Genomic DNA, 124,904 nt, shown 5'->3' on the forward strand with positions numbered 1-124,904 from the left:
GATTTCTGGGACAAGATGGACACCAACTTTGAGTGACAAGACTGGCAGTTGAACACCTCGGAATGTACCCAGATGCCCAGAGCCAAGGCAAAAGTCCGTTGGAGCCAACCCTATAAATATCCACCAGGCACAGCACATGGGCTCAGTCTGGAGCAGAACGTGGGAGGTGGGAGGTCGAGGGAGGGTAGGCCTGTACCTGCAAGCCAACTTGCCTTACTGAGAGAGCTAGAGAGCAATCACCATCATTGCCAACAGAGCTGAGAGAGAGCAGTGATACAGTCATCAAAGACCATCAATAGCCTTCCCTAATCTTTGGCTTGGCTCTGGCCAAGTCGGGCCAGAGTTAGTGTGAGGGTGAAGAACTTCCAGTTTCTACTGGATCTAGTCATCTCCAATAGTTTGCTCATAACTAGATTATTAGCAATAAGGTTCCCAAATCCTCCATCCTTATCCTTGTTCCTAACCCCATCTAACTAAACTTAAATATAGTGTTTTGTTATCAAGTACCTTTCCTGAGTGGTCAATATATCTAAGCCCTTGGGAAGGGGAGTCAATCACGCAGTCAGATCTTCACCGTTATCCAAACAGTGCACCAATAGCCCTTATCAATAACTATTCCAACCCCAGGCTGAGGAACTAGAGAGATTAACTACACATATAACTTCTCAGTGGTTCCCTGTCTGGGCAGCTGTTATAAGGGATAGCTGACAGGCTCAGTTTAGCAAGGCTGCCAGGAGAGGAGAGGCATAACTTTTACCAGCCGCATCTACACAGAGGCCGTGGGCGAGAGTGTGCTCTCTCCCACTGAATCCAATGCACCTTTCAAAAGCCTCTAGCCTCTATTATCCATCCCTCCATTTTTATAACGTCTCTCAGGAGTTTTGTCTCCAATGTCTGGCATGATGAGTCACTCAGAGCCCAAAGGATCACATAAGCATTTCCTTTAATGAAAACATCCAAGAAACCCAAGGAGAAAAGCAGTCCAGGAAACCCAAAATAGGAGTCCTCAGCCCTATTAGGAGATTAAACCCTCTATCAAGGAGATTAAAAGCAGTAGTCAAGGGGTCTCAAATTTTTTGCCCAAGTCCTGGACCTACCTTTATATCTTCCTTGTCTGAAGAACCCACAGCTGAGATCTAGATCAGTCCATCTGGGGGCAAAATTTACTCTAACTACCCAGGCTTATTCCACAGTCTTGGCTTATAGCATCCCTGGTTGATATTATGGAACTGTGGGGGTTAATTCAAGTCTCCCCATTCCCTTAGTGTCCTGGTCCACAAGTATGGGGAGAAGATGTTGATTAAGGGAAATCCCTGATCAATTGAGTGCCCCTAATCTATTTTATGAGATTACAGGACATGGATCTTTGTGAGAAAGGGGTACCTTCTATGGAAGTGACAAATCCTCTAACTCCTTGCTGAAGAACATACACTTTGCTCATATGAAACAAAAACTCCCAGTTGGTTCCCATATGTCTGAGCACCTAGGGCAGTGATGGAGAACCTTTTAGAGACCTTAGAGATGGAGTGCCCAACCTGCAACTCTCCTGCTGCATGTCAACTCCTGCCTTATCCCAGACAGGGGAGGGAGGAAGCACTCCCATTGGACTGCTGGGCAGAAGGGTGGTCATGTGAGAAATGTCCTCAGGGGCATGCAAGGAGAGAGGGGGAAGGGAGCAACCCCCCTCATGCACGTGTGCCATAGGTTTGCCAACACGGCTATAGAGAGTTCTGTCCAAGTGATTAGTCACTAAGAGTCAGGAAGGGTGGATGTTTGCAAATCAGAAAGATGCGCTCTCAATAACATCCCTGGGAATTGCTTTCCTTACTTTCTTTTGAGCATTCTAATTTTGGGACTCTTATCAGTATATTCTCTCTCCCCCTTAGATTTTCAGCAAAGGGGAGAAGAAATTTCTCTTTTCTACCCCCCATAATCCAGAAATAATGGCTACAAACATGGGGCAGTAGGAGTCAGTTTATGCTTACCAAGGAAGGATTAAGATTATGCACAGTTTAGGGATTAGCAATCCTGAAAAATCGATGTTTTCCAGCCTTAGAGGTAACTGCATGGGTTGAGAGGTATGGATTTAGGCATCAGCTATTTTGAGAAAAGAGAGCTTTTAAGGAAAAGGAAGATGACCACTTCCTATATCATAATAGAGTTATGCCCTAGCTGGCCCAATATCTGGATTTTGTGAGTTGCACAGACAATACAAGTTGAAAGGACTGAAGATATTTAACCTGGAGAAAAAGAACACTTGCTGGTGTTGGTAGGAACACACACACACACACACACACACACACACACACACACACACACACACACACAGAAAGAGAGAGAGAGAGAGGGAAAGAGAGGGAGAGGGAGAGGGAGAAGGAGGATGAATGAGCTCGTGGAGGCTATTATAGAGGGAATGAGTAGACTTACATGACAGCTGAGTTCTTGTCAATCAGTAAGCATTTATTAAATACCTACTATGCGTTAGACATTGTGGTTACAAAGAAAGGAAAAAGATAGTCCCTACTCTCAAGAGGCTCACAGTCTAATGGTATTTGATTATGAGAGCCAATTGCCAGTTTTTCAATATGAGAATTTATACCTTGGGAATGAGCAAATGCTAAAAATCAGGGCTTGATTTTTTGTTTTGTGGATTGTTTAAACTTAAGAAAGTTTAGATGGAGAAAATGTTAATGAAGCAGATTAAACTAAAAATGTCTTATGGGTTTGGAGGGTTGGTTGTTAAACATTTACTAGCATGCATTTGGTCAGTAATAAAACTCAGAATGAGCCAAAGTTAGTGATAAAAACTAAGAGTCCTTTAAAGTTTTGTGGAGGAAAGGGGAGTCAAAGAATAAATAGAATTACTCTTTTGAGATGGGCCTGTTTTGATGTGAGTTAATGAGAGAAGGGGGAAGTACTCAACTTTTATTTTGCTTCTATTTTGAACGGGAAAGATAAGGACAAAATAGAGGTTCCTAGAGAGTTGAAACTCAAAGTGTGTAGGGAGATAAGAAAGAAGTTAGCAATCCTTGATGAGTCCAAATAATGAAATCTGGGTAAACTGTACCCTGGGGTATGGAAAAAACTGGCAGGCATTATTGCTAATATTTTGCTATTATTTGCATTGCATGCTAATAATAATAATTTGTTGGTGATCTTTGAAAATGACAAAAAATGGGAGATTCCACAGGGCTAGAGAAGTCAAAATATTTTCCTGATTTTCAAAAAGAGAATAAAGGTTGAGTAAAATAGACCAATGAGCTTGACTTTGGGTCCTGATAAAAAAATTTCTTTTACATTGGAAAGTTATTTTTTTTCTGTTCCATGTAGAAATGATAATTGATAATTGTCTTCTGACATTTTGTGATTCAGATTCTCTTACATACTCCCTACCCCAGGTGGTAAGTAGTCTGATAGAGGTTATACCAATGCTTTCATGCAATACATAGTTCCACATACCCCATGCTATGAAAGACACATATCACACATACAATTAAAAAAAAAAACCTCATGAAGGAAATAAAGTGAAAGATAGCATACTCTGATCTGCAACCAGACTCTCAACAGTTCCTTCTTTGTCTGTGGAGAGCATTTATTTAAAACCCTTATCTTCTCTTAGAATCAATACTGTATATTGGTTTCAAGGCTGAAGAACAGTAAGGGCTAGGCAAAGAGTGTTAAGTGACTTGCCCAGGGCAGATTTGAACCCAGGACTTCCCATCTCTAAGCCTGGCTCTCAATCTATTTAGCCACCTAGCTATCCCCAGTACCTTTTTTTTTTTTTTTTTTCCAATCTTTACCTTCTGTCTTAGAATCAATATTGTGTATTGGTTCTAAGGCAGAAGAGCTGTAAGGGCTAGGCAGTGGAGGTTAAGTGACTTACCCAGGGTCACACAGCTAGGAAGTGTCTGAGGCCAGATTTGAACCCAGGATCTTCCATCTCCAGGCCTGGCTCTCAATCTACCGAACTACGTATCTGTCCTCTATAGTTTTTTTTGTTTTTTTTTTTTACATATTTGCTTGCATGTCTCCCCCATTAGATTGTACACAGAGGCTTATTGATTTGGTTTTGGGCATTCTTCAGGAGAAACATAAGCCCTAGGGAGGAAGTAGAGAGAGAAAGATTTTAGAATGAGGGACATAAATGGGAATTTGACCTCATCACATCCTTTGGTTTATTTGAAATGCTAAAGACCACATGGCTCTCATCTCACTCCCACCTAACTAGCTCACTCACTCATATATTCTTTGTGTATTTTGTATAACTTCTTTGATTTTCATTTGTTTTACTTACTATTTATTTCAGGGGTGTGTTGAAGCAAACTGTATTGTTAAATTTTCAATGTGAGCACTTAGATCTAGGAAAACCACAAACACTATAAATCAAGACTTAATTTATTGTTTTACATTACAATACAATAAATGTTTATTATGTGTCAGTATTATACTGAGCACAGAGGATACAAATAAGAAAAAAGACAGTCTCTGTCTTCAAGGAGCTTATAGTCTAATGAGGGAAGCTAAACCTACAAAAGGAAGCTAAAAAAGGGGAGGACAGAAAGTACTCAGCATAGGTGTCATGGTGGTGATGGAGTCAAAATCAAGATGGTGGAAAATGGAAGAATCGACTAGGCTTTTGGGCTCTCTATTAATTTTGGTATTAATTCTAAGACAGGAGAGAAGGAAGGGCTAGGCAATCAGGGTTAAGTGACTTACCCAAGGTCACACAGCTAAGAAATAGCTTAGGTCAAATTTGAACTCAGGTTTTCTCCAACTCCAGGACTGGTGCTTTATCCGCTGTGCTACCTAGGTGCCCTCTGGGCCCTCTTTGAAGGAAGGCTTTGGGCGGAGTTTCTTGCTCTACTCACCAATCAGAGGGAAAGAAGCAAATGAGAATATGGTGAGTGATATTAAAGCTTAAGATGAGTTTCCTAGTGAGGAGGGAGACTAAAAACCAAGGAGGGCAGCTGGTGGAAAATGAATGTTCTATTGATTGTTCTAGACTTAAGAAAGTGATGGAGAAAGTGTTAATAATGCATATTAAACTTAAAAGTCTGCTGGTTTTGGAGATCCAGTTAAACATTTGCTAGTATATTCCTGCATTACTCTAATGAATCATACCCATTACTTTTCCTACCAGTCTCCAGATTGGGCCAGCTACCTGAATCATAAATTTATAGGGCATTTTTTTGGAGTGTGGAAATGATACTGCTACATTTAACAAATACTATCTCAGAATTTTGTCCATTCCTAACTTCTTCCTCTTGATTTAAAAAACATATGAGATGTCAGGATTTCCCTCCCTTAGATAGCACACAAATTCAGAAGCAGATCTTATGTTTCCCACCGAGTTTTTTTTTATTTGAAATGTTTACAAATTTTTTTGTTATTCAAAATGTTTGTACTTCCTTTAATAATTCTATCACACATCTTATTTGAATTTCTACTAGCTATTTCTTGGGGGATATAGAAGAATTTCCTAGCTTAGGCCTTTGATTTTCTCACACTATAAAAATATTAGACTCAGCATTTTCAATGGGTGGGGCATCTCTTCATGGCTTAAACAAGTGTCTCAATTTTTCTGCTAGTAAGCCTTCTTCGCCTTTAAAGGCTTCAAAGAAAGAAGGAAGGAAGGAAAGAAACAAATACTTATTACGGAGTATGTGTCAGGAACTGTGCTAAGTACTTTTCAAATATTATTGCATTTCATCTTCACAAAAACCCTGGGAGGCAGATGCTATTATTATCCTTATTTTAAAGTTGAAGAAACTGAATCAGACAGAGGTTAAGTGCCTTGCCTGGAGTAATAGCTTGTGTCTGAGGCTAGACCTGACTCTGGTCTTTCTGACTCCAGGCCCATCCACTGGACTACCTAGCTGCCTCCAATTTAAAAAATTAGTTCCTTCTCTTGGGGATTGTGTGGGAAATGTGCATTTGTGGGAGAGAGGAGTATGTGTTTATGGGAGGGGGGATAGTGATCACTTTCCAGGCCCTACTGACTACTATTATATTTCAAGAATTTTTGAGTCATCAATCAATTTTGGTAATTTCCAAAATAGCAGTAATCCCGCACCCCAGATTAAGCAATGTCCTTCAGTTGGACTTTGCTACATAGATTTCTATAGATCGTTACACTCTTATCAATGATTTTATTTTGCTCCATTTGCTTTATTTTTACTGTGTCTACTCTTAGTATCAAGTTATCTCTGTGTTGATAAGGGGGAATTTAAGAAGAAAATATTGAACCAGAGTGGATGGAAGGGAGCTTTTGCCCAGGAATCAGGAAGTGAAGGGGAAGTTCTCAGAACCCTTAATTGGAATTCTGAGGAGAATAACTGCCAGTGAAGAGTTGGGTTTTGAAAGGATCATCAGCCTCAACTGGGTTAAGCAAAACTCCAGTCTCCAGTTATTTATTGATCATCCTTTCAAGATCAGAGGCAAGATGTCTGCCCTCTGTCTTAGGCCAGTTAAAATCACTCTGACTACACTTGGAAGATAACAGGGTTTTATTATAAATTAGGTTTAGGAAAGGGAAAGGTATGTGGACTGAGGATTTCCCTGAAACTAATGAAATCTATCTTAATCCCATCATCTGACTTTTCACAAAGTCATTTCTTTCTTCAGCCAAGCTAAGGCTACACTTTCTTCCTCTCTGACTCAGTTTCCCCTATAATCTAATTAAATCTAAGCTAAACCCACAATATATTTAGTCTTAGATCAAGCTGTAGATGAAAATGAAGTCAAGTGCCAACCCTGTCCACCTTGGTGTGAAACCAGCCCACCAAGGCAAACTAAGCAGTTCAGGTCAAATACTGGAAAATCCTTCTTCAGACTTCTTTAGGTGTTGTATTCAAGTCAGAGAGTAAGTAAATATTTGAGAACTAGTTGTTTTCTAGGTAGGAACAAGTGGAAAAGTCACCAGGAGGACAGAGCTGGGTTTAGGAGATGATTTCTTCCCTCAAGTTAAAAACCCAACTCCTCAATGGCAGTTATTCTCCTCAGAATTCCAATTAAGGGTTCTGAGAACTTCCCCTTCACTTCCTGGTTCCTCAGCAAAAGGCTCCCTTCCTTCCATCTTCTCTGGTTCAATATTTTCTTCTTAAATTCCCCCTTATCAGTGTGTTTCTATACCTGTTAGATCATAGACTGTTCATAGTGTTTCAGACTCTATTTTGTTCAAACTTTAGCTAAAATTGTATTTAACAAACCAATCGTGTTAAATCAAATAGCCATTATACTGTATTGTACAGTAATAAAGCAATAGACAAATGTAGTTAATATGTAGCAAATAAACCAGGAAAGTGAATGTGAAATGAGTGGCACCCTAAAACTCCTTCTGCAGAGCCATGCCAGGTGCAATTACCGCACAATACACACAACCAGGATTCTGCAAACAAGATTTGTTAGGTCAGCACCACATACAAAAGAACAGCAACTTGTCCAAGTGCACAGCTGAATACATTATGACTCATTGGCAGTAAGGAACACAGTACATTTAAAAACCTATGGAATACAGAGGATCATTCATGTAAGAGAGAGTTCCCATGTGAAAAAAAAATGTTAAGATGTTAAAATATAGACTAGAAAGAAAAAACCCATTTAGGGTCTAGAACAGATTTTCTTGTAAAGTTCCTTATATAGACCGTGTCTCCCGGTTTAAGCTGATGTAAGCTAAAGTCTAAAGGAACTCTCTGGGTTAACGAACCAAGTTTGTGCAATTCATTCAGTCTCTTTTTCAAAGCTTTTATATATCTATATAGCTGACATTCAGCTCCAATGTGTGACAAGAAAGCTGACTTCTGGGATGAACTATGCCATGGAGCGTGCCCATACAGGAGTTCATACGGTGACAATCTTGTGCCACTACAGGGTTGGCTTCTTAAATAAAAAAGAACAATGGGGAGTGCTTGTACCCATTTCAGATGGCTTTCAGAACACACTTTCCCAATGAGAGTTTTAACTCTCTTATTGCAGATTTCAATTTGCCCTGAGGATGAGGGGTGATAGACTGAATGTAAACTTCTCTTTATCCCCGAGGCCTTATAAATCTCATGCAAGATGTTTTGGGAAAAGTGTGATCCATGATCTGAATCTATTCTAGCTGGTACAGAGAATCTTGGAACTATCTCTCTCAGAAGTGTCTTCACCACAAAGGCTGCGTTGTTTTTCTTTGCAGGGAACACTTCTGGCCATCGAGTCAACCTGTCAATGATGACTAGGGCATATTTGTATCCTTGACAATTGGGCATTGATATATAATCGATCTGCAAGCACTCAAATGGGGTATATGCCAATTGTCTGCCTCCTAGTCCCTTAATTCTGGTCACGCCCTGATTGTATTGCAAGCAAACCTTGCATTTCTGGCATGTTCTAATTGCACAAGTGGATATACCAGGAGCCGTCCAGTGCCTTCGAATACCATCCACTAGGGATTGGGTCCCATAATGGCCTTTGGCATGCAATGCATTACATGGGGTATTATATAAAGATCTTGGAAGAATGGGTTTGTCCTCACTAGAAAACCATATACCTCTCACTAATTTGGCCCCTATATCTTCTACCCAGTGCTTCACTTCCCTAGGGGAGTATGCCTGTTTTAGATCTGCTTCTTCCACCAAAGAGAAGTTCAGCCCAAGGACCAGGCCAAACCGGGCTCCAAATTTTGCGGTTACATCTGCCCTCCTGTTTCCTAATGAGACTTCATCTGTACCCTTTTGATGTGACCTGCAATGCATCACTGCCACTTCCTTAGGAAACTGGACAGCTTTCAGGAGTTGGTTTATAAGGCTCCCATAGGCTATCTCCTTCCCACCAGCTGTTATATATCTCTGATATTTCCAAATTTGGCTTATACAATGTACTACATTAAATGCATATTTACTATTGGTCCAAACGTTCAACCTTTGACCCTGGCCAATTTCTAAAGCTCTGGTGAGACTCAGGATTTCAGCCCCTTGGGCACTCATGGACTTAGGTAGAGCTGCATACCATAAAGTCTCATCTTGAGTTACTATAACCACGCCTGTATACCATTTTCCATCTACCACAAACGCAGAACCATCAGTAAGCAAAGTGAGATCGGGAGAGACCAAAAGAATATCTGTCAGGTCATCTCTCGTTTTCTGAGCTATGTCCAAGGTTTCTACACAGCTATGGATGGGTTCCCCTTCTAAGGGTAAGTCTGGCATTAGTGTAGCTGGGTTGATCTCCTTACAACGATGGAAAGTTAGGTTCTCATTGCCCAGCAACACAATTTGATATTGGGATAAGCGCTGGGATGTAAACGCTTGCAGGTTGCTGTTTTTCAAGATGGTATCTATTTGATGAGGAGAGTACAGCATAATCCTGCATCCCAAAACCAGATCAGAAGATTTCTTAACCATTAGGGCTGCAGCTGCAATTGCTCTCATACATGGTGGCACCTCCCTAGCCACAATATCTAGCTTGGAGCTATAATAGGCTGTTGGTCTGAACTGATCCCCAAGAGTCTGCATCAACACTGCACTGGCTATCCCCTTGTTCTCATGCACAAACAGGTGAAACGGTTTTGCATGGTGTAAAAGTGAAATTTGGGAAATGCCATCTAAAAGTATATATATTTTCTATGGACACGTGGAAATTATCAAACTACATTTCCCGTGGTCCAATGGGTTTCCGTTTCCGGTTCTTTGGGCGTGGGGACGCCTATGTCTCCACACAGAACAGTTTAAATCTCCTGGGTTAGGGGGGAGTGGGGCTTGGCCAGCAGACTCGGGATGAGACAGGAGACAATAATGGCGAGGGCGGCGGTTTTGAATTCTTACAAGCGCGTGGTCTAATAACTTTATCTATCAGCATGGCTTTAATTAAAATATTAATTTATATTATTATTTCAGTCATAATTATTTTTTATCCTTATAATGGTCAGGGATACCAAGTGCAGGACTGGACAACACCGCTGTTTTCAATTTTTCTATAGCATGCTTGTGCTCCCGTGTCAGTTTTAAAGGTTCTGAGACAGTCTGTTACAGGTTTTGAGATCAGACTATAACCAGGTATCCACTGCCTACAGTAACCCGTGATACCTAATATTGCATGGAGCTGCTTCTTGGTCTTAGGCATGCATAGCTTCTGTATATGTGCAACTCTCTTTTGGGAAATCCGTCTTATGCCCTTTTCCAACACGAAGCTGAGGTATTCTACTCGTGGCAACACCCACTGAATCTTATTTTTGGAAATTTTGTGTCCCCGTTTGCATAGCTCTTGCAACAGATATTTGCTGTCCCTTTGACAGACTCGAGCACTTGGTGACATTAGCAAAAGGTCATCCACTTGTACTAGCTGGCTCTCAGTGAATATGATGGACTCAAGATCTCTTTGCAGGATTTGGCAAAAGAAACTTTCAGCGAAACCCTGTGGAATTCTTGTCCAGCAGAGTTGTTTGCCCTCCCAGGAAAATGCAAAAATCTTCTGACTGGACTCATGCAGGGGTACAGTAAAATATGCACAGCATAGGTCCATGACCGTGAACCAGGCCGCATTACTTGGAATCTCGGCGATGATATTTGCTGGGCTAGGTACCACTGCATGTCCCTTCTTAACAAAATTGTTCACTGCTCTCAGATCCTGCACAAAACGCCATTGTGTCTTGCCATTTGGATCTTTCTTTGGCTTCTTAATGGGCAAAATAGGTGTGTTGTACTCGGATATAGTGTAGATCAAAATGCCTTGTTCCAGGAGACTTTGGATAATGGGCCTGATACCCTCTGTGGACTCTTTGCTCAACCTATACTGAGGGATTCTATGTGGAGTACCCTCTTTCACCTCGATCTTAACTGGGGTGGCGGATTTTAAAATTCCCACATGGGTTGAAAGCTTAGCCCAAATTGCCAAATCCCATACATTAAAACTCCAGAGCACCCCAAAGTAATAATTGCTCTATTGATCATACTGGCCATATATCTCTTCTCCACTAGGTTCTAGAGTAAAATCCTAGGCTGGCTGGCCAAAACTGTTATGATGATAATAACAGATAATTTGGAGAAGCAGATAAATGTGTCAGGGCCAGTAGACCTTCAAGTCACAGGCACTGATTGGCAGGTTTCAGTGAGAAAGGAGGGGGTTAGACACTCCTGGATCTCAAACCCCTCCCCCCTAAGCAGTTGCTATTTTTCAGTTGGAAAATGGAGACTGGCTAAGATTCTTCTGGTAAGTTTCTGTTACGGCTGAACCCCAATGATGATCCCTTTCTTTAATTTATATTCCTCACAGGTCTGATAGAGGAATAAGTAGAAGCTAGCTATCTAATTGTTGAGGACAGAGATAAATGATCTTCTTAAAATTGGCAGCTGACAGGATTCAAACTAGATGACCAGACTTGAGTTGTGAGTATTTCCCCAAATAATTTCCAGACACAGATTTGAAGGTAAAGCTTATATTAAGAAGTAAAAAGGAAAACTAGAGTAATTAATGAAGGTATTTGAATAAAGAAAGGTGACCCTGATCTATTAGGTTGAAGCTGCCCTTCCCCCCCCCCCCAATAGGAGGGGATGAAGGCACTTAACTAAAATTGGCTCTCTTGCTATTAATGAATATTTTTACTCTCTAATCACTAAATATTTGTTGTATTGAAGTTGATAAAGATAAACCCTATTAAACAGGCTAACCCTTATGTAGAAACCACAAAGGCTTTGCCACAAAGGCCACTCAGGTGAACCCCCAGGTCAAGAGCAGTAAGCAGAGTATCTGCTCACTTCAACCCCCACAAAGCAACTGTCAACTCCTCTCAACTGCCCCCTCACCCAAAGTTCCCCAGGGGGGGTCCCCTGGAATTCTGAGTGAGGTTGTCCCTGTATCTTTGCAGGGATTTCATGTATCCATCTCTACATAACAATATATAAAAAAAATCAAAATCAAATCAAAATAGTGTTTCAGAGAGCAACTGGGTGGCTCTAGTGAATTGAGAGCCAGGCCTAGAGGTCCTGGGTTCAAATTTGGCCTCAGACACTTTCTAGCTATGTGACCCTGGGCAAGTCACTTTATTTCCATTGCCCAAATCCTATTGCTCTTCTGCCTTGGAACTAATACACAGTATTGATTCTAAGCTGGAAGGTAAGTTTTTTTGTTTTTGTTTTTGTTTTTTAAGTGTTTTAGTCAGTTCACCAAGCATTTAAAGACCTATTATATGCCAGGCACTGTGCTAAGCACTGGAGATACAAGGAAAGGCAAAAGCATTGTCTTTGCCCTTAAGAAGCTCACGGTCTCTTTCACTGCCAAAATTCTCAAAAAGTAACTCAGGACCTGGACAAGAGGCTTTGGGGGATTCTGCTCTGATCTGTCCAACTTCTCCTGTCTCCTTTGCTGGATCTTTATCCAGGTCACTCCAATTAAACATGGGTACCCCCTCTGGCTCTGTCCACACTGTCCCTCTTGGGGGACAGTTTCTTCAGTTTCCATGGATTCAATGGTCATCCTTATGTAGACCGTTCCTGAGTCTATGTATGTGGCTCTAACGGATCCCCCGAGTCTCAGTCTTGTAACATCACCTGCCTGTTGGACATCTCAAACTGGGTGTGCCTCCGGGAGTTCAAAACCAACCGAGCCAGACAAGGAGCATTCTCTCTACTCCATCGTCCCTCCCAAACGATCACTATGGATCCCCCTGTCTTCCTTAGCCAGCCAGGCTCACACCATGGAGAGCATCCCTGAATCCTCACTTGTACAACCTCTGTTGTCAAATCTCGTGGTTCCCTTCACGACATCTTTCTTACGTGTGAGGTACACGGGGACTTATTGATCTGGTCTTCTTCAGGAGAGGCGCATGGATAAAGGAGCTCCAGGGAGGAAACAGAGAGAAAATAATGGGTATATATGATATAGAAAGTAGAATCACTCTATCCACCGTGCCACCTAGCGGCCCAACATGGCAGTTTTGATTCTCAAACTCAAACCTTGTCATCTTCAAAATAATTTGGTCCTGGCTAAAAAATGGACAAGCGGATCATAAAGCAGATGAGGTATGCAGCATCAAAAGCAAATGAACAGAATAGGCTAATAATGTTCAATAAACCCAACGATCCCAGCTGCTGCATTAAGGATTCATTATTTGACAAAAACTGCTCAGGAAATTGGAGGGTGGTCTGACGGAAATGAAGTTTTGACAGAGTTAAGCTTCATAAGGGGATGCCAACGTAAGCTCCACATATCACAAACAAATTAGAGGAAAAAGGGAAAAATACCTTTTGGATTCGTGGTAAGGAAGCAATTCATGACCATTGAAGATAACATGGATCATTTTTATTACATAAAATTGAAATTTTTTTCCATAAATAAAGTCAATGCAGCCAAAATTAGAAGTGAATTAGAAATGAAGAAATCTTTCCAATAAATTTCTCTGACAAAGGTTTAATTTCTAAGATCAATAAGCAATTGACTCAAACTTATAAGAGTATGAATCATTCCTCAATTGACAAATGGTCAAAGAACATGCACAAGCAATTTTCAAAGGAAAACATCCAAACTATCAACAGCCACATGAAAAGATGCTCCAGATTACTAAAAGAATTAATTCAACAGGAGTTTATTTTTGCACCTGCCATGTTACAGGAACTGTTTTAGGTGTTGGAGATATAAAAAGCAAGCCTTTGTCCTCAGTCCCATTTTATTGGGGGGAGGAACAATATGTACATGGAAAGCTAAATTAAAATATACGCAAAGTAACTTTAGGAAGGAGATTGCTAATGATTAGGGAGATCAAGATGGAGCTCCCATAGGAGTTGGGGCCTGAACTGAGCCTCTTAGATACCTGGGGATTCCACTAGGTGAGTTGGAAGTGGGCTGTGAATGCATTCTAGTGAATGCATGATGTGATGTCTGTTCGAAGATACAGAGATGGGCAAAGGGGGAAAACAATAACTCTTAATTCAAGATGATGTTCATATTTATATATTGATTGACAACAACACTGTCAATTTAGAGCAACTCAGAATAATAAATTATGGTTTGTTTTGAGGGTTACTTTCCCCCAAGTGATTGTTTCCAAGGGGAAAGAGGAAAAGATGTCACTGAGCTTAGAGTGGTAAGTCTTTGTATCTTCCTAGGGTGAATACAAATCTGTTTCATAGTGCCTCCAAAATCACCTCCAAGATGTATGAATTGGACTCCACTGTTGTAGAATGGACAGTCCTGGGAAGAACCACCCTTTTATGCTGGTTTATAAAAGCTGGTGAATGGACCTCTTTGGTCCTCCGTTTTCTCCTTTCTCCTTTTTTCTAGAATGATCTCAAAAATGTGATGTGTGTGTTTTTTGGGGGGATTCACCTCATTAAGATCCATTATTGATAGTGTTGGAGCAGATGCACAGAGGATCTAAATGAAGTCACTCATGTGGACTGAAAAGAGAGTTTCTGGACAAAGTTCATTTTCTGCCTTGGAGGGACAGTGGTAGAACCTCTAGATCACATGGTAACTGTTGAAGGAAACCACATGGATGAATGATTAGAATTCTTGAGACTTGTCTTTCTGGTAGACCAAAGTTCGAGAGTGCTGGAATCCAGTGTTCTAGTGAAAGAGGGAGGATATTCGAGACCTCAGAATCTAGCCTCCTAGCTAAAGAAGGGAGGTTTTTTTTTGGATTGTGTCAGCTTGGAGATTGCCTTGTGAGTAACCTAAAGTTTAATAGTTTGATAATACATTTTCCCATCAACAGAAGGGAATTTCCTAGACAGTGTGCCTCTTGAAGAAATAAGGGGATCACATGTATGATTGCATTAGCAAAGAGCAAAAGCCATGATATGGGGGATAAGAGATCTAGTCTTGTCCTTTTTCTTTTATCACCAGTTATTAATGATACAGGTCTAATGGACAAGGGATTGCTTGTTTAGCAAACCCTAGTACATTTCCTTTCTGAAAGGGTCCAATGCAGATGGTGGCCCTGTGAATTTTGTGAACATCATGGGAAAATTTTCAACATTCCAATGAATCTCACCATATTGTTGGCATTGTTGCCTATCTAACAACACCAAATGATTTTCCTTCTGAGGGTAGTATAAATCACTGAATGGTGCTATGAGTCTGGGGCACTGCTTTATCCTTGTGGGAAATGGGGCTTACTAAAATGTTGGAGGCTTTCCCACTGGCAATCCCAAGTTTGCTTACCTTCTGAGGAGAGTTCAAACCAAAGAGTAGTGATATTAGTCTTAGAAAGTCTTAGGGTCCCTAGGGGAAAAAGTAAGATTTATAGGAAGAAGAGATTTATATTGATTATTTATGGGCTACTTTGAGTCTTATATATTTGTTTTTTTCTGCCTATTTACATTGTTTATGGATTCCTGTAAATATTTTCCATTTGCAATAGGTCAGGCTTTTATGAAGACCTGGAGGGTATTGGGATCAAGGAAACAAGTGAAGGGTTAACCTTGGCCAAGAAGAGAGTCACTTTTTCCTCTTAGCCTAGAGCAATGAAATAGGAGTAGAATATAGGTTGTTCATTACCAGCAAATATATTTGTTTCTTCAAGTGCTGCTTTTATAATAATAGAAGACCATGCTATTCACATTTATAGAAACCTAAACATGAAATATATTTGAAGATTTTCCCAGTGTAAACTTTTACAGGGGGATAATACAAACCTAAGAGATATGCTGTTTGAGGAGGAGGAGTTGCCCCAAAGTTTTAAGCCCAAAGATAGAGGTGTTGAACTGTGGGTTTTACTTAAATATTATGAATTATGTATATCAAAAAAAAACAGGGAATGGGTGTGTATATCTATATATCTATCTAGACATATATGTATACATATATATATGTATATATATTATGAGTCATAAAATGCAGTTGCAAGAGGGTGTTCCTTTATTTTGTTTGTGAAAACTTACTCAGAAAAAACCTCCAGAAACCTCCTGGGATACTTCTAAGATCCTCAGTTAACAGTCTAGTCCTGCCTGCAACTCAGAAAAATGTGGGGAAGCTGGAATGCAAAGGTGAGAGGGTTTGGCTGAGCTCCCGGATAATCAGGTAAGAAAGAGAACAGAGTCTGCTCTCTTGTTTTGCAGGTGGCTTATCTCTATACCTCTCACCTTGTTTTTGGAGTGTGAAAGTCTGTGCAGAAGGATCACTCAAATCTCAGGAATTTAAGAAATAAGTAGATAACAACAACAATAAAAATACCATTCAGTCTGCCCATGATATAAATATATGATTTAACATTTAATTTTTCCAAGCTTAATATATAGATGAAGCCAACATTAACATTCAATGCTTTTCTTCAGAATTTCTTATAAGTTTCTTGTATATCTTAGGTGTATCTGCAGGCAAATACAGAGACTAGAAAGGGCTCCCTAATTTTGCAGATGTGAGAAAATACAGGAAGCAAAAGCAGAAATGTGGTAGAGAGCACTTGTGTCATAGGAACTGGGGGATGAGATTAAGAGAGAGGGAATGGTCAAGATCAATGAAAAGAGAGAAACAATATTATCATGAATATATTAACAGGTGATCAGGTAGAATCAAATGAGTTTGGGAAATGATGAATATTCTATGCCTGAAATGGAGGCATGATATAATAGTCTTAGAGGAATTTTAAGTACTCAGACATCCACTGCCAAAAGTAGAGTAGCTTATAAATTCCTGACTTGCCTTAATGATAATTCAATAATCAAGTATAGAAAAACTAGGATGAATGTGTGAAGGAAAGGCAGAATCAAGGGAAAGTTTTTAGCTTGTTTTCATTTTTTGATAGTAGAGACAAAGTTATATTTGTAGATGTCTGAAAGAGGAAGAATATACAATAGGTCAAGCTTCTCTGAAGCCCTTAGAGATATTGGGATCAAGGAAACAAGTCAAGGTTAATCTTGCCCAAGAAGAGAGTCACTTTATCCTCTTGGGCTGAAGCAATGAAAGAAATCAGAGTGAAGACCTAGAGAGGTTTTGAAGGATGAAGGATGGGAGATGCAGGATCTCTGAATAGATGGTATCAATTATCTCAGCAAAGTAGGAGGGAAGCCATTGCTATTTTTAAAGATTGATGTTATAGGGAGGAGCTAAGGGCTTAAGGAGAGAGGAACAAGTTTGTGGAATATGATAGGGAGTCAGAGAAAGGTTAATTAAAAGATAGTCCTGAAATGGTATGATTCCAGCTAAGGTTAGATAACCTGAATTTTTAATGAACCCAGTCAACAAGGTTTTATAATGTCCTCTTCTGGACCAGGAGTAGAAATAGAGAAGGCAAGGATGATCCAGAGTAGAGAATTAGTGAATAGTAGAAGGAAAAAAAGATAAGAAATTCAAGACTAAAGGACTTTATTATTTTTTATTGATAGCTTTTGTTTTTATATCACCTTCCTAATACAGTCATCTCTGCCCTTCTTCTCAGAGATCCATTCTCTTTAAGGAAGAAGAAAAAAAAAGTAGTTCAGTAAAATTAAACAACTCTTCAACCAAATCAGGCAGCATAAACAATGCTCTATACTCATATCTTCCACTTTTTCAGAAAAAAGGGGAGGAGATAAATTTTTTTCCTTAAGGGGCAAGCTTGATCATTAAAATTACCCAGTGTTCTAATTTTTTTTATTTCCATGAATATTATTATAGTCATTATGTATGATGACTACATGTACAATGATGTTTGTGGGCTCCTTCAAGTCCTTTATATGTTTTTCTATGTTTATATGATTTCTTGGTTCTGTTTACTTCATTTTAAAATAGTTCATAAAAATCTAATCATTCTTCACTGTGTTTTTCCTATTTATATTTTCTTCTAGTACAGTAATATTATTTCATATATATATATCTACTACAGTCTATTTACCTGTTACATGTTGGACTTAAAAAATTTATTGTGACATCACAGTCATTTTTGGATCTATCTCCCTTATTTTCCCCTCTCTTATCCTCCTTTGTAACAAAGAAAAATAGTTAAGTAAAAACAATCAATATAGTTACCACATCTAACAATGTACACAACATTCTGGCCTCCTGGTATATATAAAACCTCTCTGCCAAGAGGAGGGAGACAGGTTTTCCTGTCATTTTTTTTGCCCTAATATTGGTTATTACACTTAGAAAAATAGAATTCAATTCTAATGTTCTCTCCATTTAAATTATTGTACTTGTGTATATTAGTCCTCTCTGTTTATTTTATTCTATGCATCAATTTGTACAAATCTCATGTTTCTTTGAATATCTCATATCCACATTTTCCACTGTACTATTATAGTCATATACTTCAGTTATATACTCCAATTATAGGCATCTCTCATTTTTGTTTTTTTGCTACTTCAAAAAGTAGATGATTTATTGTTAAAATATCTCATTCTAGGGTCAAGACTGTAGAAGGAGGGAAGCAAAGCCAGGGCTGGGTTGGTGGACTAGAAGATTAAGGAGGGATCATTATTAGTGAGTAGAGCAGTGAGAAGTGAAGTAAGAAAATATTCATTTAGAGGAATGAGGTGAATTTCAAAGTTCAGCATCTTTGTAATAAAATACAAAGACATCTCATTATGACCTGAAGCTTCAGGCCATGATAAGGTCTAAGCCTCTAAGGTGTGACTAATCCTGTGGGTGTCCAACCATACAGTGGAGATGAAAACCATGGGAGTAGAAGAAGATGACAAATTGGGTAGCCAGAATGTGAAGATATAAAGTGAATAGAAGGGGAATGATAGGAACAAATCTTTAGTATAGCCCAGATTTCTGGAAAAGGGTAGAAGAAAACAGAGAAGACTAGGTGAAAGAGGCTAAGACAGATGCCCAAACAGAAAAAAAACCAACCCACTGTTGTGGAAAGACAATCACACTAATACATTCTTGGTGGAGCTGTGATTTGGTCCAGCCATTTTGTCAGTTGGTCAGTCAATAAATTCTAAAGTGCCTACTATGTGTCAGGCATTATGCTAAATCCTGGGGATACCAGGAAAGGCAAAAGGTGGAGACAAATGTAAAAAACTATGTGCAAACAAGATATATAAAGGATAAATTGGAGATAGCTAAAAGAGGGAAGGAACTAGAATGAAAGGAGCTCAGGAAAGCCTTCTTGTAGAAGGTGGGATTTTTGCTGAGACTTGAAAGAAAAGCAATTTGATATTATGCCAAAAAAAAGTAACTAACCCGAGATCCCATTGTTAGGCTTATACAACAAGGAGGTCAAGGACAAACAGACTGGCCCTTTATTCATCAGAATATTTATAGGGGCAGCTGGGTGGCTTAATGGATAGAGAGCACACCTGGAGATGGAAGGTCTTGGGTTCAAATATAACCTCGGATACTTCCTTGCTGTGCAACCATGAGCAAGTTACTTAACTCCCATTGCTTAGCCTTTACTGTTATTGTGCCTTGGAACTGATACTTAGTATTGATTTCAAGACAGAAGGTAAGGGTTTAAAAAAAAAAGATAGTATCACCTTTGGTAGTAACAATAGACTAGGAACAAAGTAAATAAATGCCCATCCGTTGAGTAATAGCTCAATAAATTTTGGGTACGAAAATGTACTGGAATATTACTGCTTTGTAAGAGATGATGACTATAAAGAAAGCAGGGAAGACATATTAGATGATGCAAAGCAGAGAAAGTAGAAAAAGGAAAACCAGATGCACAGAACAAAAATGAAAAAACAACTCGAGTGGAAACAGAATGCTGTGATATTCTGATCACAGAAAGACAATCATTTAGTCGATGGAGCAGGCTTTGGGAGCTGAGGAAGAGCTGGGGGCCGAGAAGGTAGGGAACTAGCAAATGGCTGCCCAGTATGGAACTAGGGTCATGTCCTTCTCCCTGCCTTAGACCACCCAGCCATGACCGTTTATCTATGTTGCAGGCCTTTGGGAGAAGTTGAGAATCTAGGAAGAAGAAACTCCAAATAAAGGTTTCAGAGGCAAATTTAGGTTGGATGTCAGGAAACACTTCCTAATAATCAAAGGAGGGCTTGGAAACTGTAAGAAATATTTTCTTTTTGATTACTATTTCAACTATTACTATTGCAATAATTGGTGTTCTTTATAATCCTATGCATTTTACTTTATGCATTAAAAAATACAGCATTCTGGAAAGAGGTCCATGGTCTTCACCAGACTACCAAAGGAGTCCATGACACAAGAAAGGTTAAGAACCCTGGAACTAGTGGCTTCTAGAGGTTCTCTCTCTTTTTGAAGGTCTTCTAGTACAGGCTAGATGGACATTTGTTGGGCATGTTGTAGTAGGGATTCCTTTTGGAGTATGTGATGGATGGTAGCTGAGTTCCTTTCCAACTAAAAACTTTGGTGATTCTGTAGATCATTTGGAAGATTAAATGATGAATTTCCCTTATTGCGCCATTGATGTCCTTTGGCTCACATCTTAGTTTATTGCTGTGTGGTACTGTGGAAATGACTGAATGAATGAAGTAAGCTGGTCTTTGAGTCAGGATGATCTAGTTTCAAATTCTGAGTCTTCCACATACTGCCTGGTCAGTTCTTTAAGGCTGTACATTATAGAAAAAAAAACAAAACAATAACAAAATTCATCTGGAAGTACCAAAGATCAAGAATATCAAGGGAATTAATGAAAAAAATGTGTGAAGGAAGGTGGCCTAATAGTAACAGATCTCAAAACTGTACTATAATAAGTCAATAATCATCAAAACAATGTGGTACTGGCTAAGAAATAGAATGGTGGATGAATGGAATAGATAAGATATACAATATATTGGCAGGGGGAGGTAAATGACTATAGCAATCCAATGTTTAATAAATCCAAAGATTCTAGCTTTTAGGATAAGAACTCACCATTTGACAAAAACTGCTAGGAAAACTGGAAAACAATATGGCAGAAATTGGGTATAGACTAATATCTTATACCCTCTACCAAGATAAGGTCAAAATAGGTATATATAAACCATAAGCAAATTAAGGGAGCTTGAAATAGTTTACCTGTCAGATCTATGGAGAAGGAAAGAATTTGTGATCACATAAGAGAGAACATAATGAGATGTAAAATGAGTTTTGATATAGTAAAAAAGTTTTTGTACAAACAAAATCAATGTAATCAAATTTAGAATGGAAACAACAAACTGGGGAAAAATTTACAGCAAATTTCTCTAATAAAGGCCTCATTTCTCAAATGGATAGAGAATCGAGTCAAATTTATAAGAACACAAGTCATTCCCCAATTGATAAACGGTCAAAGTATATAACCAAGTGGTTTTCAGATGCAGAAACCAAAGGTATTAATAATTACATGAAGTTGTAAATCTTTCTTGATTAAAGAAATGCAAATTAAAACAATTCTTAGGCACTTCACACCTGTCAGATATGAAAAAAAAGGAAAATAAATGTAGGAGGGGAGGTAGCAAAATTGGGACAGTAATATGCTATTGGTAAAATTATGCCATTCTGGATTGCAATTTGGAATCCCAAAGGACTATAAAACTGAATACTCTTTGATCTAGTAATATCACTTTTAGGTCTATATCTCAAAGAGATTTTTTTAAAAGGCAGAGGAAAAGGACCTACTTATATAAAATTATTTAAAGCAGCTATTTTTGTGGGTACAAAGAATTGGAAATGGAGGAATGGCTGAACAAACTGTGGTATATGATGGTGGGTGAAATACTATTGTGCTATAAGAAACAATGAACAGGATGATTTCAGAAAAAGCTGGAATGACCTACATGAACTGATGCAAAGTAAAATAAGCAGAAGCAGGAGAATATTGTATACAGTAATAGCACTATGTTATATGATGATCAGTTGTAAAAGACTTAGCTATTCTTAGCAATATAATGATCCAGGACAATTTGGAAAACATGCCAAAGAATGTTATTTTCCTCCAGAGGAAGAACTGGTGGAGTTGGATGCAGAGCAAAGCATACTATTTTTCACTTTAGTTTGTGTTTTTATTTTGGAGTTTTGGTTTTATATGAGTATTTTCGTACAATAATGATGAACATGGAAGTATGTTTTGCATGATAATACATGTATAACCCAGATAAAATTGTCTACCATCACTGGGATGGGGGAAGGAAGGAAAGGAGGAGACAATTTGGATCTTATAATTTTGGAAAACACATATTGAAAAATGCTATTATTTGTAATTGGAAAAATAAAATATTTTTAAAACCTTTTTAAAATTTAAAAATATATTTTTTTCTATGGTTACATGATTTATATTCTCTCCCTCCTCTCTTCCCTCCCCACTTCTGGAGCTAACAAGCAATTCCACTGGGTTATACATGTGTTAACACTTGATACCTATTTCCATATTATTCATTTTTGTAGTAGTCTTTTAAAACCAAAACCCCAAATCATATATCCATATAAAGTCATATGTTTTTCTTCTGTGTTTCTGCTCCCACAGTTCTTTCTCTAGATGTGGATAGCATTCTTTCTCATATGTCCCTTGGGATTGTCTTGGATCATTGCATTGCTGCCAGTAGAAAAGTCTACATTTGATCTTTCCACATTGTTTCACTTTCTGTGTACAGTGTTCTCTTAGTCCTGCTCATTTTACTCCACATCAGTCCATGGAGATGTTTCTAGTTCATACAGAAATCAAGCAGCTCATCATTCCTTATTGCACAGTAGTGTTCTATCACCATTATATACCACAATTTGTTCAGCCATTCTCCAATCAAGGGACACCCCTCATTTTCTAATTTTTTGCCACCACAAAGAGCACAGCTATGAATGTTTTTGTACAAACACTTTTTATTATTATCTATTTGGGATACAATCTAGTAACAGTATTGCTGGATCAAAGGGTATGCATTCTTTTAAAGTCCTTTGGCATAGTTCCAAATTGCCTTCCAAAATGGTTGGATCAATTCACAATTCCACTAGCAATGCATCAGCACCCCAATTTTGCCAGAACCCCTCCAACATTTGTTATTTTCTTTTGCTGTTATATTGGCTAATCTGCTATGTGTGAGGTAATACCTCAGAGTTGTTTTGATTTGCATTTCTTTAATCAGAAGGGATTTAGAACACTTTCATGTGATTATTGATAGTTTTGATTTCTTCATCTGAAAACTGCCTATTCATATCCCTTGACCACTTGTCAACTGGGGAATGGCTTGATTTCTTGTACATTTGACTTAATTCCTTATAAATTTGAGAAATTAGACCTTTGTCAGAATTTTGTTATAAAGATTTTCCCCCCAATCTGTTGCTTCCCTTCTAATTTTGGTTGTATTGGTTTTATTTGTACAAGAACTTTTTAATTTAATATAATAAAAATTGCTGATTAATATAATCAAAATCAGCTGAACTCACTGAACTCTCTTTTAAAGGGGCTTCTTTTGCATCACTTCCTGTGCCTTCCTCCTAGTTTACGTGTTCAATCACAATAGACGCTTTTCTTAGGACTGCCCAGGAGGCAGTCAGTAAATTTTGATTTATCACTTATTCTAGCACAGACCTCCCAACTTGTGAATTAAGTGGGGATGTTCTCACCTTTGGTGATTAGATTAAGGATGGGCAGGGCAGATTTAATTTCATTATCACAGCTGCTAGGCCCCCATCATTCACATTTTTTTATTAGTTGATATTCTTGATCTTTTGTTCTTCCAGATGAATTTTGTTATAATTTTTTCTAATTCTATAAAAAAGTTTTTTGGTAGTTTGATAGGTATGGCACTGAATAAGTAAATTAATTTAGGTAAGATTGTCATTTTTATTATATTAGCCCATCCTACCCTTAAGCAGTTAAGTTTTTCCAATTGTTTAGATCTAGTTTTATTTGTGTGAAAAATGTTTTGTAGTTGTGTTCATATAATTCCTGTGTTTGCCTTGGCAGATAGATTTCCAAATATTTTATTTTGTCTAGAGTGATTTTTAAATGGAGTTTCTCTTTCTAACTCTTGCTGCCAAGTTTTGTTGGAAATATATAGAAACCTTGATGATTTACGTGGGTTTATTTTGTGCATTTCTAGTACAATATTAAATAGTAGTGGTGATAATGGACATCCTTGCTTCATTCCTCATCTTTTTTGTTTACAGATGATATTTGCTCATGGTTTGAAATAAATATTCCTTATTATTTTGAGGAAGGTCCCTTTTATTCCTATACTTTCTAGTGTTTACAATAAGAATGGGTGCTGTATCTTGTCAAAGGCTTTTTCTTCATCTATTGAAATAATAATGTGATTTCTATTAGTTTGGTTGTTGTTATGGTCAATTATGTAGATGGCTTTCCTAATATTGAACCAGCCTTGCATTCCTTGTATGAATCTCACCTGGTCATAGTGAATAGTCCTTGTTATAACTTGCTAGTTACTTGTCTTTTTGCTAGTATTTTAATTAAGATTTTTTGCATCTATGTTCATTAAGGAGATTAGTTTATAGTTTTCTTTCTCTGTTTTTGGTCTTCCTGGCTTGGAAATCAGTACCATATTTGTGTCATAAAAAGAATTTGGTAAGACTCCTTCTTTGCTTGTTTTGTCAAATAGTTTGTATAATATTGGGATTAGTTGTCCTTTAAATATTTGGTAGAATTCACTTGTGATTCCATCTGGCCCTGGGGATTTTTTCTTAGGGTATTCCTTGAAGGCTTATTCAATTTCTTTTTTTTTTTTTTAATATGGTGTTATTTGAGTATTCTATTTTCTCTTTTATTAATCTAGGCAATTTATATTTGTGTAAATATTCATCCATTTCACCTAGATTGCCATATTTATTGTTATATAATTGGGCAAAATAGCTCTTAATAATTGTCTTAATTTCCTCTTCATTAGAGGTGAGATTCCCCTTTCATTCATGATACTATTAACTTGATTCCTTTCTTTCTTTTTATAATTAGATTAATCAATACTTTATTTTATTTGTTTTTTCAAAATAGCAGCTCCTAGTCTTATTTATTAGTTCAATAGTTCTTTTACTTTCAATTTTGTTGATTTCTCCCTTGATTTTTAGGATTTTCAATTTGGTCTTTATCTGAGGATTTTTGAATTGTTCTTTTTCTGGATTTTTTAGTTATGTGCCCAATTTGTTGATCTCCTCTTTCTCTTTTTTGTTGATATAGGCACTCAGGGATATAAATTTTCCCCTAAGTACTGCTTTGGCTATATTCCATGCATTTTGATGTGTTGGCTCCTCATTGTCATTCTCATCAATGGCATCAGTAATTGTTTCTATGATTTGTTCTTTAAACCACTAGTTTTGGAGAATTTGATTTTTAAATTTCCAGGTAATTTTTACTTTGTCTCTCCATGAACCTTTACTAATTGTAACTTTTAATAGCATTATGATCTGAAAGGTTGCATTTATTATTTTTGATTTTCTGCATTTGTTTGCAATGTTTTAGTTTTAATTAATTTTAATTTTATTATATTAATATTTTTTACATGTAAAAACAATTTTTATTTTTTAAATTTTTAAATATTTTTCCATATTTACTTGATTCATTTTCTTTCCCTCTCCTCTTCCCTCCCCCATCCCAGAGTGGAAAAACAATTCCACTGGGTTGTACAAATGTTATCACTTGATACCTATTTCCGTATTATTCATTTTTTGCAATGCCCTAGTACAGTGATGGGCAAACTCAGGCCATGGGCCAGATGCAGCCCCCTGTAAGAGGGAGATTTTAGGTTTTTATAGATATATTTTTAAAGTGTGGCCACCAGGAATCAACAATTCAGATTGATTCTGTAATTAAATTAGACCCAAGTCAGGATTGGGTTTAAGGTAGTTTATTTACAATTAGGAAGGTAAAAGGTAAGGAAATAAAGAGAGAGGGAGAGGATAGTCCAGGCCTGCAGAGGCCTGGATGGAGAGAGAAGGTTAAAAGGCTAAATAAATAAGGCTACAAGCCAAGCAATCAGATAGGCTAGAGCCTACTTAAGATAGAGTCTTGGAAAAGCGCCAAGGAAGTCAGCCTAACTTAACCACGTGACTATTTAGAGTAGAAGCTGCCTGAGGTCTCATCCGAGATCCTTCAGCACCAAGTTCAAAGCGGGAACTCCCTTAGCAGGAAGTAACCAACATACTTGAAGAGATAGTGTCTTTCGTCACTTCCTGTGGGTCCACCTCTAATTCAAGTGGACAAATGGCAGCCTTCACACTGATTTGGACTGCCCAAAGGGCAGTCCCTAGTTCTTGATTTGTTACTTATTGTCACGTGTGGGCAACTCATCTCCCATCCCCACTAAGGGAGGTGGGGATGACCTCATCTCAGGTAGGTAGAGTTTTGACTATGAATGGACTAGAGCTAATTCTATTTACACACCCCTGAAATGTTCTATTCGGCCACACCACATTATTCCTAATCTGACAAATACAATGAGTAGGATACAATACAATGAAACTTCAAAAGAGTTGCCTGACAGATGAGCATTTTCTTTCCTTTGGCCCCTCTTTAAAAAAGTTTGCCCATCACTGCCCTAGTACATGGTCAATCTTTGTATATGTACCATGTGCTGCTGAAAAGAAGGCTTTTCATCTCTATTCACTTTTCTCCAGATATCTATTAATTTTTCTGAAATTTCACTCACTTCTCATCTTTATTTATATATTTTGGTTCAATTTATCCAGATCTGATAGGGGAAGGCTAAAGTCCCCCACTAATATAGTTTTACTATCTATTTCCACATTAAGCTCCAATAGCTTCTTCTTTAAAAATCTGGATGCTATACCATTTGGTGCATATATGTTGGGTACTAACATTTCTTCATTGTTTATCCTGCCTTTTATCAAGATGTAATTACCTTCTTTATGTCTTTTAATCAGATCTATTTTTGCTTTAGCTTTGTCAGAGATCATGATTGCTACTCCTGCCTTCTTTTTCTCAGTTTATGTCCAATAAGTTCTGCTCCAGCCTCTTACCTTTACCTTGTGTGTGTGTACCTGCCTCATATGTGTTTCTTGTAAACAACACATAGTAGAATTTTGTTTTTTAATCCTCTCTACTATCTGCTTCCATTTTATGGGTGAGTTCATCCTATTCACAGTTATGATTACCATATGTTTATTCCCCATCATTTTGATTTCCTCTTTAAATCCTGCCCTTTATCCTTTCACTCTTTCCCTCCACACCAGTGTTTTGCTTTTAATCAGTCCCCCTTTCCCCCTACCTTATTTTATTCCCCTTCCCACCACCTCCCTTCTTATTTCCCTTCTCCTTCTACTTATTCTCCTTCTACTTCTCTATAGAGTATGTAAGGATTCTATACCCCCACAAATACAGCTGTTCTTTCCTCTCTGAAGCGACTCCAATAAGAGTAAGGTTTAAGTATTATCTGTCACCACTCTCATCATCTCCTTCTTTTAATAGTATTCTCCCCCTACCACATGCCTTTTTATGTGGTATAATTTATCCCATTTTACCTCTTCCTTTGCATTTCTCTTAGTGTAATCCTCTTTTTCCCCTAAATTTTTTATATATCATCCTAAACAGCTTAATATCACACCCTCTGCTTATGTATATTTCTTCTATCTACTATGATAATCATAACAAATTTTAAGAGTTATAGATATCATTTTTTTATATAAGAATATATTCAATTTGACCTTATTGAAGCCGTTAAAATTTTTCTCTTTCTTATTTACGTTTTTGTGGTTCTTTTTGAATTTTGTATTTGGACATCAAAATTTCTTTTTCACTTCTATTTTATTAAATGCCCATACTTTCTCCTGAAAGTATATAGTCAGTTTTGATGGATAGGTGATTCTTGGTTGTAGACCCAGTTCTCTTGCCTTCCAGACTATCATATTCCAAGCCTTGTGGTCCTTCTGTGTGGAAGCTGCCAGATACTGTGTAATCCTGACTGGAGCTCTATGATATCTGAACTGTTTCTTTCTGGCTGCTTGAAGTATTTTCTCCTTAACCTGGGAGCTCTTGAACTTGGCTATGACATTCCTGGGAGTTGTCATTTGGAGATTTATTGCAGGAGGTGATCTGTGGATTCTTTCAATGTCTATTTTGCCCTCTTGTTCAAGAATATTAGGGTAGTTTTCTTGGATAATTTCTTTTGATATGATGTCTAGACTTTTTTTTTTTGGTCATGACTTTCAGGTTGTCCAATAATTATCAAATTGTCTCTCCTCAATCTGTTTTCCAGGTCTATGGGAAATTTCATGGTTTCTTCTATTTTTCATTATTTTAATTTTGTTTTATAATTTCTTGATGTCTCTTGAAATCATTAGCTTCTACTTGCCCAATTCTAGTCTTTAAAGACTGATTTTCCTCCATGATCTTTTGATTCTCCTTTTCCATTTGGTCTATTCTACTTTTCATGGCACCTTTTTCATCATTGGACTTTTTGCCTGTTCTTCCAGCAGGTCAATTCTCATTTTTAATCTACTTATTACTTCATTTGATTTTTGTGTCTCTCTTTCCATCTGACCAATTTTGCTTTTTTTTTTTTTTAAACCCTTACCTTCCGTCTTGGAGTCCATACTGTGTATTGGCTCCAAGGCAGAAGAGTGGTAAGGGTAGGCAATGGGGGTCAAGTGACTTGCCCAGGGTCACACAGCTGAGAAGTGGCTGAGGCCAGATTTGAACCTAGGACCTCCCGTCTCTAGGCCTGACTCATTCCACTGAGCTACCCAGCTGCCCCCTTCCAATTTTGCTTTTTAAGCTGTTATTTTATTTTTGCATTACTTTCATTTCTCTTCCCCACTCTTCTTTCCATTTTTCTTCTATCTCTTACTTGGTTCTTGAATTCCTTTTTGAGTTCCTTCAGAGCTTGTGACCAGTTTCCATTTTTTAAAGAGTTTGCAAGTGTTTGCTTGTTTCTCACCCTTTCCTGTTGCAGCTGTTTTTTGCTCTTTTTCTCCATAGAAATTTTCCAGGGTCAAGAGCTTTTTTTGCTATTGTTTACTCATTTTCCCACTCAAGAACTGGTAGTCCTTCATATTGCTGGTCATTTCTATCTTAGCTTCTGTCTTGCAGGGCTTTACCTTGGGGGCTATCTTTTCTTCCCTGTTAGAGGCCTGAGTGAGCCCACTACTATAGAGCTCCGACCTTCACCTCTAGGGCCTGGCATTTCTAAGGGTAGGTCTACAGTGTTTTGTTTTTTTTTGTTTTTTTTTTTTGTTGTTGTTGTTGTTGTTGTAGTAGCATGCTTTGCAATGTTTTGCTATGAGGATATCTTCGCTGCTGCTGCTGCCACTGCCAAATGAGTTCAGTGGTATTAAGCTTCAAATTTTACTGCCAGAGCCTGAAGCCTCCAGAGGTAGATCTGCATTGCTTTTTCTTTAGTGTAGCCCACCTCCTGGAATCTAGAGGTTGCCTAGGTCCTGACTCTGTTTCTGGTGTGGTAGGTGGTAGTTGTGGGGGGTGGTTGACCTGTGCTTTTCCTTGTGCAGTTTTGACTCCTTATAGTGTGGAAATCCCCCCTCTCTGCCTACCTTTCACACTGTGTTCTTTGCTCATTCTGTTTTGACCTGTCCTTTTGAGATGCTTTTTAAAAATCAGTTTGGAAGAATATTCAGATCAGCTTTAGGATTTCTCTGCTACTATGCTGCCATCTTGACTCTGTTGGGAAAATAAAATATTTTTTAAAAAAGACTATACATTGCATGGAATGCTAATTTTCATTAGAAGATAAAAGTTCTTCATTAGTGCTTCCTATACTGATGAAATTGATAGGCTGAATTTTTTTAAAGTGCCAACTGTTATACTGAGTGCTAGGGATTGACAACTGGAGGGCTTAGTGGATAAAGCACTGGGCCTGGAGTTAGGAAGATCTTGGTTCATAGCCCAGCCTCAGATACTAGCTATGTGACCCTGAACAAGTCATTTAACCTTAGTTTCCTCAATTGTAAAATTAGCATAATAATTGCACCTCACTCCATAGGGTAGTTATGAGAATCAAACATGATAATATTTGTAAAATGCTTAGTATAGTGCTTGGCACATAAAAGATGTTATATAAATGTTAGCTATTACTATTATTAAAAACAAAATCAAGATAGTCTCTTCCCTTAAGAAAACTATATTCTAATATAGAAAGTTAATACTTGTAGAGGTCTGACTGGTAAGTGTAGTTTTAATGGAATTGATTGACATACCCTCTCCAGAAGCAATAGCAGTATCTATTTAATTATGGTTTCCAAATTAAGAGAAAGATATTTGGGATAAAATGTGAAGTATGACGGGCTGACTAGATATGTCCATGGAGCCCTAAATTTAGGAATTCTTTAGTGTCCACTTTTAAAAATATATTTTTGATAGCTATTTCAATATAGTTAATTTTCTTTGTACTCTTATTTTTCATGAATTTAGAAACATTATCCTGAGGAGTGCATATTATTCTCTAGACTGCCTAATGTGTCCATGTCACAAAAAACATTAATGATAACAGCTATCATTTATACAGCACATTAAGGTTTAGAAAGTACTTTGGCAAATATCTCATTTGATCCTCACAACCACCCTGCTATTTTTATCTTCACCTTGCAGATGAAGAAACTGAGACAGAGGGTGAAGTGACTTACCCAGGGCTACACAGCTAATAAATGTCTGAGGCTGGAGTTGAACTCAGGTCTTCCTGACTCCATGTCTAGTGCTCTATCCAAGATACATAGGTGTTGTGGTATATTAAGCACTAGATCTGGAGGGAAGAAGATCTGAGTTCAAACCGAGACTCAGACGCTTACTAGCTATACGACCCTGGGAAAGTTACTTAACCTCCATCTCAGTTTCCTCATCTGTAAAATGGGGATAATAATAGCACCTATCTCCCCAGGTTGTTTCTAAGGATCAAATGAGATGATTAGTGTCTAGGACATAGTAAGTGCTATATAAATTGTTAACTATTATTATTATTAGATGGCTCAGGCATAAAAACTCCTGATTTAGAAGTCCAGAGCACCTGAATTTGAATTTTAACTCTTTATTTTTTTGTGAAATCTTGGGCAAATCCCTTAATCTTGCTGGGCTGTGGTTTTCTCATCTGTAAAATGAGAGGTTGGACCCCATGGCTTCTAATATCTTTTCCATCTTCAGATCTCTGAGCACATCATCCCATGATTCTCGTGGCCCTGTTCCCAGAGGTGAAAAGCAAAAATACAACCCAAGGAATGAAGGAAGCAAACCCAGAGGAAGGAATGTTCTCATTCTCATCTACCCATCCCTCAGCAAACATCCAGAGAGCAGGAGTCTATTGTTCATTTACTTGGAATGGGAGACGGAAAAGCTCCAAATACAGAACAAGACTCTGCTCCAAGCCCCTCCAATATGAAGTAGAGTGATAAACACTTGAACTGGGAATAAACACTTCAGCATAGGACAAAAGGGTAGGCTAGAGCAGACCTTGGTGGATGGGGGATCATTCTGTGAACAGGCAAGTTACTAAATCTCTCAATTCCTTTATATAGGTAAACTTTCCTTTGGTCTACTAACTTAGGAGTGCCTTTAGTACCAAGATTTTTCAGCACAATTTTGTATCTTTCTTGAAGGTTTTGATGATGTCTTTATCGTTTATACCATATTATCATTTCTTTTTGTAACAATTCTCATAAGTTGTTTGGCTTCTTCGTTAGTTGAAAGCTATATTGGTGATAAATATTTGTGTCATCTCCTATACCAGGAACTCCAAACACATGTCAATAGGTAGGCATGGCCCTTGCCCAAGTATAAGCAAGCATGGCATAAAGTAGGAGGAGAGAAGGATCAAAGAAAGAATAAATCTGCCTTTCAGTTAAGAGAAGATAATAATGAATGAGGAGGACATGGCAGAGCTGCTCAACTATTCTCTTGCTTATTTTTTCTTTGCCAGTGAGAATGAGCTTTGAACTAGAAGGAACAAATACAAATAATAGGAAGTTGAAACTGAAGATAAGTAAGGAGACAGAGACTACTTAGCTGTCCTTGAATTCAAGTTGCTATTTCTGGATGAATGACATCTCAGGATACTGAAGAAACTGGCAAATCAAGATTGTGGAGGATGGAGATGTTCTCTAGGTTAGAAGGACAAATGTTCTGATTTTTTAAAAGGGAAAGAGAATGGATTGTACAAACTACAGGTCAGGAGCTCAACTTCAATTCCTAGCAAAGTTCTAGAATGTATTTTATTTTACTTTTTAATCAGAGGGATGAAAAGCAGCAATTCCTGCTGGACTATCCATAAGCTTCTGAAGTTCCTTTTAAAAGCCCCAATTGTCCAGCTAAGTAAGTCCATCCAGAAGGGACTGGTTTGGGCCTCTAGTGGGGTTCAGGGAGGTATGTCTCTAGCTTTCCTTTTCCCTGATAAACAAATGGGGAGCACACTGGTAGGGACTTCTGAGTCCTCTTGAGCTTTTTCATTTAGCTTCAGTTGGGGGACAGCTAGACAGCGGAATATTGTGACTAGAATTCTGGACTTGGTTCTCAGGAAGACCCAAGTTCATATTCTTCTTTCGGTGTCAGTTTCCTCATCTGTAAAACGGAGCTAATAATAATGTCTACCTCACAGGGTCACGGTGAGAATAATTTTGTATAACCCATCAAGTGCATTGCTAACATTAAAGTATTATGGGGGCAGTTAGGTGCCTCAAGTGGGTTGAGAGCCAGGCCTAGGGTCGGGAAGATCTGGGTTCAAATCTGATCTCAGACACTTCTTAGCTATGTGACCCTGGGGCGAGCCGCTCCCTCCCCCCCCCCCCCCCCCCCCATTGCCTAGTCCATGCGCTCTTCTGCCTTAGAACCAACACACAGTACTAATTTTAAGACGGAAGGAGTTTTTAGGGGGAGGAAATTAAAACATTATGTAGATACTAGCTGTTTAGAACATTCGGTTGTTCCTTTATTTTTTAAACATTTATTAATATTTATATTTTAGAAAAGTTAACATGGTTACATGATTCTTACTCCTACTTTTCCCTTCACCCCCTGACCTCCCCCCTCCCCTGGCCAATATGCATTTCCACTGGTTTTAACATGTGTCATTAATCAAGACCTATTTCATTCTGTTGTTCTTAAAGATATTTGGCCGGTTCTGAATAGGTTTCCCGTTAAATAAAAACAAATGGGGTTCTACTTAAGAAAGCATATTGTATGCGTACCTACAATATGGCTATCTATGCGTGCGTGTGTGCATAGGGATACGTATCATGCATAGAATGTCTTCCATCCATTATGTGCACTTCTAGGGGAATGAATGCGGCACCGGTGCCTAGGGCTTGGGTTTCCCCGTTTCGCTCCTTTCAGAGCCAGATACAGCTGGGCGCCCCGCCCCCTGCCACAGTCAATATGGCGACGTCGTCACCACCACAGCGTTTGACCTCATCAACAGGTCGGCCCCAAGAGGAGGGCAGAAAACGACTGATCTACGTCACTTCCACTTCCCCTGGCGCAGGCGCTTTCATTTCTCTTCCCCAGGGTGACTAAGATGGAACCGTTGTTGCAACTGCAGTCGGGCTTTTGGGCCGGGGGCCCCTCTCCGGGCCAGTTCTACCGCATCCCGCCCGTCTCGGGAGCCGTTCTGGGGCCAGACAGCATTGCCTGCGCAGGCCCGATCACTCGGACGCAGTGAGTGACCACACCACTCCCTTCCCTGACCGGGGCATTGCGGCCTCCCGGAGGAGTCGGAGGGGAGCTTGGGGCGGGGGAGGGGAGTACCGTGAGGCAGGCGGCGGCTGGAGCAGGTACCGGGGACTCCCGGCGTGGAGAGATGGATGGGGCGGGGGTTTGGGGGTCTATTACCGGAAGGAGCGGTGAACCGGAAGTGAAGGTTTTCTGTCGTCTGGGGGCGTTTCTGGTGCCGGCCTTGATTCCATCTGCGGTTGAATCCTCAGTCCCTTCCCTTCTTGCCTTGCTCCCAGGGTCTTCTCTGTTGACCCTTTTCCCTACACCTCTCATTCTTTACGGTTTCTTCCCGCAGCTTACAAGCATTCCTCAGTGTTTCTCAGTCCCCTCTCTCCCTTCCTGCCCGTCTCTTTGTCCTTATTGCCACTCCTGAAACCACCAACTGTCATGTGTCAAGAGCCCAGAAAGTGGCTCTCCTTCCCTCTATCCATGAGACTTTTCCCTTAGGAACATTTTCATCTCTTCTTCCCCGTCTTTGATCGTTCTGCCTTTGTTCCATGTTATTGACTCATCAATCCTTTCCCCAAGCCTAGATCTTTTTTTCTTACTTTTTTTCATACCCTTCCTTTCTGTCCTAGAATTGATGTTAAGTATCGCTTCCAAAGCAAAAGAACGATAAAGAGCTAGGCAACTGGGATTAAGTGACTTGCCCAGGGCCACAGAGCTAGGAAGTCTGAGGCCAGATTTGAACTCAAGTCCTCCCAACTTTAGGCATGGCTCTCTACCCACTGAGTCACCTAACTGCACCTCTCTTTTCTTGAAATCATTCTTAACCATGCTTTCAGTTATAACCAAAATGTTGATGACTCTCCTCTATATTTCTATCTGTATACTCTAGCAGAAACACTGGTTCAGTACTTCCATTAAATAATTAGAAGGCTAATGAGCCACCAGCTCATCAACCTAAAATTGAATTTGCTATCATTTCCCTTGCCTCTCTTGTAAGTCCCACCATCTGAAGCTGCAGCCATCTTTGCCATTTCTCTCTTCTCTGTTCCCCAGGGGACATTCAGTTACTAGATCCTAATAATTCTACCTCAGCACTTTCCTTCCCAACTGCCACCTCATTCCCAGGAACACTGCCCTTAATGTAATTCAGGTACTCTCTGCCTCCTTACCGTTGCCATTATCTTCTACCTGCCTTCCATTTTATCCTTCACACATGACTTACTCAGAAACTTTCCATGACTCATTGCTTCCTAAAAGGCTTTTGAGGGTCTTCACAGGCTGAGGACAGTAGCATTGTCATTCTAGCTAGATGGCCCTATTTTTCATCCTCTCTTCTCCATCTGCCCTTTCTAATTTCCATGCCTTTGCCCCTTGTTTGGAGAAAACTTCCTGATTTCTTTCCCTCCCCTCACACTCATCTTTCCATCTTCTGAAGCTTCTCATGTCTCGAAGCCCAGTCCAGATACTACTTTCTACTTATTCTCTGAATCTGTGAAAGGAATCTTTGCTTCAAGTTCCTCATAGTATTTTGCCTACTTCTGTTTGCCTCTACCACTTTCTTTTATCTTCCTTATTTTCCTACCTGCCACATCCCTCTCATTAGATTGTAAGTTCCATATGTTGAATTGGGAATTGGGGGGTGTTTGTTCACAAGTTTTCTTGCTGTGAATTGAAGTGGAAAGAGTGCTGGACTTGGAGTCAGGCAGATCTGGGTTTAAATGCTATCTCATATGCACTAGATGTATGATCATAAATAAGCAGGTCACTTACTCTCTGAGCCTCAGTTTCCTCATCTGTAATATGAGAATAATATCACCTTTAAATCCTGTCTCACAGGATTGCTTTTTAAGCTCAGGTGAGATATTGGATGTCAAGTGCATTAAATAATTTAGAGTACTATATAAATGTGAATTCTCACCATTGCTCTTCCTTTCAGGAACCCAATGGTGACAGGGACTTCTGTCCTAGGTGTAAAATTTGATGGTGGTGTAGTGATTGCAGCAGATATGCTGGGTTCCTATGGCTCCTTAGCTCGATTCCGAAACATCTCTCGAATCATGCGTGTCAACAATAATACCATGCTTGGTGCCTCTGGGGATTATGCAGATTTCCAGTATGTGAAGCAAGTCATTGACCAGATGGTGTAAGTCAACATGGATCCACTTCTCTACATCATTTGGTTACACATGGTGCCAGTTCAGCGAAGAGGTGACCCCTCATTTCTAAGACCCTACCCTGAGGAGTCCTCAGGTGGGGAGAAAAAAATCATCCCCTTCCACACCGAGCAAATAGATCATGGAGCTGAGGCTGTAGCAAGAGAGGGAGGGAGGGAGGATGCAAGAGGTGGGAGATGTAGCCAGAGTTGGACTGTTTTCTTCCTGTAGAGCTTAAGAGACTGGCACCTTAGTGGGGGGATGGGGAGAGCTCCTTGGCTGCTGCCTCACTATCTTTTCCTCCTGATCAATTCTGAAGAATTGATGAAGAGCTGCTAGGTGATGGGCACAGCTATAGCCCCAAAGCCATCCACTCTTGGTTGACCAGAGCCATGTACAGCCGCCGCTCAAAGATGAATCCCCTCTGGAACACCATGGTCATCGGTGGCTATGCTGACGGAGAAAGGTTGGTTTGGAGACATCTGTTGCTTTGACAGATAGCTCCTCCTCTGCTCTTAGGCCATATTCAGTTTCTTGGTTCCAGCATCCCCAGATCAAAGTTCAGAAATTAATAGTACAGTGGGATCTGGGGAGGTGGGAGGCAGCAGGGGTTTACTGACTAGTTTGGCTCTCTCTTTCTAGCTTCCTTGGCTATGTGGACATGCTTGGTGTAGCCTATGAAGCCCCCACACTCGCCACTGGTTATGGTGCCTACTTGGCCCAGGTAAGTAGGCAGAAATCTGGGAAGGCAAAGAGTATTTTGCTTGAAAGATCCCTGACCTTATCTAGCTCTGACAGGATTGGGAGGGTTTTTCCAATAGACAAAATTCAAGGCACTAAGATGTGAAGGACCGAACATTTTCCTTAATGTGGGTGGTAGTCAAGGGAGTCAGTATGTGCCACCTTCTCCCTCCCAATTCTATAACCCTGTGGTTCTTCCCCTTTTAGCCCTTGATGCGAGAGGTTTTGGAGAAGAAGCCAGTTCTAAGCCAAGCAGAGGCCCGGGAGCTGGTGGAGCGTTGCATGCGTGTGCTATACTACCGAGATGCTCGATCATATAACAGGGTAAGAGGCATGATCAGGTCCAAGTGGAGTGCTGGGGGTGTCATTGAAAATCTGGGCATAAGTCACAGTTAACCTGCTTAAAGCAAGTTCTTGAGGATTTAAAGTGCTTATCACCTTATTTCTCATCTTGCCCTTCTTAAAATTTGAGGGAAAGAAAAGCCCTTCTCATTTCCAGCCCCAGGCCAGGTTTGTTGGAGCCTTGAGGCCTCCCTCACCAGTTATATACTTTTCTCTTCTTTAGTTTGAAATTGCCACAGTGACTGAGAAAGGAGTTGAAGTGGAGGGACCTCTGTCTGCAGAGACCAATTGGGATATTGCCCATCTGATCAGGTGACTTGGAATTCCTGGTTTCTATTTGGGTGGGTGGGGCCTTAAGGTATTGGGGATCATAGATGTGGATAGTAGTGGTGGATGAGACTTCTTTCCTGAATTTTGAGTTATACTCAGCTAGAATTTGGGCAATGGTGAGAGTATTGGCCTTAGAGTCAGGAAAACCTGAAAGTGAATCTTCCCTTTGCCTTCTTTTCTAGCCATGTGACCATGGTCATTTAGCTTCTAAACTTTAAGAAAATAAGTGATATTTTGGGGCAGCCAGATGGCTCAATGGGTAAAGAGCCCAGACTGAAGATTGGAGTTTGGGGGTTCAGATCTAGCCTCAGACACTCCTGTGTGACTGGGTAGTCACTTAACCCCATTGCTTAGCCCTTACCACTCCCCTGCCTTAGAACCAATACTTAAGATCAATTCTAAGACAGAAGGGTAAGGGTTTAAAAATAACTTTCAAGTATTTGTGAACCCTACAGTTCTATATGTGAGCCATAATCTTGTCTCTGCTGCCTCAATAAGTGTTCTTTTCTTTTGTAGTGGTTTTGAGTGATGCAGTTTTAGCTCCAGCCTCATCTGTTATGATCTACTTACTCCTGGCCCTGCTATTAAAGGCTATGTTGGCTGTCCTGGGACTGGGATTTGACTTTTTTCCTTTTATAAAAGATTTTGGTGGAAAATAAATAATTCTAGACCTCTTGTCTTTGTGATTGTGGGCTAAAATGTGTGTGTGTGTGTGTGTGTGTGATGTTGCCTCATGTTGACTCAGTTCTTTGCACCCAGGCAGTGGGATGGTCTCCATTCCCTCCTCCAAAGGTCTTTAGTCAAGAGAATTTGTTCTATGAAGACATGGCACCTACACTGCTTATTTCTTTTGGGTCTGTATTTGGACTGAGGCTAGAGGAAGCCTTAAGTGTAGCTGGCCTGAAGAAACATAATCCCCAAAGACAGATGCTCAAATGTAATCTTTATCCTGGTTTCAACAAAACTGCATCTTATGTAGCAAGAATAATTCAGATTGTTTCATAAGCCCAATGTGTTTCGATGCTTTTCAAGCCTTTTGAACACACAATTAGTCAGTGGCATTGCAGGTACAGACAGTACCCGCTTTCCACACACTTGAATTAAGCAAAATCAACTTTACAAAAAGAATTCTGAAAGAAATCCTCCTTCCAAAAGAAAATCTGTTAACTTCACTGTACAGGAGTACTGTGCTCTCTCCCTGCTCCTGACTTCCTCACTGCTCCTCAGATTGGAGAGACACCACCTTGGCTGTACTCCACCCACCCTCCACCCTGGGCCTGTGGCATGTCTGGTCTTGGACCCCACGTGTCCTTGAACCATGTGCTGCCCACCCCCTCCCCCCCACAGCTTCCCGCTCTTCTATACAGCCGCTGTTACATTGAGGTCTTCAGAGTTGTCCATTTTTCATAAAGCAAGAACTGTCCGGCTTCCAAAATCACAAAACTGAGCGTGGCAGGGAGAGGAATCCATTTGTTCTAAAATAACCTTTAAATTATCTGACAAAATGTTCATCTAGGGTTAGCCATGTGTGCTTAAGGAGTAAAGCCACTGATGTTTTAGAAGTGCAGCCGGGCCCAAAGCTACCTGAATTCTTGTAAAACGATTTCTCCTTCCCTTCTTCAGGGACATGCCCAGTTACTGCAAAGCAATTCAGCCACTCACATGTGGATTTTCAGCCCGTATAGTCTATAAAGAGTGGGTATTGCAGTGCCCTAAAAGACAGTAAATATGCAATCCAGGGAAGAGTTTCTTGGGATGTGAAGGTAATGGGAACAGCCTACGTGGGACGGTCAACCTGGTGTAGAACACAGGCCTCTGCTCCCCCACCTCCACCCAGCTTTGGGTTCTTTTTCCATCAGGTGGCGCAGGGTGGACAGAACCAGTACATTTTCTCGTTAGGGCCCCTCAAACTTGTTTCTGAAGGTGCTCCTTCCTACACCTTTCACTTGATAAGGCTTGATGTGCTGCCGAATTCTGATGTCACAGGGGGTGGGGCACGAGGTGGCCACACGGTACTCAGGCTCAGCACTCCTGAGGCCCTTGAGGATACCCAGAATAAAAACGAGTTGTTTATAAATCCATTTTCCCTGGTTTTATTAAATGTTCCACTTATGTACATTTTAAAGACGAATCATTTACAGGTCTGTGCACACTGCCTCTTGGCTCCCTGGAGGGAAAGTTGCTAAAAACCTCAAGATGGACAAACAGAATGGTGTAGCCGTGGGCGAGGTGGGCTGGTGGGTTTTTCTTTTCTTTACTGTTATGTCAAAATGCATTAATTTCAGTTTATATCATAAGTACATACAATAAAAAAAACCCCCTCAAACATGCAAATTGTAGAAAAATGTGTTTTTTTCCTTTTTTTTTTCTTCCTTGAAGCTGGCAGTGAAAAATAAAAAGATACAATGTCTGTGCACACCCCAGTCTATCTTGTCTCCAGATTGGGTTCTTCTCTCTAGCTCTAGGGGAAGTGTGACAAAGCCACACAAAACGCAGGGTATTGGCTACATTTTTTTCCCATTAAAAAAAAATTTTTTTAAAGGTTAACAATGGCCTTTATTGCCAGCCTCCTGGCTATGGTGCATATAATCTCCTGAGCAGGCTTCAGCTGTTCCTTTCCACTCCAGGACCCTCTAATCATAAGGGAACTGACAGGATCCAGATCAACAGGGGGCGGGGGGATGGGGGAACTGGTCTCCCCGTGCCCCACTGTGCGCCTCAGCCGTTAGTTACTTTTTATTTACTCCAGGTCCCCACATCTCTAGACAAGAGATAAGTCTGTCTTCAGGAGAGAGGGAAGGAGCAGAGGGGCAAGAATGGGGAATGGGAGTCAAGTATTCACAAACAAAAGAGAGAGCTTATTTACTTTGTGAAAATTACTTTTAAAAATCCAAAAAAACATTCTGGATAATTAGAGACGGTTTCACGCATTTTTAAAGCCACAATTATATCTAGGGTCACTGCAGAAACCAACATCTCTGGGGAAGGAAGGAGAAAAAAGGTAAATGGGAGAGACTGAGTTTGGTAATTTTTTTTCATCTTTTTTCCCTTTTATGTATAAAAAGTGTTAAGACCACAATGGAAAAAAAAGATTTATATATATATATGTGTGTGTATATATATATATAATATATCATTTTGTCAGCTACATAATTTTGTCTTTCTCGTCTTCAGAAATGGTCTCACATTGACAATGGTTAGATAGTATCATGCCCAAAGACATCAGCCGCACAATTTAAAAAAACCAAAAAACAGAACTATGATACAGTTGAGGTAAGAGGGGAAACAAACCAAAAAATCATTCACCCTTGACAGATTTTTTTTCTTTTTCTTAAGTTTCGTTGGAAAAATACCAAACACAGTGATTTAAATTTTTTCTTTTTAAAAAGTCATGAAAACCTGTTTTCTGTGGAAGTTGAATGGCCTCTGGCCAGCTCCTCAGCTCAGACACGATCTGCTCCTTTCCTTTACTTCAAAGGGAAGTGTGACCCAACACCAGGAGGTGGTGGAAAATTTAAAAACTGAAGTTCCTGTCCCCTTGTACCTTACCCCCTCCCTGGGACTCCTCTCCTCCTCAGACTTCCATCAAATCCAGGTCAGCCTCTTCAAAGCCATAGAAAGACTCGGTCTCACTTTCCCCCTCGAAGAGCTGGTGCAGGCTCTCGGGCTCCGTGACCTCTTCGGGGGACGGTCTGGACTGGGGGGTCGAGGCCGCGGGCTCCTCCTCGGTCTGCTCCCCGTTCAGCTTCAGATGCTCCTCCAGAGAAGCGATCAGTTCCTCCTGCATGTCGGCGTTCCGTGTCGGTGAGTTGGCGGTGCCGTCGGGGCCGGGCAGGACGCTGGCCACCAAGAAGGACTGCTGGACCAACTCCGGGCAGTCCCCGATGACCTCCAGCACCTCGGCCAGCCAGCAGAGCACCAGCTGAAGGAGGATGTCCGAATCGCACGTGCCGTCTGCCATCTCTCGGGCCTGCTCTTTCCATTTCTTGTGGATGAAGTTCTTCACTGTCCTTTTGATGCACACGTCCAAAGGCTGGATCTTGGAGCTGCAGCCCGCGGGCACCACGGCGGGGAGGGTGCTGTGGGAGCTGAGCATGGCCAGCACCTCCTCAGACAGGTGGGTGCGATGGCAGTCCATCACCAGCATGCCCTTGCTGCGCTGGCACGCCGTGTGCTTCTGCCACACCCGCGAGGACCACAGCTCCATGATCTCGTCGTCACTGTAGCCGCTCTCTTTGGCCTCCAGCAGGATAGACTCCGGCACGTTGGTCGGCTGCTCCATCTGCCCCCTATAGAAGACCAGAGTGGGAAGGACGGTGCCGTCCGCCAAGATGGACAGGACGACGTCACACCACGGCTCCCCCGTGCCCACTGTCTGCAGGGCGTTCTCCTTCCGGTCATCGCTGCTCAGCACCTCGGCATCCAGAAACAGGGAGATCTCATCCACGGCCACGATCATAGAAAGAGGCAGGTCCTGGGTGTGAATCTGCCGCTGCACAAATTCGATGAAGAGCCCGGCATTTTCCGCCACTTCCTTGGGTAGGGTATGAGCCACCGCCCGGCGGGCATGCGGGGTCAGGTGATGGCGGAGCATGAACCTCACGGCCCACTCATAGGAGATCTTGAAACCGCCCTCCAGTGAACGCCCAATTTTGGTGGCTTTCTGGAAAAGCGTTTCCTCGTTGACAGGAAGCTGCTGCTCCCGCTGGGTCAGGACCCACTCGGCCAACTTCTCCTCAGCTTCCAGGCTCAGATACTTGCCCTCCAGGTTCTCTCCTTGGGAGGCCTGGAAGCGCCTCAGCCAACGCCGAATGCGTCGTTGGGGGTTGCGGAAATGCTCGGCCGCCTGCTCAGTGTTGCAGCATAAGGCAAACAGTACCACTCGCAGCTTCTTTACGGACAGCTGCTCCTTCTTGCCAGCCCCACCGAGGCCCCCGGCTGTTGCTGGCTCAGGTTCCGACATAGCGAGGGCCCCTTCGTCCTGCTCGTCGAGACTCAGGCCCTCGGAGCCCTCTGCGTGCAGGAGAGCCGCTGCTGCAGTCTGGGGGCAGCCAGGGGCTGACGGAGGGGTGAGAGCTGCAGATGGTGCTGAGAGCAGCTGGGATGGGGGTACAGGGGTTTCCCCAGACCCAGGGGAGGCACCCACAGGTTTCACAGTGGCAACTTTGTTGTGGGGGAAAGCAGAAGGGTAGGTGTTCTTCATGCCCCGGTCATGGGCCTGGCCATGTCTGGAAGAAAAAAGAACAAAAAAGAAAGTCCTTTGTTGAATAACAGAAGAAATAGGGGGGGAAAGACCCCAAATACTCATCACTGAAACAAAGATGCCCAGGAAGGGACTTGGTTACCTGGAGTGGGAAATCCAAGTCAGTCCTGCAGAATGAGAAGGCAAAGAAGACAGTTAGTTCACTTCAGAACAAGATCTTTTCCCCACACTGAGCATCAGTAAGAGCTGTGGCTTGAACCTTAAACATATACCACCATAAACACATGCTGGCCCACATGCCTGGCCCAATGGTTTACTACAAAGACAACATTCTCTGATTTAATGCAGCAAATCCCAGGCATTAACTGAGGAGGGGACATCGGACGCCAGCTGGAAATACCGCTGCTTTATCAGCATTCTTACATTCTGTCTGAGCTTTTTCTCCTCCCCGACTCACCTCGTGGCAGAACATTGCTGGATTGATGCGATGGATTGAAGACTAGATGTTTAGCCATGGCGTCTCCCACAGAAGTAACAAAGACGCAAGAAGAACAGGCCAGTTTGATTCCACTGAGGCAGAATAAAAGGTAGCATTAGCAAAGAGAGTAGAGACGCTGGAGATGGCGTCGGGCTTCTTCATTCGAGTGGGAGAAATGAGCTCCTTTTTTCCTATTCTCTCTCCTCCACCATACCTAACACCCCACCAAGAAAATATGAAGGGAAAATGTCTCGGTAATAACATTATAAACATCGTGCTTGCTCTTACCTGACAGAAGAGTTCTTAAACAAAGCCAAGTACTTGGGACTCTTCCGTGGAACATGATTGCTGAGACACAAAAGGAAACGGATATTTAGATGCCTCTTCCGCCCCCTCCGGGCTCCACTCACCTTCCCTGATCCCCTTTTCTACACAAAGGCTAAGGGACAAGTTTAGAAGGAAGCCCCGACGCCTAGCGGAGGAAGGGGCAGATCGGAATGAATTCTAGAGAGCTTCCAATGCTAAAGGTGGGGGAATTCGAAGGGGGGTGGTGGGGAAACAAGTCTGATCACGTGGCCTACTTGATCATGTGGTTGGCATAAGCTCTGGAGCAGCAGGTGCTATAGCGACACAGTGAGCAGTGAACATAGGTAGGGAAGTGATTGGGGAAATCTGGGATCTCAAAGCTGCACTCCAGGCACGTCTGCCGGCCCATAACACTCCTGCTAAGAGAAAGGAAGAATCTTATTAGTGTTGGATGAACAGAAAGCTGGCTACGGGGGTTCCCCATGTGAGGATTTGTAAGACCCCACAGAAAGGCTGCCAAACCACCTCGGCTGCTGGCAACCATTCTACCCAACCAGCCCCCACTGGCCCAGCACTTAGTGGAAGGCGCTGACATTTTCTTGACGGCTTTCTTCTGGATGCTTCGCTGGACGGGGGGATAAAGGAAGATGGGTAGAGGGTCTGCTGGGGTAGTCACAGGGGCTGCCTCTTGCAAGGCATTAGGTGGTGCATCATTTGAGGATATGGGCAGTGTTCGTGGCTGTCCTCGAGATGCCCGAATGGTCACCTGAAAATGAGCAAAAAGAAAGTACATTTAGGTAGATGGGCTGAATCTTGGTCAACAAGTCTGAGGAAGAAGGATGAAATGTTCAAATGCTGACCATCTCCTCCCCCATCTTTTCTGTAACTCTCAGTGACAAGTCCTTTACCTTGGTGCCAGGTTTCAGGCCTTCCAGTTGCTTGGGCTTACGGAAGGTTTTGTGATGCTGGAGTTTGTGCTCTATTTTGTCCTTGGCAAACAGAAACTGCAGCCGGCACTTATTACAGTGATAGACACTCTTCTTCTGAGGAATGAGAGACATTAAAAAAAAAAAAAAAACAACAACCCAAACCAAACCAAACTAAAATCAAAACAAACCCTTAAGGGCCCAAGCTAAGAGTTATTCCCTGGATAGAGAGAGGGCAAGTCAAAAGCCACCCTACATTTCACACCCATTTACTTTGGTTGGGAGTTTTGTTTAAGAGAGGAAAAAAGGAAAGGCCCCTGAGAACAGTAACTGAGGCAGGGAATCACGATCTCCTCTTCCAGAGACTAGACCAAGAGATGGCAAACCTTTTAGAGACCGAGTGCAACTCTCACACGCATGTGAGCCACCCCCTTACCCCAGACAGGGGAGGGAGGAAGGGCTCCCCCATGGCTGCTGAACAGAGGGGCAGGTGATGTGAGAATGTCCTCAGGTGCATATGGAGATGGGGAGGGGAGCAGCCTCCTCTGGCACACGTGCCATAGGTTCACCAACACAAGACTAGACTGACTCATAGGCTTGTCATCATCTCAGTTCTTTCTGAAATCTCAATTTCTCTACCTTAATAACCTGGACAAAGTATATAGGATCACCTGAAAGCTCGCTCTGAGTAGGGACTTTTCCTTCATTGTATTTGTATTCCCAGTTTGACTAGCAAAGTCCCTGGCACCTAGAAGGCTCTTAGTACATGCTTGTTGATTGATTGATTGATCTTATTTGATTCTGACAAAGAGAGGGCTCCTACTGTTGAAGTGCATCTGAGAAAGGGAAGGAAAGGAGAAAGGGAAAGGGAAAGGGATAAGCATTTATATAGTGCCTACTGTGTGCCAGGCACAGTGCTAAGCTTTATAAATATCACATTTGATCCTCACAACTCTTCCAGGTGGTGTTATTATAATCCTCATTTTATAGTTGAGGAAAACTGTCAAGTGACTTGCCCATGGTCACAAAGCTTTTTAAGTGTCTGGGGCTGGATTTTGAATTTAGGGTTTCCTGACTCTATGCCCAGCACTCTGTATGGTTCTAACAGATGCCTCATAGTATCAAAGGTGACAGCATTGCTTGCAATCTAAGACTGAACTATGAAGCTTTAAGTCTTGTTTGACATGCCCTAGTATGGAACATTAAAGTTGGGTCAGCAATAATTTCTGGGGTCCCTTGTTTTGCCTTTTCTGTAAGGCCAAAAGACCCAGCTGAGTCCAATCAGGATACTGAATATAGGGGTGGTATATCTTTCAAGTGACCAAGACTAAAACAAATGTGTCTGCCTAGTCAAGCTTTGGTTTTAGCATTGGCAAAGTACGAGGGAGAAGCAAGAGAAAGTTACCTGGTGCCTCATGAAATGCTGCTGGAATGCGTTGCCATTTTTGAAGACCTTCAGACAATAGGGGCAGAGCAGATGCCGGGTGTCCTCATGGATCATTCGAAAATGACCATCCACCTCTGAGTATAGTGAAGAGCGGTACTGACACACCTGATCACAGGGGGATGGGATAGAAGGTCAGAGGTTAAATGTCCAGGCCATGGCCAGGAAAGGTGGCTAAGCCCAATCCCCAAATAGATAAAACATGTAACAATGCTGGGAAAAGAAGCAGCTCTCCCAAAGAGATAAGAGACCCCAGTTATTGTTATACCTGTAGACAAGTAGACTAAGCTTAAAAAACCCTATGAGGGTGTCTTAGGCTGACAGACACACAGAAGAAGCAGGGTCAGTGAGGAGAGGCAGAAGCTAGAATTTTGGGTCAGAAGAAGACCCTCAAGTTTCCTTCCTGGGTATGAATGTTCTGAAGGGTCAGGTTTTGAAGATGATACTTCCCTCAAGACCTAAGCACAGTGCACATCTACTGCCTGGAGTGTCCCCCTCCCCCCCCTCAACTCCCACAGTGGCCAATGAAAGATGGGCCAGAAAGTAAATCAGTACCTGGCAAACATAAGGCATCTCCCCAGGCTTGTGGGTGTCCTTCATGTGCTGGAGGAACAAAGGCTCACTCTCAAATGCCCACTCACAGATCTTGCACTTAGCTGTAAGGGGGAAGGAAGGAGTGGGAATCAAGAGATCAACCCAACAATCTTCAAACCCTCCATATTTTTCTTTCATGGCACCTTCACAGAAATTTACACCAACATTTCTCCAGTCCTTAGTATGTGCTAGGAGGGGAGAAAAGTATTATCATGACCATATTGATACTCTGAGTAGAAGTTAGAGGCAGCACGATACAATGGAAAGAGCACTTAGCCTTGGAATTGAGAAGAGATGAGTTTGAGGCCTGCCTGATCATGAGTGAGTACTTTCATCCCTCAGTCACTCTTTAAGTCTGTTAAGAAGTTGGAGATCAGTGGCCCAACTGCACCAAAGGAGAGAATGTCAGTTCTACACAGACAAAATCACAGGTTAGAACCAAAAAATAACAGTAATTCAAGGTTATCAAGTCCTTTGAATATTTGCTTTCTAGTCAATACTCACTAAGTGCCTCTTCTAAGAAAATATAGTTTTGATCACAATTTATAAATCTAGTTCATCAAAGCAAAAGACAAATTTTGATTGAACAATCCACATATGTCTCAAGCCACTGATATCAGACTGGTTTCAATTAAAATTCCTAAAAACAGGAATAGACAAAAACACAAGAAAGTCAACTATACTCAGGACCTCTACTTTCTTCTTACTTTTCCTTTTTCAGTTTGTGCAGTCTGGCTCCCCACTTCATCATTCAGCAGAATCCAAAATGATAGCAATGATAGCTTCCTTATTAGCTCCAATGGCCTGTTCTCAGTCCTCATCCTCCTTGGTCTTTCTGAAGCCTCTGACACTGTCCATCACCCTCCTCTCTCCTGGACACTTTTTCACTCTGATGTTTCATGACATCCTTTCTTTGGGCTCTCCTTCATGTTTACTCCTTCTAAGTCTCCTTTGCTAGATCTTCATCTAGCCCTCTAACTGTGGGCAAACTCAGTCCTTGACCTTCTTTTCTCCCTCTATTGTATTTTTCCTGGTTATCTAGCTCATCAGTTGCCATGGATTCTGAGATCTATTTATCCAGCCCTAACCTCACTCAACCTCCAGTCTTGTACTGACCCTATCCTGGGTTCTCCTTTCTTCTCCCTATCAACTAAAATCCCACTTTCTGCAATTAGACTTTCCTAGTGTCCATGAAACTTAGTCCTTTCTCTCTATGTAGAGGTGGCTGGGTGGCACAATGGATACAGAACTAGTCCTAGACTCAGAAAGACATGCATTCCAATCCAGCCTCAGATACTTACTAGCTTGTGTGAACTTGGGCAAGTCACTTCTGTTTGCCTCAACTGTAAAATGGGGATAATATAGCACCTACCTCCCAGAGCTGTTGTGAGAATCACACAAGGTAATAATTGTAAAGTGCCTGGCACACAGTAGGCATTAAATAAATGCATGTTTATTTCCTCTGTGATCATCTCCAGTTTTCCTGTATATACACAGATGTTTGCATGCATGTTGTCCTCCCTAATAGACTATGAGCTCTGGGGCCAGGGATTGTTTTTTTCTTTGTATCCTTAATGCTTAGCACATAATAGGTGCTTAATATAAATGTTTCTTGACTTGACTAAACTAAAAGATAAGAATGGCGGGGTAGGATAAACAAGGGAGAGACATATTACTCAGAAGAAGCTCTTCTTTATAGTTTTTGTTTATGGCATGTTCAATAAAGCAAAAATCTTGTTAAAAAATGAAAAGTAAATGAATTTTTACTATGAATAAAGTAGATGCGTACCAATTCTTGCTGTATAATAATAAAGATTAACAGTCTGAAGCAAGTGAAACAGCCTGTGTCTCCACCACTGGGCAAACTGTCCAGATGGGCTCAGTGAAACCTCTTTCCTTCCATGGCAAAGCTGGCAGTTCTTGACTTATAAGATCTGATTTCGATTCTTCAAAATAGCACTCAGGCTGCTCTACACTCTTCAATCCTCATCCCTTCATTCAACAAACAGTTTAAGTAAGCATCTACATATATAGAACGCCAGGCACTAGAGGGGAGATTACTCCAAGGAAGCTAGGTCTTCCTCTCTGTCCTGTAGGGTTCTTCATCCATGTCTCTGCATCTCTTTTCTCATGCTTCCATTCTCTAACTTATTTATCCTTATTTTTCATCTATCCAAATCCAAATGAGATCTTCAGGATCTCATTCAATTCTCATTTTCTGAACTCTCTTGGCCCAACCCCCAATTTCTTCTTTCTCTGAAAATGATGTGTGCCACATAATTTGGCACATAAACATACTGTTTAATCTTCTCATCATCTATAGAATCTTCTGATTATTTCATACAGAAAAATACTCTCTCTACAAAATGAAATACTCCTTAAGGTTAAGGCCCTTGTCTTAAATTTCTTTTGTGACCTCACAAAACTCCAAGCCAGCACTAGCCTTGGTGGAAACGCCAAACTTTGATGAATATTGAAGCAAAATAACTAACTGCCCCCTCTACTACAAGGGGTGAAAAAAGATTATCCCACACATACTGCTTTAAAGGCTCCATTTAAGGCCTCATACTTCCAGGGCATGAAGATTAATCCTATAAGATTGCAGGCTATAAATGAAGAATCTGAATAAAATTTAAACTGAAAACATGCCCCTTCTATGCTGATCCCTGCCCACACATTTGTGTGATGACGGCTGCCCAGCAGCCTAAGGCAACTCTAATACTCACTGGTAGACTCGTAGGGACTGTGAACATTTTCAAGGTGGCACTGGAGCTGGAAGGGAGTGGTAAACTGGCGGTAGCAATGCTGGCAGATGGTGTGGACATCCACCTCACCGTTCTGTTGGTCCAGCTCCACGTGGTGCTTCATATGGTTCATGAATCTGTAGGGTGGCATGAAGAGGAATAACAGGTAACATAACAAGTCCTAGAAGCAGGGTCAGGGTTCAAAAACCTTATTCACAGAACAGAAATTTCCCCAGACTATGGACAGATGTCTGTTGAAGAAGATTCATTGGCTTCCCTCCCTCTTCCAGGAGATTCCTGCTAATGGGGAGAGGACCTCAGCTTTCTTGCTGCAAGCTCTACCTACTTTTTATGGAACTCAGCAAAAATAAACAATTAGTTATTATGAAACTTAAAATGCAACATGAACTTACCGGATATTGTTTTTAAGCCTTTTTGTGCAATGTGGACATCGAAAGGATGTGGGCACCTTAGGAAAGTTGAGGAGCTGGCTCACTCTGCCGCTATCCCTTCCATAGTAGAAGTCATCCACTAGCATGATGAGCTTGCTCTGGGTGACATCACCCGAATTCTCCATAGGTTCCGGGGCCTTGGTAGGTGGCGAAAGGGTAGGAGCAGGTGTAGAAGAGGGTGTTGAGGGCATGGGAGCAATCTTCTCTGGGGATGGTGGCTTTGCTGCTGATGGGATATTGGGCTCTGGATCAAGAGATTTTCCTTTCTTCAGGAAATCAACCAATTCTGGGCAGCAGTACTACAAAGGAGATAATAATCACACCAATTATTTTTGGTCAGCACCACTGAGATAGAGCATAGTAGCTCAGAAGATTTTAGTCCAAATCTCACAAACTCCATCTAATAACTGAAGAGTTTTACGGGACTCCCTGTTGGCTTTCATATTTCAACTTCTCTTCCTTCTGTATATATTATCTCCAAATGCTCCCTCCCAAATCCTGACACTCCCAACTACCCATTATGTGTGCCTCTTTGAGCTCTCTTTCAGACATGAGAGGTTGGCATAAGCATCAGGTTCAGAGTTGGGACACCTGGGTTTAGATCCTGATTCTGATTATAGAACTAATCATAGCCTCTGCTTCTTGAAATGGGGAGCATAACATTTGCACTATCTGCCTCACAGAGTTGTGAGTAAAGTGCTTTTTAAGCCTTCAAATGCTCTACAAATGAATTTATTATGATCATGATCACCATACTTTACCCTTCCCCTAAGAGTTTTTGGTACTATAACTTCTTGATGTAGTACTTCCTGGCATAACCAAAACAGAGAATCTAAGAGGAGGAGGAGACTCAGACGTTAATGAGTCTAATTCCAACTTATTCAAGGACCCCTCTCTCTAAAAAGCCTCCAGCAAGTGATCATTTGGCTTCAGGCTCAATGGAGCTCAGTGGAGGGAAATCTATTACCTTTCAAAGCAGTTTGTTTTGCTTTTAGAGAATTAGTAGCTCTTCTATGTTGCATCTAAAAATCTGACCCATGGGATTCTACTTCTAGAAGAAATTTATTCCATGAAAGCCCTTTAAATGTTTGAAAGATGACCATCATGCCCTCTTCTAAATCTTCTCTTTCCTAGGATGAACATTTCTAATTCTCCCAAATATTCTTTGGATGTCAAGTTTATCCTGGTTGGCTTCTTGCTCTCTTCTGGACACACTGCAGCTTTTCTATTTTCCCTAAAATTTGGTACCCAGAATTAAGTGATATTTTAGATGTGGCCCAATCAGGATATAGGACAGGGGAATGAACTATTATCCTCTCATACTAGATACCACTACTTTCAAAGCAGCCTACAAATGATTTCATTAGCTTTTCTGGCTGCTATGTTAACATCACTGATTCATTCTAAACTTGTGATCCATTAAACTCCCTGGATCTTCATCATAAAAGCTATTATTTAGCCAACAATTTCCTTTCCACCCTATATTTTAAAGTTGTTTTTTGAATCAAGTATAGAATTCCTATTAAGTTTTATGTAATTTGATCTGGCCCACTATTCTAGTCAGCTGATCATTTCAGAATCCTGACTTTGCTATTCAATGTGTTATTTATCCTACCAAGTTCCCTGTCTTCCAGAAATTTGTTAAGAAGGACACTTATGTCGTCCTCTTAGATACTGATCAAAATACTGAACAATGCAGGGCCAATAAGAGATTTCTGAAGGACTATACTAGAAACCGCCCTCTAAATTGACATCAGCTCAATAATTAGGTCTGGCCATTCACAGCAAGTTCTAATATGCTGAGTCTTTCCTGCCTGTTATTCTACCTTACCCATAAATGCAGCATAAAAATACTATCAAATGCACTGCTATAATCTAAGTCTCTTATATCTACGGTGTTTTCTCAAATATACCAATCTAATTACTCTGTGAAGAAAAAAAGAAACAAGATTAGTCTGGCATGACCAATATGCCATTAAGCCAAGATGGCTTTTAATGACCACTGTTTTCTTTCCTAAAGTATCTGAAAGTCATCCTTTAACATAATGTGTCATAAAATTTTAGTAGCATTTGAAGTTATATTCTTTGGTTTGCAGACTCAACTTATACGTTTTCCCTTTCCCAAAATATTCTAAAGATGACTGAGTGGCTCAGCAATCGTATCTGCTAGGCCTCTTAACACTTTAAGATACTGTTCATCCAGGCCTAATTATATGAACTCAAAGAAGACGGCAAGATGTCTGTCTCATCTACTTTGGGTTTCTAAACCATTTTTGTTACATCCTTCAAAGAGCAAAGAAAAGATCACTCTCCTTGGAAGAGAAAACAAGAGGAAGGTCCTGGGTCATCTCTGGAGAAAGACACTAAGTTAAGTACTAAAGGAAAAGAGTTTAGGAAATGTGACTTGGCAGAAATGTTCTCTAAGAGACTTCAGGTTTTCTGCAGATTTTCTTTGATGGGGCCTTATGGGCCTTCCAACAGAGAAATTTTCATCTCTTCTCCAAGAGTTAGAAATAAAAAGAGATGAACTCTTTTCTCCGCTAGGCCTTTGCTCCCAGGTCCCCTGCTTCAAGCCACCTATAGTCCTTTAAGGAGGTTCCCAGTATAGAAATATCACTTACACACATGTGGCCTCTTAGAGCTTCAGTAACACGGAACTGGGAATTACAGCGGGGGCAGACTTTCCGGCCACCATCTTGGAGATCAAATGTTGGTACTGGAGAAGTCACTGAAAATGAAAGGAAAAGCGGGGGTAGTGATTTGAGAATATGAAGTGCACTGATCTCAGGAGAATGCTTCCTGGAGGGGACCAGGGACCAGGGACCAGGGACCACTAAGTTTAAAGGACCTTCCTGTTGCCTTTTTCCTTATTTCACTACACTGATCTCAAGCTGATACTTGTATATACCTGTACTCACCAAATCCAACTTTCAGAACTGTGTTCACTGACCTTCATGAAGTCTTCTCTAAGCTCACCTATCCAACTCTTACGGCAACCCTCCCCTCAAAGAACTTACATGGTTTTATGATGGCTTGCTTATTCATACTTTTATATGTGTGGCCTATCTCCCACAAAGAATGTAAGCTTCCTGAGGGCAGGCACTGTGCCTACAGTCTTCTTTTTAATCTTCCCCACTATGCTTAGCAGAATGCTTTGTGCTCAGCAGGTATTCTATCAGTGTTTGGACTGACTCATGATCTTTCAGGCTATGTACCTTTCAATGCTGATGCCTCAGGTCCGCTGGTTCTCTGAGAGCTGTGGGCAGGGCTGTTGTTGGACACCACCATTGGCCCAGGGCTCTGGCCCAGGGAAGGGATGGTGTTGAGGGTATTCACCAGCTTGGCCACCTCATTGCTATTCTCACCTGTCACCCCAGGTCGCTTGACAGTGACAAAGCTGACAATGCTCACTGCAGGCGGAGAGGGGAAGGAGGGAGCTAGGTTTGCCAGATGATAATCATCCGTTCTCCTGACCCACCCCAATCCCTGCTTGGCCACCCCCAATTCCCAAGCCTCACCTAGCTTGGGATTCGGGGCCTGGCTGGACTGGCCTGGTGGCTGTACAGCCAACTGCCCCAGCGAGGTCGGCTGCGTGGCAGTGGGAGTGGTTGAGGTGCTGGGAGTGGACTTGGTCTGCTGAGACTGGGACTGCGGGACGGTGCTGCGGATGGTGAGGGTAGCTGGGATGACCGTGGTAAAGGTGTTGGTGGTGGGCCTCACAGGCATCGTGGAGCCTGGCCTCACCTGTGTCATCTGAGAGAACACTTGAGGAACTCCAACTGTTGGCTTAACAAACTGGGTACCTGGAGCTTCAGAAAAGAAAAAGAAAACAAATCACCAACTTCAGTCAATTAACCAAACATGTATCACCTCCCTGACTGCTTGGAAATACTGGGACATGGGAGAATTCCTTCTTTCAGTTGCTTTTTTGGACTTATCAGAGGTTGCTACAAGTTGCTGAAAAGATTCCTGAGACTTCAGGCAGCAGATCTACTGATAAGAAGTGTTAATCCAACTTCCTTTTATTTCCATCACATAACCAGGAATAGTTTGATTCTAAGTAGGGAGAGGTAATGAGAGGGAGAAGAGCAATGTCAATCAGGTACCTATGAAAGGAATCTTTTGGCCAATTGGGCCTAGTGGGGTAGCCTCTAATTTAGCAGTAGAAGGTGTTACAGGGAAAAACACATAAGCAACTCTAGGAATTAAGGAAGGAAGCATGGTATGGCAGAAAAAGGAGTCAGACAATCTGAGCATGAGTCCCACTTCTATTGCTGACTAGCTGTGTGGGCTTTTTGAGCTCCAGTTACCTCATCTATAAAATAAAAGGGCTGGATGAAATAATCTCTAAGATTCTTTCCAGCTCCAAACTCTAATTCTGAAGATTTCAATACCAGCTAAGAGAATAAGTTTTAACCAGAGCTTATAGTACATGGCTAAAATAACCAACTCTATCTGTTTGAAGTGGAGTAAACTAAGAAATGTTAATAGTACTAAAACATCTGATAAATACTAGGGGAAAGGAATTAAGGATAAGTTGGTCAGGCTGAAGTCTGAACCCTATAGTATAAAGAAATATGATCTAATCAATGACAAGCTAAAAATTTTAACCTCAAAGGGAAAGAAATTCACTTTATTCATGTCCAAATTCAAAGACAAAGGAGAGTTTTTATAAAACCCAAAGCCATAAATGGAGACACCTAAAAAAATATTTCAGGAAACCAAAAATGGAATCCAGGTATTAACTGAATGTTCCTGGAGCATGAAAAATCTAGGAATTGATGGAAATGAGCAGCTGAAGAGACAACAGGGCAAACTGTATTTCAGTGCCTCATGAAAGTGGTAAAAATCCAAAATAATTAAACTACCTTGCTGGTTAAAGAATATCTTTAAAATTATGTATGTTTTTGATTCATTCAGATATAAATTATCATTCAGGACATATTAGTTGTTGGTTTTTTTTAATTAGCCTACAGTAGCCTAAAACAGTAAAAGGAATCTCTTGATATTATTTTAGTTCAAGTGACTGAATACTTTTTCCTTACCTGGGACTAGTGTAATTGGTCTAACTGTTTGGCCTTGCTGTACATTCAACACAATCCCAACCTGATTCATTGCATTTTGCACAGGCCGAACATTCCTTACAGGAAATCCCTGTATTAAAAAGCAAAACAAACTTTAACACGTGAATACAAATCAATATGGACCAGAGATTGCCCAGGGATCAGAAGCTAGGTACCAGGTGATATTTGGGTCCAAAACGATTTTCAAACTCATGTTCTGAGATTGAAATTTTTATTGAATAAGACGGACAGTTTGGGGACAGCCTTAATAAATAAAGCCTATTTAGGTATATTACTTAAAGAGACCTGCCTTCTGAGGACCTAAGTCTAGAAGGCTTAGACTAGTCCTTAAAAATGTAAAAGCAGAAAAGGAAAACTAAAGCCAACAGCAACCATAAGAATGACTCAACAGGTCAACAACCATAAGCCTAACAAATTGTTTGAAAAATCCACTTCAAAGGCTATAAACCTTTGGCAGATTTCAAAATGAGATTTCTAGTAATAACTCAAGGAGCCTGGGGTCTATGGCAATGAGAAGCCTTCACTTGGCCCTCAGAGTTAGGCTTTCTATTTTAGCTCATCATGTTATTTATTAATAACAAGTATGTTCTCTTTCTACATTTATAAAAACTTCTTTTTTCCAATGATATCCACATGTTATGGTTCACTTAACAGGGAACTCCAAAATTTGCTTCAGGTAATGAAGAAAGCACTGAAACTAGCAATTTCAACAAATTGTAGAGAAGTTGAGACACTCTAGTGTAATACATTCTAATCTAGACTTTGCTACTAATTTGTGTGCTAGCTTCGGGCAAAACAGCAATCACGTTCTGCAAAGCTATTTATTCACTGATACATCAAATTAGAAAATAGTAATATTGCAAACTTGTAGAAGAAATGGAAGAAAGACGAATGACTCTAGACTGGGGTTGGCAAACTTTTCTTATAAAGATAGAAAAATATTTTAGCTTTTATGGGTTAAGAGGAAAATTAAGGATACTATGTAGATACTTCTATAACTAGAGAAAAAACAAGTTTCTACAAAATTTTTATTGATAAAATTAAAAATATGATAACAACAATAATAGTAATACCAATACAGGTCAACTTGATGAGAAGAATGAACTTTTTTCTTGGGGAATAACACTTTATTTCATTGGCTCAATGTTAAGTGTTCCCTATCATTAAAAATCAACTGCAAATATTCATCCATTATTACTAATCTGTAATTTTATGCATTTCATCTTTGAAAAATTGTCTTTTCACAGATAGATACTACCAAATAATACTGACATCGATCCATAAGATATGATTTTAACTGGGCTTATTCTCACTATCAGGTTCTTCTCTTAATTTCTGCCCTTTAGCATGCCATTGTATAGCAAAAAAAAATATTTCCAATTAAAGGTTAGGTGGAAGCAACTCCATTACTGATTCTGAAATATTTCTTTTGCACTTGCAATGAGGTCAGAAAATGAACTGTAGTTTGAGCTCAGGAAATAGGTTTGCTACAAATTAAAGAGGGAATGGAAATCCCGCTTCTTGTCTGAACTTCTGACAGCACAGAAGTATAGTAATAATGGTAATAAGAACAACTAACATGTATATAGCACTCGCTAGGTACTAAGTGCTTTATACAAATATGTCATTTAATCCTCATAACAACTCTGAAAAGATGCTATTATTCCCCTCATTTTATAGGTGAGGAAACTAATACCAACTGAGGTTGAGTGATGTGCCATGGGTCACCTAGTTAAGTGCTGAGGCCAGATGTGAGCTCAGGTCTTCTTGGCTCTACGCCTACTCTACCCCACTGTTCCACCTGGCTGCCTTTGACATAAATAAATATCAAGCAGCTTGATATTACATGTAACTCAAGCAACATTAGTTGTTTTCAAATTGACTTTACTGCAGTTTAAGTTTTGCATAAGTGCTATTCTGTCATATAATTTTAGGCTGAATTCATTAAGAAACATTATCAAGTCTGAGGCAAAAGCTTATTTCCACAGTCATTCAATATTCAATAATATCAAGGGCAGTTCTCATTCAAAAAATGTTGATCTTGGCCTTGTGATCTCAAAAAATCATGCTAAAATTTTACTCCTTGTAAGCAACCGAACTACTGAGTGACAGGGCAAGTTAGGATATTCAGCTTCTATTTCTGACAGTAGTTCATAGAATTGACAAATGACAATAGTTAAGGCCACGAGAACAAATTAAGTTCATTACTGACAAAAGATTCAGATATTTTCCACAAAATACTTGCTGATGAATAACAAGATGAATAAACACCTTTTATTTTCACCAGCTTTTTAAATTTGTCCATCTAAGCCCTTCATTTTATCACCATCTACATTGTAACACATCTTAGCAAGATTTCTAGTTCAGGTTGTATTGAATTAATATTTTTTAAACCTCTTTGAAATTATTCTTCCTTGTAGTTGTTTCATAGAGGCCAATTCTTCAGTCACTTTAGACACCAATAATTCCTTGAATAAACAATAACTTACCAGTACTGGTAACATCAATAGTCAAGGAAAACCACTCAGAATCATTTGCCTTGTTTTTTAATTGACTACTGATGCTGCTCCCAATGTCCTCAACTTTACAGGAAGATGAATAATCAATCAATCAATCTCAATCTCAATCTCAATCTCAATCTCAATCTCTCTCTCTCTCTCTCTCTCTCTCTCTCTCTCTCTCTCTCTGCCTGCCAAATTCGAATCTAAGACTTCCTATCTCCATGCCTGACTCTCAACCCACTGAGCCACCTTGCTGCCCCCATAAACAATAACCTTAAACTAGTTTATTCTTTCTGGACACATTTCTTTGGTTGTAATCAAATGTGATTTAATGAAGTCATCATCAGTGAATGGCTTTCCTTACTGGGATAACAAATGAGCCATTTAGAAATTTTACTTTGGTTGTAGCCTTATTTTCACTTATTTTTATCAAGAAATTCTGTTGATGAGACATTCCACTTTCTGGTTTGTTTTGTTTTGTTTTGATTTTTTGGCTTCCCTTTCCTAAGAGTGGGGAATAATATGATGAATAATGGTAATGTCATTTTACTGAATAATGGTCATTGTATTCTTTTAGAACAGCCATAGGGCCACTGCATAATAAACAGTGCTTTGACATCTTAATTAGATAACAAAATAATGCCTTAAAAGTGCAACATTTAAAGTCCACTTTTCCTTTCTTGTTTTGACAAGATGAGTATGCAATAATAAATAAAATAAACGTTAAGATGTGGCTATACAGGTGGCACTTTTGAGTAATAACTATATCATTGCAATTTGTAGGTGGTGAGCACCAGTGCAAGGAAGGGAATGAGAACACTAACACGTATATAGCACTTATTAGGTGCTAGGCACTGTGCTAAGTGCTTTATATAAGTAGGTCATTTAATCCTCATAACAACCCTGAACACCAGAGTTGGTCTCTTTTGCGTCTACTCAATTCTATGGCACAAAAGCAGCCACAGGCAATATAAAATCTTTTTTAAAAAACCCTTACTTTCTCTTAGAATCTATACTTAATATTAGTATCTATGTACTAATTGATACTTAGTAGTAGCATCTATTACCATGACAGTGATGAACTATTAGTGCTAGATACTAAGTATTGATTCTAAGGCAGAAGAGGGCTAGACAACTGGGGTGTAGTGACTTGCTCAGTGTCACACAGTTAGGAAATGCCAATCAAGAAATATTACTCTTGATTTTCCTCCAACCATTTAAATATATAAGAACCATTTTTAGCTCCCAGGCCACATCAGAACAGGAAGCAGGTTAGATTTGCTGGGCAGGCCATACTCTACTGGCCCTTGTTCTGGATACCAAGGATCCAGACTGAAAATACAGTTCCAATGTGGCCAAGTACATTTCCCCCACTCCTTTACCAAATCAGAAAAACACTGAGGGCTCATTTACCTGTGTAGTGATGAATATGGGTTGTGAGGTCACTGGGGAACTAGTAACATGGTTGGCATTCTGCATGACCTGGACAGGCCTCAATACTGGTTGAGTGACCATAGTGCTCAGACCTGAGGCTGGATTCTGTGTCAGGATGAGTGGTTGTCCACCTTGCTGAACCAAAGGATTGCCTGCTAAAACATTAAAGAAAAAGTGAGGGGGATATATAAGAAAAAATGTCAAATTCTTCAAGTTTCTTCATCTACGTCAATGTCATTGGAAAAGCCATAGTTTCAGATAGGTACTAGGTCTTTTAGATAGGATGACACTACTATTTCAATTTAACTGTTCAGATAAGAGGAAAAAAAAATTCTATGTAATCTAAATGGATGAGTGTCCCAAAAGAGTGTCTCTGATGATCAACAGAGCAAAATAGACTAAGGAGGAATCTCAATGATGCCTCTAATGAAGATAAATAAGTAATAATAGCTCTCAATGTACCTTTCACCTCAGTTTTAGAGGTCAAGTACTTATGATAAGGAACACTACATAGAATGCTGATCTTGGCTGCCATGTTGGTTGAGTTTGGTTAAAATTTTTTTTTTCTCTTTTCTTATTCAGTGTTAAAAAGGACAACCCCTCAGGGAGGTGAAAAAGGGAAGAATAGATTGGAAAATTCAGGTAATCTAAAACCAAAAGTTAAAAATAAAAATTTTAAATAATAGCACATAATTATATAGCACTTAGAAATTTACAAAGTGCTATGAATACCTTGGGAGTAGATATCTTTTTATTATTTGTATCCCCAGTTCTTCTCATAGGGCCCAGCATATAATAGGCATTTAATAAAGGTCTCATGACATGATTAGTTGATCTCGTTTGATCCTCAACACCGACCTTGTGAGGTTGGTGTGATGATTATCCCAACTTTTAAAGATAAGGAAGCTGAGCCTACCAGAGATTACCTCACTTGCCCAGAGATCACAAAAGCATAAGTGCTATCTATAGAGTCAGGATTCAAATGGAAGTTTTCTTTTACTCCCAGGGCATCACTCTATGAGTTATATTAAAACCATTATATATTATTGTCAACTTCTCTCTAGATTTTCAGAATACTGCTCTCTCCTAATTCTTGCCCTACCTGTTGGGATCCTCCTTTGCTGTATGCTCTAGATTGTGTCCTCCAACCACAGGTATCTCCCAGGAGTCTGTCCTGGGTCCTCTTCTCTATAATTACTACTTCAATTGGAAGTACCTATGGATTCAAGTATCATTTCTATGCTGTCCATTCTCAAATCTATCCTGCCCTAAACTCTCTGTTGACCTCTGATCTCCAAATGCCTTTTGGACATTTCCAATTGTATGTCCAGTAGATACCTTAAACTCAGTAAGTTCAAAACTGAACTTATTATTGTTGGGTCCAAACTCTCCTTTCTCAAATTTCCCTATTACTGTCATGGGTGTTACCATCCTGCTAGGTCCTCAGTCTCAAAATCTAGGTCATTCATGTCTTTTCACTATCTCTCACTCTTCAAATCCCATTGCTAAGGCTTTTTGATTCCACTTTTGCACAATCTCTTAAACAGGCCCCCTTCTCTCCTCTGAAGCTGCCACCCCTGATGCAGGCCCTCATTACCTCATACCCAAGACTACTGCAATGACCTATTGGTGCGTCTGCATCCTTCAAGTTTCTCCCCATTCCAGTCTGTGCTTTATTCAGTCATCAGAATGATCTTCCTAAAGTGGGAGTATGATTATGCCATGTCCCCACCCTTTCCCCCTTACTCAATAAACTCTAGTAGCTCATTATCACCTCTGGGATCAAATAGAAAATCTAGTTTGTTTTTCAAAGCTTTTAATAGACTATTCTCCCCACATCTCCTTCTTAACCCCCCCCCCCTCTTCCCATAGCCCACCCAGCTAAATACTCATGATCCACTGACACTGGCCTCCCCATTGTTCCTGGAACAAGGCATTCCATCTCTCAAGTCAGGGCATGTTCACTGGCTATCTCCCATTTCGAGAATCCTTTACTTCGTTTCTATCTCTTAACTTATGTCAGTCATGATAATAGTCAATGTTTATATAGTGCTACATGCCAGGTACTGTGCCAAGTGCTTTATAATTATTATCTCATTTGATTCTTCCAACATCTCTAGGAAGTAGGTATTAGGATTTAACAGATAAGGAAACTGAGGCAAAGAGATATTAAATGACTTGTCCTAGGTAACACAGCTAGTAAGGCTGGATTTGAATTTTAGTCTTTTTGATTCCAGACCCAGTGTTCTGTCTGCTATCTCAGCTAAAATCCTACCTCTTATAGGAAGCCTTTCCTAATCCCTCTTAATTCTAATATATTCCCTCTTTCAGTTGTTTCCTCCTTGTCCTACCTAAATCTTGTTTGTATATAGTTGCTTGCATTTTATCTCCCCTCATTAGATCATTAGAACATGGATGGCATGTCTTTTGCCCTTTTTTAAATATTTCCAAAGATACAAAGTTCAGTTTTGAACATGGTGAGTTTAAGGTATCTCCTGGACATATAGCAGGAGATGTCTGAAAGGCATTTCAAGATCAGAGGTCAGCAGAAAGGGCTGGATAATTCTTAGTACAGTGCCTAGCGCACATAGTAGGAGCTTAATAAATGCTTACTGTCAACATGTCTAAAAATTTTGATAAAAATCACATGCAACATGGTCCTGTATAGAAGACATTTTCCATCTATTTTAACTCAATTAAACTCAACTTCACCAAGGATTAATTTAACAGCTGGGATGATCTAACTTTGACAATCAATAGTTAAAACAAGACCAGGAGAGCCGTGAAGGAGAAATATCCTGCATCTTAGTCTTAGTTGGAACTTGATTCTGAATTGCCAGGAAAATGGTCATCCTCCTAGAGTGAAGGACAATGGCCTTTCACAGAATGGCAATAATAAGACTGACAGGTCAGTTTCTTTTAATTACACCAGGACTGATAAAGCAAAATAACTTATCAAAGTTTTAAATTAAAAAAAAAAAAGGATTAAACCAAAGTGAAGGTGTTATAACTGTGGAAGATGACAATTTCATGAATAATAAGGTTAGTTACTCAGAATTTTAAATTCCTTACCTGGGAAAATAGTCATTCTATAAATGTTTTTAAAATTCTTTATTTTGTAACCCTAGGATTATTCAGTTAGATTAAGTTCAGGAAGTCAGTATCATAACAGGCTAAAGAGTTGTATGAGCAGAAGATAGCCTTGGCTCCTTGCTCTTTAGGAAAAGATACCTGGTAGAGGGGACAGAATGCTGCACTTGTGGTCAAGAAGAACTGAGTTCAAATTCTGAATCTGACATAGTTACTAGACTTATGAACCTGAATAAAGTCACTTAACCTCAGTTCCCTCATGTCCCGGAAGGATAATAATCTTTATCATCCCTATCTTGTAGGCTATGAGGCTACAATAAGACAACATAAAGTACCTTAAAAGTACTCTATTTATTGCTTTATATATGTAAGGATTAATCTTAATCCTCCATACTTGCTGAGGAACACCAAGAAGAGCTCGGGACATTTCAGTTGCAATCTCTTGACATAAAAACACAATTTGTGAATTCAGCAGATCAGCAGGAGTGTTTGTAACTGTTTGGCAAAGAACACACAAGTTGACAGGTGTCACCACAAACACACCACACGGAGAGAGAAACAGGAAGCTTGTGAGGGGGCTAGTTGAGGCCTGCTCCCCGCTGTGATAATCACGGGGTCTCAGGTTTGCTAGAGGACTTGACCTTTCCAGTTTATGGGCCAGCAGATGCCCTGAGGTTGTAGAAATCGACATATTCATGAAACAGCTGGCACTTCCTCCATAATGACCAAAAGCCAAAAGGGCTTCCCCTCCAAAATAAAATATAATAAGACAAGTCCCTGAATTAGAACACATTGGTGGGAATAATAACGTATAAAGTATTGGTTGCTGGGGAAGAATCTATTGCTGGTCACCTTGAATTTTAAGAAACTTAAATTAATAGCTATTGGGAGATAATAAACAAATAAATATCTAACTGAAGGCATGTAGGAGGAAGTTAAGAAAAGGAAAATACTAGGCTTAAGGTATGTGTGTGTAAAACAAAATAGACACAATAGTACAAAACGAAAAGCTACAAAATCAGCCTACATGTACCAATTCCATTTCTAAACCACAATCAGAAATCAAAGCTAAGCCAAAAAAGAGCAATTGATCATATGAATCTGTTTGTCCACAAAAGTTAGTAATAGTAGCTACTGCTCATATTTCTTTTACCGCTTATGTGAAATCACTAAGAATTTTCAAGTCTAAGAGCCCCTTAGTTTTAATGCAGCATGGCAATTATTCTAGTAGGTTCTACCAGCTGGAAAGATCTTGATTAAGAGGTTCAGCTTCAGGCCACGTTATTTGTCTTCTAAGAGCTTAAGTACAGAGAGGAATCATTAAAAGACTGACCACCAGGGTGGTTTTTTCTTGGTCACAACAGCTCATGAAGACTATCTATTACAGTAAAGATTAAATCACTAGTCCTTGAATTAACAGACTACACAAGTTGAGATAAGTGTAAATTTCTTTTTACATCAAAGGCAACTGTTTTTCACTGGATTAAAATTCCAGTTGAAAAATGTTGTTTTATTACAACTAGAGGCAATGTTCTACTGTATTTATGAATCTGAGGATTAAATAAATTATCCAGCCTTTAAAAGAGATTGTAGAATTAATCTGGAAATCAAAAGATAGTGAACTATTTCCCAGATATCATCACATACAAGCACTTTACTATATATGGTATTCTAACATTAACAGAATTATTGACTATAGGGGAAAAAAAAGCTCTACAAATGCTCTTGAATTTAGGTTACCTAAAGCCATATTTAAACTTTTAGCAAAGTGCTGGGATTATAGAGGTGGGGAAGAGTTTAACTCCCCTCAAAATAAGATGAAATACACATAATAAGGGATACATACAATGGAAAAGTAAGCCTATCCATAACACACTGATAAGAGAAACCACCAGTGGACAACTGGCATGGTACAGTTTTTTCTTTTTTTAAACCCTTACAATCATCTTAGAATCAATACTAAGTGTTGCTTCTTTGGCAGAAGAGCAGTAAGGTCTAGACCAGCGATGTGCAAACTTTTTAAAGAGGGGGCCAAAGGAAAGGAAATGCTCATCTGTCAGTCTGTTTCTAAGGCAACTCTTTCGAAGTTTCATTGTATTGTATCCTACTCATTGTATTTGTCACATTAGGAATAATGTAGCGTGGCCAGATAGAACATTTCAGGGGGCCGCATCTGGCCCGTGGGCTGTAGTTTGCCCATCACTGGGAGAAGAGGGTCAAGTGACTTGCTTAGGGTCACAACTGGGAAGTGTCTGAGGCCAGATTTGAATTTGGGTCCTCTAGACTCCAGTCCTGGAGCTCTATCTACTCTGACACCTTGCTGCCGCTGCTGCCCCCACTAGTACTTTCTTTCTTTTTTTTTAAACCCTTACCTTCCATCTTGGAGTCAATACTGTGTATTGGCTCCAAGGCAGAAGAGTGGTGAGGGTAGGCAAGGGGGGTCAAGTGACTTGCCCAGGGTCACACAGCTGGGAAGTGTCTAAGGCCAGATTTGAACACAGGACCTCCCGTCTCTAAGCCTGACTCTAAATACCCAGCTGCCCCAACCCACTAGTACTTTCAAGATACAAAAAGGGGAGGGAAAGGGAGGGCCTTTAACTCAATGAGCTAATCCTCTATGAAGTATTTGCAGTAAAACATGGACAAGACTCACATAGATGAAGACTATGAAGGGTCATAATTAGATTTGGTAGAGAGAACACAGTTACAAATGAAATCCTTGATTAGCCAACACAAAGAAGGTTCTCAAAAATTTTCCAAGAAAAATAAGTTTCTAGCTTTAGACTAGATTTTCTTCAGTTTGACTTTAAGCAAACTGAAAACATTTAGGTGAACAAGTCGAGAGATTGACAAATATTTGAATTCACAATGAAATTTTGCTCTAAGAAATCAAGACCCTCCAATGAGGCAGTTCTCCACTGTGAAAATGACAGAATCCTAGGGTTTAAGAGAGTCTTGATGGGGTTGGCTAGCACACTGCTCTTCCTGAAGGCATAGGGTGTGATTCATTCAGCTTTAATATCTTCAAGAGAAAGAGATTCCTCCATGTCCTAGGCTCATTTTGGTGTAGAGTGTGATCTTTCCCTCTCCAATTTAAGACTATTTTATCCTCAGTAGATACACTATTTCCAGTGATCCACTGGCATGGATAGTGTGCAGGACCTGGAGCCAAGAAGACTCATCTTTTTGAGCTCAAATCTGGCTTCGGACACTCACTATCTGTGTGATCCTGGTAAAGTCATTTAACTCTGCCTCAGTTTTCTTATCTGTCAAATAGGCTGGAGAAAGAAATAGCAAACCACTTCAAGATCTTTGTCAGGAAAACCTCAAATGGAATCATGAAGAGCAGGACTCAAATGAAATGACTAAACAACAGATTTGAAACAATCAAATTACTTGCAATTAGAAATCAATTTTTTCTTTACTATCTCTTGGCCTTATTCATTTAACAATTATCTACTGAGATAATGCATTATGCCACATAGGCTTCATGAAACCTATAAATCTTGCAGGCTAAATAAGATACAACAAATATTCACAAAAGAAGGCAATAAGCAATATATACCATGGAAGCAGTACAAGCTAGATGCTATATAAAAATAAGAGAAAAGGGAACAAGGAAGATGAATTTGAGAACCTTAACAAGAAAGTAAATGTCACCTTCCAGACACTGCTGAGGACTTGGTGCATTCTTGGATCAGAGAAAGCAATATCAAGAATAATCTAACATGAACCACATATTTTGAAAGGTTTCCAAAGGTCCAGAAAAAAGACAGGTGAGATTCCATAGACCAAAATTCTTTGAGCATCCAAGAAGGATAAGAAACTTTCAGAAATATTCTGAAGACACAAAGAAAGATAATATTGAAAAGGATGAAAAGGAGAATTTGTCTAAAAAGACTAATGTGGATCTGTAGAGAACTAACTCATAGATCAACTTGAGTTTTAACAAGTATGTACCATGTACAGAAGGTGAAAGCCAGGAGAGCGTGGATAAATACAAAAACGGAGGATGGTCCTCAAAGTGTCAAAAGAGTCAAAACTCTAAATGAGCTGAAGCTGGTGAAAAAACTAAAACTCACAAAAAGCAATTTTTTAAGTTATACTTAAGAAAAGAGGCTGTTCAAAGAAGTGATGGGACTGCTTGAAAGTGTAGAGGACAAAGAAGAGAAGATGGAGGTAGAAGTGCTTGGTTTTTTTTCCCCCTCTTTTCTTTTCTCTATCAAGACTAATAGCCAGCACAAAAATGGTTAACAGGGAGTTGCTATGTAAGACAGCCAGTAAGAAAACACTTACTTGTCCTTGATGATTACAAAATACCAGGCCCAAATAAACTACATGCCGAGATACTGAAGGAATTGGCAAATGTGACTGACTGTTGAGTTCAGTTAGTGTTATCTGAAAGATGGTGGGTGGAAAATGGCAAACATATAAATAAAAATGTCCCAAATTTCAAATTGGGAAGGAAATTAGAGTGTTTATTTTTGAGTTTAACTTTAATTTCTGAAAAAAATTACTTAAATGTAGTACTAAAAAGATGGCTAGTGAACATGCAGAAAAGAAGGTGATTACAAATAGCTGCAAAGCTCCCTTAAGGATAGGCATGGGTACATTTTTGGCCAAGATAGTCACCTTAATGAGAGTAAATCACCCTCTCCCACATACCTATTCTACAAAACAAACAAAGTCTGCACCTGACCTAATAATGACCAATAAATATGGGAAAAAAAACTATAGTTAGTGACTTCTTCCATAACAGAGCTACATGAAAAGTTATGGGGGTATGAATCACTGCACATTTTTTTCATGTGTTGATCAGCTTTGCAGTTTATTTTCCCCTTCTTTTAAATAATAATAATCTTACAGACACTGAGAAGGGAAAGGAGAAGGATACTTGAGGGAAATTTAATTAATATAAAAACAAAAAGTATCAAAAATCATTTTAAAAAACAAATATAGGTTGGGTCAGAGGAGGTGGAGTCAAGATGGCAGCTTAGAAGCAGCAAAAGTGATTTCTCTGTAAAAACCTTTCCACACCAATCAAAAACAAAGTACTTTGAGGGAGACAAAAAAACCAAATACAACAAAAGGACAGAGCTGGGGACCCTCCTGCTTGATTCAACTTAAAAGGTATGCAGAGAAGGTTAAATTCTCCAGTTGAAGGAAAAGAAAGAAGGCCCCAGGGTTTCTCCCCCACCTACTATGCTGAGATTCAGGTGGCTAGTGGGATTTTCAGGTGAGGGTTCTAGCCTGGAGGGAGTGCCTTGCTACTACAGCTTTAGAAGGGTCAGGGCTCTGACCAGAGCTGGCAGGGAGGCAGCTGGAGGAGAGATGCCGAGAGGAGGGCAGTTTAGTCACAGCATTCAGCCACTACTCCTCCATCTTGGGCTTCTGCCCCTGGAAGTTTTGGCCTCAGGGCAAGCTCAGCTTTGCAGATCAGCTCAACTGGCCTAATCTAGTCTATCAAAAGTGTAGAGAAGAAGCCTTCAGAGGGCAGAAAAGCTCATTCTTCAACACCCCTCCCCCACCTACTAAGCTAAGACACATGATAAGAATCAAGCTGACTGGGATCCCAGGACAAAGGCTGCAACAGAGCAGGAGGCTCAGGGCTTTCATTGGGCAGCTAGCAGGGAGGCAGCTGACAGAAAGAAAGAAAGGAGGAGGAAGGTAACTACCTTTAACCTCATCACATTCACTTTCACCTTCAACCTCTGCTGGCAGCTGGGAAAGATCTGGCCTCAGGGCATAATAATACAACAGGTCAACTGCATCCATCAGTCTAATCTAGTTAATCAGCAGAGAAGAAAAGAAGCCTCTCTAGGGCAGAAAAGTCCAAACTCACAGATCCAACAAATAAACAGAGGAGCAAAAATATATTCAATAAGGAGAGGGAAGGAAGGAAAAAATATGAGCAAACAGAAAAAGAAAAAAGAAATTATAATTAACAGCTTCTATTCAGGCAATGAACAAACAACAAGTGGAACAGAGGAGGACCAAGGAACACCAAGCAAAATCTCAGGAACTCCAGCGAATTGGACTCAGTTTTAGAAGAATTCAAAACACAATTCAAAAAACAATTAAGAGAGGCTGAAGAAAATTGGGAAAAGAACTTAAAAAGCAACATAGGTCACCTGGAAACAGAGGCACATGAAATAAAACAAGAAAATAGTGTCCTAAAAGCCAGAATTGACCAGCTTGAAAATAAGGCAAAGAAAGTGAAAGATGACCTACAAACTAAAATAGACCAAAAGGAAAAGGAGAATCTAAAAGATAGGGATGAAATTCAGTCTTTAAAAATTGGAATCAAAAAATGACTTTAGAAGTCAGCAAGAGTCTATAAAACAGTCAAAAGAATGAAAAAATTAAGGAAAATATGAAAAAGCTCATTGATAAAACAAAAGACCTAGAAAATAGATCTAGGAGAGACAATTTAAGAATGATTGCACTACCTGAAAATCATGACAAAAGTAAAAGCCTAGACATCATTCTACAGGAAATTATCCAAGAAAACTGTCCTAATATTCTTGAACAAGAGGATAAAGTAGAGATGGAAAGAACCCACAGATCACCTCCTGCATTTAATCCCCAATTGACAAGACCCAGGAATGTTATAGCCAAGTTCAAAAACTTCTAGATCAAAGAAAATATACTACAAGCTGCTAAAAAGAAACCATTCAAATACCACAGAGCCACAGTCAGGATTACACAGGACCTGGCTGCACCTACACTAAAGGACCAGAAGGCATGGAAGAGGTCAATGAATTGGGCATTCAATTTAAAAAACTAGAAAGAGAATAAATTAAAAATCGTCAGTTGGAAATCCTAAAAATGAAAGGAGAAATTAGTAAAATTGAAAGTAAAAGAACTATTGGACTAATAAATAAGACTAGGAGCTTTACTTGGAAAACCAAATAAAATAAAATACTAGTTAATCTAATAAAAAAAGAAAGAAGAGAATCAAATTAACAATATCAAAGATGAAAAGGGTAACTCTCACCTCTAATGAAGAGGAAATTAAAGGAAGAACATTTGGTCCAACTATATGGCAATAAATATGACAATCTGGGTAAAATGGGCGAATATTTACAAAAATATAAATTGCCTAGATTAACAAGAGAAAATTAATTAAACAATCCCATCTCAGAAAAAGAAATTGAGCAAGCCAGCAAGGAACTCCCTAAGAAAAAAATCTCCAGGGCCAAATGGATTCACAAGTGAATTCTATCAAACATTTAAAGAACAACTAATCCCAATATTATACAAATTACTTGACAAAATAAGCAAAGAAGTTTTAGCAAATTCCTTTAATGACACAAATATGGTAATGATTCCAAAGCCAGGCAGACCAAAAACAGAGAATGAAAACTACAGACCAATCTCCTTAATGAACATAGATGCAAAAATCTTAAATAGAATACTAGCAAGAAGACTTGAGCAAGTTATTACAAGGATTATTCACTATGATCAGGTGGGTTTTATACCAGGAATGCAAGGATGGTTTAATATTGGGAAAACCATCCATGTAATTAACCATATCAATAACCAAACCAACAGAAATCACACGATTATCTCAACATATGCAGAAAAAGCATTTGACAAAATACAACACTTATTCTTATTAAAAATACTAGAAAGTATAGGAATAGGCCTTTCCTAAAAATAATAAACAGTATATATTTAAAACCATCAGCAAGCATCATCTGCAATGGGAATAAGTTAGAAGCATTCCCAATAAGATCAGGAATGAAGCAAGGATGCCCATTATCACCTCTATTATTTAATACCGTACTAGAAAACACTAGCAGTAGCAATTAGAGAAGAAAAACAAATTGAAGAGATCAAAGTAGGCAATGAGGAGACTAAACTATCACTCTTTGCAGAAGGTATGAGGGTCTACTTAAAGAATGCTAGAAAATCAACCAAAAAGCTAGTGGAAATAATCAACGACTTTAGCAAAGCTGCAGGATGCAAAATAAACCCACATAAATCACCAGAATTTCTATATATTTCCAACAAAACTCAGCAGCAAGAGTTAGAAAGAGAAATTCTATTTAAAATCACCCTAGACAAAATAAAATATTTAGGAATCTATCTGCCAAGACAAACATAGGAATTATATGAATAGTACTACAAAACACTTTCCACATAATTAATTAAAACTAGATCTAAATTAATTGGAAAAACATTAATTGCTCATGGGCAGGATGAACTAATATAATAAAAATGACAATCCTACCCAAATTAATTTACTTATTCAGTGCCATACCTGTGTTATTTAAAATTATTGTAAGCCCTGGTACAACTCCCAGGGCTCCCTGCTACAACTTCCCCCGACACTTACCACTTCCTTTGTGGGAGGTGTCAGAAAGTATAAAAGAGAAAGTTTGGCGCCTTTTTGCATGCTCAAGCTTGGAGGCTGGCTGACTCACTCTGATCCTGGACTCTCTACCCAGGGGACCCTTTTTCCCCTGCCTAACCTTTCCCATTTCTAATTTAAATAAAACCTAGCTATTTTAAACCCTAAGTTGCTCTCTGATCTTTTATTTGAGACCGGAAGGGCTCTGGTCAATCTCCCCCTGCTGGGGCTGGGGACCTCTACCTTCCTTTCCCTTCCTCTACCTTCTTCTCTCCTTTCTCCCATCCACCCTTCCTTTTACCTTACTCCCTTTTCCCCCCCTCACATACCTATCAAACTAGCAAAAAACTTTTTTATAGAATTAGAAAAAATTATAACAAAGTTCATTTGGAAGAACAAAAAATCAAGAACACCAAGGGAACTAATGAAAAAAATTGTGAAGGATAGGAGGCCTAGTGTACTAGATCTTAAACTATACTATAAAGCAGTGATCATCAAGGTATTGGCTAAGAGACAGAAGGGAGGATCAATGGAATAGACTAGGGGTAAATGACCTCAGCAAGATAGTGTACAATAAACCTAAAGATCCCAGCTTTTGGGGCAAGAACCTACTATTTGATAAAAACTGCTAGGAGAATACCAATACCAAGATAAATTCAGAATGAGTAAATGACTTAAATATAAAGAAGGAAACTATAAATAAATTAGGTGAACATAGAATAGTATATCTGTCAGATTTATGAGAAAGGAAAAGAATTTAAGACCAAGCAAGAGATAAAGATTACAAAATGTAAAATGAACAATTGTGATTAATTTAAATTAAAAAGGTTTTGTACAAACAAAACGAATGCAACCAAAATTAGAAGGAAAGCAACAGATTGGGAAAAAATCTTTATAACAAAACTTCTGACAAAGGTCTAATTTTTCATATTTATAAGGAGCTAAATCAATTGTACAAAAATGCAAGCCATTCCCCAATTGATAAATGGGCAAGGGACATGAATAGACAGTTTTCAAATTAAAAAAAAAATCAAAATTATCAAAAAGCACATGAAAAAATGTTCTAAATCTGTCATAATTACAGAAATGCAAATCAAAACAACTCTGAGGTACCACCTCACACCTAGCAGATTGGCCAATATGACAGCAAAAGAAAGTAATAAATGTTGGAGAGGATGTGGCAAAATTGGGACACTAATGCATTGCTGGTGGAATTGTGAATTGACCCAACTTTCTGGAAGGCAACTTGGAACTATGCCCAAAGGGCTTTAAAAGAATGCTGGCCCTTTGATCCAGCCATACCATTGCTGGGTTTGTTCCCCAAAGAGATAATAGGGAAAATACATGTACAAAAAAATTGAAAAATGATGAACTAGAGGAATTCCATGTGAACTGGAAAGACTTTCAGGAATTCATGCAGAATGAAAGGAGCAGAACCAGAACTTTGTACATAAAGACTGATACATTGTAACACAATTGAATGTAATGGACTTCTCTACTAGCAGCAATGCAGTGATCCAGGCCAATTCTGAAGGACTTATGAGAAAGAACGCTGTCCATTTCCAGAGAAATAACTGTGGGAGTAGAAACACAGAAGAAAAACATGTGATTGACCACATGGTTTGACAGGTATATATTTGGGGATACTGATTAAATGATCACTCTATTGCAAATATGAATAATATGGAAATAGGTTTTGAACAATACATGTAAAATCCAGTGGAATTGCCTGTCGGCTCTGGGAGGGGGAAGAGAAAAATATGAATCATGTAACCATGGAAAAACACTCTAACTTAATTAATTAATAAAATAAATAAATATATTCAACTTATCAGAGAGCCAATTGTAGGTGAAGTGGGAGACAAAGGAAACAAACTTTCTTATTCTGAAGGTAGAATTAAAAGGGGGAGAGGAAATAAATTAGACTAAGTGGGTGCATTAGATTGCCAATTAGGAAATTAGGGAATGGCTAAACAAACTGCTTTTTAAAGGAATACAAAAATCTTTAAGAACTGGAAGATCTGTAATAATTGATGAAAAGAAATGATTCTAGAGAATTCTGGGTATTATGAAATAACAGTGAAATGAGTAGTACAGAACCAGGAGAACAATTTATACAAGGAGAGAAACTATGAAGAAAACAATTTTGAAACACTTGGGTCAGATACATTTCTGGGAAGATGGTGGCTTTGACAGAGCAAAACTTCAGACCTCCATACCCTTCCACACTGAGATAAAAAACAAAGCACGTTGAGGGGAAAGAAAACTAAATCTAACAAGACTGAGTTGGGGGATCCTCCTGCTGGACAGCTCAAGAGGTACACAAAGAAAAAGACCTGAATTCTTGAACTGTTGGGTTTGAGGGGAAGGAGGAAGGGGAATCACAGGACCCCTCCCCCCACGTGCTGTGCTGAGTCTCCAGCGGCTTCTGGAATTTCTGGGTGGGCAAACACACTAGCACGAGAGAAGGCCTTGCATGCACAACTGAGTCAGGCTCAGGGCATTGAACACAGATGGCAGGGAGGCAGCTAGAGGAGAAACTCAGAGAGGGCAACCTAGACAGGGCAAAAACTCTCCATCTTGTCCCCTCCCCCTTTCTCTTGAGGTTTTAGCCTCAGGGCACATCAAGCTCTACAGATCAGCCCTGACCCTGGCTTAATCCCATCAATAGGGCAGATAAGAAGTCTTTAAAGGGCAGGGAAACTCCAACACCCCTTCCCCATAGTCTGCAGAGAAAGTAGCTACAAACTTCTGTTGCCAGTTGGGGAAGATCTTACATCAAAGCTCATTAAAACCATCTGCTTAATATAATCAACTAGCAGAGCAGAGAAAGTGCCCATTCAGGACAAAATAGTCCAAATCCAGAGATTCAGCAAATAATCAGAGAACCAAGATTTGTAATCCAATTACAGGAGGGAAAGAAGGAAAAAAATATGAGTAAACAACAGAAAAAGAAAAAGGAAATTACAATTGACAGCTTCTTTCTAGGAAGTGCACAAAAAGCAAATGAAACAGAAGATCAAGGAACTCCAAGAAAAAACACAGAAATACTAGTGAATTGGAAACAGGCTTTGGAAGAACTCAAAATTAATTCAAAAAACAATTAAGAGAGGCTGAAGACAATTGGGAAAAGAAAATGCATGAACTAAAATAAGAAAATAGTGTCTTGAAAACCAAAACTGACCAGCTTGTAAACAAGAGAAAAAAAAGATGAAAGATGACCTACAAAGAAAATCAGACCAGAAGGAGAAGGATGAGCAAAAAGCCAGGGGTGAAATTCAGTCTTTAAAAATTAGAATTCAACAACTAGAAGCAAATGACTTCACGAGGCAGCAAGAATCTATAAAACAAAATCAAAAGAATGAAAAAATTGAGGAAAATATGAAATACCTCATTGGCAGAACTTCAGATCTCGAAAACAGATCTCAGAGAGACAATTCAAGAATTATTGGTCTACCGGAACATCATGACAAAGAAAAAGCCTGGACATTATCCTACAGGAAATTATCCAAGAAAACTGCCCCAAAATTCTCGAACAAGAGGGAAAAGTGGAGATTGGAAGAATCTACAGATCGCCTCCTATATTTAATCCACAACTGACAACTCCCAGGAATATTATAGCCAAATTAAAAAGCTACCAGACCAAGGGAAAAATATTACAAGCTGCTAAGAAGAAGTCATTCAGATACCAGGGAACCACAGTTAGGATAACACAGGATCTGCCTGCAACTACATTGAAGAACCGGAAGGCATGGAATATAATATTAAGGAAATCAAGGGAACTGGGTCTACAACTAAGAATCAACTATCCAGAAAAACTAACTATATTCTTGGAGGGGAAAGTATGGTCATTTAATAAAAAAGAAGACTTCAAAGCATTCATAAAGAAAAGACTGGACTTAAACAGAAACACTTGGGTCAGATCAAAGTAATGACAAAACATGGTCCTATAATGGTTCTATGAAGAAACCTGTTACCAACTTACTTCCTGACAGAGATCAGCAGAATGCAAAAAATACACTTTTGGACATGGTCTCTGGGTGGATATGTTTATTTGTTACAAGCATTATTTTTCCTTCTTTCTTTTTCTCAGGTGCAGGGTGTATGAAGCATTTTAAAATAGAAGAGAACAGGAGGCAGCACAGACAAGCAGGTTAGTTTTTAAAATCATCTACAGAATTTATTACATATATACATATTTAAAGCAAACAACATGGTACAAAAATAAGTGTTCCAGTGGATAGTTCAGTGGGCGTGGACTTGAGACATCTTCAAATCATGCTTTAAATACTTTTTAGCTATGTGATACTGGGAAACCTCTTATGGCTTCAGTTTCCTCAATTGTAAAACAGGGATAAAAACAGTATTTATCTTATAGGGTTGCTATGAAGATCAAATGAAAAAAATATTTGTAAAGTGCTTAACACTGTGCTTACAGCGTAATAAAAAAAACTTATTCCCTTTACCCACCAGTTCCCACCCCAAATGAAATGGAAATTTACATTTTCATACAGAATCATCTTTTTGTATTCTGCTATGTTCACTCTCTTTTGGTCTCCATGTTTGAAACAAATCTCTCCCCACAAAAAAGAACAGGTAAGGAAAATGCTGTAATATATTTCACCTAAATTATAATAAAGCATTTGACAATGCCCACTCTCATGTTATTCTTGTGGATGACATAGAAAGGTATTCTCTAGGCAATAGTATAGTTAGATATATTTGGAATAAATGGTCTTCAAAAGGAGTCATTAATGGTTGAGTTTCAACTTTATGCTTTAGAAGGAAGTCTCTTGAGCTGTGCTGGTAAAGGTGTGACTCGCATGACATGGTGTGCCAGGGGGCTTCTCTGTTCCCCCTCTCCACCACACCTGAGGACATTTTTCACATGTCCTACCCCTCTGGCCTAGCAGCCCAATGTGAGCACTTTCTCCCTCCTCTGTTTGGGATAATGCAGGGGGTTCACAGGCAGCTTGAAAGTGCGCTTTGGGCATGTGATCTCTAAAAGCTTCACCAATACTGCTGTAAAGGGATCTGTGTTTGGCTTTGTATTTGTTAATAATTTCTTAATAACTTGAATAAATAAATAGTATACTTTTCTATTTTGTAGAGGACACAAAAGTTAGGAAAGATAGCCAATGTGATAAAGGGCAAAATCAGGATCAAAAAGACTGACAGTCTGAAATACTGGCCCCACGTCTAGTAAACTGAGGTTTACTACCTCATTTAAACCACATTTAAGGAAGGACAGTTGCACAAAGCAATCAAGACAGTGACCAAGAAAATTAAGGGTCATAAAGATTGGTTGAAGAAACTGGGGATATTCAATCCAGAGAAAAGACGAATGGCCTCAAGAAACTGAATAATAACTTTTGATTATCTGATGGTGAGTTCCTCAATTGCAAAACAGGGATAATAATAGCACTGACCTCACAGGGTTGCTATGAAGATGAAATGAGAAAATATTTGTAAAGTGCTTAATCTAGTGCCTACAGCTTAATAAAGACTTATGAAATTGAGATTTACATTGGATTTACACTTATAAATAGAGACCCACACATCTTATTCTGCTCATCTCTGGAGAAGGAATGGATAAAAGATTCCCAACAATTAGCATGATCAAAGAATGGAATGGTTTGCCACAGAATGCAATGGGTTCAACTTTTAGAAGTATTCAAGCAAAACTTTCATGCCTTCTTTTAAAAAAAATTTAATTTTTTTTAATTAACAAAGATCTGCTTTCCCCTGAACTTCTCTGCCAGGCCTTTTAAGTTTAGAAAAATGAAAGCCTTGTACATAATATGCATAGTCAAGAAAACAAATTTCCACCAAAGAGGTGGGTAGCATGTTTGTTCATGAATCTTCTAGAATTGTGGTTGTTTACTGCACTGATCAGGATTCTTTTTTAAAAAATATTATATTTTAAGTTCCATATTTTCTCATTCCCATTTCCCCTTCTTCTATCCATTGAGAAAGAAATACTAAATCCATTCCATAAAACAAAATACATTCCTACATTAGCAGTGTTGAAAAGATAGCATGTTCCATTGTGAATTGTCTATAATTGTGACTAGTTCATAAGTCTTTCAAAGTTGTTTATCTTTACAGTATTGTTGTTATTACATAAATTCTACTCATTTCACTTTATGTCAGTTTATAATATATATAGTATTATTTAGAATTTCTGGGACTCTATTTAAGAGCTATTTGGGGCTCATTTGAGCGTTAAGGTATGTAGATTATATGACAAACTTCCTATGGACATTTATGGGGACTTTGGAAAACTACATTTCCCATGATTCCTCTTGTAAAAAATGGAGGCTGACAGGAAGTGTGATGATGTAAGAGAGGGGATAAGACTCCTGGGGTCAGGAGGGGCCGGCTCTTTTGGTTACCTGAGTGCGTGAAGGTACGAAAGGTAAATGGCTGATGGGGCAGTCTGAATTCTTATAGGCATGTGGTCTAATAATTTATCTCTATCAGCGTGACCTTTATTAAATTACTATTTTCCCTTTTAATATCTGCCTTCATCATTTTTATAAACAACAGTGTGGCGAACCAGAAGGTTGAGGTTCGTACCTTAAATTTTTTAGATAGCCTGAGAGTAAATTTAAAATCCTCTCCTGAGGGAAAGGGGAGAGCTGCTTTGCTTGCCATGTAGCTCTGGGACCCGGAGTCTCAGAAACAATCTTTTCCCGCTCTTGTTCCTCTCCCTATTTTCCCCAGCCTTGAGGCTGCTTTACAGGGAAGAAAGACAATGGTTTTAATTGCTGCTGGGCTGTGAATTCTATTGCCCAGTGCCCGGAGCTTGGTGGCCCCTACTGACATTGATTGAATGCTGGGTTTCCTGCTGTCGTTTCTGCGGATTTCCCTGACTCCCGACCTGGCCTCCGTTCCTGCCTGCCCCGATCTCTGCCGAATCCCGAGCCCCAACGGTGCTGACCCCTGGCTGCCGCTTCCACTACAGCCCTGGCTGCTTTGACTTGCCGCCACTCCAAAGACTGCCGCTTTGGGAAGTACCCCCCCCCCCATCCCTACTCTCTTGTTGAGGACTCTTAACCTGAAAGACCATTTTTGCCCTCCACAGGGCACCCCCGCCCACAATCTCTACACGTGGGATTTTCTAAAAAAAAAAATTGACCTAAGCTTTTCTCTAGCCCTGAGCCCACAATTCCACGTGGATGCTAGTGTCTGACCTTTGAACTTTAAAACCCCTTAAGAAGAACCTTAAATTGAAACATGGGTGGATTTTAAAACCTCAGAACTGAATTGAGTTTTAAAAGGGCTGTATCTTACTGTATTTTGCTGATTAGTTTTATGAATTAATTGTTTATTTTGTTGATTTTCCTGTTGCACCGAATCATTTTAAGCTAATGAAGTTTCTGCTTATGATTTTATTGTAACTCCCAAATAATGAAAAAAATTTCTTAGAATGGGTAGGTTTTTTTTGACTGTATAAGCTCATTATCTGGTACTCATATTGTATTTCCTAATTTATTTCAGGTTTCATTTTTACTGTAATCAAAACAATGCTGTTCTCGTACCATTTGAACATCTTACACATTTTTAAAGTTGTAAATTGCCTTAATTGTGTACAATCTTGGAGGCTTTGATGCCTTGAGATTTAAATTGTAATCTTGTGAGAGGTCTTTTGAAAATTTAGATCCTAGTCCCTTCTGTATAAATGATAAGGTTTTTATGTATTTATTTTAAAGAATTGTTGTCTTAAAGAATACACTTTTATATATTTTATTGTGAAGAATTGTCTTATTTTTTTTAACAGGAAGCCAGGATAACTCCTGTATGGTGATATTAGTCTCTATGTTTTAACCTGCTTTTATCAGAAGGATCTAGAGTTCCTGAGGATAATTTAGACCAGGTTTCTTTAATATCAGATTTTACTATGGAGGCAGTAACAGAGTTTGTTGAGAAAATATCTTAGCCAAGGTTAGAAATCTGTAACAAGTATATGATTTTTAAACATCATTGTTTATTGTTTTAAAATGTGTTATTAGAAATTAGGGTACTCTATTTGAATGTGCATTGTGAATCTGCTATTTTGTAAAACCCATTTATACCCACAGAAAATGAATCTCATTTTTGGGTAAAAAAAAGACCCTCACTAGTTCTAAGCTACATATATATATTTTTTGATTTTAAAACATTCTTTTATTTAATTAGAGGAATTGATTTTTCCTTTTTCTCATCTTGTACTGGAAGTACATATATAATCATTATTTATCCTTTTTTTGATTTTATGGTGATATAAGCTTAATGCAAATATATATTTGCTATAATGATGCATACCTGAAGAGCCTGAGACTATGGGACAGTGATTTAATGCCTCTCTGTCTGATTCCAGGAGAACTGCTAACAGGAGCCACATGGTCATGGAGACTTGACTGAGAATCTGCATGGATTGCAGGAGTTCTATGCCAATACTGAAGGGCTTGAAACGGGGGGTTTGAGTTTTTGGAGTCGTAGTCTTTTCTAACACTTTAGAGGACAAGGGTCCCCTTTAACTTAGATTCCTAGTAAAACACCTAAGATTGGTTATTTATTGGCTCCTTCCCTGAGAAGTTGAAGGCAAATCAGACCAGAGCGAGACGTTCCCCTTATTTCTCTTATATATATAGAGAATGGCAATTTTCTATAGTCCTGGCCCTGAATAGATAATTGCAAACTGCTTAAATCACTTTTATTGGGCCTTGATTCAAGGGCCTGTTATTCTTTTTTATTTTTTATTATTTCTTTTGCCAGTTGATTTCATGCAACCCCTGTGACTTAGCCATGCATCCTTGGCTGACTTTAGGGGAATAATGTGTTATTTAGAATTTCCCTCAGGGGTGTGTGTGTGTTAAGTTTTTATAATCATAATGTCTGAATTATAATCTATAATGCAAGTTAATTTTTACTCCTTTAGGAGTAATCTCAGGGGGGTAATGTATAATTCTCAGAAGAAAATGTATGTTTTATAACCTATAATGTAAAGTTTAAATTCTTTGAGAGTAATTTCAGGATAAGGATTGTGCCATCTCCCCACACCATGAAGATGCCTGAAGAGCCTTCACTGGATCATGAAGATCCAAATTTGAACTTTGGAGTGCAGTTGATTTGAACTATGGGGGTTGAATGAGTCGAATGTATTTATTTTGAATGGACACTTTATGCCAGAAAAGGGGACTGCCCCCTAAATGGCTTATTGTCAATGCACCGAACATTTGTTTTGTTCTTTCTCCCTTTATTTCCCTTTTACCTATGAATTATTGTAAACTCTAATTTGATTATGTTTTCCTGATCCATTGGGGAGATTTATCTCCCAAAGGATCACAGGGGGGTAATGTGTAATTTAGAATTTCTGGGACTCTATTATAAGAGCTATTTGGGGCTCATGTGAGCGTTAAGGTATGTAGATTATATGACAAAGCTCCTGTGGATATTTTAGGGGACTTTGGAAAACTACATTTCCCATGATTTCTCTTGTAAAAAATGGAGGCAGTGATGATGCAAGAGAGGGGATAAGACTCCTGGGGTCAGGAGGGGCGGTCTCTTTTGGTTACCTGAGCGTGCGAAGGTACGAAAGGTAAATGGCTGATGGGGCAGTCTGAATTCTTACAGGCATGTGGTCTAATAATTTATCTTACTATTTTCCCTTTTAATATCTGCCTTCATCATTTTTATAAACAACAATATATATATATCCTATCAGGTTTCTCTGAAATTACTCCCTTCTTACAACACATAGTATTCTGTTACATTCATATATGTTCATAATTTGGTCAGCTATTCCCCAACAGATGGCAATCTCCTCAGTTTCGAATTCTGTCACCACAAAAAAGTCACTACAACTATTTTTTGCACATATGGGTCCTTTTCTCCTTTCTCAGACCTTTTTGGTAGCATTTGGTCAAAGGTTATGTACAATCTAATAGCTTTTTGAACATTGTTCTATATTGCTTTCCAAAATGGCTGCACAATTTCACAATTCCAAATGTTCATTAATGTACTGTTATCTTGCAGTACCTCCCAGCATGTGATTTTTCTCTTTTTGTTAACTTTGCTAATTTGATAGGTCTGAGGCATTTTCTCAGAGTTGTTTTGATGTGTATTTCTCTAATTATTAGAGATTTTGCACATTTTTCATGTAGCTTTTGATAGTTTTAGTTTCTTCCTCTGAAAATAGCCTATTTCATGTTCTTTGACCATTTATATCAATTGGGGAATAGCTCTTATTCTTATTCATTTGAATCAGTTCCCTATTTTAGAAATGAGATCTTTATCTGAGAATCTTGCTGCAAAGTTTTCTTCCCAACTTTCTTTTTCTTTCCTAATTATAGTTGCATTAATTTATTTATGCAGAAACTTAAATTTTATGTAATCAAAAACTGCCCATTTTATCTTCTGTGAACCTTTTTCTTTGGGCATGAAGCTTTCTCATATCCACAGATTTGACAGGTAATTTCTTCTACCAATTTGTTTTTGATAGGATGTTTTTTTTTTTAACAATTTTAAAAAAAATTTTTAAACCCTTAACTTCTGTGTATTGACTTATAGGTGGAAGAATGGTAAGGGTAGGCAATGGGGGTCAAGTGACTTGCCCAGGGTCACACAGCTGGGAAGTGTTGATAGGATGTTTTATGTGAAAATGATGTATCATTTGAAGCTTGTCTTGGAATATGGTATATAAACTATATATAGTTTTTTCCAGAGAGCTTTCTAGGTTCCCCAGCAGTTTCTGTCAAATCATTGAATTCTTGCCATAACAGCTGGAGTCTTTGAGTTTACCTTGATCAGAGGTCTTAATTTTTCCAAAGGTATTTGCCTTGACAATATCATTCTTATCATTCTCCTGGTTCTGCTTGATTCCCTCTTCATAAATTCATATAACTATCCCTAGGTTTCTCTGAAACTATCCCTTTCATAATTTCTAATAGCTTAATAGCTTTCTATCACATGCTCATAATATTAATTTGTTTAGGTGTTCCTACAACTAGGTGGTTTAGTGGATAAGAGATCCCTCTTCCTGATTTCAAATCTGACCTCGGACATTTATAAGTTGTGTGACCGTAGGCAAATCACTAAGCCCTGTTTACCTCATCTGTCAAATGAGCTGGAGAAGGAAATGGCAAACCACTCCAATATCTCTGCCAAGAAAACCCCAGAGAGGGTAGAGTCAAGATGATAGATTAAGGCAGGAACTCCATGATGTCCACTAAATTCATATCCAAACAACTACTTTAAAAAAATGCCTCAAAAGGAATTCTGAAGGGGAAGAACCAATAAGAACAAGGTTAAACAATTTTCCATCCAAAGACAACTTAAAGTACCAGAAGGAAAGGTCTGTCTCACTGAGGTAAGAGGGGAGAACAGTCCAGTGCAGGTAGCATCTGGGCAGGTCAGCTGCAAGCTGTGCCTTGGAGTAGGCCAACAGTAAGGCTCTGCACCCCCCTATGCAAAAAGCTTGGAAGAATACTTCCTCTATCCCAGAAGCAGAGCCCAACTTTAACACAAAGTTAAAAGTCATGAAATAGGCTGGAAAAATAAGCAAAAAAGAACCTGATTATATAAAATTACTCTGATGACAAGGAACATCAAAACAAACTCGGAAATCAAGAATGGCAAAATGTCTACATGTTGAGGGTTTTAAAATGTTGTGGATGGGGGAACTACATTCCCCAGCATGCCTCAGGGGGTCCCTCTCCCTTACTTCCAGGAGTGGGATTGGTCTTGAAAGGACTAATCCCATGCTGGGGAGACCACGATCCCCTATTTCTGGATGCAGGATTGGTCTATATAAGGACCAATCCCATGTCTAGGAAAAAAACTTTGAATTGGAGGAGATTCAGAGTAGTGGGGAAGTTAGTGAATTTTAGCCTAGTGGAACTCGAGTAGGTTTTTTCTTTTAATAAAGTTTTTGAAAGATCAAAGGCAGATAGTTTCTTTCACCTTTTCAATGTGAAACCTCAAAGAAAAATGTGAAATGGTTTCAGGTCCAAAAAGAGATCCCAAAATGAAAACTCCTAGAAATATTATAGCCAAATTTCAGAACTCCCTGGTCAAAGAGAAAATACTGTAAACTGCCAGAAAAAAATAATTTATCATGGATCCACAGTCAAGATTAAATAGTAATTAGCTTCTACATTAAAGGATTAGAGAACCCGGAATTAGATATTCTGGAAGACAAGGGAACTAGGATTACAACTAAGAATTAGCTACCCAATGACACTAAGCACAAAATTTCAGGGGAGAAAAAAGGATATTTAATGAAACAGAGGATTTTCATGCAGTCCTGACGAAAAGACTAGAGCTGAACAGAAAATGTGATTTTCAAATACAAGATTAATGAGTCATAAAAAGGTAAACAGGAAAAAGAGAAATCCTAAAGGATTTCATATGGTTAAACTTTACATTCCTACATGGGAAGATGATACTTGTAACTCTTAAGAACTTTATCACAATTAAAGCAGTTAGGAGCATAAATGAGAGCAGGGAAGATTAAAAAAAAATCAAAAATTAAGGAGTAAAAAAGAGGATTGTATAAAGGGTAAAATTATGGTTGGACTGAATATTCAAGAGTAGGGTTGCCAAGAATTGATTATTCAATTCCAAATGAAAGATTCAAGTCAGAATGTCTTTATGATAGTTTATTTACAAATTGGAAGAGTGAAAGCAAGGAAAATGAGAAAGAGAGTGAGTCTGTGTGTGTGTGTGTGTGTGTGTGTGTGTGTGTGTGTGTGTGTGTGTGGTATTATTCTGGCCTGGTCCAAATCAGGCAGGGCTTCAGAGGCCTAGTAAAGGTGGGCAAAGAGGTCACAGAGGTTAATTAAAAACAAAAACAAAAACAACTTCTAGCCACAAGGCTTCCTCCAAGACAAGGGGCCTCTCTCAAGGCTAGTGTCTACGGAAAAGCCAAGGGAATCAGCCTTTTCACTCACCCATATGGCAGTCCAAAGGGAAGCAGTCTAAGGTCTCAAGCCCGAGCTCTTCCAAGGTAAAGTTCAAAGGGCAAAATCTCCCTTTTTTGAATCACTTCCTGTGTCTACCTTCCAGTTTTTATGTGGACAAATGGCAGCTTTAACCTTGCTTCAGACTGCCCAGAGGGTAGTCAGTTGTTTTTGATTTGTCACTCACTAATACATGTGGGTCATAGACCTCCCCCACCACTTAATCCTTAAGTGGGAGTGTATACATTCCTGGTGACTAAAATCTAAAGAATCAACAGGGGAGATTTAATCCCATTTTCACAATTGCATTGAGATAAAAAGGAAGGGAGAGGAAGAGGCAGGAAAGTTGTTGGGAAGGTGAATTGGGAAAGGTGGTGATCAGAAGCAAAACACTTATGAGCAGGTATAAGGTTAAAGGAGAGAGGAAGAGAAGGATAAACAGGGGAAAAATAGGATGGAGAGAAATACATATTTAGTAATCATAACTGTGAATGTGAATGGAATGAACTCTTCCACAAAACAGAAGTGTATAGCAAAGTGGATTAAAAACCAGAATCTGACAATACGTTGTTTACAAGAAACATCTGGAACAGAGAGACACACATGGAATAAAGGTAAGAGACTGTAGCAGAATCTATTATGCTTCAAAGTAAAAAAAGAGCAAGAGTAGCAATTATGATCTCAGACAAATAAAAAAACAAAAGCAAATCAAATTAAAAGATAAGGAAACGAAGGTTCAAGAGACTTCCGGTTAAGATGGCAGCAGAGTAAGGAGCAGCAGCTTGATCTCTCCTAACTGAAGCATACAGGACTCCTGAAGGGGACATAAAAACAAATCCAGACGAATGAAGGGACCCCACAACAGGGCGCAGTATTGAAGGTACGTGGAATCGGGGCATTTCCATGCTATAAAGGGGGGAAACAGCTCTCACTAAAACGTGAGAGGAAGAAGCCCCTCCCCCACCCCCGACACCACGTACAACTCAGAGGCCAGCACACAAGAGTGAAGCAGGTTTAGGGCACCCATTAAGTCACTGGCAGCTCCAGGGCTTGTTCCTGAGAGCAGCAAGACTTAGGACCCCAAGAGGCTAAAGAATGCGCACGGACTTTCCCGAGCATCTGAGAGGGTGAGGGCAGTGCCCTAGGCACGGACAAGGATCTCAAATGCAGGCTTGGACCTTGAGTGCGGAACCTGTGCAGACTGGAGCACGGCTGTGGAAGCAGCGCCCTGAGACTGCTAAAGGAGCCTCGGGCAGAGGGGCAGACCAGGGACGACCAGAAGGCTCCACCCCGAGAACAACGGGACCTGAGACCTCGGGAGCCTAGAGAGCACAGACAGACCTTGAGTGTGAGGATAAAGCACAGAAGGTGCTGGGCTAACAACAATGGCAAGCCAAAATCAGGAAGCCCAGAAGAGAAAGATTATCAAGAAGAACTCTGGAACACTCGACAACTTTTACACAGAGAAAATCCAGACAACAGAGGAGGACAAACAAGTAATCATATCCAAATCTTCCCAAAACAATGAAAACTGGTCACAAGCTATTGAAGAGTTCAAATCTGAGATGTTGAGAAGGATGGAAGAGATCTGGCAAGAAAATAACAGTTTAAAAGGCAGAATTTTGCAATTGGAAAGTGAGGCTCAGAAATCAAATGAACTGATAAGCAAACTGAACACCAGAAATGGCCAGATTGAAAAGGAAAACCAAAAGATCATAGTCGAAAACCAGTCCCTAAAGGCTAGAATTGAGCAATTAGAAGCTAATGATCCCAAGACAACAAGAACAAATAAAACAAAGTCAAAAGGCTGATAAAATAGAAGGAAACATGAAATACCTCAATGAGAAAGTGACAGACCAAGAAAACCTGTCTAGAAGAGACAATTTGAGAATCATTGGTCTTCCTGAAAAAGCAGAAATTAAAATAAACTTGGACTCCATACTAAAAGAAATTATTCAGCAAAACTGACCTGAAGTTCTACAACAAGAGGGCAATATAGACATTGAAAGGATCCATAGATCACCCTCTACACTAGACCCAGAAAAGACAACCCCCAGGAATATAACAGCCAAATTCAAGAGCTTCCAAGTAAAAGAAAAAAATCTTACAAGAAGCCAGAAAGAGACAATTCAAATATCAAGGAGCACCAATCAGCATCACACAGGATCTGGAAGCCTCCACGCTAAAAGACGGGAAGGCTTGGAATATGATATTCAGAAAGGCAAGAGAACTGTGTCTTGAACCATGGATCAACTACCCATCAAAACTGACTATATAATTCCAGGGGAAAGTATGGCCTTTCAACAAGATAGAAGATTTCCAAGTATTTGCACAGAAAAGACCAGGACTAAATGGAAAGTTTAATATCCAACCACAAAAATCAAGAGAAACACGAAAAGGTAAATAAGAAACAAAAGGGAAAGAAAGAAAACTCATAATTTTTTAAATTTGACTCATTAAGGGCTTCAATAAGATCTAATTATCTGTATTCCTATGTGGAGAAATGCTTTGTATAATTCTCTGTAGTGAACTCTATTCACTATTATAGTATTCACTATTATAGCAATCAGAAGAATAATTCATAGGGAGACGACAGAATACTAAATGGTCTAAGATGACATGGGGAGTGGGAAAGAGGGGGGTGAATAGTAGGGGACACCAAGAGAAACTTGAATGAATAAGAAAAATAGGATATTCTATTACACACAAAGAAGGCATGGGAAGGGGAGGGGACAAATACTATTATAAGAAGGAGAGGAAGAGAGCATTAAGAGGTAATATTTAAACCTTACTCTCAGTGTAATCAACCCTGAGAGGGAAGAGTAGCTATATTATCCACTGGGATATAAAACTCTATCTAACCCTACTGAGAAAGTCAGAAGGGATAAACCAAGGGGAGCAGGGGAGTGGGGAGGTCAAAAAAGGGAGGGGAGAAGAAGGGGGAGGGAATTCATTAGGCCTTTAAAAATAAAAAGAGGGGAATAATAAGGGAGGGGGTAGAAAGGGAAGTTAATCAAGGGAGGGTATAAGGGTTACTGGCTTAAAGCAAACCACTGGTTTAAAAGGAAATAGTGTAAGAAGAAGGGGTAGAACTAGGGGAGGATACAAAAATGTCAGCAAATGCACAACTGATAATTATAACTCTGAATGTGAATGGGATGAACTCGCTCCTAAAATGGAAGCAAATAGCAGAGTGAATCAGAAACCAAAATCCTACCATATGTTGTCTACAAGAAACACATATGAGGTGGCTAGACATACACAAGTTTAAGGTTAAGGGCTTGAGCAAAATCTTTTGGGCATCAAATGAGAAAAAGAAGGCAGGAGTGGCTATTATGATTTCTGACAAAGCCAAAGTAAAAATAGATATGATTAAAAAAGACAGGGAATGTCATTACATCCTGATTAAAGGCAGTATAAACAATAAGGAAATAACACTGCTCAATATGTATGCACCAAGTGGCATAGCATCAAAATTCATAAAGGAGAAAACTGGCAGAGCTCAAGAAGGAAATAGATAGTAAAACCATACTAGTGGGAGATCTAAATATTCCTCTTTCAGATCTAGATAAATAAAACCAAAAAAATAAATAAGAAAGAGGTAAGAGAGGTGAATGAAGTCCTAGAAAAATTAGATTTAATTGATATGTGGAGAAAAATAAATAGGGACAAAAAGGAATACACCTTCTTCTCAGCTGCACATGGTACATTCAGAAAGATTGACCATGTAATAGGGCATAGAAACATTGCAAACAAATGCAAAAGAACAGATATAATAAATGCAACCTTCTCAGATCATAATGCAATAAAAATAATAATTAGTAAGGGCACCTGGACAGGCAAATCAAAAACCAATTGGAAATTAAACAATATGATTCTCCAAAACCAATTAGTCGAAGAAGAAAGCATAGAAACAATCAACAATTTCATTGAAGAGAATGACAATGATGAGACATCCTACTAAACTCTGTGGGATGCAGCCAAGGCAATACTCAGGGGGAAATTTATATCCTTGAGGGCATATATTAACAAATTAAGGAGGACAGAGATTAATGAATTGGGCATGCAACTCAAAAAATTAGAAAGCGAGCAAATTAAAAATCCCCAGATGAAAACTAAATTAGAAATACTAAAAATTAAGGGAGAAATTAATAAAATCGAAAGTAAAAGAACTACTGAATTAATAAATAAGACTAGAAGCTGGTACTTTGAAAACACAGATAAAACAGACAAAGTACTGGTCAATCTAATAAAAAAAGGAAAGAAGAAAACCAAATTGACAGTATTAAAGATGAAAAGGGAGACCTCACCTTTAGTGAAGGGGAAATTAAGGCAATCATTAAAAACTATTTTGCCCAATTATATGGCAACAAACATAACAATTTAAGCGATATGGATGAATATTCACAAAAATATAAATTGCCTAGATTAACAGCAGAAGAAATAGAATACCTAAATAATCCCATATCAGAAAAAGAAATTGAACAAGCCATCAAAGAACTCCCTAAGAAAAAAATCACCAGGACCTGATGGATTCACAAGTGAATTCTATCAGACATTCAAAGAACAACTAATCCCAATATTATACAAATTATTTGATATAATAAGCAAAGAAGGAGTCCTACCAAATTCCTTTTATGACACAAATATGGTACTGATTCCAAAGCCAGGTAGACCAAAAACAGAGAGAGAAAACTACAGACCAATCTCCCTAATGAACATAGATGCAAAAATCTTAAATAGAATACTAGCAAAGAGACTCCAGCAAGTAATTAAAAAGATCATCCACCATGATCAGGTGGGATTTATACCAGGAATGCAAGGATGGTTCAACATTAGGAAAACCATCCACATAATTGACCATATCAACAATCTAACAAACAAAAATCACATGATTATCTCAATAGATGCTGAAAAATCCTTTGACAAAATACAGCATCCATTCCTATTGAAAACACTGAAAAGTATAGGAATAGAAGGACCTTTCCTAAAAATAATAAACAGTATATACCTAAAACCATCAACAAGCATCATATGCAATGGGGATAAATTAGAAGCCTTCCCAATAAGATCAGGAGTGAAACAAGGATGCCCATTATCACCTCTACTATTCAACATAGTACTAGAAACACTAGCAGTAGCAATTAGAGAAGAAAAAGAAATTGAAGGTATCAAAATAGGTAATGAGGAGACTAAGCTATCACTCTTTGCAGATGATATGATGGTCTACTTAAAAAATCCTAGAGAATCAACTAAGAAGCTTGTAGAAATAATCAATAACTTTAGCAAAGTTGCAGGATAGAAAATAAATGCACATAAATCATCAGCATTTCTATACATTTCCAACACATTAGAGCAGCAAGAGGTAGAAAGAGAAACACCATTTAAAATCACCCTAGACAATATAAAATACTTGAGAATCTATCTACCAAAACAAACACAGCAATTATACGAATACAATTACAAAACACTTTCCAAACAAATAAAACTAGATCTAAACAATTGGAAAGCCATTAATTGTTCATGGGTAGGATGAGCTAACATAATAAAAATGACCATTCTACCCAAATTAATTTACCTATTTAGAGCCATACCTATCAAATTACCAAAAAACTTCTTTACTGAATTAGAAAAAACTATAACAAATTTCATTTGGAATAACAAAAGATCAAGAATATCAAGGGAAATAATGAAAAAAAAATGTGAAGGAAGGGGGCCTAGCAGTACCAGATATTAAACTATACTATAAAGCAGCAGTCATCAAAACAATATGGTACTGGTTAAGAGATAGAAGGGAGGATCAGTGGAATAGACTTGGGGTTAATGACATCAGCAAGACAGTGTATGATAAACCCAAAGAGCCCAACTTTTGGGACATGAATCCACTATTTGACAAAAACTGCTAGGAAATTTGGAAAACAATATGGGAGAGATTAGGTTTAGATCAACATCTCACACCCTACACCAAGATAAAGTCAGAATGGGTAAATGACGTGAATATAACGAGAGAAACTAAAAATAAGTTAAGTGAACACAAAATAGTATACCTGTCAGATCTCTGGGAAAGGAAAGATTTTAAAACCAAGCAAGAGTTAGAGAAAATTACAAAATGTAAATTAAATGGTTTTGATTATATTAAGCTAAAAAGCTTTGGTACAAACAAAAACAATGTATTCAAAATCAGAAGGGAAACAACAAATTGGGAAAAAAATCTTTATAACAAAAAACTCTGACAGGGGTCTAATTACTCAAATATACAAGGAGTTAAATCAATTGTATAAAAAAATCAAGCCATTCCCCAATTGATAAATGGGCAAGAGACATGAATAGGCAATTTTCAGATAAAGAAATCAAAAGTATCAATAAGCACATGAGAAAGTGTTCTAAGTCTCTAATAATTAGAGAAATGCAAATCAAAACAACTCTAGGTATCACCTCACAAATAGCAGATTGGTTAAAAATGAAAGAAGGGGAAAGTAATGAATGCTGGAGGGGATGTGGCAAAATTGGGACATTAATGCATTGCTGGTGGATTTGTGAACTGATCCAACCATTCTGGCTGGCAATTTGGAACTATGCTCAAAGGGCTATAAAAGAATGCCTGCCCTTTGATCCAGCCATACCATCATTGGGTTTGTACCCCAAAGAGATCATAGATAAACAGACTTGCATGAAAATATTTATAGCCTTGCTTTTTGTGGTGGCAAAAAACTGGAAAATGAGGGCATGCCCTTCAATTGGGGAATTGCTGAACAAATTGTGGTATATGCTGGTGATGGAATACTATTGTGCTCAAAGGAATAATAAACTGGATGAGTTCCAGGTAAACTGGAAAAACCTCCAGGAACTGATGCAGAGCGAAAGGAGCAGAGCCAGAAGAACACTGTACACAGAGACTGATATACTATGGTAAAATAGAATGTAATGGACTTCTGTACCAGCAGAAAGCAATGACACAGGACAGCTCTGAGGGATTTATGGTAAAGAACGCTATCCACATTTAGAGGAAGGACTGCAGGAGAGGAAACATATAAGAAAAACAAATGCTTGAACACATGGGCTGAGGAGGACATGATTGGGGATGTGGACTGGAAACTACCACATCAATGCAACTGACAACAATTTGGAAATAGGTCTTGATCAAGGACACATGTTAAAACCAGTGGAAATGTGCATCGGCCATGGGTGGGGGGAGTGCGGGGGTGAAGGGGAAAGTAGGAGCATGAATCATGTAACCATGTTAAAAATGAATATTAATAAATGTTTAAAAAATTTAAAAAAAAGATAAGGAAACTATATCTTAATAAAAGGTTCCATCGACAATGAATATCAATATTAATTATACACACCAAATGGCATAACATCCAAATTTAAAGGAGCACTTAAATGAGTTATAAGAGGAAACTGACAGTAAAGCTATACTAGTATGGGACCTCAACTTCCCACTCTCAGATCTAGATAAACCTAACAAAAAAATAGAGATGATATAAGGAGGTAAACGGAATTTTAGAAAAATTAGATGTTGAATGGGAATAGAAAGGAATATACTTTTTCTTCAGTAATACTTAGCACCTACACAAAAACTTACCATCTATTAGAGCACAAAAAGTTCATAACCAAATGGACAAAAACAGAAATATTAAATACATTTTCCTGATCATAATGCAATAATAAAAATTATATTCAAAAGGGCCATGGAAAGATAAGATTACAAATTAATTGGAAGGAGAAGCTGGGTAGCTCAGTGGATTGAGGCCTAAAGACGGGAGGTCCTAGGTTCAAATCTGGCCTCAGACACTTCCCAGCTGTGTGACCCTGGGCAAGTCACTTGACCCCCATTGCCCACCCTTACCACTCTTCCACCTAGGATCCAATACATATTAGTTAAGGGTTTAAAAAAAATTTAATTGGAAACTAAATAATCTATTCCTAAAGAATGAGTCAAAGAACAAATCATAGAAACAGTCAATTTCATTAAGGAGAATGAAAACAATGAAACAACATAGCAAAATTTATGTGATGCAGCCAAAGTAGTACTTAGGTGTATATCTCTAATCATTTACATAAATAAAACAGAGAAAGAGCAAATTAATGAACTGGGCATGTAATTAAAAAACTAGGACAAAAACAAATTTAAAACTCTTAATTAAACACCCAACTACAAATCCTGAAACTCAAAGGAAGTAAATAAAATTGAAAGTAAGAACATTGAACTAATAAGTAAAATTAGAAGTTGGTCTTATTAAAAAAAAAAAAAGGTTAGTTTTATTAAAAAAAGAAAACAAATTACCAGCATCAAAAATGAAAAAAGTGAATTCACCAAATGAAGAAAAAATTAAAGCAATTATTATAGGAACCATTGTGCTTACTTATATGCCAATAAATGTGACAATCTAAGTGAAATGAATGAATAGTTAAGAAAATACAAATTTCCCAGATTAATGGAAGAGGAAATAGGATACTTAAATAATCTCAATTTAGAAAAAGAAGTTAAACAAATCCTCAGTGAACTCCCTAATAAAAAGCCCCAGGCTCAGATGGATTCACAAAAATGAATTCTACCAAACATTTAAAGAATAATTAATTCCAAATGCCAACAAGGAGAAATCACAGCAAAATATCAAAGGGATCACATATTATGACTAGGTGGGATTTATACCCAAAATGCAGAAAAACTATTAGAATAACTGACCATAACAATAACAAAATCAACAGAAATCATATAATTTTCTCAATAGAAGCAGGAAAAAGCTTTTGACAAAATACAATATCCATTCTTATAAAAACACTGGAAAATAGGAATGGAGCTTTCCTTAAAATGATAAACCATGAGCAAGTATAATTTTAGCTATAAGCCTTCTCTCTCATTTTTAGGGATATCTAGTATTTTTATTTTATTTTAATAAATTAAATTTTAAAGGATATTTTTCAATGTTTACATGATTCATTTTCTTTTCTTCTCCTCTTCCCTCCCCTCTCCCAGTGCCGACAAGCAATTCCACTGGGTTGTACAAATATTGTCATTTGATACCTATTTTCCATATTATTCATTTTTGCTATAGAATGTTTTTAAAGGCCTAAACCCCAAATCACATGTTTTGCTTTTGCATTTCTACTCCCATAGTTCTTTCTCTCAATGTGGATAGCATTCTTTTATATAAGTCCATTACATTTGATTGTTCCACAATGTTTTACTTTTTGTGTGCAAAATTCTTCTGGTTCTTCTCATTTCGCTCTGCATCAGTTCACTGAGGTTCTCCCAGTTCAAAAGGAAAGCTTCCAGATTATCAATCCTTACAGCACAATAGTATTTCATTACCATCATATTGTATAGTAAGAAATATCTTGAATCCCTAAAAACTACATTACCCAAACTTCCTTTCTATATTACCTAGAATGGTTTTCCTTTTGTCTGCCTTGGCATGGTCACATTTTGTATAAGTTCTAAGACTCCACCTCGCTCTTCCTCTTTTGCTCTCACGAGCGGGCTGGGTTAGTTTAGCACCTTTTCACTCTAGTTTTTTATGTTAGTTTATTATTAAAAAATGTTATAAAATATAATACTTAGTTCTTGTATATTAATTTTAATTTCCACAATATACCACAATTTGTTCAGGCATTCCCCAATCGAGGGACACCCTCCTCATTTTCCAATTTTTTTGCCACCACAAAAAGTGTAGCTATGAATATTTTTGTACAAGTATTTTTCCTTATCTCTTTGGGGTACAAACCCAGCAGTGGCATGGCTGGATCAAAGGATGTGCATTCTCTTAAATTCCTTTGCGCATAATTCCAAATTGCCCTCCAGAATGGCTGGATTAATTCACAACTCCACCAGCAATGCATTAGTGTCTTGATTTTGCCACATCTCCTCCAACATTTATAATTTTCCTATTTTGTCATATTGGCTATATTTTGTCATATTGCTAGGGGTGAGGTGGTACCTCAGAATTGTTGTGATTTGCATTTCTCTAATTATGAGAGATTTAGAACACTTTTTCATGTGCTTATCAATAGTTTTGATTTCTTTATCTGAAAACTGCCCAGTCATGTCTCTTGACCATTTGTCAATTGGGGAATGGCTATAAATCTTCTCAATAAGATCAAAGGTAAAGCAAGGATACCCATTATCATCACTATTACTCAATATTGTACTAGAAATGCTAGTTATAGCAATAAGAGATGAAGAAGAAATTGAAGGAATTAGAATAGGCAACGAAGAGCTAAAAAAACTAGCTGAAATAATAACTTTAGCAAAGTTGCAGGATATAAAATAAGCCCACATAAATCATCAACATTTCTATTTATTATCAAGTCTAGCAGGAGGAAACAAAAAGAGAAATACCATTTAAAAGATAACTGCAGATAGAGAGGGAGGGAGATAATTTAGATCTTGTAATTTTGGAAAACATGTTGAAAATCATTATTACATAAATATTAAAAATATAAAGTAACTGCAGATAATATAAAATACCTGAGAGTCTACTAAGACAAATGCAAGAACTATATGAACACAATATCAAAATACTTTTCACACTATTGGAAAAATATTAATTGCTCATGGGTAGGTTCAGCCAATAATAAAAATGACAATTCTACTTAAAATTAATTTCCTTACTCAGTGCCATAGCAAACTGCCAAAAAAAAATTTTTTATATAGCTATAAAAAACAACAAAATTCATCTAGAAAAACAAAAGATCAATAATATCAATGAATTAATGAGAAAAAAAAGTGAAGGAAAGTACCCTAGCTGTACTAGACTTCAAACTGTAATATAAGGCAGTAATCATCAAAATAATTTGGTACTGGCTAAGTGGTGAGTTAGTGGAATAAGTTAGATATATCATACAGTGTAGAACATGATCACTGTAATCTAGTGTTTGATAAACTCAAAGATCCAAGCTTTTGGGAGAAAAACTCACTATTTGACAAAAACTTCTGGGAAAACTGGAAAACAGTATAGTAAAAACTTGGTTTAGCTGTTGTCCTTTGAACTCAAAGGGAACCAAAATGAACATCACTGGTAATGTCTTTTGACTTGGGCATAAATTGGATTTAAGTGAGGCAGTGACACAAAGTTGCTAGATTCATTCTCTCTTCAGTGTCATCAAAGATAACTGACGATGGCCTGAGATGCTGTGAATAATCTTGGCTGTTTATGTCTAACCAAGCTCTAAGTACTCCATAGTGTCTGAAGCTTCCCCTGCCTTCCTAGCTATTGGAATAAATTCTTCTCATCCACTTCTTCCTTGGGGAGGAAGTTTTCATATACTTGGGGTAGACACTCCGCTAAATTGACTGATGGGTTTAGGGCCTTTTGGTTACCCTCAACCTGCTCTAGCCCACCTACCAAGGCAGTTTATTAGTGTGGCTGTTGCACATGCTAAGGCTTCTTGGAGCTACAAGTGAGAGTTGAATGGTAGGAAGATACTCAAGGTGGATGAACATTGCTGAAAAGGGCTTCCCAAGCCCTCACAGTCTTCCCTGAACACTTTCTCACACTACATAACAAGTTAAAGTCAAAATGGGTTCAAGACTTAGACATAACGGGTGATACCATAAGTAAATTAGGGAAGCATGAATAGATGTCAGATCTATTGATAAGGGAAAAGTTTATGACCAGAAATGTACAATAAACGAGAGATAGAGATGTAAAATTGATCATGATTGTTTTAAATTAAAAAGGGTTTGAACAAAAAAAAAATCAATCTAAGATTAGAAGGAAGATAGAAAGCTGGGAGAATTTTTTCATCAAGTATCTCTGATAAAGGTCTCATTTCTTAAATATACAGAGAACTGAGTCTAATTAATTTATTAAGAATAATTGAAAAATAGTCAAAGGAGATTAATAGGCAGTTTTCAGATGAAGAAATCAAAGCTATCTAGAGTCATGAAAAAATGCTCTAAATCAGACCAACTCTCAGGTACCATCTCACACCTCTATCAGATTGGCTAACCTGATAGAAAAGGAAAATGATAAATGTTGGAAGGGTTGTGAGAAAATTGGGACACTAATGCATTATTGATGGAGTTCTGAACTAATCTAACTATTCTGGAGAGCAATTTGGAACCATGCCCAAAGGGCTATAAAGCTGTGCATACCTGTTGACCAACAATACCACTAATAAGTCTGTGTCTAAAAGAGATAAAAAACAAAAAGGAAAAGGGCAGACATATACAAAAATATTTATAGCAGCTCTTTTTGTGGAGGCTAATAATTGGAAACAGAAGAGAATGTTCATTAATTAGGGAATGGCTGAACAAAGTTGTAGTATATGATTGTAATGGAATACTGTAAGAAATGATGAGTAGGATATTTTTTGAAGAACCTGGAAAGACTTGCAAGAACTGATGCAAAGTAAAGTGAACAGAACCAAGAGAACATTGTATACAGTAACATCTTCCTTCTCCTGGGCCTTTTCTTTTCTTGCTGGGTTTTTTGTGACATTGTTCTGTCCTGGTTCTCATCCTGTCTGTTTCTTCTCAGTCTCCTTTGATGGTTCATCAACCACATTATGATCCCTAACTACAGGTACAATCCAAGGCTCTGCCCAATGCCCCCCCCCCCTTTTTTTAAACCCTTGTACTTCGGTGTATTGTCTCATAGGTGGATGATTGGTAAGGGTGGGCAATGGGGGTCAAGTGACTTGCCCAGGGTCACACAGCTGGGAAGTGGCTGAGGCCGGGTTTGAACCTAGGACCTCATGTCTCTAGGCCTGACTCTCACTCCACTGAGCTACCCAGCTGCCCTCCAATGCCCTTTTCTATTTTTTTTCCTCTACACTTTTTCATTTGGTGACCTCATTAGCTCCCATGAAATTTAATTATCATCTCTATACAGATTATGTCTACATCTCTATATCTAAGAGTCTTAATCTCTCTGAAGCTCCAGTCACAAATCATGAAGTTCCTATTAGACATTTCAAACTGGATTATGCTGTAAGAATTTCAAACTCACCATCTCCCAAACAGAACTCATTATTTCCTCTAAAATCCACATGATTCCCCTATACACCTATTCCTGTTAAGAACACCACCATCTTCCTAATCAACTAAGTTCTTAAAATTCCAGTGCTGCAACTTGACCATTCATTCTACATATGTAATCAGTTGATAAATCTTGTGTTTGCTTTCCAAAATGCCTTTTGCATCCATCCCTGCCTATCTACTCATATGGCCCTTGTATTAGGTGAAGCATAAGCTATGTAGGCCCTAGCTCTGCAGTAGAAAGTACAATATGCCTCTAAGGAATGGCTAACAGTGGGAAAGAAGTCTGGAAAGTCAGGCTGTAGCCAAATTGTCTAAGGTCTTGCATGCCCAGCTAAGGTAGCTGGTCTTTTATCTTAAGGAAATCAATCGGTGACTATTAAAAATGTCTGAAAAGGAAGTGATGAGAAAAAAAGTGCTTTAGGAAGATGAAGGCATCTACAATAGGCAATATTTCTAGAGACTGAAGGCAGGAAAATCATTATAAATGTACCTATTCTATCTATGAGGGTAATAACAAAGGCAGCAGAAAAGGAACAAGTAGAAGAAATGATTTAAAAGAAAATATTTATTCCTTTCCTTCTATTTTGGCCTTAATCTAGACCCTCAGTCTCCTACTAGACAAATAGTCAAAGGATATGAATAGGCAGTTTTCAGATGAAGAAATCAAAGCTATCTAGTCATGAAAAAAAGCTCTAAATCACAATAGAGAAATGCAAAATAAACCAAATAAACTCTCAGGTACCATCTCACAACTCCATCAGATTGACTAACCTGATAGAAAAGGAAAATGATAAATGTTGGAAGGGTTGTGAGAAAATTGGGACACTAATGCAGGATATAGCAAGTGTCCTAACTATTGCTAAAAGAAACGGCTATGCGGAAATATTAAGTTAGCAATTAAAAGAGCCAGTGGCATTAAAAATCTAGCAAGATTGGAAATGGTTTTCCCCCTAAAATTTCCAAATTGCTTAGGATATAAAATGAGACTTTCTTCATGGTCCAGCAAATGCTCCTCAAGAATACGAACTGATTCACTTTTATCTCTGTATTCCTAGCACTTAACATGGTTCTTACACATATGGATGCTTAATAACTGATTTTCAAATGAACTGATGGCTAGTGTACCTTAACTGAATACAAATGTAATTAAGAAGTCCTAATCAGAAAACATCTAAGATGAAGGACTGATAGGGAATTATGTTGGAAAGGAAAAGGGAAATTCTTTACTTTCCCTACTTCAAAGTGTAATTTGATCCTTACTCTCATCTTTACTTTTTAACAAACTAGAAGAAAATAAGAATGGAGAAAATATTATTTTAGTTGTAATAACTCAGGCCAAACCTTTCAGACAGATGTGTAAAGACAGTCTAATTATATGCTATATTCATAGTCTTTTGTGAATATAACAAAGTGTATAACATAAGGGCATTCAGAGGAGCTGAAATGAAACAAGTTTTTTTACACCATGGCTTCTCTGACTGCTAAACTGAACTAATCATAGGACACCTACTTCTTCCACTACTAAAAATGTAATCACCTCTAATATAGATACCTTAGTAGTTCAAGTACAGAATTAATGTCTACCCTATCCTATCTTCTACAGTTGGGAATTAATAAACAACTGAATCTACAAGGGAGAGGAAGGATCCTAGCTACCCCAGAAAAAAATCTGCCAAAATGACACTCTGCCTCCCCCCTCCCCCCGCCCCAGAATAAGAAATTGGGAATTCTTAACAAGGAATCTGACTTTCTATTTCTTCTCTTGGGTGTCCTCAGGAATAGTCAAGTTGCCCCATCAAGAGTTCAGCACCTACTCAGCAGGAACAGTGCCAATCTTTGAATCATTAATTGATCCTGACTAGTAATTTCAACCTTTTATTACTTTAAAGATCCAATTCAAACCAGCAACTTTTATTAAGAATCTACTATTTTAACATTTACTAAGGCATTATAGATACAAAGATAAAAAAAGACAAATATTTTTGTCTCCAAAGAATTTGTAGTGAAGGGAAGAGATAAGACATGTACCCAATGCTACAAAGCAGAATGTTCCAAGTAAAAAGAAGCTCAGACAAAGCACTATGAGAAATCTGACCAAAGAAAGATGATTTTTAGCTGAGGGAGAATTGAGACACTTCACAGAAGAGATAGCACCAGAGTTATCTTGAAGGAAGGGATGGATTTTAATCAATAAAGGCTGGGGAGAAAGAAGTTCCTCCTGTTTCTAGTGGGGGGTAGAGTGAGTAAAGGCCCAGAGCCAAAAGAGGGAAGGATGAAAATAGGAGAGAAAAAGCAATCCAGTTTAACTGGAACCTAAGAGTATGTGAAGGGCAGAAATAAGAGATAAAGCTGGAAAGGTGAAAGGAAGCCAGGGTGTAAGAAGTCTCAAATGCTAGGAGGAGAAATGTATACTTTATTCAGGAGGTAGTAAAGATTTCTGAATAAAAGAATGATGTGATAATAGTGGTTACATTAGGAAGACTGGATGAAATTGTTACTTCAAAAAGGCTCAGTTGTTCCAATGACTTTTTGTTCTCCCTTATCTTCTTCAACTTTCTGATCAAGAAGATTTTCTAAGGATCCCACTTACCATTGTTATTGGCAATTAGTGTGACAAGCGTCTTCTTGGCACTGTCGCTGTTCTGTGCTCCGCTGCTACTAACGGTGGTGGATGTAGAGAGGTGCCCACCAACAGAAGCATGGGCAACGATGGGCACTGGAGCTGAGATTGGCTGCAGGCTCACAGAAACTGTGGGAAGGGGAGGTACAGTCACTTGGAGACACATGACCCAGGGAAAGAAGACAAAGAAGGAACCTGCCCTAGCCTTCCCTTTTCTACCTTTGTTGGGTTACCTATCCAAGGAATTTCCTGCTTTCTGGATGATTCAGAATCCTCAGATTGCTCCTTTTCCTATTTGAGCCTATTTCTTCCACTTAGAAACAATCACTTCTTCCTTTTCGGTGTGTGTTGAGTCTGCTGGTTAAGTCAGATGATTTATCCACTGTGCTGGATGTTTAATTTTGTGTTTTATATAGCACCAGGCAGACAGGGCTCAATAAAGTTTTATTAACATCACTGCTACTGATTTCATAAGCATGCCAATCCAATGCTGAATTCAGACTAGGCCAAAACCATCTGTTTAAAAAAAGTCATCAAAGCAACTGCTTATGCTTTAACAAAGAGAAAATACATCACATAGATTCCAGGGTAGTCCAAAGTGTGACTCCGAAACATGACCCTCTTTTATCTATTTCCTGAGACAAGGAAGAACAAAAATCTGATGAGCCCAGGCTTGTAACTGCTACTAAAGTGAAAACATGAAGTAATGTGTAGTTTTCACAGAGAAGTACAATAGAGGCACCTATGTTTGGATTAGGCATATAAATAGGCACACCATCACACAGCACATGAAGTAAATGTAATTCTTAGTTTTATGGAAGAGGAAATGGATCCACCTGTAAAAGATAAAAAGCAAGAAGGCACTCAGTGCCTCAATAAGACTACTGTATACTTGACTTTCTCCTCCATTTTACCCTCTCAAAGAGAAATGCTATACAGATCAACCAATAAGACAATGTAAACGAGTTTTCTCTGACAATCTTGTTACCTGTAGCTGTTTTATCCACTGAATTATAATCTTCAACCACAGAATCCTCAATCACATCACTGATCTTCTGCCATGGCTCCAGCTCTTCCTCCTCACATTCCATAAACAGGTCGGTATCCGCCATGCTGAGAAATAAAGTAGATGAAAATGTCAGCATGTTATGAAGTAAAAGGCAGGACATATAATCATGGCAAATGTCCAGATTTCCAATGATCCAGAAATATAAACTTTCTGTTGTATAAAGATGTCTCAATAACAAATGCATATGCACATATCTTTTCTACAATAGCACAATGAAGACAGTGCTATGGATACCAACATTTACTTGAATTTTTGACTTGCCAGAAAAACTAGATGTAAACTAGTTGTTCTCCCTGTGTCAATCCTCATATCACATCAGTTATTAGTTTAGTGTGAATATGACATGTTGCACTCTGATTTAAAAATACAGACTAGGTGGAAGTAATAGTTAAGGGTGGTTCCATAGATGTGTGAAAGTCATTAACATTCTAAACTATAACACTAGTAGTCTTTTTTTTCCTCTTGGCAGGGGGTCGGAGGAAAAAGGGGGTGACTTTTGGGAACAAATTCTAACTGTTCAATGTTTGAAGCTTTTAATCGAGTGTTGAGCTTGACTGTAATTAGTCTCTGTAACATTCTATTTCACAAGATCATAGATTTAGAGAGAAAAAAATTCAATCTTTGAGGTCATCTAATCTAATCCCTTCTTTTACAGACGAATAAACCTAGTTCCAGGAAAGGCAAGTGCTTTGACCCAGGCTCCAAAGGCAGTGGAGTTGTAGAGTTAAGAGCTGAACCCAGGTGTTCTGACTCAATGAAGAGAATTATCTCTGTATAAGCATAATATATACACGAATGATCTCTTATTAGAGTAGAGCCATTAAAGCAGTTTTGTTTGTTTTGGCAAAGTCAAATGCTTTTTAATATAATCAGTAAGCTTTAGAGAAGTATAGTGAATGAAAACCAGTCACTACAAATGACACCCTCCCAAACAGTGTAGAAATCACTTCAGCCAGCAGCATTTAATTTTCTTGCCAATAATAAAATAGCAATGGACAACACTACTTTAGAATATTAACTCATTTGCAAAATATGAAGGATGGAAGATTTGAAACAATATCAAATCAGAGAACATCAAAAAATAATTGAGGAAAAAGGAAATCTGCCGAGATTCTGGATATAATTGAAGTGAAGTGCTGGAGATACAAAGGAAGAAAAAAAACAGCCCTTGTTCTCAAGGAGCTCATAGTCTAATTTGAGAAACAACATACAACTAGGTAAAAACAAGATCCATACACCCAGGATAAACAGGAGACAATCCTAGGGGATTTAGTTTAGACAATCCTAGGCATTGAGTTTAACAGTATCTAGGAAGATGGGATTTTAGTTGACACTGAAGAAAGTCGGGGAAGCCGGAGTCAGAGATGAGGAGGAAAAGCATTCTAAGAGTGATGACACCACTGCAAATGCAGAGTTGGGAGATGTTGAAGGAACAACAAACAAGGAAGCCATGTTCCTGTACTTTAAATTATAAAGCGGGGAGTGAGATATAAGGAAGGTGGGAGAGTCTAGGTTATGATGGTCTTTAAAAGTAAAACAGAGGATTGTGTATTAAAACCTTGGATGCTGTCTTTCATCCTTGTTTTCAGAGGACTGATGACATCACATAGTGATGTTTTGACTTGTGCATTTAAGTGAGACAGAGTTGCACAAAGCTGTTGGTCTCACTCTCTTTCAGAGTCAAGAATCAGGTGGCAAGACAGAAAGTCAGGATGATGGACAATAGCCTCAGATGCAGAGGATGGCCTTAGTTGTCTTTGATTTCTGACCAGGCTCTAAGTGCTCCATGGAGCCTGCTTCAGTCACCTTCCTGGCCATTGGAACAAATTGTTATCCTTTGCCTGTTCCTCTAGGGAAAGGCTTTATATGCTTAGGGTAGACAAAACAGGATTTGAGGCCTGTCAGTTACCCCCACCCTGGTTTGGCCTTTCTGCAGACAGTCTGACCAGGGTGTGGCTGCTGGGAATGCTATGCTTCTTGGAGTCACAAGTTACAGGATGGACACCCTTCACACCAGGAGCTAGTCCTCCCAGTATACCCCATTCACAATTGAAGTAATAGGGAGTTAATGGAGTTTATGAAATAAGAGGGTAACATCATGGTCAAACCTAAACTTTTAAGATCATGTTGATAGCTGAACAGAGGATGAACTGGAGGAGACAAAACAATAGTTACTGCAATAGCTTAGATGTGAGGGATAGCAGCCTAGACAAAGGAGGAAGCAGTGTCTGAGGATCAAAGAGGGCATATATGAGGGATATGAAGATAAAAACGGCAGTTTGCTTAAAGACTGGATAGGTGAGAGAGGAAATAAAGGATGACACATAACAACCTGGGTGACTGGAAGGACAGTCTTAAAAGTGATAGAAAAACTGGGAACAAAGGCAGGCTGGGGAGGGGAGGGGGGTAATGAGCTCTGTCTTGGACATGTTGAGTTTAAGATCAGATATGTCTCAGGCAGTTGGAGATGCAAAACTAGAGGTCAATAGCTGGATAAACAAGCATCTGCAGAGATAACTGAATCCACGGAAAATGGCAATACCACCTAGCATTTATATAGAGCTTTAAGGTTTGCAAAACAATTTACAAATATCTCATTTTGTCTTGACCACATCCCTAGGAGATAGATACTATTAACCCAATTTTACAAATGAGGAAACTGAGGCAAATACAGATTAAGTGACTTGCCTAGAGTCACAAAGCTAGCAAGTATTTGGGGCTGAATTTGAACTTAGGTTTCTTGACTCCAGGTCCAACACATGACCCACTGAGCCACCTAGTTGCACCTTGATGAGTTCACCAAGCAAAAAAGGTGGTGGTCCAGGACAGTCTTGGGGGAATACTGTTGTGATAAGGATTTTATTAAGTTTACCCTGTCAAACTAAATAAAATCCTTATCACAACAATACTTACCCCCCCAAGTGGGTATGACATGCATGAAGATCCATCAAAGAAAACCATGAAGTGTTTAGCAAGGTAGGATGAGAACAAGTAGACATCAATATCATGAAAAAAACTAAAGGAAAGCATATCAAGGAGATTTGATTAAATGGTACATTACATATACTGTAATCTTGATGTAAAGGTTAAATTAGGAGTTTTGACAAAATAAGAGAGCAGCTTTTAATAATTTAAGTTTTAATGAGAATATAGTAGAGTTGTAAATTAATATTATCCCTTTAAGTCAGAAATATTATGCCTTTAAGTCAGAGAAAACTTCTAGCAGCTTTTAACAATTAACAATTTAGTTTAATTAAAAGAGATAATAAAAGAATATAGTAAAGGAGAGAAATATAGGAAAGAGGTAGGGAAAGAAAATTTCCTAATGTCTATGCTAGTTATCCTATAACTACCTAAAACTGCCTATATCTACCTATAATTGCTATTAGAGAAAGTCCAGCTGATCACCCTTCAGCTTGGCTCACCAGGCAGAATCAATATATATATATATATGTGCGTGTGTGTATATATATCCCAACCACCAACTAATCACCAACTCACACCACCAGGAATCAACCCCCAACAACCAACTCACACCCAGCAGCCAACTTCCCTGCAACTGCCAGCCCTGTCAGCAACTCACCCACCAACTGTCAGCAACTGACTCCTTTTATAACCCTTTTCTACCTTACTTCCTGTCTCTATGGTTCCTCCTTCCTGTCTCTATGTTTTCTACTTCCTATCACTGTGGACTGGTTAATCCCTACACATCTCTATGGTAAGAGGACCTCCAGTTTGCCCATTAAAATAAAAAAAAGGAATAAAGAATTCCTTTTTTCAATGAAAGCACCTATATGTGAAAACCGAAGGGCAACAGACACAAAAAAGAGATCTATTATTTGTTTACTAGTGATAACAGAATCTTCATAATTAAACTGTACCAATCACTTCAGAATTATAATGGTATATATAATATTTTGTACCCAGTCCCATCACCTCTGCAAAGAAGAGAAGGTGCATTCTCTCCTTAGAGAAAACAATTTAAAAGGCACTTGGTCCAATCAATATTTGCCTGAGCAAGTCACTTAATCTTTTAGCAAGATTGAACAACCCTCTGAGATTATAAGGTGCCAAGTGACTGGAGTTATATAAATAAAGATGTAGATTGATAGAGAGGGAGGGTGAACTAACTGGATACTACCACTGATAATTGTGTGACAGCAGTGGAGTCCAGATAGGTGGCTAGGGCAAGATCAACTGAGGCTTGCCACCTAGCTAGATGATGTGACACCTCCCTCCTTTATAACAGTGCCCAGGCAGGATCCTTCAGGTCAATGGATGGTATCCCTTCAGGTCCCACCTGGGGTTGATTGATAATAGATTTTGGGCTCTATCAGCCTTGGTAACGGTTTATCTGACTGCGTATCTCCCTTCCCAGAGAAGCTATGAAATAACCACTCCAGGAAGGTACTTGAAAGGCTTTATCTATAATTAGCAAAGATGGCTATTGGGAATGGATAGAGGAATTGGGAAACCCTAACTACTTTGATAGTAATAAACCCTCAGAGCTGTAGGCAAGTAACTGATTCTGGTAGTTAGCTCCTCTGGCTTAGCCTGGCCAAAGCTAAACCAGAGTAAGCAAGCTGCTGCTTTATGTCTTTCAGCTTCTTCTTCTTTCTGCTAGATGCTTTGCCTAAACAGCCTTCAGGTATCCACCCCTTTCCACCCACTTCTTCTTCTCCTGCCCACTTCCCGGATCCCTCCCGGGCCCTGGGAAACCTAGATAACTACAGATGATTTGATTTCCTAATATCTAGGGGCAGTAGAATCAGAAGTGTGATGGTCTGGGTACAGGTTGACAATGCTAGTCAGATACAAGACAGGAGGATCTTGCAAGGTTGAGCCAAGCAAGTCACCAATCCCCACAAGACCAGGATCCACAGATCTCCAGTCCGGAACCCAAAGTCAGGTCTGCCAGGGTAATTTATACCCCCCTGGGCCAATCGCTTTCTCCCCTGTCCTCACGGCCCCTGGGAACATTCTAAGATCCAACGGTCCTCACCCGTCAATCAAGGGTGAGACTCTCTGCTCCCAGAGTTTCAATATAACACTAGCTGCATTTATAGATAGTTTGTCCTCACTGAGCTTTCCCTACATCAAAGAAAATCAAAGGACTTAAATTAAATAAGGAACATACATGAAGGAATTTGTTCTCTTTTCTTTATACTTTTATTTAGTGATTTGTACCAATTCCCTAGGGTTTGATTATCTCTGTTGCAGATGATTTCCCAGATAGACATATTCAGAGATAGTCTCTCTCCTGAGGCATACATCACAAGCTGACTACTGAACATTTACAACCAGATGTTCTGTAGGCATCTCAAACACGAGATGTCCAAAATAGAACTGATTACTGATTATCTTTTCTCCAAAACCTATCCTCTCCTGTACTTCCCTATTAACTGGCAAGGGTACCACCATCTTTTTAATCACTCAAGTTCCCAATATCAGTGTTAACTTGGGCTTTCACAATCAAATCAGCCCATGTATTTTGTCAGTTGCCAGATCTTGTACTCTATTGAATCTCTCCTCTATGGCCCCTTCTCTCCATTCACAGTCATCCTGCTAGTTGTCTCTAGCATAGATTATTCTAATAGCTTCCTAATGAGTCTCCCTGCTTCAAGACTTTTCCAGTTCCAATCTACCCTCTACAGAGCTGCCAGAGTGGCTTTCTTAATGCGCACTATCTGATCAAGACACCCACCTCCTATTCCACTAAGTCGAATGGTTCCTTATTACTTCTAGGACCAAATAACCAAAGTTCAAATAACTTTGAACTTAAAAGTTCTCAGCCTGGACTCTTTCTTTTTGATGTTCTTACACACTATTCCCTTCCATACACTCCACAGAGCAGTCATATTGGTCATCTATCTGTTCCTCACACAAAACAAACAGTATTTCCAGTATCCTCTGGTTTACCTCATGCCTGAAATGTTCTCCTTCCTTACTTCCACCTCTTAGAGACATCTGGATTCCTTCAAGACTCAGTTCAAAAGTGCTATTTCCTCAGTTCTGTGTCATTGTTTTAATGTCCCTAGCTGCTTAATGACTTCCTTTCTAAAGCTACCTTGTATGTACTTTATATGTATCGTGTGTATATGTGTGTATATATATGTAATACATATATATGCCCGCATATATGGTGTCTCTCTCATTAGAATGTAAATTCTTTGAGTAGGTACTGGCTTGGTTTTTTCTTTGTATTCCTAGAGATTAGAAGTACAGTGTTTAGTGCTTCCTAAATGCACACTGGTCAAATGATATGTCTCAAGTGAAGATTTCACAGGATTGGTAAATATTATTGATTCTTTTTATTAAAAAAAAAAAAAGACAATCAAGAAAACAGCTACAAAGACCAGTTCAACCTCAATGAAAATAGGAGACAGGCACAGGCAATCTCTCACAATTCTATAAATGACCATATATAATCACACAATTAGCAAATAAGATTCTACTGTACTATAATTACTGGTTTTGAAAAACTGATTAAATCAGTAAAACCTGAAGACTGCTTTAAAATGTCACTTAGAAGGGGGCAGCTGGGTAGCTCAGTGGATTGAGAGTCAGGCCTAGAGATGGGAGGTCCTAGGTTCGGATTTGGTCTCAGACACTTCCTAGCTGTGTGACCCTGGGCAAGTCACTTAACTCCCAATGTCTAGCCCTTACCACTCTTCTGCCTTAGAACCAATACACCGTATTGATAAGATGGAAGGTGAGGGTTTAAAAAAAAGTCACTTAAAAATTCAAATCATATTTAGAGCCATATGAAAAGAAGTTCAACAATGGAAACAATTTTTTCAAATGTCTAGTGACATCATTTGAAGATGTAAAACAAAGACACAGTCTTTTTCATTTTCACTTTTAAATGTTTTGTGTAGTCTAACCTAAAGAAAGTTGACCTATCTATTGGTTAAAAGGCTAGCCTATTCACTCTTAATTGCATGAGTTAATACGCCAATTGTAGCATGCCAAGATGTTATAGTGAAATACACAAAAGTATGAAAGAGATTAGTGAAAAACAAAGTAGATAAAAGATGGATATTAACCATACTATATAACATAGTTAGGAATCCTGATGAGTTGGTCTCTTAGTATATATTTCCATTGTCCACTGTGAATGAACAAGGAGCTGAGGTTAGAATTAAAAATTGAGAAGAAAAAGATTGGGATTGATTGCACATAGAAAACCATTATACAGTTTGATCAGACCATAATGCTCAATGTCATAAACATGACAAGGAAGCATAATATAATAGTGGTGACACTTAAAGAGACTTTTAGTGTTAAGACCATTTTATTTTTTGATGGTTCAAATAATTATGAAGTTTCCTTCTGTTATTTCCTATTTATTCTGTAGATAGCTTGCTTTGTATATACAGTGATCCCTCACCTATTGTGGGAGTTTCGTTCCAGAGACCCCTGAGATAGGTGAAAAACCGTGAAGTGCAGTCACTGAGCCAATCAGCATCCAGGATACACAGAGCTGTTGTGGTCACCTTTCATTCCATCAGCTAATAGTGTGCCATGTACAATCTCATGATGGCAAACCTGCGTAAGCAGTAGTGGTGTACTGCATTTCCATCGTGTACAGTAAGGTATTCATCCGTGAAATCCCACAATAAAGTGAAAACTCCATGAAACAGAAATATAAATATAAATATTTATTTATTTTAAAGCCCACGATACAGTGAAGCCGCGATAAGTAAACTGTGATATAGCGAGGGATGACTGTATTCGTTTGCATGTTGTCTCTCTCTCTCCGTTAGATTTTAAGCTCCTTAAGAACAGGGGCTGTCTTTTGCTTTTTTGCATCTCCAATGCCTCACATAGCAATCAACTAATAAAATGTTTACTGATTGATTATACTGACCTGAAATCTGCCTCTCTAAAAATGTTACCCATTATTTCCAGTTCTAGCATCTGGGGCTAAGCAGAATTTGCTTAAACTTTTTACCACATGTCAACATTCCAAATATTTGAAGAAAACAAGTAAGAGTCCCTCAACCTTTCTTTTCTTCAGGATAACTATACCTACTTCAATCAAAACTTTTATGGCAATGTCTCCAAGTGCTCTCATCATTTTGGCCAATTTCCTCTAAATCAGTGGCTCCCAAACTCTTTTGGCCTACCGCCCCATTTCCAGAAAAAATATTACTTAGCCCCCTGGAAATTAATTTTTGAAAACATTTAATAGCAATTAATAGGAAAGATAAATGCACTTGTGGCCATCACTGCTCCCCTAGATCTCTGAAGCACCCACCAGGGGGCGGTAGCACCCACTTTGGGAATCACTGCTCTATCAATGTCCTTCTCAAAATCTGGTTCCTATAACTAAACCAAATACTGCAATCCATACACCTGTAACATACCCAACTAGCCACATCCAGAGGAAGAACTGTGGGAGGAGAAACACAAAGGAAAAACAACTGCTTGAACACATGGGCTGATGGGGATATTATTGGGGATGAAGACATTAAATGATAACTCTAGCCCAAATATCAATAATATGGAATTTGGGCTTAATCAAAGATACATGTAAAACCCAGTGGAATTGTGCGTTGGCAAAGGAGAGTTAGGGGAGAGGGAAAGAACATGAAACATGTAAATATGGGAAAATATTCAAAATTTTAAAAAATGAAGGAAAAAAAAGAAATTCTTTCCTCTGGTCAAATTTTTTTTATCATTTTATCTTCCCTCTCCCAATCCTGTTCTCCATTTTCACCATGACCTCTCTTCAGTTCTTTCCCAGGCCACCAATCCCTATACTGGCTATATTCTCCATTCCTAATGGCGTGACCATTAGGTCCTTTGGTAAACCAGTTCAACCCCACCCTATTCTCCATCAAATTTGAATTAACTGGCCCTTTAACCTATAGGAGATGGTGATGTCCACCATCTAATGCCTTTGCTACTACATCAGGGCTGGAGAACCTATTATCAATAAAACTGTGTTGACAGGATCCTATCCCACTCACCACATAGCCATTCAAACCTTTTTAAGCCTCCTAAAGACTCCCATAGTACCCTCTCCCCAAATTCTCAGCTGAGGATCTTGACTCATACTTTACCAAGAAATTAGGCCATTCATTCTATACTCTCTTTTCCCCTCCTCATCTCATATCACTTGGTCATCTTCCTTTACTTTCCCTTCCTTTACCCTTGTCCTTTGCGAAAAGGTGGCTGGCTCTTTTCCTTGCTAAGGTAAATCCCTCCCCTTGATGCCTACCTACAAACACACTCATGCTTCCCAGGGCCTTAAACCAAAAACCCACCAATTCCAAAACACTAACTTGACCTGACCTGACTGACCTGAACATTTCAGCTAGCTATTATCTGTTTTCCTTTTCCTGCCTAAACTCCTTGAGAAAGTCTATAAAATACCTCGACTTCCTTCTAAACTCTGCATTCTAGTTCTAACATTATCATTCAACTAAAACTGCTCTCTCCAAAGTTACCAATGATCTCTCAGTTCCAAATCTAAAGGCCTTTACTCATTCATCCTTTTTGATATCTCTTCAAGCCTTTGACATTGTCAATTACTTTCTCCTACATATTCTCTACTTTTTTTTGGTGATTATGCTCTCTTGGTTCCCTAACTACCTATCTAATGATTCTTTAGTTTTCTTTGCTGGTTCTTCATCCAGATCAAACTCACTCCATGAGTAACTAAGGCTCTCTGCAGATGATTCTCACATATATTTATATTTCTCTAGCCTAACTCCTCTCTTAAATTCCAGTTTCATTTCACCAATTGCCTACTGACCATCTCAAAATATTGTCATGTCCAAAAGGGGACTCATTATTCCTCAATTGCCCCAAGCCTTTTTTTCTAACTTTGCTATTAATGTAGGGGGTTTCATCATTCTTCCAGTTACCCAGATTCATAATCTAGGTGTTGGACACTTAAAAAGTTTCCCCACTAGTGCAGGTCACATCATCTCACACCTAGACTATTCATTAAAAAGAGCCTTTTGCGGGGCAGCTGGGTAGCTCAGTGGATTGAGAGCCAGGCCTAGAGACGGGAGGTCCTAGGTTCAAATCCGGCCTCAGACACTTCCCAGCTGTGTGACCCTGGGCAAGTCACTTGACTCCCATTGCCTACCCTTACCAATCTTCCACCTATAAGTCAATACACATAAGTTAAGGGTTTAAAATAAAAAAAAAAAAAAAAAAAAAAAAAAGAGCCTTTTGGTTTGCTTTCCTGCTTTCTTTACTCCAGTCTACCCTCCACCTTGGCTGTAAAAGTGATTTTTCTAAAGTGCAGATATGACCATGTCATATCACTCTCCATTCAATAAAGTCTACTGACTACCTTCAGGATCAAATATATAAAATCCCTTGTTTGGGGGCAGCTGGGTGGTTCAGTGGATTGAGAGCCAGGCCTAGAGATGGGAGGTCCTAGGTTCAAAAATCTGGCCTCAGACTGTGTAAATAGAATTAGCTGGAGCCCATTAATAGTCAAAATTCTATTCAACCTAGGCGTGCTAATGATGTCACCCTAACCTCCCTTAGTGGGGAGGGGAGGCGAGTTACCCACACGTGACAATAAGTAACAAATCAAGAATAAGGGACTGCCCTTTGGGCAGTCCAAATCAATGTAGAAACTGCCATTTGTCCATTTGAATTAGAGGTGGACCACAGGAAGTGATGAAAGACACTATCTCTTTAAGTAAGTTAGTGAACTTCCTGTGGGGGCAGTTGCTGTCTCGAACTGGAAGAAGCAGCATCTCCTGAGACCACAGACAGCTTACACTCTATATTGTCACGTGGGTAAGTTAGACTGACTTCCTTGGCCTAGCTGGGCCAATTCTAAACTCTGCCTATCTGGCTGTTGGGCCTTGTGGCTTACAGCTTCATTTATTAAGCTTTATAACCTTCTTCTCTCTCTGTCCAGGCCTTTGGCCTGGACTAGCCTCTCCCTTTTTCTCTTTATTCCTACTTTTTACCTACCAGACTGTAAATAAACTCTTCAACCTGATGCTGACTTGGGTCTGATTTAATTACGGAATCAACCTAAATTGTTGATTCCTGGCAGCCACATATTTTAATATATATCTATAAATACCTAAATTTTCCTTCTTACAAGACACTTCCTAGCTGTGTGGCCCTGAGCCTTAACCCCCATTGCCTAGCCCATAACATTCTTCTGCCTTGGAGCCAATACCAGTATTGCTCCAAGATAGAGAAGGTAAGGGTTTAAAAAAAAAAATCCCTTGTTTGATTTTTAATTTGACTCTTTCCTACCTTTCTAGTCTTAGACTTTATTTTCTTCTATGTACTCTCTGGTCTAGTGACACTGGCCTCATTATTTTTTTGCATGCTAATATTCTATTTTCCTTACTCAAGCTTTTCACTAGCTGTCCCCAAGCCTGAAATGCTATCCTCCTCACCTCTACCTCCTAGTCCAAGACTTAGCTCAAATTTTTGGCTGGAAACCTTTCTTCATTCTTCTAAGGATGCCTGTCATTTTATTTTATCTATATACTTGCAGGCGCAATTAGTTGCATGTTGTTTCCCTCATTATGTTAAAAGTAAATTACAGTCTCCGGTACTTAGTTTCCATAGTTTATTACTATTTACTTGAATAAAAGAAAACAGACAGATATAGAACTATTTAAGCCTATTCTAATCTAGCCATGTGGCACTCTTCCTCATGGCTTTCTCTCTCTCCGTTACTATCCTTCCACTGCCATGACCAAGGGAATAGACAGAGACTACTTCTTGGAACCTCCTCTTTTATTTTATCTCCTTTACCCCTGGATCTTAACCTGATCCTTTCTGGGTCATTGTGCCTATGTCACTTCTCCCTTGACCTATATTTGGAGTACCCTCATTTAACTTCCAGTCATGTAACATAAAGCTAACAGTCTGGGGACACAGGTAGGACCCCAGCATGTGATTTTTGGTGGGGTGGAGGGGAGAGAAGGGGTTCCCCTTTACACAATCCCCGCTTTGATTCACTGGGGAGACCTGCCATGTTAACCTTTAAGAAAAACTGAATAAGGAGGTTTTAACATGCTAGTCTCCCAAAGAATCAAAGGGGGGACTGTGTAACAGGAACCCACTCCCTCATCCCCCAGAAATCATGTACTGGGGTCACCCTACCTGTGTCCCTGTGCTACCCGCACTATGTCATGTGAGAGTGCTCTAGTGTGAGTCACTAGACTGTGGCCTACATACTTGACCCAGAGATGATGGAGTTTGACCTGGAAGGGGGAGGTTAAAAGGTTAGAGCCAAGGAAGTATGCTCTCTCTATTGGATATGGCCACATGGCTAGATTAGAATAGGCTTAAATAGCTGGATATCTGTCCTTTTTCTTTTATTCAAGTAAATAGTAATAAACTCTATGGAAACTAAGTACCAGAGAGTATAATTTACTTTTTTTTGTTTGTTTTTTATTTTATTTTTTAAACACTTATTAATATTTATTTTTTTGAAAAGTTAACACAGTTACATAATTCATGCTCTTACTTTCCCCTTCACCCCCCGACTTCCCCCTCCCCCCCATGGCTGATTTGTATTTCATTGGTTTTAACATGTGTCATTGATCAAGACCTATTTCCATATTACTGATAGTTGCATTGATGTGGTCGTTTCGAGTCTACATCCCCAATCATGTCCGCCTCAACCCATGTGTTCAAGCAGTTGTTTTTCTTCTGTTTCCACTCCTGTAGTTCTTCCTCTGAATGTGGGTAGCGTTCTTTCCCTTAAATCCCTCAGAATTGTCCTGGGTCATTGCATTGCTGCTAATACAGAAGTCCATTACATTCAATTTTACCATAGTAAATCAGTCTCTATGTACAATGTTCTTCTGGCTCTGCTCCTTTCACTCTGCATCAATTCTTGGAGGTTGTTCCAGTTCACATGGAATTCCTCCAGTTTATTATTCCTTTGAGCACAATAGTATTCCATCACCAGCATATACCACAATTTGTTCAGCCATTCCCCAATTGAAGGACATACCCTCCTTTTCCAGTTTTTTTACCACCACAAAAAGCGCAGCTATAAATATTTTCATACAAGTCTGTTTATCTATGATCTCTTTGGGGTATAAACCCAACAATGGTATGGCTGGATCAAAGGGCAGGCATTCTTTTATAGCCCTTTGAGCATAGTTCCAAATTGCCAGCCAGAATGGTTGGATCAGTTCACAACTCCACCAACAATGCATTAATGTCCTAGTTTTGCCACATCCCCTCCAGCATTCAATACTCTCCCCTTCTTTCATTTTAGCCAATCTGCTATTTGTGAGGTGATACCTAGAGTTGTTTTGATTTGCATTTCTCTAATTATTAGAGACTTAGAATATTTTCTCATGTGCTTATTGATACTTTTGATTTCTTTATCTGAAAATTGCCTATTCATGTCTCTTGCCCATTTATCAATTGGGGAATGGCTTGATTTTTTATACAATTGGTTTAACTCCTTGTATATTTGAGTAATTAGACCCCTGTCAGAGTTTTTTGTTATAAAGATTTTTTCCCAATTTGTTGTTTCCCTTCTGATTTTGGCTTGTAATTTACTTTTTTTTTACTTTTTTAAAACTTTTTCTTTTTTTTTTTTTAACATTTATTAACATTTATTTTTTTTAAAAGTTAACATGGTTACATAATTCATGCTCTTATTTTCCCCTTCACCCCCCCCCCCAACTTTCCTCTCCCCCCATGGCTGATGCATATTTCCACTGGTTTTAACATGTGTCATTGATCAAGACCCATTTCCAAATTGTTGATAGTTGCATTGGTGTGGTAGTTTCAAGTCTACATCCCCATTCATGTCCACCTCAACCCATGTGTTCAAGCAGTTGTTTTTCTTCTGTTTCCACTCCTGTAGTTCTTCCTCTGAATGTGGGTAGCATTCTTTTCCATAAATTGTAATTTACTTTTAACACTTAGAATGTGAGCTCCTCTGAGGTCAGGGGCTATGTTTTTGACTTTCTTTGTGTCCATTGCTTAGCAAAGTACATGGCACATAGTAAGAGCTTAATAAATACTAACTTCTTAGGCTTTCCAAAACCATATTCTGGTGATAAGTTACATTTCAGAAAATCCAGTACTCAATCTATTAAACTGTTTTAACTTTCCATATTCTGTGCATTTGTGTATAGAAATCTGATACAATGGATTTTATTATTACCAAGCCCAAATAATTAATATCAATTAATGATAAATATCTGCTGATCGTTTCACAGGCCGCCTATTAACCTTGAACAGTTGCATGCAAATGTTTAGAACATGTAGTCTGTAAGCTGCGGAAGCCTCTTTTCTCAAAGACCAGAATATAGTTCTCTTTGATTAGAAACCTTAGACTTTCAACAAATCACTGCTCCGCAAATTTTTTGGACCTCCCAAAAAAGTTTCAACCAGAGGCTTTTGAGCTCAATCATTTGCATTATTTTAAATGCGTGTGTCTGTTTTTAATCTTTGTATGCCCAAGCACCTTAGTGTTGTGCCTTGACCAACATAAACACTTTATAAATGTTTATTTTCTTGAATCTGTACTATCACGAGACTGGGTTTTTTTTCCTTTTTCTCAAGGAAGCATGAATAAGAAGATATTCCTATTTTCTGTAAGTAGAAATATTAAATTCTACCCTCCAACATGAAGAGTGACTCTTTTGAAAGAAAGGGCTGAAAAAAGTTATTTAGTTTTCCAAAAGGTGATGGGCCGCAATGATTCAAGAAGACATGAACCAATTATGGTAACTTAATAAAATGCAGTATTATATCTGTACCATAAGACAAATATAAAAAATTCAGAGGAAACTGGGAAGACATATAAAAAGTGATGTAGAATGAAAAACTAGAGCAAAAAAGTCCATTCACAATGACTACAATATAAAGATCAGTGAGGAAGCAGCAAAAACTCTAGTCAATTGTACTGGTCTCTTAGTACTATTCTGTCAAAGTTAAAACACATATTTCTCCTTTTTGTTAACAATGGATATACTTTGTCCAGGAAGCATCTTTCTGTAGAAGGCTAATCAAGTGTTTTGTTAGCAAATGCCCCCCCCAAATAAAAATCAGTTAATGAGTCTTTAAAAAGATGTCATGGGAATCTCTGTATGTTCCATCTACCATTTCTTAGCCTTAAATATGAGAAATAAATGAGGTAGCACTGCTAAGACATATAGCTTACAATTAAAGGTTCACAATTCAACTCAATGGAAAATCATCTACATTTTCCAAAGATCCCAGATATGGAACCAATTGTGGTCATAATATCATAGATTCGAAGCTGGAAAGGATCTTGTACGTCCAATGATTCCAAATCTCTTATGTTCTAGATGAGGAAACAGGCCCTAGGAGTTTAGCTAATTTGGCCAAGATCATACAGATCATAAATGGCAATATTGGAATCTAAACTAAGGTTCTCAAACTCTTAATCTATTGTTGCTTCTGTGTCATACTAGCTAGCCTAGAGCAAATAGGGAGTCACTGGAGTTAACTGAGTTAAGAAATTATATAGTGAAATCTGTGATTCAGGAAAATTGTTTTGGTGATGTGTAAGGGAAGATTTGAAGGAAGTGGAGATTTAAAACAGAAAGACAAATTAGAAGGCTATTGCAAGAGATAATGAGGATTTGAACTAGAGTAATGGCTCAGTGAGTAGGAGACAAATAGGAGAAAAGTTGTAGAAGGAGAAATAAGATTTGGCAACCAAATGGACAGAAGTTGATATTTAAGTTGTGAACCCAGGTAACTAGGATTGGTACCCTCAACAATAACAGTGAATTCGGGAAGAGGAGTGGGATTTTGGAAAAATAAATATGAGATGTGATATAGACTAGAATCCATCTAGGCCTCATCTACTTGGTTGCACCCACATGAAAAAGGAGGGCTGTTATTTATCCATCATTCCTGTACAGAGAACTTGTCTTCCTAATGCCACTGGTAGTCTGAGAGGCAGATTTTTCAATGGCCATTAGTCGCTGATAGTGGTTCCAAGGGAGTATCTAGGTAATGACTGCCCTGAGTAACTTTATAAAATAAAGAAGAGGAAAGAGAAAAGAAATGTTGGTAGATAAGATTATATGTACTTAGGTTAGAAACAAATCTCATGATGATTATTTTGGGAAGAAAGGAATTCAACTTATTTCCCCAAGCTCAGATTGGTTGATTACCCTGTAGGGTGAGGCCACAGTTCTCACTTTGAAGGATAAAGCATTAACAAATTACTTTTGGAATTTCATCTTTATTCAATTTGGAGATCTACTTTTGAATAAAACTTCCAGAAAAAAGTATAAAATTGCAGAAAGCAGGAACACAATATTAGTATAGACAACCATGCACCAGGCCATTATATGGGAAATAAAGCTAAGTACTATCAAAAGAAACATGCATGTTTTCCAATATATAAAACATTTCTTCAAAAGTTAAGTGGTAAAAGGATGAGTAGTTCCTCATCTCCAAAAGATTATTTTAAGGATTTTATGAGTTAAGAGATGGAAAAGGACCATCTATTCCAATCCCCTTATTTTATAAATGAGGAAATAGATTGAGGAAGCTGAAATTCCTTAGGTACAATAACTAAGGAAGATTAATTAAAATCCAGGTCCTTTGGTATTAAATGCTTTTCTACTCCATAAAGCTGACTCTTACCAAGTAAAGCTTAAATCCCTCCATTTAGCATTCAAAATTTTTCTACACATGGTACTATTACCTTTCTGGTATTCTGATTCCCCTGTATAAATTCTACATTCCAGTCAAATAAACCTCTTTGCTCTGAAACACTCACTGGCCTGCCATACCTAGAATGTGCATATTCTGTATACTTACTTATTCCAGTCTTACCCATCATTTAACTTAAACATTACCCAATCCCTGAAGCCTCTCCAGATCCCTGGTTGTAATAACCATTCTTCTCAGAATTCTATAAATAACTACATAAACACATGCTCTAAATAGTTAAGAGAAATGCAAATTAAAACTGCTCTAATATTTTACTTCAAATTGCAAACTGGCAAAGAAAACAAAAAGCAGAAACAGTCAATATTGGTATAACTTTTCTGGATATCAGTTTGTAATTATGCAAGAAGTGTGACTAAACTGTTCATATTCTGACCCAGCAAAAAAAAAAAGACCAAAGGTAGAAACAAAGACTGTTACTTTCTGTGATAGTCAAGAACTAAGGGAGAAAAAAGTGGGTTCCCACTGACTGGTAAGTGGATGAGTAAATTGTGGTACATAAAGTTAATGAAATATTATTCTACAATAAATTTTGAATTAGGAGTTCAAAGAAATGAGGAAGATTTGTATGAACTAATTGCCAAGTGAAATAAGCAGTATTTTCCAGAAATGACTATGCTGCAAAAGCAAAACAAAACAGCCTCCTAAAAAAAAGTTAAAGAATAAGTAACACATATACCTCTCCTTGTAGTAGAAGCAGGGACTACCAGGGCAGAAAGTTATGTACATTACCAGTTGTGGTTACCCTCTCAGGTATTTTATGGAACTATTTTTATTTATTACAAGAGAAGGTTTGAATTCTGAGAAGAAATTTTCAGAAGTGACAGATTAAAAACAAAAGGTATCAACAAACTTAACCCTCATTAAATCTATATAAAAGTCTTTTTCATAACATTTCCATTTTAATACATAATCTTTAACTTGTATTTTTATTAATACAATTTGGTTTTACATCACTTTCTTTTCTGAATATATACTTCTCCCCTAATCTAGCAAGCCATTCCTTATAACAAAGATCACAAAAGGAAAAAAAAGCAGCATTAAGGCAAAACCAACAGAAAAATCACCCCATCTGACCACATTTACAGAGTTCTACATCCATAGTGCTCAAGTCTTAGTAAGAGGGAAGGGTGGTGCATTCTCTCCTTTTCTCTGGGGCCAAGCTCGGTCATTATAATTACAGCAGTAGGTTTCAGGTTTCTGTTCTTTCCATTTACATTGTTGTAGTCATTGCGTACATGGTTTTCTGGGAACTGTTTATTCCACTCTGCATCGGAATACTTCAAGTTCATTGTTTTTATGCACTAATATTCTACCCACAAGTCTTCATATTTGAGTAAAGATGCTACTTAGAAAAGTTTTGCAGCCAAGTCAAATGCAGCCTGTGGGCACCAGGGTGTTTTAAGGTTCTGTGATTTCATTGATTTATGGAGCTTCCTAGGAAGAAACTCCCACTACCAATACACAGATCTGCCAGGGGCATTGAGAAATTCAGAGATCAGGCCAGGATCAGGCAAATCTTACTAAGGGTGGCTCTGGATCCATAGCCTTTCCCAGATCCCTGGCACACATACAAGCCTTAGGTATCTTAAATTATTTTATTTTTGATGTATCAAGTGAGTGTAAATAATCTTAATTAAAATTCTATACATACCCATCAGGGTGAACACATCAATTTCTTTGTGGGGGAAAAAAAAAGGCACTCCCTGTTTTTCCCCCTCCCCCTTAACATTTCCTAATGAAATGTTTAGCAAACACCAATTATGTATAACCAGTAAGAAACTTCTTAAACTACTATATTGGTTTAAAGGTTTTCAGATAGAAAAAACCTGTAATTTGGGTTTTCAAGTGAGTAACAGTAGCTACTTTTAAGTAGCTATCATATACACAAAAATGCTCAATTGTATACCTGTTAGTATTCTTCTGATCGTCAGTTACATTTTCTAATAATAACTGGGATTGAAAGAGACAAAGTTTCTTACCATTTCTAATCCAGGAATGAAGCCTGCCTCACACAGAGGATTTGAATTCAGCAGCTACATGGTTCGTTTAAAAAAAAAAAAGTGAGAAAACTGTTCTTTGCTGCAACACAATTTACTCAAGAGCAGCAGCAACATTCAGAATGGGTATATTAAAACTAGTACTAATCATATTCTGATGAAAGCAATATAAGATTTTGTTAATTAATTTAAATATCACATAAGTGTAAAATTCATCTTGTACATCTGAGATTATTATACTCTCCAGGCTCTTTATCAGGAATAAAAAGTACAGTCAGATTACAGGAGGAAGCTCTACAGCCATTTTTGAAGCATTTCTGTCCATTTTTTTGCTAATTTAAATATTTGCCCTTTCTAAAGTATCTTAAGGACAGCAACAAGGCAAAGGCTGCCTGGATTTGATTTAATGGTGGAAATCTATGCAACAGGAGCCACTTATGTATGCTCCATCTTAAATAGAACTTGATTCCCCAGATTTAATCTGCTGGAGTTTGCATAATCTATAAAAGCTTGGAGGAAATCACATTCATTACAAAGGATCTATTCAACATGGCAAAAGAAAACACCTGTTTTGACAGCTCTGACACAAAACTACATTGTTATGCACAGCAAATTTTTTCTGGTGTCTTCTCCAAAAACCTTGAGAGATTTGGGTTTGATTTTTGATTCTTAGGTCATTTTGCCTTCACCTTTTGAACTTACTGTGTTGGCAGGCACTCATTCAAAACTTTATTAAATACCAAGTCCATTTGTAAAGTCCATTAAGTCCATAAAGACTTTAAAAAATTGCCTTAAGGTAAAAAAAGTAATGCCATCTCTCCCCAAGCCTGGCAGAAAATAATGTCCAAAACAATTACTCATTATTTCCTCAATTTCCTTGTTTTTAAGACAAGCAACACATGAAATCTCATTAGGAAAGATTAGATTTTATTTTAACAGAAAAACCAAGCAATATATTTAGTTACTGGTACTGAACTGAAACACTTTTGCATCTGATATTTTACATAGCCAATCTTGAAATTAGCATCTTGAAGAATAGAGAAAAAAAAAATGGTGGTTGTGTTGGTTAATTCATGACTAATTATTAGACAAACTGAATTTAAAAAAATATTTTTCTCCCCTCAAAAGAAGTGAACTGATAGGTTTGAGAACAAAATATATAAGCTTCTAACATAAAAAATTCAGTTACAAGAGGGGAAAAAAGCTTGACAGAAAATGCTTATATGTCTCTAAGCACTTGTCTATCGACAATCAACTCTCTACCAAGAAATGCCTCATTGTTTAAGTAATTTTTTTTGGTCACCTGTATGACAATCTTTCAGCCAACTCAAGAGAATACCACATAGGCAAAACGTCACCTTTTTTAGTCAACAAACTGCCATGACTTTTTAAAACAAGAATTACAAAGGATTAAAATTAAGGAGTTGCATAAATTCCCACCATGCAAAACTTTTTTTCCAGAGGTTAAGCTGTCAGTTTTGCCAAAGGGCCATAATTTTACTAGCATGTGAACAATCTTGACTCACCAAGGAATATTTCAAAAGAGTAATTTTTGAACAATTTTACACAGTATAAAGTAAAAGCTTCACTTGCCTTTTACTAACTGAAATATTAGTTAACGCTTCAAATGTCTTTGGATAACAGCTCCAGAGCAAGGCACTGTACTGAAGACACAACCCCAAAAAGCCACTCTTTTCTCAGAGTATTTTGAAAAATAGGAAGTTATTGAAAAATAAACAATAACGGTCTCCAAAGCTACTCCACAGATGTAAGAGGTTGAAACGGAAAATGAACTGAGACTCATCACCAAAATAATGCATTATGACCATTAATTCCTCCAATTTGTGCTACATCACCGCAAAAGGAAAGCAAAAGAGCCAAAGGGAAAAAGATAAGAGACAAAGGATTAAGAATATTACTGCCACATCCCTCTAAAAAGAATCAAATATGGGAAGTTTTAACTATCACTCTTACCAGAAACCAAAACTTCCTATTGGATCCCTCCAAGAGTAGAATAGGCTTCTTGAAAAGAACATGGGCACCCCTCCCACTTCCCATGCCAAGTCTGTGATGAGTAGATATTCAAAGGATAAGTCTGGCAGATTCAAGAATAAACTGTGATCTTAACTCCTCTCCTCTTTTACAAGAAGAATATTGACGAACTATTATTAATGTCTCTTCCAGTTCTGAAAAAGCCCTATGAAGTAAGACCTATATAGAAAACAGGAGATTCTAAAACGCACTTGAAGCACGCCGAAATAAGAGAAGTTGGGAGGAGGAGGGAGAGCAGAGGAGCGAGCAGGTGAATAAAGAGACGAATCAGTGTCTTCTCTCCAGGGGCGCCAATAACTGGAGAAAATAGTCCCAGGGAGAAACATGGCGCCTGCTGCGGCAGGACACCTAACTCCAAAATATATTGTCACCAAAACCTCTTTTAAAAAAAAAACTTAAAAAAAAAAATACGAGCGACGTCCCTAGAAGAATCTGGGGAAGCCCTGGGCAGAAGGTTCACACCAAATTGGAGACTAGGGGGAAGGGGTAGTCATCAAATCAAGAGGTGGGGAAAAGATTACATAACTAGGGGGAGGGGATTCCATCCGCCCATCCTGACTAAAGAAACCCCCAAACTCTATACTCCCTCCCCAAACCGGAGGAGGTGGCGGCAGCGGGGAAGGATGCGTATACCCCAAACCCAATGAAGGAATGTTATCCCTCCGCCTTCCCCACCAACCATCTCCTCCGCCGCAGGCTCGCCCCCCGAGCGCGCGCGGGAGGGGGAGGGGAGCTCTTGAAGCTCCACCCCCTCGGTCTCGCGCTGCCGCCTCCAGGCCCCCTACCCCTAGCCTCCCTCCGGGTCAGGGCGCGCGCGCCCCCGCCCACCGCTTTTCCCAAAGCGCGGACCGAGACGTCGTCGTTGGAGTGAGGGCATTTTAGAGGGCTCGGCGGAGTGAGGTGGATGGAAAGGGAGAGTGGGGGGAGGAACAAGATTGGGGGGACTTTTCTACTCCTCCCCTCCCGCCCTGCGACTCCGGGGCGCACGCACGCACACACGCTCGCGCCGCTCCCGCTCCTCCCTCCCTCCGCCACCTCCGCTCGCGCCGTGATTCGCGGTGGGCGCGTGCGCGCGCGACGCCAGCCTCTCGCCGCCGCCCCCCCCTTCCCATCCCCCTCTTTCATTGTCTCCCGGCCGTCCACCGCGGGCACCGAAAAGATAACGGAACCCCGGTAGAAGGGGTGGAGGAAGAGCACACCAGATCACTCACCTCCTCCCGTGGTCGCCGCCGCCGCTTGTCTGACTTGAGTAAGGCGCCGTCGCCTTAAAGGGACCTTGCACCCCGTCGCTGGGAGAAGGGGGTGGGAGGGGACGGGAGTGCAGGGGGAGGGGGAGAGGAGGAAGAGAGACTGGCCAAGCCCCGGCTCCTCGACGGGGAAAGGAAACCCCCCTAGGGCCCGAGTGATTTGGGGTTGTTTTTTTTCCCCTGGGGGGGGCAGGAGGGCCCCGGGGGAGGGGGGGTGGGGGGGGCCAAGGAATGTGGCTCCGTATACGGGAGCTGGCGCGGGGGAAAGAGAAGCCGACTCCCCCCACCGACCCTCCTGCCCCGCGGAGGAATACGTTCACGTCACTTCCGCCCTCCCCCTCTCGTAAGCCTTCCATTGGCTGGAACGCCTGCACGTCATGGGATCACCCTAACCCCTCGGCCCGGTCTTCTTTCCTAGTCAAGTTTGGCTGGACCCTCAAATAAATAAATAAAGGAAAAACCATTTCTGAGAAATAAGATATTATTTTAAATGGTTTTGGCAGTAAATCCCCCTTTTAAAAAAATTATAAGCGGAAAATTGGCTTTCCCAATGAAATACCACCTCATTTCACCCCATGGGTTCCTAAGCAATATTTGTGGGCCTGCTACTCCCCACCCAAGCTATATGATGATGTCCAAAGAGGAGCCTTGTGCCACAGCTGTAGGAGTAGACAGCAGGGACAACCAGGGTTAGGATAGTGTGTCACTGGGCTGACTGGAAAAAGGCACAATGGCGGCTACTCATTGGAATCCATTTTCACGTGAAGTCCACTTTTGTCCATGTCTTTGCATGTGGCATTGTTTCCATGAGCAACTTCAAAAATGCAGCCAATTCTCTTTCCCAGTATTCTGGTCTAAATAAGAAGACTTCTTAAGGACCTATCAAGGTGGTTGTTACTATGGGAACATAAACAAATGTTTTTGGTATCCTCATCAATTGATTCATCAAAGAACTAAAATCTAAGACAGCAGGTTCTCAATCTTTTATTCATCTCATTGGGCTCATCCTGTCATGTCAACTCAAAATTTCACATCTTCAATTAACAAAGAAATCTTTTGTCCCTTACCTTATTAGAGATTACAGAGCTTGAATCTTTTCCTTTGGTTGGTTCTCTCTAAGTAACTCCTCTGATAATGCCTCAATTTGTTCTCAATTGAACAATTCTAAGTTTAGAGTTGTCAGGAAAGATTGGCAGGAAACTTGTGATTAATTTGCCTCTTTACTCTTTTCTCAAACTTCTTTTTATAAACACAAAGGCCATCTTTTTTCTGGCCCAAACTGTAATTCCCTGGGAAGAGAACTCCCAGCTCCACATGAAGAAATTCCTTCTACAAATGCAGATCATCACTTAAGATCTTAGAGAGTTGCCTGGAACATTGAGAAATTACATGACTTGCTCAGCATCACATAATTAGATTATGTCAGGAGTAGAACTGGTACCCAAGGGTTTCTGACTTGAACCTTAGGTCTCTGCTGTACTTTGCTGCCTCTTCTTACTTACTTGGGAACAAACATAATGTAGCCCTTCTTCTATGGGAATACACCTGATGTAGTACATTGGAAATGTCTCTTAGGCAACACTTTGTACCTTAATTTCCTCAACTGTAAAATGATTAGAATAGATAGTTCTGAAAGACTTTTCCAGTCAAAAATTTTATGATGTAATACTTGTTCCAATGAATTTTATGCATATAGGCAGCAATTTGATGTAGTAGAACGAATACTAGATTTTGGGAGACTTCCAGGTATAGCAATTGCCCTCAGATACTTCCTACTGCCTTTGTGATTGTGGCCTGGCATTTAACTTCTCTAAGCCTCAGTTTCTTCCTTTATAAAATGATAACATTGGCATTACTTACCACATAGGATTGTTGTAAAGAAAGTACTTTGCAAACCTTAAAGTGATTTGGAAATGTTTAGAAAAAGGACCCAATAATTAGATACTAGAAAAGTCAGTCACCATACATTCAACTAGCATTTAAAAAATTAGTCCATATAACATAGATGGAAAAACTCTATTGGGTTCTTTAGTCTCATCCAATAAAGCCCCCAGCAATGCCTGGAAACGTAAAAGCAGTTCTGGGAGAGAAAATGCATATGAAACTATATTTAGCTCTCTGAAAACAATGGGATGATAGAATAAAGCCTAAGAGAAACTGATTAGTATTAATTTGTATATTCCCTCCATGTGAACTGGAACAACCTCCAGGAATTGATGCAGAGTGAAAGGAGCAGAGCCAGAAGAACATTGTACACAGAGACTGATATACTATGGTAAAATTGAATGTAATGGACTTCTGTATTAGCAGCAATGCAATGACCCAGGACAATTCTGAGGGATTTAAGGGAAAGAACGCTACCCACAGTCAGAGGAAGAACTACAGGAATGGAAACAAAAGAAAAACAACTGCTTGAACACATGGGTTGAGGCGGACATGATTGGGGATGTAGACTTGAAACGACCACACCAATGCAACTATCAGTAATATGGAAATAGGTCTTGATCGATGACACATGTTAAAACCAGTGGAAATGCTCAACTATGGGGTGGGGAGGCATTTCGGGGGGGGTGAAGGGGAAAGTAAGAACATGAATCATGTAGCCATGGAAAATTTTTCTAAAAAATAAAATTTAAAATGAAAAAAAAATTGTATATTCCCAAGGCACCATGCTGAGATGGTAAAGCAAAAACTAAATTAGATTGATTGGCCTATAATGTTTGAGCCTATATCAATATGTGAAGAAACTAAAATAATATGATGATTAAGCTGAATCCAACCCTTTGAATACTGATGACGATTCGCCCCATAGCATGATGTGTGAGGAAGCTGGAACAAGTAAATACTGATTTGGTAAACCTGAAGAAATTTGACTTCTGTTCCAAAGGCCAAAATACTAGCAAAAACTTCATCATTTACTTAAGGAAGACTATCTCAACTCCTTTATGCAACAGTTTCTGTCTGATCTGAGAACTAAAAGAAAAAAATTAAAGTTAACTAAGGTCCCATTTGGGGCATATCAAAATCAGGCAGCCAAAGAGTATTTGGCTTTTTATAGCTTGTGAGAACATTTTTCCCCCTATTCGTTTGCTCTGTAGTTTCTGCTATGGATTAAAAATTGGAACCACCTCAATCTTGGATAGTGGCAGGGTCAGATGGAATGATAAATGATTTCAACATATCTTCAAAAGCAGTAAATTATGAATGTTGTCTATGATGTCTTTTTATAATTTTCTTAAAGTGTTTTTTTAATATCTCTGATTCAAGATGAGGTTAATTGTATTGGAGTCCATAAGATAAATCCAAGTGCTGGAGGCAAGGTGGGGTAAAGGGAGGAAGATTCCAGATTCATTAGAAAGGAATAAATCCAACAGCCTGTTCTCGCCTGGAACCCTGGACCTCAGGTGGTCAAAGCTATGAGAGTGGTGTTGGAGGCAGGCAGCAAAGGAGGAAATCTGCCATCTGGGATGAGTTTCATCTTGTGGAGATCTACAACTGACTGCATTTAGTCTGGGCTCTAGGAAGACACAATGTATATATGTATGTGAGAGAAGGAGAGTGTTGAGCTACCTAACTTCAAAGGAGGAGAGTAAAGGCTTCTAAACTTCAGTGATTAAGTGGCTATCTTGCTACAATAGCATAAGAGGGCTTGGGTCAGAAGGTTGGATTTAATACAGGGATATTTTTAATTTACTGCCTCAGTGTTTTTTTTTT

The 124,904-nt window shown here is 39.0% G+C and overlaps 2 protein-coding genes across 2 annotated transcripts; one reads left to right on the forward strand and one right to left on the reverse strand.

Annotated features, from left to right (window-relative positions):
• The first annotated feature begins 33,223 nt into the window (after positions 1–33,223).
• PSMB4 (proteasome 20S subunit beta 4) lies at positions 33,224–37,641 on the forward strand. Its single transcript, XM_044676164.1, has 7 exons — positions 33,224–33,394; positions 35,337–35,543; positions 35,873–36,019; positions 36,196–36,277; positions 36,502–36,618; positions 36,860–36,948; positions 37,483–37,641. Exons 1-7 carry the CDS (start codon positions 33,255–33,257, stop codon positions 37,493–37,495), a joined length of 795 nt encoding a protein of 264 aa, XP_044532099.1. The 5' UTR covers positions 33,224–33,254; the 3' UTR covers positions 37,496–37,641.
• A 2,492-nt stretch (positions 37,642–40,133) lies between these two features.
• Positions 40,134–121,375, reverse strand: POGZ (pogo transposable element derived with ZNF domain). The gene is made up of 19 exons (XM_044672690.1): positions 121,155–121,375; positions 99,122–99,246; positions 98,104–98,262; positions 58,112–58,287; positions 54,159–54,267; positions 52,632–52,922; positions 52,329–52,523; positions 51,735–51,841; positions 49,075–49,412; positions 48,644–48,798; positions 45,879–45,979; positions 45,285–45,431; positions 43,862–43,996; positions 43,547–43,719; positions 43,229–43,369; positions 42,936–42,995; positions 42,627–42,739; positions 42,312–42,336; positions 40,134–42,194 (listed from the first exon to the last, which is right to left on the reverse strand). The coding sequence occupies exons 2-19, from the start codon at positions 99,243–99,245 to the stop codon at positions 40,541–40,543; spliced, it is 4,203 nt and encodes a 1,400-aa protein (XP_044528625.1). The 5' UTR covers position 99,246; positions 121,155–121,375; the 3' UTR covers positions 40,134–40,540.
• Between the last annotated feature and the right edge of the window lie 3,529 nt (positions 121,376–124,904).

Source organism: Gracilinanus agilis, chromosome 4 (assembly GCF_016433145.1).
Source record: "Gracilinanus agilis isolate LMUSP501 chromosome 4, AgileGrace, whole genome shotgun sequence".
Classification (NCBI taxonomy): Eukaryota; Metazoa; Chordata; class Mammalia; order Didelphimorphia; family Didelphidae; genus Gracilinanus; species Gracilinanus agilis.

Coding starts and splice junctions, on each gene's coding strand:
- PSMB4 (XM_044676164.1), top strand. CDS start 33,255: ATGGAACCGTTGTTGCAACTGCAGTCGGGCTTTTGGGCCGGGGGCCCC. Junction 35,544..35,872: donor CAAGTCATTGACCAGATGGT/GTAAGTCAACAT, acceptor TCAATTCTGAAG/AATTGATGAAGAGCTGCTAG. Junction 36,619..36,859: donor ATGCTCGATCATATAACAGG/GTAAGAGGCATG, acceptor TCTCTTCTTTAG/TTTGAAATTGCCACAGTGAC.
- POGZ (XM_044672690.1), bottom strand. CDS start 99,245: ATGGCGGATACCGACCTGTTTATGGAATGTGAGGAGGAAGAGCTGGAG. Junction 43,997..45,284: donor AGCATTTCATGAGGCACCAG/GTAACTTTCTCT, acceptor CTCATTCCTCAG/AAGAAGAGTGTCTATCACTG. Junction 42,337..42,626: donor CAGCAATGTTCTGCCACGAG/GTGAGTCGGGGA, acceptor CTCATTCTGCAG/GACTGACTTGGATTTCCCAC.